The sequence below is a fragment of the Dryobates pubescens genome, chromosome 22 (assembly GCF_014839835.1).
Source record: "Dryobates pubescens isolate bDryPub1 chromosome 22, bDryPub1.pri, whole genome shotgun sequence".
NCBI lineage: Eukaryota > Metazoa > Chordata > Aves > Piciformes > Picidae > Dryobates > Dryobates pubescens.
Genome location: NC_071633.1, coordinates 1,204,122 through 1,338,769, shown reverse-complemented (window position 1 = coordinate 1,338,769; position 134,648 = coordinate 1,204,122). Strand labels below are relative to the sequence as shown.

Below are 134,648 nucleotides of genomic sequence, written 5' to 3'. Positions count from 1 at the left end.
CCTCCCCAGCTGCCTGCAGCTCCCCTGCAGATACTGAACTGCAGCTCTGAGGTCTCCCTGCAGCCTTCTCCTCTCCAGGCTGCACAGCCCCAACCCTCCCAGCCTGGCCCCACAGCAGAGGCTCTGCAGCCTCTGAGCATCTCTGTGGCCTCCTCTGGAGCCTCCACTGAACCCAAGAGCTGCCAGGCCTGGGCTCCCTGCCCTGCCCTGCCCAGGCTGACTCCAAGACCCAGGAGTCTTGCTCAGCCCCTCAGGCCTTCCCAGGAGCCTCACAATGGTAACCTCCAAGCCAGCAGGCTCAGAGCTGGGCCTTTGGCACTGCTGCTGCTGCCTTTGGCACTTCTCCAGTGCCTGCTGGATCCTCCACAGCTGTCTGACATGAGTGGAGGCTCCAGGAGAGCTGGGCAGGGACTCTGGACAAGGGTTGGGAGTGCCAGGCTGAGGGACAATGGCTTTGAGCTGGGAGAGAGGAGACTGAGAGTGGAGAGGAGGAAGAAATGGTTGAGAGTGAGGCTGGGGAGACTCTGGCACAGGCTGCCCAGGGAGGTGCTGGAGGCTCCATCCCTGGAGCCATTCAGGCTCAGCCTGGCTGTGTCCCTGGGCAGCCTGCTCTGGCTGGAGCTGTCCCTGCTGCCCATGGCAGGGGGTGGTCAGGATGCCCTTGGAGGCTCCCTCCCTCCCTCTCTCCCTCCCTCCCTCCCTCCCTGTCAATCCACAGAAGCTGTTTGTGCAGGAGGAGCAGCAGTCTCCAGAGGCCAATCTGCTTCCTGCTGCCCCCGGGGGCTGCAGGCAGTGCTGGCTGCTGTGCCCATACCTGATGCTGCAGCCGGCAGCTGCTGGCTCCGAAGCAGGCCCTGGCCCCGGGGGGCTGGCTGCAGGCTGGCCCTGCTCCGGGGCTCTGGAGGCTGCCTGCAGGCTGAGCTGGCCCAGGAGAGCAAGGTCCTTGCCCAGAGGCTGGGCTGAAGCTTCCAGCTGAGCCCTGGGCTGGCATGGCTGTGTCTGGTGCCAGCCCTCCTGGCTGGCTGGTTTCAGGCACCTTCCCCTGCGGCTCCTCCTGCTCCAAGGGCTTGCTGCTGCTCCAGATGCAGGTGAAGGGCTCTTGGGAGGGGATGGAATGAGCCCAGGGATCAGGCTGGGGAGCACTGCAGCCTCCTGAGCCTGGGCAGAGCCTGCAAGAGGAGGGGGGAGGGCAGTGGTTTAGCAGACCATCTCCCTCCTGAAGCAGCAGCTCAGGCACTGAGAGGGTTTGGTGAACCCTCTGTGGTGCAGCTGGGGGACAGCCATGGCCAGGGCCCCACAGGGGATTTGCTTCCTCTGGCAGTGATGGTTTGGGCTCCTGGGCAGCCTCCCTGCTGGTGTGCCAGGAGCTGCTCACCAGCCAGGCACTGCCCAGCAGGCACAGAGCAGCTCAGCCACCCTCCTGTCCTCAGGCAGGGTCACAGCTGCTTCACAGCTGGGCAGAGCTCCTGCTGACTTGTTCGGAGTACCTGAGCACCCCCTGCAGTCCTCTGCAGCTGAGGGCAGAGGAACACTCCCAGGGCAGAGGATCTGCTTGCAGGCAGAGTCCTGCCAGGCACACAACCACCTGGAAGGAGCCTGCAGGGAGCTGGGGGCTGGGCTCTGCTCCCAAGGACCAAAATGAAAGGAAACAACCTCAGGCTGCCCCAGGGGAGGCTTAGCTTGGCCATGGGGAACGATTTCTTCCCCCAGAGGGTTGCCAAGGCCTGGCCCAGGCTGCCCAGGGCAGGTCCTCATCCCTTCTCTGCAGTGAAATGCTGGCTGTGAAGGCCTGAAGCTGCTCTTCACCTTCCACACCTCATAAGCAGAGGAATGAGCCCTGACCTACCTGGCCATGAAGAGTGCCCAGCTGAACCTCCTTCCTTGCTGAGAAGCCAGTCTTCAGGAGGGGGCTTGGGAGGGAGGCCCTCAGTCTGGCCTGCTGGGGCTGCATCCAGATACTCCAAGTGGGGAATCAGCTTTCTGACTGCAGCTCTGTAGTTATAGCCTGGCTCCTGCAGGGATGGAGAGGAGGAGGAGCAGCTGTGGCTCTCCAGCAGCAGCAGCAGCAGCAGCAGCAGCAGAGCAGGCTGCAGGCTGCAGGCTGCACGACTGCCAGGCACCATGGAGCACCTTCTAGAAGGCAAACCTGGACACCTCCCCCAGCAGGAAGGAATCCAGCCAGCAGGTTCTGGGCTTCCTCCTGACTCACCTCCACTCACTGGCAGCAGGGGCTGGCACCCCTCAGGCTGTGCTGCCATCCAGGGGGACCTGAAGAGGCTGAGAGCTGGGCAGGGGGAACCTCAGGAAGTTCACCAAGGGCAGTGTGGGGTCCTGCTCCTGGGCAGGAACAGCCTCCTGCAGCAGGGCAGGGGAGGGGAACCTGCTGGGGAGCAGCTCTGAGGAGCAGGAGCTGGGGGTGCTGGGGGACAACAGCTCCCCAGGGGCCAGCAGTGTGCTTTGGGAGCAAGAAGGCCAAGGGGGACCTGGGGTGCAGGAGGAAGAGTGTGGCCAGCAGGGCAAGGGAGGTTCTCATCTCCCTCTGCTCTGCCCTGGTCAGAATACACCTCTGGAGTCCTGGGTCCAGGTCTGGGCTCCCCAGTTGCAGAGGGCCAGGGAAGTGCTGGGGAGAGCCCAGGGCAGGCTGCAAAGCTGCTGAGGGGCCTGGAGCAGCTCTGGGAGCAGCAAAGGCTGAGAGCCCTGGGGCTGAGAGCCTGCAGGAGAGCAGCCCCAGAGGGCAGCTGAGCAATGCTCAGCAAGAGCTAAAGGAGCTGTGGGGAGCAAGAGGCTGGGGCCAGGCTCTGCTCAGGGGTGCCCAGGGACAGCACAAGGGACAGCAAGGGGCACAGAGTGGCAGCCAGGAGGTTGGAGCTGAGCAGGAGGAGAAAGTTGTTTGGTGTGAGGGTGCTGGAGCCTGGAGCAGGCTGCCCAGAGAGGTTGTGGAGTCTCCTGGGGTGGAGAGCTTCCAGCCCCCCCTGGGCACTGTGCTGCTGGGGGTGCCCTGCTGGGGGTGCCCTGCTGGGGCAGGGGGATTAATCTGGAGAGAAGGAGGCTGAGGGGAGACCTTCTGGCTCCCTGGGAATTCCTGAGATGAGGTTTGAGCCAGGTGGGGCTTGGTCTCTTCTCCCAGGGGTCATGCAATAGGACAAGAGCAAATGGCCTCAAGCTGCCCCAGGGGAGCTTTAGTTTGGCCATGAGGAACAATTTCTTCCCCAAGAGGGTTTCCAAACCCTGGCCCAGGCTGCCCAGGGCAGTGGTGGTGTCCCTGGAGCTGTGGTGCTGAGGGCCAGGGTTCAGTGGTGCCCTGGCAGTGCTGGGGTAGGGCTTGGGTCTGATGGTCTCAGAGGTCTCTCCCAGCCAAACTGATTCTGTGTTTTTATGACTTGCTGTGGCAGCCTCCAGCAGCCTGGAGGTCTTTCCCCACCCAAACAATTCAATGCCTCTCTGCTGCTCCATCCCTGCCTCCACCAGAGCAGCAGCAGCAGAGGGAACTCCCCAGCCCAGGGCTGTGGTGGTTGTTGTTGTGAAGAGGCAGAGTCTGACCTTCTCTAAGCAAGAAGTAGCTCCTAATATAGAAACTGAGTCAATCAACCACCAGGCTCCTCTGAGAAGGGCCTGGGTGGCTGCCAGCTGCCAGCCAGGTCCTGCTGGGGAGCAGCATCACGTTACAGGAGAGCAGCAGAGGCTGCAGGGGCTCCCATGGGGCTGTAGATAAGAGGGGAAGATGATCTCATCTGCAAATCCAATTGCAGACAGCACACAGCCTGCCTGCAGCAGGGGCAGCAAAGGGAGCTGGCCCTCTGCACATGAAAGGAAAACCAGCAGAGAGCTTCCATGGAGCTGCAGCAAGAGCCAGAGGATGAGAAGGAGATGGAGGAATGACAGGGAGGCTGGGGAGACTCTGCACAGGCTGCCCAGGGAGGCTGGGGAGACTCTGCACAGGCTGCCCAGGGAGGCTGGGGAGACTCTGCACAGGCTGCCCAGGGAGGCTGGGGAGACTCTGCACAGGCTGCCCAGGGAGGCTGGGGAGACTCTGCACAGGCTGCCCAGGGAGGCTGGGGAGACTCTGGCACAGGCTGCCCAGGGAGGCTGGGGAGACTCTGCACAGGCTGCCCAGGGAGGCTGGGGAGACTCTGGCACAGGCTGCCCAGGGAGGCTGGGGAGACTCTGGCACAGGCTGCCCAGGGAGGCTGGGGAGACTCTGCACAGGCTGCCCAGGGAGGCTGGGGAGACTCTGCACAGGCTGCCCAGGGAGGCTGGGGAGACTCTGGCACAGGCTGCCCAGGGAGGCTGGGGAGACTCTGCACAGGCTGCCCAGGGAGGTGCTGGAGGCTCCATCCCTGGAGCCATTCAGGCTCAGCCTGGCTGTGTCCCTGGGCAGCCTGCTCTGGCTGGAGCTGGCCCTGCTGCCCATGGCAGGGGGTGGCACAGGATGCCCCTGGAGGCTCCCTCCCAGCCCAGTGCAGCCTGTGGGGCTGTGAGGAATCAGAGCTGTCCACCTCAGGCCCACCAGAGGCAGCCCCTGTCCTCTCCTCTCTGTTTCAGGTAGCTTTTCTGTGGCCTGAAGACATCACCAGGGCAAGGTCCTGCCTGAGGGGCAGGGTGTACTGGTGGCCTGGCAGTGCTGGTTGGAGTTGGTGATCTCGAAGCTCTTTTCCACCCAAACCCATTCTATGGCTCTAAAATGCCCCCCAGGGGCTGATGCTGTCATTTCAGCAGGGGGAAAGGGAATCAGAGAATCATTTCGGTTGGAAAAGGCCTCTGAGGTCCTCCAGTCCCACACCAGCCCAGCCCCAACCTGGCCACCAAGCCCTGGCCCCAGGGGCCATGGCCACAGGAACCCCTCCAGCCATGGGGACTGCACCACCCCCCTGGGCAGCCTCTGCCAGGCCCTGACCACTCTGCCACCAAAGACATTTTCCCTCCTCTCCAACCCAAGCCTCCCCTGGCACAATCCCAGGCCAGTTCCTCTTGTCCTCTTGTTAGCTACTTGGGACAGAGGACCTGAAACCTCTTTCAGGAGGCTGAGAGGAGACCTCATTGCTCTCTTCTCCACCCTGAAGCACCCCAGGTCCCTCAGCTGCTCCCCACAGGCCACAGGGAAGAGCCTCCCAAAGAACTGCAGCAGAGCCAAGGCAGGGACCAAGCTGAGCCTGCAGCTGGCTTCCTGTTGAGAAACACTCAGGCTGCCTCCGAGCCTGCTGCACCTCCCTGCAGGCTGCAGGGACCCACGGGGCCAGGGCCCAGGGCCTGCTCGGCCCTCAGGAAGCCTCTGTGCACAGCTGGCAAGGGAGCCAGCAGCTGGGTGGCTCCGAGGGCAGGACGGGCCACAGCAGCTGGGGGGATTGCAGCAGCTGGGGGGCTCAGAGGGCAGGATGGGCCACAGCAGCTGGGGGGACCACAGCAGCTGGATGGATCGCAGCAGCTGGGGGGATTGCAGCAGCTGGATGGATCGCAGCAGCTGGGGGGATTGCAGCAGCTGGATGGATCGCAGCAGCTGGGGGGATTGCAGCAGCTGGGGAATCGCAGCAGCTGGGGGATCGCAGCAGCTGGGGGGATCGCAGCAGCTGGGGGATCGCAGCAGCTGGGGGGATCACAGCAGCTGGGGGGATCACAGCAGCTGGGGGATCACAGCAGCTGGGGGGATCGCAGCAGCTGGGGGGATCACAGCAGCTGGGGGGATCGCAGCAGCTGGGGGATCGCAGCAGCTGGGGGGATCACAGCAGATGGGGGGATCGCAGCAGCTGGATGGATCGCAGCAGCTGGGGGGATCGCAGCAGCTGGGTGGATCACAGCAGATGGGGGGATCGCAGCAGCTGGATGGATCGCAGCAGCTGGGGGGATCGCAGCAGCTGGGGGATCGCAGCAGCTGGGGGGATCGCAGCAGCTGGGGGGATCGCAGCAGCTGGATGGATCGCAGCAGCTGGGGGGATCACAGCAGCTGGGGGGATCGCAGCAGCTGGATGGATCGCAGCAGCTGGGGGGATCGCAGCAGCTGGATGGATCGCAGCAGCTGGGGGATCGCAGCAGCTGGGGGGATCACAGCAGCTGGGGAATCGCAGCAGCTGGGGGGATCGCAGCAGCTGGGGGATCGCAGCAGCTGGGGGGATCGCAGCAGCTGGGGGATCGCAGCAGCTGGGGGGATCACAGCAGATGGGGGGATCGCAGCAGCTGGATGGATCGCAGCAGCTGGGGGGATCGCAGCAGCTGGGTGGATCACAGCAGATGGGGGGATCGCAGCAGCTGGATGGATCGCAGCAGCTGGGGGGATCGCAGCAGCTGGGGGATCGCAGCAGCTGGGGGGATCACAGCAGCTGGGGGGATCGCAGCAGCTGGATGGATCGCAGCAGCTGGGGGGATCACAGCAGCTGGGGGGATCGCAGCAGCTGGATGGATCGCAGCAGCTGGGGGGATCGCAGCAGCTGGATGGATCGCAGCAGCTGGGGGATCGCAGCAGCTGGGGGGATCACAGCAGCTGGGGGGATCGCAGCAGCTGGGGGGATCGCAGCAGCTGGATGGATCGCAGCAGCTGGGGGATTGCAGCAGCTGGATGGATCGCAGCAGCTGGGGGGATCGCAGCAGCTGGGGAATCGCAGCAGCTGGGGGATCGCAGCAGCTGGATGGATCGCAGCAGCTGGGGGGATCGCAGCAGCTGGGGGGATCGCAGCAGCTGTGGGGATCACAGCAGCTGGGGGGATCACAGCAGCTGGGGAATCGCAGCGGCTGGGGGATCGCAGCAGCTGGGTGGATCGCAGCAGCTGGGGGATCGCAGCAGCTGGATGGATCGCAGCAGCTGGGGGGATCGCAGCAGCTGGGGGGATCACAGCAGCTGGGGGATCGCAGCAGCTGGGGGGATCGCAGCAGCTGGATGGATCGCAGCAGCTGGGGGGATCACAGCAGCTGGGGGGATCGCAGCAGCTGGGGGGATCACAGCAGCTGGGGGGATCGCAGCAGCTGGGGGGATCGCAGCAGCTGGATGGATCGCAGCAGCTGGGGGATCGCAGCAGCTGGATGGATCGCAGCAGCTGGGGGGATCGCAGCAGCTGGGGGGATCACAGCAGCTGGGGGATCGCAGCAGCTGGGGGGATCGCAGCAGCTGGATGGATCGCAGCAGCTGGGGGGATCACAGCAGCTGGGGGGATCGCAGCAGCTGGGGGGATCACAGCAGCTGGGGGATCGCAGCAGCTGGGGGGATCGCAGCAGCTGGGGGATCGCAGCAGCTGGGGGATCACAGCGGCTGGGGGATCACAGCAGCTGGGGGGATCGCAGCAGCTGGATGGATCACAGCATCGGGGTGGATTGCAGCTGCTGGTGGGATCGCAGCAGCTGGATGGATGGCAGCAGCTGGGGGGATCGCGGCAGCTGTGGGGATCACAGCAGCTGGGTGGATCACAGCAGCTGGGGGGATGCAGCAGCTGGGGGGATCGCAGCAGCTGGATGGATCGCAGCAGCTGGATGAATGGCAGCAGCTGGGGGGATTGCAGCAGCTGGGGGGATCGCAGCAGCTGGGGGGATCACAGCAGCTGGATGGATCACAGCGGCTGGATGGATCGCAGCAGCTGGGGGGATCGCAGCAGCTGGATGGATCGCAGCAGCTGGATGGATCGCAGCAGCTGGGGGATCGCAGCAGCTGGGGGATCGCAGCAGCTGGGGGATCGCAGCAGCTGGGGGGATCGCAGCAGCTGGATGGATCGCAGCAGCTGGGGGGATCACAGCAGCTGGGGGGATCGCAGCAGCTGGATGGATCGCAGCAGCTGGGGGGATCGCAGCAGCTGGGGGATCGCAGCAGCTGGGGGGATCACAGCAGCTGGGGGGATCGCAGCAGCTGGGGGATCGCAGCAGCTGGGGGGATCGCAGCAGCTGGGGGATCACAGCAGCTGGATGGATCGCAGCAGCTGGGGGATCGCAGCAGCTGGGGGGATCGCAGCAGCTGGGGGGATCGCAGCAGCTGGATGGATCACAGCATCGGGGTGGATTGCAGCTGCTGGTGGGATCGCAGCAGCTGGGGGGATCGCAGCAGCTGTGGGGATCACAGCAGCTGGGTGGATCACAGCAGCTGGGGGGATGCAGCAGCTGGGGGGATCGCAGCAGCTGGATGGATCGCAGCAGCTGGGGGGATCGCAGCAGCTGGGGGGATCGCAGCAGCTGGGGGGATCACAGCAGCTGGGGGGATCGCAGCAGCTGGGGGGATCGCAGCAGCTGGGGAATCGCAGCAGCTGGGGGATCGCAGCAGCTGGATGGATCGCAGCAGCTGGGGGATCGCAGCAGCTGGGGGGATCGCAGCAGCTGGGGGGATCGCAGCAGCTGGATGGATCACAGCATCGGGGTGGATTGCAGCTGCTGGTGGGATCGCAGCAGCTGGATGGATGGCAGCAGCTGTGGGGATCACAGCAGCTGGGTGGATCACAGCAGCTGGGGGGATGCAGCAGCTGGGGGGATCGCAGCAGCTGGATGGATCGCAGCAGCTGGGGGGATCGCAGCAGCTGGGGGGATCGCAGCAGCTGGGGGGATCGCAGCAGCTGGATGGATCGCAGCAGCTGGGGGGATCGCAGCAGCTGGATGGATCGCAGCAGCTGGGGGGATCGCAGCAGCTGGGGGGATCGCAGCAGCTGGATGGATCGCAGCAGCTGGGGGGATCGCAGCAGCTGGGTGGGCCACAGCAGCTGGGGGGATCACAGCAGCTGGATGGATCGCAGCAGCTGGGGGGATCGCAGCAGCTGGGGGGATCGCAGCAGCTGGATGGATCGCAGCAGCTGGGGGGATCGCAGCAGCTGGATGGATCGCAGCAGCTGGGGGGATCACAGCAGCTGGATGGATCGCAGCAGCTGGGGGGATCGCAGCAGCTGGGGGGATCGCAGCAGCTGGATGGATCGCAGCAGCTGGATGGATCGCAGCAGCTGGGGGGATCGCATCAGCTGGGGGATCGCAGCAGCTGGGGGATCGCAGCAGCTGGGTGGATGGCAGCAGCTGGGGGGATTGCAGCAGTTGGATGGATCGCAGCAGTTGGGGGGATCGCAGCAGCTGGATGGATCGCAGCAGTTGGGGGGATCGCAGCAGCTGGATGGATCGCAGCAGTTGGGGGGATCGCAGCAGCTGGATGGATCGCAGCAGCTGGGGGGATTGCAGCAGCTGGATGGATCGCAGCAGTTGGGGGGATCGCAGCAGCTGGGGGATCGCAGCAGTTGGGGGGATCGCAGCAGCTGGGGGATCGCAGCGGCTGGGGGATCGCAGCAGCTGGATGGATCGCAGCAGCTGGATGAATGGCAGCAGCTGGGGGGATCGCAGCGGCTGGGGGGATCGCAGCAGCTGGGTGGATTGCAGCAGCTGGGGGGATCGCAGCAGCTGGGGGGATCGCAGCAGCTGGGGGGATCGCAGCAGCTGGATGGATCGCAGCAGCTGGGGGATCGCAGCAGCTGGATGGATGGCAGCAGCTGGGGGGATCACAGCAGCTGGGTGGATCACAGCAGATGGGGGGATCGCAGCAGCTGGGTGGATCACAGCAGCTGGGGGGATCGCAGCAGCTGGGGGGATCGCTGCAGCTGGGGGGAACGCAGCAGCTGGGGGGATCACAGCAGCTGGGGGGATCGCAGCAGCTGGGGGGATCGCAGCAGCTGGGTGGATCGCAGCAGCTGGGGGATCGCAGCAGCTGGATGGATCACAGCAGCTGGGGGGATCGCAGCAGCTGGGGGGATCGCAGCAGCTGGGTGGATCGCAGCAGCTGGGGGATCGCAGCAGCTGGATGGATCGCAGCAGCTGGGGGGATCGCAGCAGCTGGGGGGATCGCAGCAGCTGGGGGGATCACAGCAGCTGGGGGGATCGCAGCAGCTGGGGGGATCGCAGCAGCTGGGGGGATCGCAGCAGCTGGGGGGATCGCAGCAGCAGATCTCCAGTTCCATCCCATCCCCACAGCTAAGAGCAAACTCTTTGCTGCAGTCCCTACTGCTGCTGCTGCTCAGCACTGTGAGGCCACAGCTTGAGGGCTGGGCTCAGCTCTGGGCTCCTCACTCCCAGAAGGACTTTGAGGGCTGGAGCAGGGCAGGGAAGGGCAATGGAGCTGGGGAAGGGTCTGGAGAGCAGGGCTGGGGAGCAGCAGCTGAGGGAGCTGGGGGGGTTCAGCCTGGAGCAGAGGAGGCTGAGGGAGACCTCATTGCTCTCTGCAGCTCCCTCAGAGGAGGCTGCAGGGAGCTGGGCTTGGGCTCTGCTCCCCAGGCTCAGGGGACAGGAGAGGAACTGGCCTGGAATTGTGCCAGGGGAGGCTTGGGTTGGAGAGGAGGGAAAATGTCTTTGGTGGCAGAGTGGTCAGGGCCTGGCAGAGGCTGCCCAGGGGGGTGGTGGAGTCCCCATGGCTGGAGGGATTCTGTGGCCATGGCAGCTTGGGCCAGGGCTTGGTGCCCGTGGTGGGGCTGGGCTGGTGTGGGACTGGAGGATCTCAGAGGCCTTTTCCCATCCCAGCAGTTCTCTGATCCTGACTCTTCCTTAGCACTCCTTGCATTCATTGGTGCTCAGCCTGGAGACAACAGCCATGAGAGGACAAGGTCAAGTGAGGTCAGGGATGGGAGATGCACCCCATGGCACCACTGGGGATGACTCCCCAGGAGGATGCAGAAACCTTTCTCATGTCCATCTTGGAGTGGAAAAGCACTGCCAAAAGTGAGCCCAAAGTGTGCAACCCCAGCCCTCACCTCTGCAGCTTCTGCAGCTGGCCTCAGACAGATGGGGTTGCCCTCCACTGTCAAGCACCTCAGCTTGCCACAGAGTCCCAGGTACTGCATCTGGTTGATGTCCTCAATGTTGTTCCCTTCCAGGTCCAACACCTCAAGGTGGTCCAACCAGGGCAGCTGGCTCAGGTCAGAGATGTTGTTGTAGCCTATGTAGAGCTCCTCAAGAGAAGCAGAGAGAACAAACATGCAAGGAGAGGCTGGCACCAGGCAGCCCTCAGCTCTGCATCTCTGGAATGGGACAGCAGGAGATCAGCAGGGGAGGGAGCAGCCCTCAGCTGTGGCATTGCCACCTCAACCAACCAGGGCTAAATGTGGCAGCCAGGCTGGGGAAGGGTCTGGAGAGCAGGGCTGGGGAGCAGCAGCTGAGGGAGCTGGGGGGGGTTCAGCCTGGAGCAGAGGAGGCTGAGGGAGACCTCATTGCTCTCTGCAGCTTTAGCATCTGCAGGCTCAGAGCTGGGTGCTGCACCTCACTTAGGAAGCAGCACTGCAGTGCCTGTGAGCATGCAGCCCAAGGCATCCACAAAGGCTGAGGAGAGGACAAAGGCTACACCATCAGGGAATCTGCAGCTGACCCCAAGCTGGGGCAGGAGTGGAGCTGTTAGAGGCTGGCAGAGCTCTGCAGAGGGACCTGGACAGGCTGGGCAGAGGGGCAGAGGCCAAGGGCAGGAGATTGAACACAGCCAAGTGCCAGGGGCTGCACATTGGCCACAGCAACCCCAGGCAGTGCTGCAGGCTGGGGGCAGAGTAGCCAGGCAGAGAGGGACCTGGGGGTGCTGGTTGATGGTAGGCTGAACATGAGGCAGCAGTGTGCCCAGGCAGCCAAGAAGGCCAATGGCATCCTGGCCTGCAGAGAGACTGTGGCCAGCAGGAGCAGGGAGGTCATTGTGCCCTGTGCTCAGCACTGCTGAGGCCACACCTTGAGTCCTGTGTCCAGTTCTGGGCTCCTCAGGTTAGGAAGGAGGTTGAGCTGCTGGAAGGTGTCCAGAGAAGGGCAACAAGGCTGGGGAGGGGTCTGGGGGACAGCCCTGTGAGGAGAGGCTGAGGGAGCTGGGGTTGCTTAGCCTGCAGAAGAGGAGGCTCAGGGGAGACCTTCTTGCTCTCTGCAACTCCCTGAAGGGAGGTTGGAGCCAGGTGGGGGTTGGGCTCTTCTCCCAGGCAGCCAGCAGCAGAACAAGAGGACACAGTCTCAAGCTGTGCCAGGGGAGGTTCAGGCTGGAGGTGAGGAGAAAGTTCTTCCCAGCAAGAGAGCTTGGCCCTGGGGATGTGCTGCCCACGGAGGTGGTGGAGTCCCCATCCCTGGAGGGGTTTAGGCAGAGCCTGGATGAGGCCCTTGGTGCCATGGTTGAGTTGATCAGATGGTGCTGGGGGAGAGGTTGGACTGGATGAGCTCAAAGATCTCTTCCAACCTGGTTAATTCTATTCTATTCTATTCTATTCTATTCTATTCTATTCTATTCTGTTCTGTTCTATCCCATTCCATCCCATCCCATTCCATCCCATCCCATCCCATCCCATCCCATCCCATCCCATCCCATCCCATCCCATCCCATTCCATACAGGAGGGTCAACTCTCTGCTGAGGCTGGAGGGGAGACCTCACTCTCCAGCTCCATGGATGCAGGTTGCATCCATGGGGGGTTGGGCTCTTTTCCCCAGTAACAAGTGACAGGAGGAGACAAAATGGCCTCAAGTTGCCCCAGGGGAGGTTCAGGTTGGATATGAGAAGAAACTTCTTCCCTGCAAGGGTTCTCCAAGCCTGGCCCAGGCTGCCCAGGGAGGTGGTTGGATGCCCATCCCCAGGGGTGTTACCCAGAGGCAGAGCTGTGGTGCTGAGGGCCAGGGCTCACAGATTCACAGAGTGCTTGGGGTTGGAAGGGAGCCTCTAAGGTCACCTTGTCCAACCCTCCTGCATCAAGCAGAGACCCCTCCAGGCTGCCCAGGGCCACAGGGGGGCTCAGCCCCAGCCTTGGCAGAGCTGGGCTCACCAGGGGGTGGCTGCACTCAGTGAACTCAAAAGGCTTTTCCCACCGCAGCGGTGCTGCGATTCCACACCCTGAGGAGGGCTTTGGCTTCCCCACTTGGCAGGACACATCTGCACTTACTCTCAGAGAGCTGCAGGAAGAGATCCCATCCAAGTCTGAGAGCCCACAGCGAGCCAGCCACAGGACCTGGAGGTGGGACAAGGTGGTGCCCAGGTCCCTTAGGAAAGAGACAGTTCAAGAGCTGCTGGGAGAAGGAACTCAGGGCAGGCTGCCCTTCCCAGAGCCCAGGCCACCCTTCTCCAAATCTCCCCTTGCTTCCACCAAAGGGCTTTGAAAATGGCCACCTGCACAGATGGAGAAGAAAATTCTCCCCCTCCCTCCCTCCTCCCCTCCCTCCCTCCCTCCTCCCCTCCCTCCCTCCCTCCTCCCCTCCCTCCCAGCTCTCTCTGCTCTTCTGTGCCAATGCCACCCCAGCTGAGGCTGATGAAGATTGCCCCAGAGCTGCCTCCTGCTGGCTCTGTCATAACTCCCAGGGAATTGCTGTGGGCTGGGAGCAGCTTTGCTTCTGCCCCCATCATCTGCTGGCCACACATCTCCCCCAGTGACACCTTGGAGCTGCTGGCACAGCTGCCTCCCTCTGTCCTCTTTGGGAGTCACCTTCCTGCTGACCCTGCAGCTGAAGGGCAGAGCACTCTTGCCCAGGAGCAGCTTTTGAGTCAGCAGAAAGCTGCCATCCCTTCCAGCTGATGTTCCCAGGTCTGGTGAAGTGTCAATGAGCGACCAGAGCCCAAACCTCCTGATCCCAACCCAGAAAAGCAGTGAGTGAGAGCAAGTCACAGGGCAAGGCCCTGCAGCTGGGTCAGGACAGCCCCAGGCACAGATCCAGGCTGGGAGCAGAGTGGGCTGGAAGCAGCCCTGGAGGAAAGGCCTTGGGGGTGCTGGGTGCTGAGCAGCTCCCCAGGAGCCAGCAGTGCCTCCTGCAGCCCTCAGGCAGCTGTGTGCTGGGCTGCAGCCAGAGCAGGGTGGGCAGCAGGGCAGCAGAGGGGATTCTGCCCCTGGGCTCTGCTCTGCTCAGACCTCACCTCCAACCCTGCCTCCAGCTCTGCTGTCCCCAGCAGCAGAAGGACTCAGAGCTGCTGGAGGGAGGCCAGAGGAGGCCACAAAGATGCTGCCAGGGCTGGAGCAGCTCTGCTGGGAGCACAGGCTGAGGGAGCTGGGGCTGTGCAGCCTGCAGAGGAGAAGGCTCCAGGGGCACCTCAGAGCTGCTGCCAGGAGCTGAAGGGATCCTGCAGGAAGGCTGCAGAGAGACTTTGGCTGAGGGGGTCTGGAGCCAGGCCCAGGGGGAATGGTTTGGAGCTGAGGCAGAGCAGGGTTAGAGTGGAGCTGAGGAAGAAGTTGTTGAGAGTGAGGCTGGGGAGACTCTGGCACAGGCTGCCCAGGGAGGCTGTGGCTGCCTCCTGCCTGGGGGTGTTCAGGGCCAGGCTGGATGAGGCCCTGAGCAGCCTGTGCTGGTGGGAGGTGTCCCTGCCCATGGCAGGGCTTGGAGCTGGATGATCCTTCCCACCCAAACTCCTCTCTGAGTGTGAATCTCCCGGCCAGAGCAAAGCCAGGACATCTCTTTCTCTCTAAGGCTGCCCCTCCTCACAGGTGATGAAGCACAGCTCCTGCACTGGGCTCTGTGCAGCCAGGCTCTTGTCCTGCCTGCTGACACAGGACCTTGCTGTGCACTGCAGACACAAAGCTGTGCACACAGCCACAGCAGCTCCTTCCTTGCCTGAGCAACACAGTTCAGAGCACCACAGAAGCACAGGCTGGGAGGGGTTGGAAGGGACCTCTGGAGCTCAATCCAGTTCATTCCCCTGCCAGAGCAGGGCACCCAGGGCAGGGCACCCAGGAATGCAGCCAGGAAACAAGAAGCCTCCAGAGACACAAACCCCACAGGCTCTCTGGGCAGCCTCAAGCACAGAAGCTCCTTCTCCTGTCGAGATGCAGCTTCCTCTGGTCAAGGTTGTGCTCACTGCCTCTTGTCCTGTCTCTGGGCACCACAGAGAAGAGTCAGGAACCCACCCCTTAGGGACTTCTAAGCACTGGCATCCTTGCTGCCAACTTACTTGACCTCATCCCTTGGCTACCAGGGCAACAGGGAGCAGTGGCCACTGTATCACCACAGAACCACAGAAGGGGTTGGGTTGGAGGGGAGCTCCAGAGCTCCTCCAGTCCCAGCCCTGCCCCCAGCAGGGACATCCTCCCCTGGAGCAGGCTGCCCAGAGCCCTCTCCAGCCTCCCCTGGAACAGCTCCAGAAGGCCCTAAAACGATGGAGCTTTGTCTAATTTCTTTCCCAGTGCTCCTTCAGCCCTGCCTGCCCTGAGGGCTCTCTGTTTCCTCACACCCCCAGGCCTGCAGAAGCTCTTCCGGGGACTATTTCCATTGTGCCTCTGTTATGAACTGCTTCCAAGGCTCCCTCAAGGAGCAGAAGCCTCCAGGCTGATACCCAGGGAAATCTGTTATTAGATTTGCAAGCTGCCTGGCTGCAACAGGAAAGAAATCAAACTCCCCAAGCAGAACTGACCCTCAGCCAGGGCCAGCACAGCCAGAACCACACAGCAGGAGCAACCTGAGGGAACTCCATGGCTCCTTTCATGACCCCTGGCAAGCACTGAGGGCTTAGGCAAACTTCAGGCTCCTCTTGGTGCCGAGTTTCCTTCCCTGTTAATCACAGCTGGAGGACAGAGTCCCTCTCAGGTTTGGATCAGAGAGCCATGGAATTGTTTGCTTGGGAAGAGACAGGCAAGAACACCCAGCCCAAGCAGCAAGCTAAGACCACCATGGCCATGAAGCCATGTCCCAGAGTGCCATGGCCACACATTGCCTGAACACCTGGAGGGGCTCCAGAGGAGGCCACCAAGGTGAGCAGAGGCTGCAGAGCCTCCCCTGTGCAGCCTGCAGAAGAGAAGGCTCCAGGGAGACCTCAGAGCAGCCTTGCAGTGCCTGAAGGGCTCCAGGAGAGCTGGGGAGGGACTCTGGCCAAGGGCTGGGAGTGCCAGGCTGAGGGACAATGGCTTTGAGCTGGGAGAGAGGAGATTGAGAGTGGAGAGGAGGAAGAAATGGTTGAGAGTGAGGCTGGGGAGACTCTGGCACAGGCTGCCCAGGGAGGCTGTGGCTGCCTCCTGCCTGGAGGTGTTCAGGACCAGGCTGGATGAGGCCCTGTGCTGGTGGGAGGTCTCCCTGCCCATGGCAGGGGCTCAGGGTGGATGATCTCTGAGGTCCCTTCCAGCCTGAGCTATTCTAAGGCTCTAGGACATGATTCCATCATCTGCTGCTCTTCAGCTGTCCCTCCTGCCCTGCTGCTGCACACAGGCAGCACTGAGAGGAGCCAAAAGGGCTTTTTCTCCTGCCCATCCCTGGAGCAGAGAACTCCACAGCAAGGCAAAGGTCTCCTCACTGGCCCTGGGCTCCTGCTAGCAGCCAGAGGAGCCCCAGCCCCTGGGCCAGCAGGCAGCCATGATGTGTCCCTGCAGACCTTGCCTCATCTCCAGTCAGAGATGCTATCAGACACAGGACACCTGCAGCTGCTTCCCTCAGCAGCTAACAAAGGAATCTTGTGGAGGCTGCATGAATCATGCTGCAAACTCCCTCATTAATTACTGCTCAGATAATTACCCCTGAGAGCACAGCTGCTGCCATGGAGCTCGGAGCAAGCTGCTCCTCACAGCCACCTGCACCTGCACGCCTCAAAGGACTCCTGAAATCCTCTGGCTGAGGAGAAAAGAACTTCAGGGCTTGCAAGGGCTGGGACTGCCTCCCCCAGAGCCAGCTCCCCTCACCAGAGCTGGGAGCCTGCAGAAGAGCAGCCCCAGAGGGCAGCTGAGCAATGCTCAGCAAGAGCTAAAGGAGCTGTGGGGGGCAAGAGGCTGGGGCCAGGCTCTGCTCAGTGGTGCCCAGGGACAGCACAAGGGACAGCAAGGGGCACAGAGTGGCAGCCAGGAGGTTGGAGCTGAGCAGGAGGAGAAAGTTGTTTGGTGTGAGGCTGCTGGAGGCCTGGAGCAGGCTGCCCAGAGAGGTTGTGGAGTCTCCTGGGGTGGAGAGCTTCCAACCCTGCCTGGGCACTGTGCTGCTGGGCAGGGTGCTGGGGGTGCCCTGCTGGGGCAGGGGTTGGAGTGGGTGAGCTCCAGAGGTCCATTCCAACCCTCCCTGGGCATTGTGCTCCTGGGCAAGCTGCTGGGGGTGCCCTGCTGGGGCAGGGGTGGGACTGGGTGATCCCCAGAGGTCCCTTCCAGCCCCCCCTGCTGGGGCTGTGTGTGACTGAACAAAAAATGGAATGAAGAGGAGCCCCAGAAGGCAGGGCATGGAGGGGACCTGTGGGGGTCCTCCGGTGCAAGGCCCTGCCCAGGCAGGGGCACCTAGAGAAGGGCAGGCAGGAACACATCCAGCTGGGTCTGGAATGTCTCCAGAGCAGGAGGCTCCAGCACCTCTCTGAGCAGCCTGCTCCAGCCCTCTGCCACCCTTCACAGTCTCACAGCATAACTAAGGTTGGAAGAGACCCCAAGGATCATTGAGTCCAAGCTGTCACCACAGACCTCATGACCAGACCATGGCTCCAAGTGCCACATCCAATCCCCTCTGGAACACCTCCAGGGATGGGGACTCCACCACCTCCCTGGGCAGCACATTCCCATGGCCAATCTCTCTTGCTGGGAAGAACTTTCTCCTCACCTCCAGCCTGAACCTCCCCTGGCACAGCTTGAGACTGTGTCCTCTTGTTCTGCTGCTGGCTGCCTGGGAGAAGAGCCCAACCCCCACCTGGCTCCAGCCTCCCTGCAGGGAGTTGCAGAGAGCAATGAGGTCTCCCCTGAGCCTCCTCTTCTGCAGGCTAAGCAACCCCAGCTCCCTCAGCCTCTCCTCACAGGGCTGTGCTCCAGACCCCTCCCCAGCCTTGTTGCCCTTCTCTGGACACCTTCAAGTCTCTCAATGTCCTTCTGAAACTGAGGAGCCCAGAACTGGACACAGGACTCAAGGTGTGGCCTGAGCAGTGCTGAGCACAGGGCACAATGACCTCCCTGCTCCTGCTGGCCACACTGTTCCTGATGCAGGCCAGGATGCCCTTGGCCTTCGTGGCCCCCTGGGCACACTGCAGGCTCCTGTTCAGGCAGCTGTCAATCAGCACCCCCAGGTCCCTCTCTGTTTGGCATCTCTCAGCCACTCTGCCCCCAGCCTGTAGCTCTGCCTGGGGTTGCTGTGGCCAAAGTGCAGCCCCTGGCACTGGGACTTGCTGAATGCCATCCTGTTGGCCTCTGCACAGGACCAGGTAAACCACTGAAGCTCCTCCTCATGCTCAGCTGGAAGTTCCTCTGCTCACATTGGTACTGCTTGCCCTGTCCCTGGGCACCCACCCTGGGTGCCACACTGGTGCCACACTGGGCACACCACCCTTTGAGTATTGATCAGCCTTGATCAGATCCCCCTCAGGCTGCTCTGCCCCAGGCTAAACAGCCCCAGGTCCCTGCACCCTGGTGAGGATTTGCCAGAAGAAGCCATTTTGATCTGCTCCTGAGCTGAGAATCAGTGAGCAGGGTGGTGAGAGAGGAAAGGCAGCTACAGAGGCAGTGCACAAAGCACCCCCCAGGCAGCATCCCCCCAGGCAGCACCCCCAGGCAGCACCCCCCAGGCAGCACCCCCTAGGCAGCACCCCCCAGGCAGCACCCCCAGGCAGCACCCCCCAGGCAGCACCCCCCAGGCAGCACCCCCAGGCAGCATCCCCCCAGGCAGCACCCCCCCAGGCAGCACCCCCCAGGCAGCACCCCCCCAGGCAGCCCCCCCCCAGGCAGCACCCCCCCAGGCAGCCCCCCCCCAGGCAGCACCCCCAGGCAGCACCCCCCAGGCAGCATCCCCCAGGCAGCACCCCCCAGGCAGCCCCCCCCCAGGCAGCATCCCCCCAGGCAGCACCCTCCCAGGCAGCACCCCCCCAGGCAGCACCCCCAGGCAGCACCCCCCCAGGCAGCACCCCCCAGGCAGCACCCCCTCAGGCAGCACCCCCCAGGCAGCACCCCCCAGGCAGCACCCCCTCAGGCAGCAACCCCTAGGCAGCACCCCCAGGCAGCACCCCCCAGGCAGCACCCCCCAGGCAGCACCCCCAGGCAGCACCCTCCCAGGCAGCACCCTCCCAGGCAGCACCCCCCAGGCAGCACCCCCCCAGGCAGCACCCCCAGGCAGCACCCCCCCCAGGCAGCACCCCCCCAGGCAGCACCCCCCAGGCAGCACCCCCCCAGGCAGCAACCCCCCAGGCAGCACCTCCCAGGCAGCACCCCCCAGGCAGCACCCCCCCAGGCAGCACCCCCCCAGGCAGCACCCCCTAGGCAGCCCCCCCCCAGGCAGCCCCCCCCCAGGCAGCACCCCCCAGGCAGCACCCCCCCCAGGCAGCACCCCCTAGGCAGCAGCCCCCAGGCAGCACCCCCAGGCAGCACCCCCCAGGCAGCACCCCCCCAGGCAGCACCCCCCAGGCAGCAGCCCCCAGGCAGCACCCCCAGGCAGCACCCCCCCAGGCAGCACCCCCCAGGCAGCACCCCCCCCCGGCAGCACCCCCTAGGCAGCACCCCCCAGGCAGCACCCCCAGGCAGCACCCCCCAGGCAGCACCCCCCAGGCAGCATCCCCCCAGGCAGCACCCCCCAGGCAGCACCCCCTAGGCAGCACTCTCCCAGGCAGCACCCCCTAGGCAGCACCCCCCAGGCAGCATCCCCCCAGGCAGCACCCCCCAGGCAGCACCCCCTAGGCAGCACCCCCCAGGCAGCACCCTCCCAGGCAGCACCCCCCCAGGCAGCACCCCCCAGGCAGCACCCCCCAGGCAGCACCCCCCCAGGCAGCACCCCCCAGGCAGCATCCCCCTAGGCAGCACCCCCCCCAGGCAGCACCCCCCAGGCAGCAGCCCTGGCTGAGAGGGGAATGAGGAATGCAGGAGCTGGGGGGCAGAGCCAGGGCACAGAGACAGAGCAGGAGAGCAGCCTGGGCAGGGCAGGTTGGGCACCGGCAGGAGCTGCTGCCCGGAAAGGCTTCCCAAGCATGCAGCAGGCTGCGGGGAGGGCAGGCGCCGAGAGACGGCCGGCTGGGGGCTCAGCGCCGGGGGCTCAGCTAGGCCAGCTCAGCTCTGGGTGCTCAGCCCTGGGTACTCAGCTAGACCAGCTCAGACAGACCAGATCAGCTAGAACAGCTCAGATAGACCAGCTCAGTTCTGGGTGCTCAGCTCTGGGTGCTCAGCTAGACCAGCTCAGACAGACCAGCTCAACTAGACCAGCTCAGATAGACCAGCTCAGCTCTGGGTGCTCAGCTCTGGGTGCTCAGCTAGACCAGCTCAGACAGACCAGATCAGCTAGAACAGCTCAGATAGACCAGCTCAGTTCTGGGTGCTCAGCTCTGGGTGCTCAGCTAGAACAGCTCAGCTAGACCAGCTCAGTTCTGGGTGCTCAGCTCTGGGTGCTCAGCTAGACCAGCTCAGTTCTGGGTGCTCAGCTCTGTGTGCTCAGCTAGACCAGCTCAGCTCTGAGTGCTCAGCTCTGGGTGCTCAGCTAGACCAGCTCAGTTCTGGGTGCTCAGCTCTGGGTGCTCAGCTAGACCAGCTCAGCTCTGAGTGCTCAGCTCTGGGTGCTCAGCTAGACCAGCTCAGTTCTGGGTGCTCAGCTCTGTGTGCTCAGCTAGACCAGCTCAGCTCTGGGTGCTCAGCTCTGGGTGCTCAGCTAGACCAGCTCAGTTCTGGGTGCTCAGCTCTGGGTGCTCAGCTCTGGGTGCTCAGTTCTGGGTGCTCAGCTAGACCAGCTCAGCTAGAACAGCTCAGCTAGACCAGCTCAGTTCTGGGTGCTCAGCTAGACCAGCTCAGCTCTGGGTGCTCAGCTAGACCAGCTCAGCTAGACCAGCTCAGTTCTGGGTGCTCAGCTCTGGGTGCTCAGCTAGAACAGCTCAGCTAGACCAGCTCAGCTCTGGGTGCTCAGCTAGACCAGCTCAGCTCTGGGTGCTCAGCTAGACCAGCTCAGCTAGACCAGCTCAGTTCTGGGTGCTCAGCTCTGGGTGCTCAGCTAGAACAGCTCAGCTCTGGGTGCTCAGCTCTGGGTGCTCAGCTAGACCAGCTCAGTTCTGGGTGCTCAGCTCTGGGTGCTCAGCTAGAACAGCTCAGCTAGACCAGCTCAGCTCTGTGTGCTCAGCTAGACCAGCTCAGCTCTGGGTGCTCAGCTCTGGGTGCTCAGCTAGACCAGCTCAGATAGACCAGCTCAGCTCTGGTTGCTCAGCTAGGCCAGCTCACCTAGGCCAGCTCAGCTAGACCAGCCTCTGCCCATCTGCCCAGCCTGTCGAGGTCCCTCTGCAGAGCCTCTCTACCCTCCAGCAGATCAACTCCTGCCCCCAGCTTGGAGGCTCACAGTCAATTAAGAGACCTCAGACCCTGAGGGCAGCTGCTACCGGGGTCAGAGCTCAGGCTGTGCTCTCTGCCATCCCTCTAACGTCAGCCATGGATGAGGGAACACTGGGGAAGAGCCAAGAGGTCAATTCCTGGCTCTGGGGCTGGTGCCATGGACAGGGCCTTGGGTTCTACAAGCATGGCTTGGGGTACAAGGCTGTGAGAGTCTAAATTCCTTGTATGACTCAACAAAGATGAAATCACTTGCTGCTTGCCCAGACAATATGTTGTTGGGCAGAGCCACTGGAGAGAAGGTGCAAAGACCAACCCTGGATGCAAATCCCCTTGCGATTGCATCGTGATAGCACTGACTGCAGCTGGCCTACAGCAATGGTCCCAGGACCCAGCCAGCACGCCTTCAGGACAGGATCATTTCCAGCTATCAGATACCCCCAGGAAGGGAGGATGGGTGTGTGGGCAGGTTAGATGGAGAAGGGGAAGGTGGAGGCCCTCCCCCCCTCCATCTAGACCCCTGCCCAAACACACAGAAAGGCACAGAAAGATTTCCTGGGGAACGACACCTGGATATTTACCTGAGGAGGATTTCCTGGCTCCTGAATTCCTGAGGGACAATGCTTGGACACACACCTAAGGGCTAAAAACTAAAGCCCTTTGCTGGCCAAGCTGTCAGCTCGTGGATTTGACAGCAACACTCTGAGCTGGGTTAGGAACTGGCTGGAGGCTGAGCCCAGAGAGTGGTGGTGAATGGTGCCACAGCCAGCTGGCAGCCAGGCACCAGTGGTGTGCCCCAGGGAGCAGTGCTGGGCCCCAGCCTCTTTAACATCTTCATTGATGATCTGGATGAGGGCATTGAGTCAGTCAGCAGCAAGTTTGCAGATGACACCAAGCTTAGGAGCAGATGTTGGTCAGTTAGAGGGTAGAAGGGCTCTGCAGAGGGACCTTCGACATGACTGGCACAGATGGGCAGAGGCCAACAGGATGGCATTCAACAAGTCCAAGTGCCAGGGGCTGCACTTTGGCCACAGCAACCCCAGGCAGAGCTACAGGCTGGGGGCAGAGTGGCTGAGAGCAGCCAGGCAGAGAGGGACCTGGGGGTGCTGATTGACAGCTGCCTGAACATGAGCCAGCAGTGTGCCCAGGCAGCCAAGAAGGCCAAGGGCATCCTGGCCTGCATCAGGAACAGTGTGGCCAGCAGGAGCAGGGAGGTCATTGTGCCCTGTGCTCAGCACTGCTCAGGCCACACCTTGAGTCCTGTGTCCAGCTTCTGGGCTCCTCAGTTTCAGGAAGGACATTGAGAGACTTGAAGGTGTCCAGAGAAGGGCAACAAGGCTGGGGAGGGGTCTGGAGCACAGCCCTGTGAGGAGAGGCTGAGGGAGCTGGGGTTGCTTAGCCTGCAGAAGAGGAGGCTCAGGGGAGACCTCATTGCTCTCTCCAACTCCCTGGAAGGTGGTTGTAGCCAGGAAGGGGTTGGTCTCTTCTCCCAGGCAGCCAGCAGCAGAACAAGAGGACACAGTCTCAAGCTGTGCCAGGGGAGGTTTAGACTCAAGGTGAGGAGAAAGTTCTTCACCGAGCGAGTCGTTTGGCATTGGGATGTGCTGCCCAGGGAGGTGGTGGAGTCCCCATCCCTGGAGGTGTTCAGGAGGGGATTGGATGTGGCACTTGGTGCCATGGTTCAGTCATGAGGTCTGTTGGGACAGGTTGGACTGGATGATCCTTGGGGTCTCTTCCAACCTTAGTTATACTGTGAGACTGTGAAAAGACTTGACCACTACTGGCTTAGGAGAAGAAAAACGCTGAAGAAGGAGCATGTGCTGAGGAGGAAGGAAAAGCCCTGGACAATGCTGCTCCAGAGAAAAGAGGCCATGGAGCCTGGGAGAAGCAGACTGAACCCTCTCTCTGTGTCCTAAGTCCTGCTTGCTGCCACTCATGGGGCTGAAGAAGCTGCCCAGAGGGACCTCATCTCTTCTCCAGCCAAAGCCTCAGCACCATTTCTTTACAAACCCAGCACCTCCTGCAGCACCTTTCCTCCACAGACTCAAACTGTCTTGGGGGGGGGTGAGGGGTGGGGTAATATAATTCCTTTCCTCTCTTCTCTCTCTCCCTCTCTCTTTTCTCCCTCTCCCCTTCTTATTTCCACTTTGTAATCAATAGCCCAGCTGTTGCTATTTTGGCCTCCTTTGTGCCTCTCATTTCACAACACAGGAATATCCAAAAGAACTGAGTCTCTTTCCCTCTCCAGACCGAGACAAAGGCACAGAGCTGCAAACTACTTCTGGGATGCACTGTCCCAGAGGGCAAAAAGGATCCTGGGGCAGGAACTGCAGGGCTCATTGATAGGGCTTTAAACTAGATTTGCAGGGGGAAGGGGTTCATAGTCTCCTGCTGGCCTGTGACAAGCAGAGGGGCAGCTCACCAGAGGCAGAGGGATGGGGAGCTGGTGAGGGCTCTCAGCTTGCTGCCCTGCAAGCCAGGAATGATGCACCAGGGCACTGTGCAAACCAGGGGGAACTGGCACCAGGAGGACAGGGCCAGCCCAGCTGAAGTGCCTCTGTGCCAATGCACACAGCCTGGGCAGCAGGCAGGATGAGCTAAGGGCACTGTGCTGCTGGGATGCCATGACATAGAGGCTGTCACTGACACGTGGTGGGATGATTCCCATGGCTGGGATGTAGGGATAGAGGGGTATAAGCTCTTTGGGAAGGACAGGCAGGGAAGGAGAGGAGGAGCTGTTGCCCTCTGTGTCAATAACCAGCTGGAAGCAGTGGAGCTCCACCTGGGGAGGGATGCTGAGCTGCTTGAGAGTGTGTGGGTTACAACCAAAGGCAAGAGAGGGGAAGGAGATATTACTGTGGGGATCTCCTACAGGCCACCTGAGCAGCAGAACCAAGCAGATGAGGCCCTCCACAGGCAAAGAGAAGCAGCTTCCAAGTCACAAGCCCTGGTCCTCATGGGGGATTTCAACCACCCTGACATCTGCTGGAGGGACAACACAGCCAGGCACCAGCAACCCAGGATCTTCCTGGGCTGCACAGAAGACAACTTCCTCCTCCCAATGGCAGAGGAACCAAGAAGACAAGGTGCTGTGCTGGGCCTTGTTCTCACCAACAGGGAAGGGCTGGTGACCAATGTGAGGCTCAGAGACAGCCTGGGCTGCAGTGACCATGAAGCAGTTGAACTTAATCTCCTCAGGGCAACCAGGAGGACCTTGAGTACTGTGTTCACTCCTTGAGTCCTGTGTCCAGTCCTGGGGCCCTCAGTTTAAGAAGGACATTGAGAGACTTGAAGGTGTCCAGAGAAGGGCAACAAGGCTGGGGAGGGGTCTGGAGCACAGCCCTGTGAGGAGAGGCTGAGGGAGCTGGGGTTGCTTAGCCTGCAGAAGAGGAGGCTCAGGGGAGACCTCATTGCTCTCTACAGCTCCCTGAGGGGAGGTTGGAGCCAGGTGGGGGTTGGTCTCTTCTCCCAGGCACCCAGCACCAGAACAAGAGGACACAGTCTCAAGCAGTGCCAGGGGAGGTTTAGGCTGGAGGTGAGGAGAAAGTTCTTCCCAGAGAGAGTTGTTAGCCATTGGGATGTGCTGCCCAGGGAGGTGGTGGAGTCCCCATCCCTGGAGGTGTTCCAGAGGGGCTTGGCTGTGGCACTTGGAGCCATGGTCTGGTCATGAGGTCTGTGGTGCCAGGTTGGACTTGGTGATCTTTGAGGTCTCTTCCAGCCTTGGTGGTTCTGTGGTGCTGTGATTCTGTATGCTCAGCTCACGACCCCGGGCTCCAGCCGTGCAGACTCTGATCGCTGCAGGCATCTGGCAGCCAAAGTGAACTGGGATGAAGCCCTGGAGGGAGGAGGGACCCAGGACAGCTGGGAAGTATTCAAGGACCACCTCCTGTGTGTCCAGGAGCTATGCACACCAACAAAGAGACAAGCAGGAAAGAATGCTGGGAGGCCTGCCTGGATGAGCAAGGAGCTGCTGGACACACTGTCACTTAAGAGGAAGCCCTACAGGCAGCACAGGGAAGGACAGCTAGAACAGGGGGGGTGTAAGGAGGCTGCCCAGGCAGCAAGAGACCTGGGTAGGAAAGCCAGAGCAGAGTTTGAACTGAATCCAGCCAGGGAGGTTAAAGGGGACACTAAGAACTTCTACAGGTATATGAATGGCAAGAAGCAGCCTAGGGGAGGTGTGGGCCCCCTCAGGAAGGAAACTGGTGACATGGCCACAAGGGAGTTCAGCCCTTTGGTTGTGATGAACAGCAGGTGACAGCCCTGGAGGTTGCCCAAGCAGTGTCCTCCAGAGCACTTGCTCCATGTCAGCCTGCAGAGCATGCACTGGAGAGCAGGGCACACTGGGGGTACCCCAAAGTGCCAAGGAAGCAGCACAGCCTCCCCAGGCTTCACCCTGAGTCCACAAACAGGCATTGTATTCATCAAGAAAACCCAAATGAGTAACTGCAAGGGTTGGAGACCTGGGCTCCAGCTCTCTGCAGACATTGTTGCAAGGCTGGAACTCACCAAATAGCTATGGAAGAGGCTCCAGGGGAGGCCACCAAGGTGAGCAGAGGCTGCAGAGCCTCCCCTGCGGGGCCAGGCTGGGAGAGCTGGGGCTGTGCAGCCTGGAGAAGGGAGAAAGGGAGACCTGAACACCCAGGCAGCATCCTGGCCTGCAGCCACAGCAGTGTGGCCAGAGGCTGAGGTTCTGCCACTGCTCTTCTCTGCTGGGACCACATCTGCAGCCCAGAGCCAGCCCTGTGCTGAGCTGCAGCCAGAGCAGGGAGAGAGCAGCACAGGGAGGGGATTCTGCCCCTCTGCTCTGCTCTGCTCAGCCCCCACCTGCAGCACTGCCTCCAGCTCTGGGGCCCCCAGCACAAGAAGGACCTGGAGCTGCTGGAGAGGCTCCAGAGGAGGCCACCAAGAGGAGCAGAGGCTGCAGAGCCTCCCCTGTGGGGCCAGGCTGGGAGAGCTGAGCCTGGAGAAGAGAAGGCTCCAGGCAGACCTCAGAGCAGCCTTGCAGTGCCTGAAGGGCTCCAGGAGAGCTGGGGAGGGACTCTGGCCAAGGGCTGGGAGTGCCAGGCTGAGGGACAATGGCTCTGAGCTGGGAGAGAGGAGACTGAGAGTGGAGAGGAGGAAGAAATGGTTGAGAGTGAGGCTGGGGAGACTCTGGCACAGGCTGCCCAGGGAGGCTGTGGCTGCCTCCTGCCTGGAGGTGTTCAGGACCAGGCTGGATGAGGCCCTGAGCAGCCTGTGCTGGTGGGAGGGGTCCCTGCCCATGGCAGGGGCTGGAGCTGGCTGAGCTTTGAGGTCCAACCCAACCCTTTCCATGGATCCATGAACACCTCCCCACTCATGCACAACCTGGGAGGACTTCCCCCATGCAGTGTGAAGCTGCATCCTCTCATCACTCCCCCAGAGCAGGGGGGAGCACAGGGGGCAAGGAACAAGTTGGCTTACAACACCTCCTAACCAGACTGAGAACCACTCTGCTCCCCATCAGTCCAACCTCCCTCAGCTCCAGGGACTGAGCTGCTCTCAGCCAAACACTTTCCTGGCCTGAGCCCAGCCCTGCTCTTGCTCTCACCACAATAACTCTTGCAGCATTCCACAGTGCTCAGGCTGTACTTAAACTCTTCCAGCAGCACCACCCTGAAGACAGTCAGCAGACTGCAGGCCACCACTGCTTGTGGGAGCTAGCTGTGAATCCTTCACCTAGGAATGGAGCACTAACTCCACTGGAGCTTGCAACCAGCACCTCAGAGCCCACCAGCATCTGCTGGAGACATCAGCACATGGAAAGCAGCCACTGCTGTGCAGAGGAGTTAGGCCTTAGAGGTCCTTCTGCAAAACCAAGGCACTGGGAGCCATGGAATCATCAACAGGGGAGGTGCAGCTTGGATGTTAGCAACCATTTCCTCCCAGCAAGGGTCCTGAGGCTGCCCAGGGAAGGGGCTGAGGCTCCATCCCTGGAGCCATTCAAGATCAGGCTGGCTGTGTCCCTGAGCAGCTGGACCTGTCCCTGCCCATGGCATTGGGTTGGAGCTGGCTGAGCCTTGAGGTCCTTTCCAACCCATCCATGCTGTCAGTCTCTGAATAAGTCAATCAATCCTTCCACAGCTGGAGAGCTCCACTGGCAATGGGGCAGCCCCTGCTGCCCAAGGCCTTCTGAGGACTCCTCAGGTGAGGACTAGAACCACTCTCTCTCACCACTGGCAAAGGGAGCAGTGAGCTGTGATCCCTGGCATCTGGAACAGAGCAGCTGCCAACCTTAACAGCCAGGCAGGTGAGACCTCACTTGCTGGCAGAGATCAGAGAGTGACTGCCAACCTTTCATCATCTTACAGCAGCCAGCCAGAGCACAGAGGTTGGGTCCTGACCCCATAGGCAAAAGCAGGGACACAGCTCAAAAGTGAGCTGGGCTTGGGCTCTGCTCCCCAGCCTCAGAGCAGGGCTGGGGAGGAGCAGCTGAGGGAGCTGGGGGGGTTCAGCCTGGAGCAGAGGAGGCTGAGGGAGACCTCATTGCTCTCTGCAGCTCCCTCAGAGGAGGCTGCAGGGAGCTGGGCTTGGGCTCTGCTCCCCAGGCTCAGGGGATAGAAAGAGAGGAACTGGCCTGGAATTGTGCCAGGGGAGGCTTGGGTTGGAGAGGAGGGAAAATGTCTTTGGTGGCAGAGAGGTCAGGGCCTGGCAGAGGCTGCCCAGGGAGGTGGTGGAGTCCCCATGGCTGGAGGGGTTCCTGTGGCCATGGCCCCTGGGGCCAGGGTTTGGTGCCCATGGTGGGGCTGGGCTGGGGGTTGGGCTGGATGACCTTAAAGGTCTTTTCCAAGCCAAACAGTTCCATGACTCTCTGATCCTAAAGCACTGGGGCTGATGTTCACTTCCCACTCCTGAGCCATTCCACTGAACTAATCCTCCTGTGTCTCTCAGAGGTGAGCCTTTGCTTAAGCTCAGTACAAAGGAGGAATATTGCTAAGTCCCAGTCCCTAAGGATCCTGACTCAGGTCTCCAAAACACTTTTAAACATTGGTTTAAGTCCCTTGCCCTCAGGAAGCTTTGCCCTGATGATCTCAGAAGCCTTTTCCAACCTGAGGCATTCCTTGAGTCAATCACTTAGGCTAGAAGTGAGGACATGAGGTGTGCAGAGGCCTCACTCCCACCCCCTGGCTCAGCTGACTTCTGGCAGGCAAGAGGGCTTGGGACTTCTCCAAAGGTGAATCCAGAGCTTGCTGTGCAGCCTCTCCTGTCCCCAGGAGCTGCTGTTCAGAGGAGCAAAGGAAGGAAATCCATCCCAGGAGCCAGCAACCTGTGAGCAGCGTCGCAGGTGCTCTGCACCTTGCCCACAGGGCCCTCCAGGTCTTCATCTCTCTCCTCCAGAGGTTCCTGACCCAGCTGGACCAGGCTTGTGCTGGGACTCCTCTGCTGCAGGGAAGGAGCAGGGCAAGCAGTGCAGGCTGCAGCAGAGCAGTGCTAACTCTGTCTGGATGAAGGACATCTGCTTTGCTTTCCCTCAGCCTGTCTGCAGCCTCTGCCTTTCACCTCACATCAAAGATGTGCCCTGGTGGCCAAGAAGGCTGAGGGTCTCCTGGGGTGCATGAAGAGAGTGGCCAGCAGAGCAAGAGAGGTTCTCCTCCCTCTCTACTTTGCCCTGTTGAGATCACATCTGGAGCCCTGGGTCTGGCTCTGGGCTCCCCAGTGCAAGAAGGAGAGGGGCAGGCTGGAGAGGGGACAGCAAAGGGCTGCAGAGCTGCTGAGGCCACTGCAACACCTCCCTGGTGAGCAGAGGCTGAGAGCCCTGGGGCTGCCTGGTCTGGGGAGGAGCAGCCTGAGGGGGATCTCAGCAGTGCTGAGCAACACTTGGAGTCAGGATGTGGGACCAGGCTTTGTGCAGTGGTGCCCAGGGACAGGGCAAGGGGCACAGCCTTGGACAGGAGAACTTCCATCTGAACATGAGGAGGAACTTCTCTGATTGAAGGGTGGCAGAGCCCTGGAGCAGGCTGCCCAGAGAGGTGAGGGAGGACATTCCAAACCCACCTGGATGTGTTCCTGTGGGACCTGCCCTAGGGTGAACCTTCCTGGGCAGGAGGGTTGGTCTGGATGATCTCCAGGGGCCCCTTCCAAGCCTTTACCATTCTGTGGTTCTGTGCCAACAGCCTCCCTGTTACAGTCACTTGGGCAGCCCTGGGCTGAGGCTTCTGCTGGCTGCAGTGTGTGGAGCCAGACAGGAGGAAGTGAACTTCAGCTGGTGAAAGCCTCTGCTGCCCTGAGCCTCTGGGAAGCCCTCTCTGATCTGCAAGCCCTGGCACAGAGAGACCTTGCTGCCATTTTCCAGCAGGTCTTTCCCTTCAGCCCAGCAGCAGAGCAAGCTGACAGCAAATCCCTGGGCCCCAAGCCAAAGCAGCAGCAGTGATTCACTGCCCTGGGATCAGAGCTCTTTTCCTGCAAGCACCACAAAGAGCAGGACCTTGTGTCACCAGCAACCAAGCCCAGCCTGCCCTGGGCAGGCCCTCTGCAGGGCAGGCTCCATGGCTCACCTTCAGCTCTCACTGCAGGAACCTGCAGGCTCTCAGTTCCAGCTCACCAAACAAGGACCTCAGAGAATCCATAAAATCAAGGAATGGTTTGGGCTGGAAAAGGCCTCTGAGCTCCTCCAGGCCAACACCAGCCCAGCCCCACCATGGCCACCAAGCCCTGGCCCCAGGGGCCATGGCCACAGGGCTCTGGAACCCCTCCAGCCATGGGGACTCCACCACCCCCCTGAGCAGCCTCTGCCAGGCCCTGACCACTCTGCCACCAAAGACATTTCTCCTCCTCTCCAACCCAAGCCTCCCCTGGCACAACTCCAGGCCAGTTCCTCTCCTTCTGTGCCCTGAGCCTGGGGAGCAGAGCCCAAGCCCCACCAGAGGACTGAAACTGGCCAAGGTGGTCCCCAGCCACAGGCAGGGTCAGATGGAGGAACCTGGAAGCTCCAGGCCTGGCAGCCTGAGCTCAGTGCCAGGGAAAGTGATGGAGCAGATTAGCCTGGGGGCAATAACTGCACCTGAAGCATGGCCAAGGGTTCAGGCCCAGCCAGCATGGGATTTAGGAAGGGCAGGTCCTGCCTCTCCAGCCTGAGCTCCTTCCATGCCCAGGTGAGTGCCTGGGGGCTGTGGGGCAGGCTGGGGATGTGGTCTGCCTGGACCTCAGCAAGGCCTTGGACACCATCCCCCACAGCAAACTGCTGGCCAAGCTGTCAGCCCCTGGCTGGGACAGCAGCTCTCTGAGCTGGGTGAGGAACTGGCTGGAGGCTGAGCCCAGAGAGTGGTGGTGAATGGTGCCACAGCCAGCTGGCAGCCAGGCACCAGTGGTGTGCCCCAGGGAGCAGTGCTGGGCCCCAGCCTCTTTAACATCTTCAGTGATGATCTGGAGGAGGGCAATGAGACCATCAGCAGTAAATGTGCAGCTGACACCAAGCTGGGAGCAGATGTTGGTCAGTCAGAGGGCAGAAGGGCTCTGCAGAGGGACCTTGCCAGGCTGCACAGATGGGCAGAGGCCAACAGGATGGCATTCAACAAGTCCAAGTGCCAGGGGCTGCACTTTGGCCACAGCAACCCCAGGCAGAGCTACAGGCTGGGGGCAGAGTGGCTGAGAGCTGCCAAACAGAGAGGGACCTGGGGGTGCTGATTGACAGCTGCCTGAACAGGAGCCAGCAGTGTGCCCAGGGGGCCAAGAAGGCCAAGGGCATCCTGGCCTGCAGCAGGAAGAGTGTGGCCAGCAGGAGCAGGGAGGTCATTGGGCCCTGTGCTCAGCACTGCTCAGGCCACACCTTGAGTCCTGTGTCCAGTTCTGGGCCCCTCAGTTTCAGAAGGACATTGAGAGACTTGAAGGTGTCCAGAGAAGGGCAACAAGGCTGGGGAGGGGTCTGGAGCACAGCCCTGTGAGGAGAGGCTGAGGGAGCTGGGGTTGCTTAGCCTGCAGAAGAGGAGGCTCAGGGGAGACCTCATTGCTCTCTACAGCTCCCTGAAGGGAGGTTGGAGCCAGGTGGGGGATGGGCTCTTCTCCCAGGCAGCCAGCAGCAGAACAAGAGGACACAGTCTCAAGCAGTGCCAGGGGAGGTTTAGGCTGGAGGTGAGGAGAAAGTTCTTCCCAGAGAGAGTTGTTAGCCATTGGGATGTGCTGCCCAGGGAGGTGGTGGAGTCCCCATCCCTGGAGGTGTTCCAGAGGGGCTTGGATGTGGCACTTGGAGCCATGGTCTGGTCATGAGGTCTGTTGGGACAGCTTGGACTGGATGATCCTTGGGGTCTCCTCCAACCTTGGTGATTCTGTGATCTGTGATCCCTGGCTCCAGCCTCCAGCGTGGAGGTGTCAGGCTGCAGGTTGGACTCCATGACCTTGGAGACCTCTTCCCACCAGCACAGTTCTATGCTTGTGTGATTCAGAAGCCTACCTCCAGCCACTCCAGCCAAGCCAAAGTGCTTTCCAGCAGCTGAGGAACTGCTGTGACCTGCACACAACAGACCTCTGCACACAGCAAAAGCCCAGGGGCTGAGCCAAGCCCAGGGGCTGAGCCAAGCCCAGAGGCTGAGCCAAGCCCAGGGGCTGAGCCAAGCCCAGAGGCTGAGCCCCTCTGAGCTCCAAGCACCTAGGCACAGCTCAGAGGGCAACTGCTGGCTTCTCTCAGGCTTGCAGGGAGCTTCCATGGACCTCATGGAACTCCCATGGACCTCATGGAGCTGCCATGGACCTCATGGAACTCCCATGGACCTCATGGAGCTGCCATTGATCTTATGGAGCTCCCATGGATCTCATGGAGTTCCCATGGACCTCATGGAGCTGCCATGGACCTCATGGAGCTGCCATTGACCTCATGGAACTCCCATGGACCTCATGGAGCTGCCATGGACCTCATGGAACTCCCATGGACCTCATGGAGCTGCCATTGACCTCATGGAGCTCCCATGGACCTCATGGAGTTCCCATGGACCTCATGGAGCTGCCATGGACCTCATGGAGCTCCCATGGACCTCATGGAGCTGCCATGGACCTCATGGAGCTCCCATGGACCTCATGGAGCTGCCATTGACCTCATGGAGCTCCCATGGACCTCATGGAACTCCCATGGATCTCATGGAGCTGCCATGGACCTCATGGAGCTGCCATTGACCTCATGGAACTCCCATGGACCTCATGGAGCTGCCATTGACCTCATGGAGCTGCCATTGACCTCATGGAACTCCCATGGACCTCATGGAGCTGCCATTGACCATGGACCTCATGGAGCTGCCATTGACCTCATGGAGCTCCCATGCATCTCATGGACTTAACTCCCATGGATCTCCTGGAGCTGCCATGGGTCTCAGCACAGCAGGAGCCCCCCTGGGTCTGATGGGTTGGCACTGAGCTGTGCAGCTCAGCTGCTGTCCTGTGTGCTTGCAGAGCTCTCTTCATGACCCAGTGCATGCTGGTGGCAGGGGGAGCTGGGAGGCAGGGAAGCAGCAGTGAGGAGCTCCTGACTGCAGGGAAGGGCAGGGCTGCAGAATGGATGTTTGTGGCAGTCCTGGCTCATTCCTTACCTCACAGACACCAGCAGGCTGCCATTCAACTTCAGCTCTCTCAGGCTGGGGAGATAGGCACCTGGGGGAGGAAAGGAAATAATGGCTCTGAGGCCAGGGGGGAGAGGAGAGGGAGAGGGAGGGGGAGGGGAAGGGGGAGGGGGAGGGGGAGAGGGGACAGAAAGCAGCCCTGAGGAAGGCCTTGGGGGTGCTGGTGGGGGAGAAGCTGGCCAGGAGCAGGCAGTGTGAGACTGCAGCACAGGAGGCCAAGGGCAGCCTGGGCTGCAGCCAAAGCAGTGTGGCCAGGGCTGGAGAGAGGATCCTGCCCCTCTGCTCTGCTCTGGGGAGACCTCACCTGCAGGGCTGTGCCCAGGGCTGGAGCCCTCAGCACAGGAAGGACCTGGAGCTGCTGGAGAGGCTCCAGAGGAGGCCAGGAGAATGCTCAGGGGCTTGGAGCAGCTCTGCTCTGGGCACAGGCTGAGGCAGCTGGGGCTGTGCAGCCTGCAGAGGAGAAGGCTCCAGGCAGAGCTCAGAGCAGCTGCCAGGACCTGAAGGGGCTCCAAGAAGGCTGCAGAGAGACTGTGCCCAAAGGGCTGCAGGGCCAGGCCCAGGGGCAATGGCTTCAAAGCAGAGCAGAGCAGATGGAGATTGGATGTGAGGAACAAGTTCTGCCCCAGGAGGCTGCTGGAACCCTGCAGCAGGCTGCCCAGGGAGGTGGCTGAGGCTCCATCCCTGGAGCTGTTCCAGGGGAGGCTGGAGAGGGCTCTGGGCAGCCTGCTGCAGGGGAGGATGTCCCTGCTGGGGGCTCTGGAGCTCCCTTCCAGCCCAGAGCTCTCTGTGGTTCTGTGATCCCTTCAGGCACTGGGAGGCTGCTCTGAGGTCTCCCTGCAGCCTTCTCCTCTGCAGGCTGCACAGCCCCAGCTCTCCCAGCCTGGCCCCACAGCAGAGCTGCTCCAACCCTCTGAGCATCCCTGGGGCCTCCTCTGGTCTCTCTTCTATATTGAGGGTCCCATATCTGGCCCCAGCCCTGCAGGTGAGGTCTCCCCAGAGCAGAGCAGAGGGGCAGGATCCTCTCTCCAGCCCTGGCCACACTGCTTTGGCTGCAGCCCAGGCTGCCCTTGGCCTCCTGTGCTGCCAGTGCCCATTGCTGCCTCCTCTCCAGCTTCTCCCCCCCCAGCTTCACCCCCAAGGCCTTCTCTGCAGGGCTGCTCTCAGCCTCCTCCCCCCCAGCCTGGATGGGTGCTGAGGGTTGCCCTGAGCTAGGTGCAGGACCTTGCACTTTGCCTTCCTGAGCCTCCTGAGGCTCTCCTCAGCCACCTCTGGAGCCTGTGCAGGTCCCTCTGGAAGGCTCCATCCTGTCCTTACCAAGCCCAGCCCCCAGGCTGGTGCCAGCTGCAGGCTTGCTCAGGGTGCCTCAACCCCACTCTCTTTGGGACCATTCAGGCTGGGCAAGACCTCCAAGATGATCCAGCCCAAGCCTTACCCCAGCAGTGCCAGAACTCACCCATGTCCCTCAGCACTGCACCCCCAGGGCTTTGGAATCCCTCCAGAGCTGGGGACTCCACCACTGCCCTGGGCAGCCTGGGCCAAGGCTTGAGAACACTTCTGGGGCAGCAACTGCTCCTCAGGTCCAAGCTGGTGCAACTGAAGGCCACTGCCTCTTGCCCTGTCACTTGTGGCAGAGCAGATCAACATCCACCTGGCTCCAGCCTCCTGTCAGGGGGTTGTAGGGAGCCAGGAGGTGTCCCCCCAGCCTCCTTCAGCAGAGCTCTTCCTTGATGGAAGGCATGCAGGGGAGCAGCAGCCTCCAGACTCCTAATCGACTTAGCCTGGCCACCAGCAGGCAGCAATTCAATCAGGGCCAGCACACAGCACTGTGGCTAAGTTGATTTGCAGCTATTAGAATCACTTAGGCAGCAGAGAGCCCCAGGGTGGCTCCAAGGACTCTGTCCTCCCAGCACCTGCTCCTGGCACAGCCTGGAGCCAGGCCTGAAGGCAGCCCCAGACCTGCCAGCAACCACAGCCAAAGGGAGCAGCTCCTGGGCAGGAGAGAGTCCCTCTGCTGCAGGGGCAGCTGAAGCCTGCAAGGGGCTGAAGAGAGAGAAGCCAAGGCTGAGATCCCCAAAGGGGGCTGCAGGAGAGCTGGGGAGGGACCTTGCACAAGGGCTGGGAGTGCCAGGACAAGAGGAAGAGATTGGGAGTGGAGAGGAGGAGGAAATTGCTGGCAGTGAGGCTGGGGAGACTCTGGCACAGGCTGCCCAGGGAGGCTGTGGCTGCCTCCTGCCTGGAGGCGCTCAGGACCAGGCTGGATGAGGCCCTGAGCAGCCTGTGCTGGGGGGAGGTGTCCCTGCCCCTGGCTTTGAGCTCCCTCCCAGCCCAGCCATGCTGTGGTTCCATGAATCACCTTTCTTGGTAGCCACCCACAGCCAGCTCTACTCATGGCCATAACTCCAAGCACCTTGCTCCTTCCTCCTCTCTCAGGCCTTTCCACCCAGCTCCAAGCCCCAGCCATGGGCAGGGAACCTCTCAGCAGCCCAGGCTGCTCAGGGCCTCATCCAGCCTGGGACAATCACTGCCCTGCTCCCCCAGGCCAGGATTCTGGTGGACTCCTTGGCCTGCTTGCCCCTGGCTGCTGGTTTCTGAGTGCCCAGTCTTGCTTCAGGACACAGCAAAGGAAACTTGGAGACAGGGAGCAGAAGCTGCAACATTTCCTTACCCAAGCTGCCCAAGCTGCTGTCTCTGGTATCCACCTGCATCTCCAGGGCTGTCACTGCCTGCAGGTCCTCCACCCCTGTCAGAGCCCTCTGCAAAGACAAGCAGAGAGGGGCTGGGAAACCAGATGGCAGAGGGGCAAAAAAGGGCTGGGGAGGCTTTCCCTCAGAGCTGTGCCACATCCACTGCAGGTGATGACAGCTGCAGATGTGATGCTGCTGAGAGAAATCAGCCCCAGGGCCTCTTCCTGCCTGGGCAGTGTCCCAGCAGGACTCTGTCCCTTCTGCCTTCCATCCCCATCCCTCTGTTCCTGCATCCAGCTCCCACCTGCTGCTCCCAGAGCTCCCCCATGGCTCACCAACCATTCCACCATGCAAGAGCCCTGGCCTGTGCCTCAGTGGAGGGCATGCAGCAGCTTGGAAAGCTTGTGCTGAGCCACTCATGTTCTGTGAAACACTGCCAGTGACAAACAGCTCTGTGCCTGCAGAGATCCCTGCCTGGCACACCCCAGCCTGGGGGCTGGGCTTGGTAAGGACAGGATGGAGCCTTCCAGAGGGACCTGCACAGGCTCCAGAGGTGGCTGAGGAGAGCCTCAGGAGGCTCAGGAAGGCAAAGTGCAAGGTCCTGCACCTAGCTCAGGGCAACCCTCAGCACCCATCCAGGCTGGGGGGGAGGAGGCTGAGAGCAGCCCTGCAGAGAAGGCCTTGGGGGTGAAGCTGGGGGGCAGAAGCTGGAGAGGAGGCAGCAATGGGCACTGGCAGCACAGGAGGCCAAGGGCAGCCTGGGCTGCAGCCAAAGCAGTGTGGCCAGGGCTGGAGAGAGGATCCTGCCCCTCTGCTCTGCTCTGGGGAGACCTCACCTGCAGGGCTGGGGCCAGCTGTGGGGCACCCAGCACAAGAGAGACCTGGAGCTGCTGGAGAGGCTCCAGAGGAGGCCACAGAGATGCTCAGAGGCTGCAGAGCCTCCCCTGTGGGGCCAGGCTGGGAGAGCTGGGGCTGTGCAGCCTGGAGAAGAGAAGGCTCCAGGCAGACCTCAGAGCAGACTTGCAGTGCCTGAAGGGCTCCAGGAGAGCTGGGGAGGGACTCTGGCCAAGGGCTGGGAGTGCCAGGCTGAGGGACAATGGCTTTGAGCTGGGAGAGAGGAGACTGAGAGTGGAGAGGAGGAAGAAATGGTTGAGAGTGAGGCTGGGGAGACTCTGGCACAGGCTGCCCAGGGAGGCTGTGGCTGCCTGGAGGTGCTCAGGGCCAGGCTGGATGGTTGGAGCTGGCTGAGCTCTGAGCTCCCTTCCAAGCCAGCCCCTGCTGTGGCTCTACAAAACATCTCTCATCTGAGCCACTTGTTGGACAAGAGCCATCCCAGCCTTGAAGAGGACTCTCCAAATGGCTCTGAGGGCCATGGAATCTCTTGCTTTCATCTGCTGGGCTCAGCAGAGCCCTTTGGAGCCCAGAAGTGCCCTGGGGGATGTTTCCTTCTGGGTTTCCCAGGGCTGATCAGTGCAGTGCAGCAGTAGCTGGGGATGGCAGCCTGGGTTTGCTGTTTCTTAGCTGAAACCACAGCAGGGCTGGGCTGGAAGGGAGCTCAGAGCTCAGCCAGCTCCAAGCCCCTGCCATGGGGCTGAGGAACAATGGCTTTGGGCTGGGAGAGAGGAGATTGAGAGTGGAGAGGAGGAAGAAATGGTTGAGAGTGAGGCTGGGGAGACTCTGGCACAGGCTGCCCAGGGAGGCTGTGGCTGCCTCCTGCCTGGAGGTGTTCAGGACCAGGCTGGATGAGGCCCTGAGCAGCCTGTGCTGGTGGGAGGGGTCCCTGCCCCTGGCAGGGGCTGGAGCTGGCTGAGCTCTGAGCTCCCTCCCAGCCCAACCCACTCTGATTCTGTGAGAATGCCCAAATGCTGCAGATGCATCTGGGGCTGGTGGCTGAGAGCCATCTGAACATGGGCCAGGACTGTGCTCAGGTGGCCAAGAAGGGCAGCAGCAGCCTGGCCTGGAGCAGCAATGCTGTGGGCAGCAGGGGCAGGGCAGGGATGGTGCCCCTGGGCTGGGCACTGGGGAGGGCACAGCTTGAGGGCTGGGCTCAGCTCTGGGCTCCTCACTCCCAGAAGGACTTTGAGGGCTGGAGCAGGGCCAGAGAAGGGCAATGGAGCTGGGGAAGGGTCTGGAGAGCAGGGCTGGGGAGCAGCAGCTGAGGGAGCTGGGGGGGTTCAGCCTGGAGCAGGGGAGGCTGAGGGAGACCTCATTGCTCTCTGCAGCTCCCTGAGAGGAGGCTGCAGGGAGCTGGGGCTGCTGTGGATGAACTCCAGCTGTGCCTTCACACCTTGTTTCCAGTCAGCATTTTTAAGGTGATCCACTGTAGGAAGGATTCAGCAGATCCCAGCTCACTTGGCCACTTCCAGCTCCCTGCCTCCCCTTCACTCACCCAGACTTTGGCTTCCTTCCTCTCCAGGCTTGGGGTTTTTTTCCCCCCCTCTAATTCATTTAGCTTCCAACTGGGAGGAAAACTTTTTGCCAAGGAAGAAAGGCAGAGGCTGAGTCATTCCAGGCAGGATCCAGGCTGTTGTTCCAGGAGGCTCCAGGACTTCCATGCCCCATGAGGCTGAGTGCATCCCCCATGAAGCACAGCCCAAGCCCCCGGCGCAGCTCCCGTGAGCAGCGCTGCCCAACAGGCAGGGAGCAGAGGAGGAGCTGGAGCAGGATGGAGGAGCAGGGCAGAAGGAAGAGCCCTTGCTGCTGTCTCTCAGGTCACACACACCTCTGGTGAGCTGTGAGCAGCTCAGCAGGTCTGGGACATCTTTTGGCCTTGGGCAAGGAATTTGTTGTGAGAAGTGGGCTGCTCCTCAGAGGAGGCAGGAAAAGACCCCAGGGCAGCCCTGGGGAGGGGGTGGGAGCTAACAGAACACAATCAGACTCTGGTTCAAGACAAGTGGAGCCCTTCCAGCTCAGCTCCTTCACCCTCAGTGAGAAATCTGTGCCACTGGCCTGGCAAAGTGAACAGCTCACTGCTGAGTGAAGGGGGGAGGAAGGGATTTGCTCACCCTGAGATCCAACAGCACCCCACAAGAAGTGATGGTGCCCCAGGGCTGGGCACTGCTGGGGCCACAGCTTGAGGGCTGGGCACAGTTTGGGCTCCTCACTGCAAGGACACTGAGGGCTGGAGCAGGGCCAGAGAAGGGCAACAGAGCTGGGGAAGGGTCTGGAGAGCAGGGCTGGGGAGCAGCAGCTGAGGGAGCTGGGGGGGTTCAGCCTGGAGCAGAGGAGGCTGAGGGAGACCTCATTGCTCTCTGCAGCTCCCTGAGAGGAGGCTGGAGCCAGGTGGGGGTTGGTGTCTTAGTGATAGGATTGGAGGGAATGGCCTCAAGCTGCCTCAGGGGAGGGTTAGGTTGGACATGAGAAGAAACTTCCTCCCTGCAAGGGTTCTCCAAGCCTGGCCCAGGCTGCCCAGGGAGGTGGCTGAGTGCCCACCCCTGGAGGTGCTTCAGAGAGGCAGAGCTGTGGTGCTGAGGGCCAGGGTTTAGCCTCAGCCTGGGCAGAGCTAGAGAGTGGCTGGGCTGGGGGAGCTGAGAGGGCTTTGCCAGCCCACAGCATTCTGTGGTTCCTTGAGCAGCACAGAAGCACAACAGAGCAGGGAGCTGGAGGTAGGAAATGTCCTGTCCCCAAATGGCAGAGCAGCCACAGCTGCTCCTAGAGAGGAAGGTTGAAGAGCACAGCAGAAACCTCACAGGGATGCAACCAGGGGGAGCAAAAGGAACATCTGCTGCTAGCAACCCTCTCATCAAGAGCTTTGGACCTCTAGCTTGGGTGAAAGGTGCTCAAACACAGAAGGGAGAGAGAGAGATGCAGCAAGCAGGAACTGCAGAGAGGGCCCTGGGGGTGTTGGGTGGCAGTCACTGAGCAGGAGCCAGCGGTGCCCAGGGGGCCAAGAAAGCCAATGGCAGCCTGGCTTGGGTCAGAAGCAGGGTGGGCAGCAGGGCCAGGAGGGGATCATCCCCCTGTGCTCAGCACTGGGGAGGCCACAGCTGCAGGGCTGTGCTCAGCTCTGGGCCCTCCCTGCAGGAAGGCCACTGAGGGGCTGGAGCCTGTGCAGAGCAGGGCAGCCAGGCTGGAGAAGGGCCTGGAGCCCCTGGGCTAGAGGAGGGCTGAGGGAGCTGGGGGGGTTGAGGCTGGAGCAGAGGAGGCTGAGGGAGACCTCCTTGCTCTCTGCAGCTCCCTGCAGGGAGGTTGGGGTGAGGAGGGGGCAGCCTCTGCTCCTTGGTGCCAAGGGCCAGGAGCAGAGGAGATGGTTGCAAGCTGCCCCAGGGGAGGCTCAGGCTGGAGATGAGGAAATCTTTCTGCCCTGGAAGGGATCTGAGACCTTGGCAGAGGCTGCCCAGGGCAGTGCTGGAGTCCCCATCCCTGGGGTGTGCCAGCAGCTGTGGGCCTGGTGCTCAGGGCCAGGGTTCAGGATTGACCCTAAACTGGGCTGGAGCTTGGGCTGGATGCTCTCAGAGGCCTCCTCCAGCTGGCTGTTTTCTGTGGCTGTCATCAGGACACAGAGCCACAGGAACTGTGCAGAGGCAATTCTGCTAAGCTGTGGCCACACAAACCCTCTACTGAGTGAGCACAGGATTGACAGAATTCCCAGGATGCAGCATGGGGAGGCTTGGGACATGCTCTGGGGCTCCCCCAGCCCAAGCCCTGCTCCAGCAGGGCACCCCCAGCAGCTTGCCCAGCAGCACAGTGCCCAGGGGGGGTGGGGGCTCGGGCAGCAGTGGTTTCTGTTTGGTCAGCCTCAAGGGCAGAGCCTGAATGGATTGGAGATGTCTCCCAGGCAGGCCATGGACACTGAGAAGCTGCCCTGGGCAATGCCAGGCAGCTTTCCTCTGAGCAGGAAGCCTCCCAGCTGTGCCAGCACAGCTGGCAGGTGCCAGGGGCAGGGACTCCTTCCACCCAGGAAGATGTGCAGCAGGGGCTGTGTCCCCTCCCAGGAGTGCTGGCAGGGGCAATGCTGAGCCATGCCCATGTACACAGCCCTCATGGAGCTGCAGGGGCAGCCTAGGACTGCTGCACCCCCAGACCTGCTGGGGCTGGCTCCAGCCCCTGCCCCTCTCACTGGCAGAGATGTCAAAGAGCACTGGTCCAGGACTCACCCCTGGGGACCCACACATCACTGCTCTCTGTCTGGGCACTGAGCACTGCACCCCAGCTCTCTGAGTGCTCTCCAGTGGGGTCCCTCAGGGTGGGTCCTGGGACCAGTGCTGCTCAATCTGTGCCCTGGCTGAGGGCACAGAGGGCACTGCCAGCCAGTTTGCTGATGGCACCAAAGTGGGAGCAGTGGTGACAGCCCTCAGGCTGTGCTGCCCTTCAGCCAGACCTGGACAGGTGGGGAGAAGCTGACTGAAACCCAACAGTGTGGCAGCAGGGAGAGAACAGCCCCAGGGACCAGGAGAGGTTGGGCATTGACCTGCTGGAGAGCAGCACAGAGGAGAGGGACCTGGGGGTCCTGGTGGGCAGAAGGCTGCTCCTGAGCCAGCAATGTGCCCTGGTGGCCAAGAAGGCCAAGGGCAGCCTGGGCTGCATCAGAAGGGCTGTGGGGAGTGGATCCAGAGAGGTTCTGCTGCCCCTCTGCTCTGCCCTGCTGAGGCCACATCTGCAGTGCTGTGTCCAGCTCTGGGCCCCTCAGTTCCAGAAGGACCTCAGGGAACTGCTTGAGAGAGTCCAGCCCAGAGGCACAGAGCTGCTGCAGGCAGTGGAACCTCTCCTGTGAGGCCAGGCTGAGGCAGCTGGGGCTGGGAGCTGGGAGCAGAGCAGCCTGAGGGCTGCCCTCAGTGCTGGGGATCAAGATGTGCAGGGCTGGAGCCAGGCTCTGCTCAGGGCTGGCCAAGCACAGCACAAGGGGCACTGGGGGCAAGCTGGAGCAGAGGAGCTGCCAGGGGAACAGAGGGGAAACCTTTGTCCCTGGGAGGGTGCCAGAGCCTGGAGCAGGCTGCCCAGAGAGGTTGTGGAGTCTCCTGGTGTGGAGCCTTTCCAACCCCCCTGGGGGCCCTGCCCTGGGTGCCCTGCCCTGGGTGCCCTATCCTGGGGGCCCTGCCCTGGCAGGGCTTGGATGGATGATCCCCAGAGGGCCCTTCCAGCCCCTGCCACTCTGTGGTTCTGAGTGCAGCCACTTCAAACCCTTGCAGGACATTCCAAGTGGCTTCTCAGCAGGCCAGAGGATCTCCCTAGTGCAGAGCTCTGCTTTGGAAGTTCCATTGCCAGGCTCCAGGACAAGGTCCCTGGGGAAAGCTTTCCCCAGTGCCCAGGCTCAGGCTGCTCCAGGTGGCATCAGTGAGATCTGCTCCAGTTCTCCTCAAGCTGCTGGCACTTCACACAGCTCCATGAAAGCTAGGAGAGGCTGAAACATGCTGAGAGGAGGCCAAGCAGTTGCTCCATCTCCATGTGCTGCCATCTCCCCCGGGCAGCACTGCCCCTGCCAGACCTGCAGCAGCAGCCGGGAGCTGCAGCCTGCAGAAGCCACTCAGCCTCCTGCACTCCCCCCAGGGCTGGAGGGGTACTCACCAGCTTCCTGGGGGAAAGGTATTCCTCCACAAGCAGCTCTCCAGCATCCCTCAGCAGGGGCCTGGGAGTCAGGGGGCCTGGGGAGCTGTGCTCAGTCCCCCGGAGGGCAGCCCAGGCCGGCGGAGAAACGCTGCCAGGAGTCCCCTGCGGCTCCATCCCAATGGCCCTGAACAAAAGGACAGCAAGAGGCCTGATTCACCCTGCACTGAGCACCTCTCTCCAGCAACAGCTCTTCACTTCCATTACAAGTCAGCAAGAGCCTGAGGAGCTGCAGGGTGATGAAGCAGATAGAGCCCAAGGCAAAGCCTCACAGCCTGCTGAGGGGAGGCTGCAGGCAGCTGGGCTTGGGCTCTGCTCCCCAGTCTCAGGGGACAGAAGGAGAGGAACTGGCCTGGAATTGTGCCAGGGGAGGGTCAGGTTGGAGAGGAGGAAACATTTCTTTGGTGCCAGAGTGACTGGCAGAGGCTGCCCAGGGAGGTGGTGGAGTCCCCATGGCTGGAGGGGTTCCAGAACCCTGTGGCCATGGTGGTGAAGCAAGCCCAGAGGAGGCCACAAAGATGCTGCCAGGGCTGGAGCAGCTCTGCTGGGAGCACAGGCTGAGGGAGCTGGGGCTGTGCAGCCTGCAGAGGAGAAGGCTCCAGGGGCACCTCAGAGCTGCTGCCAGGAGCTGAAGGGATCCTGCAGGAAGGCTGCAGAGAGACTTTGGCTGAGGGGGGCTGGAGCCAGGCCCAGGGGGAATGGTTTGGAGCTGAGGCAGAGCAGGGGCAGAGTGGAGCTGAGGAAGAAGTTGTTCAGTGTGAGGCTGGGGAGACTCTGGCACAGGCTGCCCAGGAAGGCTGTGGCTGCCTCCTGCCTGGAGGTGTTCAGGGCCAGGCTGGATGAGGCCCTGAGCAGCCTGTGCTGGGGGGAGGTGTCCCTGCCCATGGCAGGGCTTGGAGCTGGCTGAGCTCTGAGCTCCCTTCCAACCCATTCATGCTGCAGATTCATTCCCTGAGCTGAGAGCTGTCCCTGCCCATGGCAGAGAGGTTGGAGCAGATGATCTCTGAGGCCCCTTCCAGCCTGAGCCATTCTGTGGCTGACTCAATGCCCTTAGAAGGCTTTCCCAGTCCCAACAACTCTCTGCTTCTCTGTGTGGTGCTTCAAGTGGGGAGTGAAAGGCAGAGCCTGCAGCTGCAGCACTCCATCCTCCAGCTCCCAGGAGCCTGAGCACTGAGCTCTGCAGCAGGAGGGGCAGCCTGTGCAGGGCTGCCAGCAGTGCAAGAGCTATAAGGCTGTGCCTGTAGAGGCTGTGCCTGTAGAGGCTGTGCCTGCAGAGGCTGTGCCTGGCTGGTGTGAGCAGCAGGATGATTTGCTCAGCTCTTTAGCAGCACTTGGCAGCCAGGAAGCATCCCAGCTGGAAACATCACTGCAACAACAACAGCCTAGAGGAGGGGAAATTCTTCTTGCTCTGCTGAAGGGACACCTGCAGCTCTGCTCTGCTCTCTGCTGTGGAGCAGCACTGAGCCTTCCTGCTGCAGAAGTAATTAAATCATCAAGCTAATCAGCCCTGGCTGACAAGGCTTCAGTGGTGGCCAAGGCTTGGGAGTTGCCACCCTGCTTCCCTCTGCTGCTGCCAACCAGGTAAACACAGGCAGAGTGCTGGGGGGGGCTGAGTGCTGCTGTGTGAGACAGCTCCACACCACCCAGGCTGCTTGCCAGGGCAGCTCAGGGTCACAGCTTCACCCTTGGCAGTGGCTGGGAAGGGAGCCTCCAAGGGCATCCTCCAAGGACTCTCCAAATGGCTCTGAGGGCCATGGAATCTCTTGCTTTCATCTGCTGGGGTCAGCAGAGCCCTTTGGAGCCCAGAAGTGCCCTGGGGGATGTTTCCTTCTGGGTTTCCCAGGGCTGATCAGTGCAGTGCAGCAGTAGCTGGGGATGGCAGCCTGGGTTTGCTGTTTCTTAGCTGAAACCACAGCAGGGCTGGGCTGGAAGGGAGCTCAGAGCTCAGCCAGCTCCAAGCCCCTGCCATGGGCAGCAGGGACAGCTCCAGCCAGAGCAGGCTGCCCAGGGACACAGCCAGGCTGAGCCTGAATGGCTCCAGGGATGGAGCCTCCAGCACCTCCCTGGGCAGCCTGTGCCAGAGTCTCCCCAGCCTCCCTGGGCAGCCTGGGCTGGGAGTGCCAGGCTGAGGGACAATGGCTTTGGGCTGGGAGAGAGGAGACTGAGAGTGGAGAGGAGGAAGAAATTGTTGTGGGTGAGGCTGGGGAGACTCTGGCACAGGCTGCCCAGGGAGGCTGTGGCTGCCTCCTGCCTGGAGGTGTTCAGGGCCAGGCTGGATGAGGCCCTGAGCAGCCTGTGCTGGTGGGAGGGGTCCCTGCCCCTGGCAGGGGCTGGAGCTGGCTGAGCTCTGAGCTCCCTTCCAGCCCAGCCCCTGCTGTGGTTCCATCACATCCCAACAGCTCAGACAGAATTCCTCTCTCTCCTTGACCAGCACCTGCTGCTCACTCAGTGCTTCCAGAGCTGCCCTGGCCAGGGAGCTGAGCCATCCCAGGCAGGCTTCTGCAAGCTGTGCACCCTCATCTTCACCTGAAGAGCCCAGCCCATGTCCAAGCAGGCCCTGGAGTCCCAGGCTCTTCTCTCTGCTGTGCTGCAGGAAGCCTGCACAGAGCCACTGTCCTCAGCTGCAGCAGTGCCAGAGCTGACTTCAGCTCCCCCTGGCACAGAGCCACAGCCCAGGATCCTGTGGTTAGCAAAGCTGTGACAGAAGGTTGGGCTTCCAGCCCCCCAGGGGCCTGTGAGTGCCCTGTGAAGTGCAGCTCTGTGCCAGTGCACTGTGGATAACCTCTGCTGGAAAATCACTGCTGGGGCAGCTGGAACTTGCTGGGATGTCAGCAGGAAACTGCTGCCACAACCACCCAGCCCTAATGGCAAAAGCAGCCCCTGCTGGGGCTCTGCACCCTGCAGCAGCCTGGGCAGCAGCCTGGGCAGCAGCCTGGGCAGCCTCTCAGATGGGACACACCAAGCAGCAGAGCACAGCCCCTGGGAACCTTTCTGGTCTCCACAAGATCTTGCTTCAGCATTCAGAATCACTCACTCAGGGCTTTGGCTTAGAAGGAGCCTTAAAGATCATCCAGTTCCAACCCCCCCTGCCAGGGGCAGGGACACCTCCCATGTCCATGGGCATGGAGCAGAGGTGGATCTGCCCCTCTGCCCTGGTGAGATACTGCCTGCAGTGCTGGGGCAGCTCTGGAGCCCTCAGCACAGGCAGGGAGCTGCTGGAGCAGGGCCAGAGGAGGCCACAGCAGTGCTGGCAGGGCTGGAAGCCCTCTGCTGGGAGGCTCCAGGCTGAGAGAGTTCGAAAGATAATGGGGAGACCTTAGAGCAGCCTTCCAGGGCTTGAAGGGCTCCAGGAGAGCTGGGGAGGGACTTTTGAGAAGGGTTTGGAGTGCCAGGCTGAGGAACAATGGCTTTGAGCTGGCAGAGAGGAGATTGAGAGTGGAGAGGAGGAAGAAATGGTTGAGAGTGAGGCTGGGGAGACTCTGGCACAGGCTGCCCAGGGAGGTGCTGGAGGCTCCATCCCTGGAGCCATTCAGGCTCAGCCTGGCTGTGTCCCTGGGCAGCCTGCTCTGGCTGGAGCTGTCCCTGCCCCTGGCAGGGGCTTGGAGCTGGCTGAGCTCTGAGCTCCCTTCCAGCCCAGCCCTGCTGTGGTTTCAGCTAAGAAACAGCAAACCCAGGCTGCCATCCCCAGCTACTGCTGCACTGCACTGATCAGCCCTGGGAAACCCAGAAGGAAACATCCCCCAGGGCACTTCTGGGCTCCAAAGGGCTCTGCTGAGCCCAGCTGATGAAAGCAAGAGATTCCATGGCCCTCAGAGCCATTTGGAGAGTCCTCTTCAAGGCTGGGATGGCTCTTGTCCAACAAGTGGCTCAGATGAGAGATGTTTTGTAGAACCACAGCAGGGGCTGGGTTGGAAGGGAGCTCAGAGCTCAGCCAGCTCCAACCATCCAGCCTGGCCCTGAGCACCTCCAGGCAGCCACAGCCTCCCTGGGCAGCCTGTGCCAGAGTCTCCCCAGCCTCACTCTCAACCATTTCTTCCTCCTCTCCACTCTCAGTCTCCTCTCTCCCAGCTCAAAGCCATTGTTCCTCAGCCTGGCACTCCCAGCCCTTGGCCAGAGTCCCTCCCCAGCTCTCCTGGAGCCCTTCAGGCACTGCAAGGCTGCTCTGAGGTCTGCCTGGAGCCTTCTCTTCTCCAGGCTGCACAGCCCCAGCTCTCCCAGCCTGGCCCCACAGGGGAGGCTCTGCAGCCTCTGCTCCTCTCAGTGGCCTCCTCTGGAGCCTCTCCAGCAGCTCCAGGTCCTTCTTGTGCTGGGGGCCCCAGAGCTGGAGGCAGTGCTGCAGGTGGGGGCTGAGCAGAGCAGAGCAGAGGGGCAGAATCCCCTCCCTGTGCTGCTCTCTCCCTGCTCTGGCTGCAGCTCAGCACAGGGCTGGCTCTGGGCTGCCAGGGACCAGTGCTGGCTCCTGGGCACTTTGGCACCAGCTGACTCCCCACTGCTCTCCCATGTTGCTCACTTGGAGCTGGGGTGGATTCTCCATCAAAACCAAACCAACCCTTACCCAAGCAGCTCTCTGAGTGGGAGAGCCAAGGGGAATTGGAACTCCACTCCTGGCAGCTCAATTAAAGCTCAGGATGGAAAAGCTGTCAGCTGGAGAGGCTGAGTCCTACCCCACAGGCAGTGCTGCAATCACTTTCACAGCAGACACAGCTCCTTGGAGCAGCTCAGAGCCCACAGCCTTCTCCTTTCCACACAGAAGCATTAACCTTTCTTGCTCCTGCAGTGGCAAATCTGCTCTGCTCCCTGCCACAGCTGCTCCTGGTGGCCCTGCTGAGACCAAAGAGCTTTGGCTTCCAGCTGGCTGAGTCTGCAGAAGGCAGGAGCCCTCTCCAGCAGATTCAGACAGTGCTGCTCTGGGAGCAGCTCAGGAAATGTCTGCTTTCCAACCACACCTCTTCATAACTCAGAGACTTGGAGAATCCCTGAGATGACAACAGCCCTCCCAGAGCATCCAGTCCAACCTTCGACCCAGCCCCACCATGGCCATCAATCCAGCTGCCATGGCACCTGCAGAGCCCAGCATCATCTGCTCAGCCTTACAGCTGGGCTCACAGCATGGTCTGGCTTGGGAAAGGGCTCTGAGCTCACCCAGTCCCACACCAACCCAGCCCCACCATGGCCACCAAGCCCTGGCCCCAGCTGGCCACAGGAACCCCTCCAGCCATGGGGACTCCACCACCCCCCTGGGCAGCCTCTGCCAGGCCCTGACCACTCTGCCACCAAAGACATTTTTCCTCCTCTCCAACCCAAGCCTCCCCTGGCACAATTTCAGGCCAGTTCCTCTCCTTCTGTGCCCTGAGCCTGGGGAGCAGAGCCCAAGCCCCAGCTCCCTGCAGCCTTCTCTCAGGGAGCTGCAGAGAGCAATGAGGTCTCCCTCAGCCTCCTCTGCTCCAGGCTGAACCCCCCCAGCTCCCTCAGCTGCTGCTCCCCAGCCCTGCTCTCCAGACCCTTCCCCAGCTCCATTGCCCTTCTCTGGACCCCCTCCAGCCCCCCACTGTCTTTCTCACACTGTGCATCCCCACAAGGGACAAAACTGCCAGCCCAAAGCATGGTCCCTCACAGGCAGTTGGTGTTTTGCAGCACTTGGCTTTATCCTGCTTCACACTAGGGGAATAAATGTGGTTTGTGTAACCATGACCCCTAAGGACACTGCAGCCCAGAGCTAACCTCACATCTGGTCTTGCACTGAATCTGCCTCCTGCTTTTACCCAGGGTCACCTAGTTGGGCAAGAACATGATGATGGGACCCAGGCTACAGGCAGAGCCTTTGCTCTCTTCCAGTGATGGCAGCAGGTGATTGAAAAGAGTCCCACACTGCCAGCATGGGGAGGGCTGGAAGGGACCTCTGGGGCTCACCCAGTCCAACCCCTGCCCCAGCAGGGCACCCCCAGCACCCTGCCCAGCAGCACAGTGCCCAGGGGGGGCTGGAAGCTCTCCACCCCAGCAGACTCCACCACCTCTCTGGGCAGCCTGCTCCAGGCCTCCAGCAGCCTCACACCAAACCACTTTCTCCTCCTGCTCAGCTCCAACCTCCTGGCTGCCACTCTGTGCCCCTTGCTGTCCCTTGTGCTGTCCCTGGGCACCACTGAGCAGAGCCTGGCCCCAGCCTCTTGCCCCCCACAGCTCCTTTAGCTCTTGCTGAGCATTGCTCAGCTGCCCTCTAGGGCTGCTCTGCTTCAGGCTCTCAGCCCCAGGGCTCTCAGCCTTTGCTGCTCCCAGAGCTGCTCCAGGCCCCTCAGCAGCTCTGCAGCCTGCCCTGGGCTCTCTCCAGCAGTTCCCTGGCCCTCTGCAACTGGGGAGCCCAGACCTGGACACAGGACTCCAGAGGTGTACTCTGACCACAGCAGAGTAGAGGGGGATGAGAACCTCCCTTGCCCTGCTGGCCACACTCTTCCTCCTGCACCCCAGGTCCCCCTTGGCCTTCTTGCCCCCAAAGCACACTGCTGGCCCCTGGGGAGCTGTTGTCCCCCAGCACCCCCAGCTCCTGCTCCTCAGAGCTGCTCCCCAGCAGGTTCCCCTCCCCTGCCCTGCTGCAGGAGGCTGTTCCTGCCCAGGAGCAGGACTCTACACTGCCCTTGGTGAACTTCCTGAGGTCCCCTGCCCAGCTCTCAGCCTGTCCAGCTCTGGCTGGAGGGCAGCACAGCCTGGGGGCTGTCTGTTATCCTCCCACTGCTGTGCCATCAGCAAGCTGGCAGGGGGACCTCTGTGACCCTTCACCCATGGCACTGATGAAGATGGCCTCATGCCTGGGGAACACCCTGAGCTACAGACCTCCAACTGGGAACTGTGCTGCTGGCCACAACCCTCTGAGCTCTGCTGTTCAGAACTAAGGAATGGAACTGCCCATAGTGGAAGCATCAGTCTCTTGAGTGCTCAGACCTACAGGAGCAGAGGACTGGGGTGCAGGAGGAAGAGTGTGGCCAGCAGGGCAAGGGAGGTTCTCCTGCACCTCTGCTCTGCCCTGGAGAGGTCACTTCTGGAGCACTGGGTCCAGGTCTGGGCTCCCCAGTTGCAGAGGGCCAGGGAACTGCTGGAGAGAGCCCAGGGGAGGCTGCAGAGCTGCTGAGGGGCCTGGAGCAGCTCTGGGAGCAGCAAAGGCTGAGAGCCCTGGGGCTGAGAGCCTGCAGAAGAGCAGCCCCAGAGGGCAGCTGAGCAATGCTCAGCAAGAGCTAAAGGAGCTGTGGAGGGCAAGAGGCTGGGGCCAGACTTGGTGTAAAAGCCAAAAGAAAGAACACAAAGGCCAGAAACCTACCCCTGACACACCAACCCCTGCCATGGGCAGCAGCTCTGAGCCATGGTGCCCTTGAATGCTGCACCTTTACCCCAACTGCTTCCAGGCAAGCTCAAAGCAGGGCAATGACATGAAATGCAACGAGAGAGGAATTAAAGCAGCTGAGATGAAGCTCCTCAGGTATCTGTGCACTGGAAATGATTCTTCCCCTGTCACTGCTGCTCTGTCTTCTCTTTCCAGCCCCTCTCCTGCCCAGATGTTCATTCACTAGGCACAGTCACTCCTTTATCTTGAGTGATGCAGATGCTCAGTGCAGCTTCTGCTGGGATTGCTCCCCACCCTGCCAGCACAACAGCAGCAACACAATCCTCAAGAGAGAAAGAAACACCAAGCCAAGCCCAGAGCCTCTGAGTATGCCACAGCTGGTAACCAGAGTCCCTCCCCCACTGTGGCAGCAGCAGTCAGTGCTCAGTTGTGTTCAAAGAATCAAGTCCAAGTGCCAGGGGCTGCACTTTGGCCACAGCAGCCCCAGGCAGTGCTACAGGCTGGGGGCAGGGTGGCTGAGAGCAGCCAGGCAGAGAGGGACCTGGGGGTGCTGGTTGATGGTAGGCTGAACATGAGCCTGCAGTGTGCCCAGGGGGCCAAGAAGGCCAAGGGCATCCTGGCCTGCAGCAGGAACAGTGTGGCCAGCAGGAGCAGGGAGGTCATTGTGCCCTGTGCTCAGCACTGCTGAGGCCACACCTGGAGTCCTGTGTCCAGTTCTGGGCTCCTCAGGTTAGGAAGGAGGTTGAGCTGCTGGAAGGTGTCCAGAGAAGGGCAACAAGGCTGGGGAGGGGTCTGGAGCACAGCCCTGGGAGGAGAGGCTGAGGGAGCTGGGGTTGCTTAGCCTGCAGAAGAGGAGGCTCAGGGGAGACCTTCTTGCTCTCTGCAACTCCCTGAAGGGAGGTTGGAGCCAGGTGGGGGTTGGGCTCTTCTCCCAGGCAAGCAGCACCAGAACAAGAGGACACAGTCTCAAGCTGTGCCAGGGGAGGTTTAGGCTGGAGGGGAGGAAGAAACTCTTCCCAGCAAGAGAGATTGGCCATGGGAATGTGCTGCCCAGGGAGGTGGTGGAGTCCCCATCCCTGGAGGTGTTCAAAAAAGCTTGGATGTGGCACTTGGAGCCATGGTTGAGTTGATCAGCTGGTGCTGGGTGACAGCTTGGACCTGATGACCTCTAAGGTCTTTTCCAAACTTATTGATTCTGTGATTCTATGTTTCTGTGCCAGAGTCTCCCCAGCCTCACTGCCAAGAACTTCTTCTTCAGCTCCACTCTAACCCTGCTCTGCCTCAGCTCCAAACCATTCCCCCTGGGCCTGGCTCCAGACTCCCTCAGCAGAAGTCTCTCTGCAGCCTTCCTGCAGGATCCCTTCAGCTCCTGGCAGCAGCTCTGAGGTGCCCCTGGAGCCTTCTCCTCTGCAGGCTGCACAGCCCCAGCTCCCTCAGCCTGTGCTCCCAGCAGAGCTGCTCCAGCCCTGGCAGCATCTTTGTGGCCTGCTCTGGACTTGCTCCAGCAGCTCTGAGTCCTCCTGCTGCTGGGGACAGCAGAGCTGGAGGCAGGCCTGGAGGTGAGGTCTGAGCAGAGCCCAGGGGCAGAATCCCCTCAGCTGCCCTCTGCCCACCCTGCCCTGGCTGCAGCCCAGCACCCAGCTGCCTGAGGGCTGCAGGAGGCACTGCTGGCTCCTGGGGAACTGCTCAGCAACCACCACCCCCAGGTCTCTTTCTTTAGAGCTACTCTCTGCCCACTCTGCACCCAGCCTGGATCTGTGCCTGGAATTTGCACAACCCCATTTGTGCCTGGGATTGCCTTGCAAAAGCTGTCAGAATGGAACAGAAGAGGTGAGCAGCAACCCTGACAGCAGCAAACAAGGGCTGGAGAAGGCAGCTGCAGAGCCAGGGCTGCTCAGGCCAAAGGCAGAGCTTCAGCTGCCCAATTAACAAACTACTGCTGGCTAAAGCCACTGGGCAAGTGTTGCCAGGCTGGTCGTGAGTCCTTCCCCAAGCCATGCTCCACACCAGGAGCTTCAGACCAGCCCCAGGCGGTGCCGGGGGGAGCCATGTGCTCTACAAAGAGAGCCTGCACATGGAGGGGCAGGGCTGGGCTGGCTCTCCAGCACCCCCGCTGCTTCCCAAGGGGAGGAGCAAGGGCAGGAGGGAGAGAGACTGATGGGCTGGGAGCGAAACTGAACCAGCTGGGGTGGGAATGAGAACAACCCAAAGAAACAGAGGCAGGAGCCAGCCTGGAAGCCAAGCCCTGATGGCAATGGTGGCACCACTGGTGCTGGGGGCAGGCGCTGGGCAAGCCCCAGACTGCAGTCAGCAGCAGGTGGGAGCTGCATGCAGGAAGGGGGTTCTGGAGCTGGATTCAGGAGCACAGGGATGGGGATGGAAGGCAGAAGGGACAGAGTCCTGCTGGGACACTGCCCAGGGAAGAAGAGGCTTGGCCCTGGGGATCCCTCAGCTTGCTCCTGAAGATGCCCTCCATGGGCTGCAGTCCCTTGGGGGGCACTTGAGGCTCACCTGTCCTGGCTGCTCCTCCCCACAGCTCCACCTCTGCCTGCCTGCCCCCCAAGGTGTGGCACCAGCTGTGGCAGTGCCCTTGGGGTGCCCAGGAGCAAGTCTCGGGCAGAGGCTTTGCACAGCCCAGCCCTTGGCAGGGTCTGTCCCCAGCAGCTTCAGCCTGCTTGGCGCAGCCCCTGGCTGCAGCAGGTGCCCCGGTGAGCAGAGCCTGAGCCGGGCAGGGCCAGCGCCGGGCAGGGCTGGCTGTGGGCTGGCTCCCAGCAGGACTCATCAGCATTTCTCTCCGCCGCAGTGTAAAATGCCAGCCCCCCCCCCCCAAACCTACCGGCTCCCTCGCCAGCCCTGCCGCGGAGGGGTCCCGCAGCGGCTCCCGGCTGCCGCCGGCTCCAGCCTGCCGCCAGGGCCCTCCCGCCAGGCCGGCAGCGAGGCCTTTGCCGGGGGTCCTTCCCCCCGCGGGGGGCGCCCGGCGGGGGGCGCTGTGCCCCGGAGCCCTCCCCGCGGCCCCGGAGCCGCGCGAGACGGAGCGTCGCCTTGGCAACCGCGGCCGCGCCTTGCGCACGGCACCGAGCGGCGGCCCCGCCCCCTGCCCGCGGGCCCCGCCCCCTGCCCGCAGGCCCCGCCCCAGCCGGTCAGGCCCAGCCCAGCCCCGCGCGCCCCCGGCCCGGCCCGGCTGAGCCGGGGCTGGGGAGCGGCAGGGGCGGGAGGGGAGCGGCAGGGGCGGGAGGGGAGCGGCGGGGCGCACCCGGCCCCAGCCCCGCACCCGGCCCCGGCCCCGCACCCGGCCCCGGCCCCGGCCCCGGCCCCGCACCCGGCCCCGGCCCCGGCCCCGCACCCGGCCCCAGCCCCGCACCCAGCACCAGCTCCGCACCCGGCCCCAGCTCCGCACCCGGCCCCAGCCCCGCACCCGGCCCCAGCCCCGCACCCGGCCCCAGCCCCGCACCCGGCCCCGGCCCCGGCCCCAGCCCCGCACCCGGCCCCAGCCCCGCACCCGGCCCCGGCCCCGCACCCGGCCCCGGCCCCGCACCCAGCACCAGCTCCGCACCCAGCCCCGCACCCGGCCCCAGCCCTGCCCCCAGCAGGGACATCCTCCCCTGCAGCAGGCTGCCCAGAGCCCTCTCCAGCCTCCCCTGGAACAGCTCCAGGGATGGAGCCTCAGCCACCTCCCTGGGCAGCCTGCTGCAGGGTTCCAGCAGCCTCCTGGGGCAGAACTTGTTCCTCACATCCAATCTCCATCTGCTCTGCTCTGCTCTGAAGCCATTGCCCCTGGGCCTGGCCCTGCAGCCCTTTGGGCACAGTCTCTCTGCAGCCTTCTTGGAGACCCCTTCAGGTCCTGGCAGCTGCTCTGAGCTCTGCCTGGAGCCTTCTCCTCTGCAGGCTGCACAGCCCCAGCTGCCTCAGCCTGTGCCCAGAGCAGAGCTGCTCCAAGCCCCTGAGCATTCTCCTGGCCTCCTCTGGAACCTCTCCATCAGCTCCAGGTCCTTTCTGTGCTGAGGGCTCCAGCCCTGGCCCCAGCCCTGCAGGTGAGGTCTCCCCAGGGCAGAGCAGAGGGGCAGGATCCTCTCTCCAGCCCTGGCCACACTGCTTTGGCTGCAGCCCAGGCTGCCCTTGGCCTCCTGTGCTGCATCTCTCCCTGCCTGCTCCTGGCCAGCTTCTCCCCCACCAGCACCCCAAGGCCTTCCTCAGGGCTGCTTTCTGTCCCCTCCTGCCCCAGCCTGTGCCGGCAGTGAGGATTGCTCCAGCCCAGGGGCAGGACCTGCACTTGCTGTGGCTGAACCTCACGAGGTTCACCTTGGACCCCTCTCCAGCCTGCCCAGGTCCCTCTGGATGCCACCCCACACCCCTGGCTTATGGGCAGCACCACTCAGCTGGTGCCAGACTCTCGTCAGTGGTGCCCAGCAGTAGGTCAGGGAACAGTAGGCACAAACTGAACCCCAGGAGGTTCTGCCTGGCAAGGAGGAAAAACTCTGCCAGCTCTGACCACGGAGGGAGGGTTTCCACCAGGCTGAAAGCCATGGTCTGCCTAAGCTGTGCCCCCACTGCAGTGTGTGCTCTGCTGCTACACCGCTGTGAGGGGCTGGAGCAGGGCCAGGGAAGGGTCTGCAGAGCAGGGCTGGGGAGGGGACCAGGGCTGAGGGAGCTGGGGGGGGGTTCAGGCTGGAGCAGAGGAGGCTGAGGGAGACCTCATTGCTCTCTGCAGCTCCCTGAGAGGAGGCTGCAGGGAGCTGGGGCTTGGTCCAGTGACAAGTGACAGGATGAGAGGAGATGGCCTCAGGTTGCATCAGATGTAGTTTAGGTTGGACCTGAGAAAACAAATCTTCCCTGAAAGGCTTCTTCAAGCCTGGCCCAGGCTGCCCAGGGCACTGCCCCTCCCTGGAGGGGCTTCAAAGCTGTGTAGATGTGGTGCTGAGGTTTGGTGCTGCCCTGGCAGTGCTGGGGTTAAGGACTGGATGATCCTGAGGGACTCTTCCAAGCAAAAGGGTTCTGTGACTGTGCTTCGGGAGTTGTGGGCATCTGCAGAGCCCAGGTTAACCCTTCCCATCCCGACCCAGAGGGGTTTGCTCCCCTCAGCACGACTCACTCAGCAGAGCAAGGCACAGAGGCACAACGCTGCCAGCTGCCACGGCTCCACTCGGGCAGTGACTCCTCAGATGAGGCTCCCTCCATCACCCACACTCACCTGGCCACGCATGACAGCTGCCTGCTTGCACACAGACAAGCACCGCAGCTTGGAGGCTCATCACAGTCTGTCCAGGCACAGCACTGCTCTCCCTCACCCTCAGGAGGAATCCACACAGCCACACTTGAGGTACTCTGAACCCTAGGAGGAGGTAAGCAGTGGTCCCACAGGAAAATCCTGCTCTTTTCCAGGGGCTACCTGGCAGGATGGGGCCCAGGGCTTCTCCTGGGGGAGGGAGGGCAAGAGGTCTGGAGGGAAGAGGCTGGGGGTGTGAAGACTCCCTGCTCAGCACAGAATCAGAGAATGGTTTGGCTGGGAAGGGAGCTCAGAGCTCAGCCAGCTCCAAGCCCCCTGCCCCCCCACCAGCACAGGCTTCAGGACCCCCTGAGAGCTCAGCCTGGGCTGCTCTGCAGCCCCCTGCCTGAGGGCATGGCAGGAGGGTCAGCTCCTGAGCATGGCTGGACTCCTGGCACAGGCTGGGACCTCAAAGCTCAGCCAGCTCCAGCCCCCTGCCATGGGAAGGGTCCCCTCCCCCCAGCACAGGCTGCTCAGGGCCTCATCCAGCCTGGCACTGAGCACCTCCAGGCAGGAGGCAGCCACAGCCTCCCTGGGCAGCCTGTGCCAGAGTCTCCCCAGCCTCACTCTCAACCATTTCTTCCTCCTCTCCACTCTCAGTCTCCTCTCTCCCAGCTCAAAGCCATTGTTCCTCAGCCTGTCCCTCCCAGCCCTTGTCCAGAGGGCTCCTTGCATGTCTTCACCCCCTCAGCCCTCCAGCTGCTGCTGTAGCTGTGTGAGGAGGCTGGGGAGCAGCAGCTTGTCTGGGCTGCAGCAGCATTGCCCCTGCAGCAGGCTGACCTTTGCTGCAGGCCCTGCAAGGCGCCCTGCCAGCCCTGGTGCAGGCAGCCTGCCTGCTCCCCCCCTGCAGCTCCCCCCCTGCAGCTCCTCTCCTGCAGCCTCTGCAGGGCCATTGTGGGCAGAGCAGCTCAGCAGGGCCTGGCTGTGCAGGCTGGGATGGCCATGCTGGCCAGCCCTCAGCTTCACAGGAAGGAAGGTCCTGGGGCCGTGGCAGGAAGGCAGCGCTGGAGCAAGCAGCTGCCCAGCAAGCTGGCTGCCAGCACCGCTGCCTGTGGGCCAGCTGAGGGGCTCAGGCCACCCTGACTCAGTGTCCCCCACACCTCCTCCTGGGACACTCTTCCTAGCTCTTAGAATACACAGAATACATAGAATAAACCAGGTTGGAAGAGACCTTCAAGATCATCAAGTCCAACCCATCAACCAGTCCAACACCACCTAATCAACTAACCCATGGCACCCAGCACCCCATCAAGGCTCCTCCTGAACACCTCCAGGGATGGGGACTCCACCACCTCCCTGGGCAGCACATTCCCAAGGCCAATCTCTCTCTCTGTGTAGAACTTCTTCATAACCTCCAGCTTAAACCTCCCCTGGCACAGCCTGAGACTGTGTCCTCTTGTTCTGCTGCTGGCTGCCTGGCAGAAGAGCCCAACCCCATCCTGGCTCCAACCTCCCTTCAGGGAGTTGCAGAGAGCAATGAGGTCTCCCCTGAGCCTCCTCTTCTGCAGGCTAAGCAACCCCAGCTCCCTCAGCCTCTCCTCACAGGGCTGTGCTCCAGACCCCTCCCCAGCCTTGTTGCCCTTCTCTGGACACCTTCAAGTCTCTCAATGTCCTTCCTAACCTGAGGGGCCCAGAGCTGGACACAGGACTCAAGGTGTGGCCTGAGCAGTGCTGAGCACAGGGCACAATGACCTCCCTGCTCCTGCTGGCCACACTGTTCCTGATGCAGGCCAGGATGCCCTTGGCCTTCGTGGCCCCCTGGGCACACTGCTGGCTCATGTTCAGGCAGCTGTCACCCAGCACCCCCAGTTCCCCCTCTGCCTGGCTGCTCTCAGCCACTCTGCCCCCAGCCTGTAGCTCTGCCTGGGGTTGCTGTGGCCAATGTGCAGCCCCTGGCACTTGGATGTGTTCAATCTCCTGCCCTTGGCCTCTGCCCATCTGCCCATCTGCCCAGGTCCCTCTGCAGAGCCTCTCTACCCTCCAGCAGATCAACTCCTGCCCCCAGCTTGGTGTCAGCTGCACATTCACTGCTGATGGACTCAATGCCCTCCTCCAGATCATCAATGAAGATGTTAAAGAGGCTAGGGCCCAGCACTGCTCCCTGGGGCACACCACTGGTGCCTGGCTGCCAGCTGGCTGTGGCACCATTCACCACCTCTTGAGGAAGTGCATCCTGTGTGCAGAGGGCTGAATGGTTGGTTGGCTCTGCTGCTGCAGAGAGAATCACAGCTTGGGCTGGGCTGCAAGGGACCTCCAGGCCAGGCAGAGAGGGACCTAGGGATTCTGGTTGACAGTAGGCTGAACAGGAGCCAGCAGTGTGCCCAGGGAGCCAAGAAGGCCAAGGGCATCCTGGCCTGCATCAGGAACAGTGTGGCCAGCAGGAGCAGGGAGGTCATTGTGCCCTGTGCTCAGCACTGCTTAGGCCACAGCTTGAGTCCTGTGTCCAGTTCTGGGCAACAGAGCTGGGGAGGGGTCTGGAGCACAGCCCTGTGAGGAGAGGCTGAGGGAGCTGGGGTTGCTTAGCCTGCAGAAGAGGAGGCTCAGGGGAGACCTCATTGCTCTCTACAACTACCTGAAAGGTGGTTGTAGACAGGAAGGGGTTGGTCTCTTCTCCCAGGCAGCCAGCACCAGAACAAGAGGACACAGTCTCAAGCTGTGCCAGGGGAGGTTTAGACTCGAGGTGAGGAGAAAGTTCTTCACCGAGCGAGTCGTTCGGCATTGGGATGTGCTGCCCAGGGAGGTGGTGGAGTCCCCAGCCCTGGAGGTGTTCCAGAGGGGATTGGATGTGGCACTTGGTGCCATGGTCTGGTCATGAGGTCTGTGGAGACAGCTTGGACTGGATGATCCTTGGGGTCTCTTCCAACCTTAGTTATACTGTGAGACTCTGAGACTGTGAGACTGTGAGAGGAGGAGAAATGTCTTTGGTGGCAGAGTGGTCAGGGCCTGGCAGAGGCTGCCCAGGGGGGTGGTGGAGCCCCCATGGCTGGAGGGGTTCCTGTGGCCATGGGCCCTGGGGCCAGGGCTTGGTGCCCATGGTGGGGCTGGGCTGGTGTTGGACTGGAGGAGCTCAGAGGCCTTTTCCAAGCCCAACAACTCCACTCTGCTGTGCCCCTGTAGGGCTGGCAGGCTGGCAGGGTGGGTGCAGGAGCTCTGTGCCTGCCCTGCTCTGGGCTGCTGTGGCAGTGCTGGCAGCACTCCCAGCTCTGAGCAAAGGGCACTGAGGGATCTGTAATGAGCCTGGGGCTGCTGGGACCTCTCTCCAGGAATCACAGCCTGCCTTGGAGGAGAGGACAGGTAGGGCTCAGTGTGGCCAAGAAATGCTGGCAGTGTTCTCAGCCTGGTATTGACAGCAGAGCCTGCACATCCTCGGAGCAGCTGGGGCTGCCCCTGCCCTGCCCAGGGCAGGATCTGCACACAGTGCCCGAGCCAGCAGGCAGGGCTCTGGGGCAGCCATGGCATGAAACCTTCTCTGAAAGCCAGGCCCAGCTGCAAACACTTCCAGCTGGGGACTTACCTTAGAAAGGAGAGCTTCATCTCTCCTCCTGCCTCCATCCATCCAGGAGCAATATCCACTCATGCCAGTTATTAATTAAGATTAATTCCTGGCTAATTGCTCTTGCCTCTTGCATAGTGCCTGGAAAGTTGCCTGACAGGAAAGCCCTTGGGGGTGCTGGATGCCAGCAGCTGGAGATGAGCCAGCAGTGCCCAGGGGGCAAGAAGGGCAGCAGCAGCCTGGCCTGGAGCAGCAATGCTGTGGGCAGCAGGAGCAGGGCAGGGATGGTGCCCCTGGGCTGGGCACAGCTTGAGGGCTGGGCTCAGCTCTGGGCTCCTCACTCCCAGAAGGACTTTGAGGGCTGGAGCAGGGCCAGGGAAGGGCAATGGAGCTGGGGAAGGGTCTGGAGAGCAGGGCTGGGGAGCAGCAGCTGAGGGAGCTGGGGGGGTTCAGCCTGGAGCAGAGGAGGCTGAGGGAGACCTCATTGCTCTCTGCAGCTCCCTGAGAGGAGGCTGCAGGGAGCTGGGCTTGGGCTCTGCTCCCCAGGCTCAGGGCACAGAAGGAGAGGAACTGGCCTGGAATTGTGCCAGGGGAGGCTTGGGTTGGAGAGGAGGGAAAATGTCTTTGGTGGCAGAGTGGTCAGGGCCTGGCAGAGGCTGCCCAGGGGGGTGGTGGAGTCCCCATGGCTGGAGGGGTTCCTGTGGCCATGGCCCCTGGGGCCATGGTGGGGCTGGGTGAGCCTGGAGGCCTTCTCCAGCCCAAACAATTCTGTGCCTCTGTGGTTTCAAAGTTCCATTGGAGTCCCCCAGGAGCTGAGGAGCAGGCAGAGCCTCCTGGGCAGAGCAGTCAGTGCTCTGCTGCTGCAGCTCACCCCAGCAGGGCCCTTCAGCTGCCTGCCTGGCACTGCCTCCTCCAGGCTGCTCCAAAGCCTCTCTGAGCACTGCACACCTCCTCCTTCACAGGTTCCAGTTGCTCACTGCTGACTTTTACCTGCTTTTTCTTTTGCCACATTATATTTCAGCCTAAGCTAACTCTCCCCCACCGCTGCTTGCCTCCCTGATGCCTTTCCAGGGCTCACTGCCATCTCCTCTCAGCATTTTGCCAAGTCATGCAAGCCAGGCTCAAAGTCTCCTCTCGTTCAAGGCAGGCTCCAGGACCTTCTTAGCATCCTGGTTTTTCCTCTCCAGGTTTTCTTTCTTGGGAAAGGGAGACCTGAACACCCAGGCAGCATCCTGGCCTGCAGCCACAGCAGTGTGGCCAGAGGCTGAGGTTCTGCCACTGCTCTTCTCTGCTGGGACCACATCTGCAGCCCAGAGCCAGCCCTGTGCTGAGCTGCAGCCAGAGCAGGGAGAGAGCAGCACAGGGAGGGGATTCTGCCCCTCTGCTCTGCTCTGCTCAGCCCCCACCTGCAGCACTGCCTCCAGCCCTGGGGCCTCCAGCCCTGGGGCCCCCAGCACAAGGACCTGGAGCTGCTGGAGAGGCTCCAGAGGAGGCCACCAAGATGAGCAGAGGCTGCAGAGCCTCCCCTGTGGGGCCAGGCTGGGAGAGCTGGGGCTGTGCAGCCTGGAGAAGAGAAGGCTCCAAGGAGACCTCAGAGCAGCTTTGCAGTACCTGAAGGGCTCCAGGAGAGCTGGGGAGGGACTCTGGCCAAGGGCTGGGAGTGCCAGGCTGAGGGACAATGGCTTTGAGCTGGGAGAGAGGAGACTGAGAGTGGAGAGGAGGAAGAAATTGTTTAGGGTGAGGCTGGGGAGACTCTGGCACAGGCTGCCCAGGGAGGCTGTGGCTGCCTCCTGCCTGGAGGTGTTCAGGACCAGGCTGGATGAGGCCCTGAGCAGCCTGTGCTGGTGGGAGGGGTCCCTGACCATGGCAGGGGCTTTGGGCTGGAGCTGGCTGAGCTTTGGGCTCCCTCCCAGCCCAACCACACTGTGAAGCTATGAACCCATGAATCTCTACTCCCCATCAGCCAGCCCTCTGCTGCTTGCCTTTCCCCAGGCTCCAGGGGCTGCCCTGCCTGCCAGGGGGCTCCAGATGTCACAGGGAGTGCATTGGCTTTGGAATAGGATAGGATAGGATAGGATAGGATAGGATAGGATAGGATAGGATAGGATAGGATAGGATAGGATAGGATAGGATAGGATAGGATAGGATAGGATAGGATAGGATAGGATAGAACAGAATAGAATGGAATGGAATAAACCAGGTTGGAAGAGACCTTCAAGATCAAGCCCAACCCATCAACCAATCCAACACCATCTGATCAACTCAACCATGGCACCAAGCACCCCATCAAGTCTCCTCCTGAACTGCCCCAGTGATGGGGACTCCACCACCTCCCTGGGCAGCACATTCCCATGGCCAGGCTCTCTCTCTGTGTAGAATTTCTTCCTAACCTCCAGCCTAAACCTCCCCTGGCACAGCCTGAGATTGTGTCCTCTTGTTCTGGTGCTGGGTGCCTGGGAGAAGAGCCCAACCCCCACCTGGCTCCAACCTCCCTTCAGGGAGCTGTAGAGAGCAATGAGGTCTCCCCTGAGCCTCCTCTTCTGCAGGCTAAGCAACCCCAGCTCCCTCAGCCTCTCCTCACAGGGCTGTGCTCCAGACCCCTCCCCAGCCTTGTTGCCCTTCTCTGGACACCTTCCAGCAGCTCAACCTCCTTCCTAACCTGAGGAGCCCAGAACTGGACACAGGACTCAAGGTGTGGCCTAAGCAGTGCTGAGCACAGGGCAGAATGACCTCCCTGCTCCTGCTGGCCACACTGTTCCTGATGCAGGCCAGGATGCCCTTGGCCCTCCTGGCCCCCTGGACACACTGCAGGCTCATGTTCAGTGCTGTTGCAGGAGGGGTGCACAGACAGCAGTTAGCAGTGCTGCTGAGAGCAGCTCTGTGTCAGCAGGCTTTGGGGCACTCCTTCCTGCCAGGATCTGCACATTGGCCACAGCAGCCCCAGGCAGTGCTACAGGCTGGGGGCAGAGTGGCTGAGAGCAGCCAGGCAGAGAGGGACCTGGGGGTGCTGGTTGATGGTAGGCTGAACATGAGCCTGCAGTGTGCCCAGGCAGCCAAGAGGGCCAAGGGCATCCTGGCCTGCATCAGGAACAGTGTGGCCAGCAGGAGCAGGGAAGTCCTTGTGCCCTGTGCTCAGCGCTGCTTAGGCCACACCTTGAGTCCTGTGTCCAGTTCTGGGCTCCTCAGTTTCAGAAGGACATTGAGAGACTTGAAGGTGTCCAGAGAAGGGCAACAAGGCTGGGGAGGGGTCTGGAGCACAGCCCTGTGAGGAGAGGCTGAGGGAGCTGGGGTTGCTTAGCCTGCAGAAGAGGAGGCTCAGGGGAGACCTCATTGCTCTCTACAAGTCCCTGAAGGGAGGTTGTAGCCAGGTGGGGGTTGGGCTCTCCTCCTAGGCAGCCAGCACCAGAACAAGAGGCCACAGTCTCAAGCTGTGCCAGGGGAGGTTTAGGCTGGAGGTGAGGAAGAAGTTCTACAGAGACAGAGTGATTGCCCATTGGAATGTGCTGCCCAGGGAGGTGGTGGAGTCCCCATCCCTGGAGGTGTTCAGGAGGAGACTTGATGGGGTGCTTGGTGCCATGGGTTAGTTGATTAGGTGGTGTTGGGTGATAGGTTGGACTTGATGATCTTGAAGGTCTCTTCCAACCTGGTTTATTCTGTTCTGTTCTGTTCTGTTCAGCTGCTGTCACCCAGCACCCCCAGGTCCCTCTCTGTTTGGCAGCTCTCAGCCACTCTGCCCCCAGCCTGTAGCTCTGCCTGGGGTTGCTGTGGCCAAAGTGCAGCCCCTGGCACTTGGACTTGTTGAATGCCATCCTGTTGGCCTCTGCCCATCTGCCCAGCCTGTCCAGGTCCCTCTGCAGAGCCTCTCTACCTTCCAGCAGATCAACTCCTGCCCCCAGCTTGGTGTCAGCTGCACATTTACTGCTGATGGACTCAATGCCCTCCTCCAGATCACCAATGAAGATGTTAAAGAGGCTGGGGCCCAGCACTGCTCCCTGGGGCACACCACTGGTGCCTGGCTGCCAGCTGCCTGTGGCACCATTCACCACCACTCTCTGGGCTCAGCCTCCAGCCAGTTCCTCACCCAACCCTAACTTAGAGCCAGCTGTGGTCTACCTCTGTTCTGAAGTGCCAGCTGCTGCTGGGGCAGGCTCCTGGGGGTGCTCCAGCTGCAGCTGCAGCAGAGGAAATGGCCTCAGGTTGCCCAGAAGAGGTTCAGCTTGGACATGAGAAGAAAATTCCTCCCTGCAAGGGTTCTCCAAGCCTGGCCCTGGCTGCCCAGGGAGGTGCTTGAGGCTCCATCCCTGGAGGTGTTTCAGAGAGGCAGAGCTGTGGTGCTGAGGGCCAGGGCTCAGCCCCAGCCTTGGCAGAGCCAGGGAATGGTTGGGCTGGGTGAGCTGAGAGGGCTTTGCCATCAGCAAGGCTCCTCTGGGGCCATGAGGAACCTGCTGCTGTCATGTGCTGGCAGTCACTGTGTGCAGAAGGTGATGCAAGAGGAGTTCCAGCCCCAGCAGGTGCTCAGGACCTCATCCCCAGGGTGAGGCATGGCTGGGAGGGAGTGAGGCTGAGCTCAAGGGCTGCAGCTCCACAGGGGTCTGTCAGCTGCTTTGTTCTGCTGCCACTGCACCTGGCATGGAAAGCAGCAGCAATGAGAAGGTGCAGTCAGGAAACCTCTTCTCTGAGTCACTGTGTTCCTCCTCCTCCTCACAGGCTGCTGTGAATCCCTAAGCTGTGAGGAGAGGGAAGCTCTTGAGCCAGGCACAGGGCTTTGTGCCCAGCTGGATCCCCTGCAGCTGAACCAGACCCAGGAGCACTTTGGCTGACATTGAGAAGCTCCCCTTGGGGCCAGGCTGGGAGAGCTGGGGCTGTGCAGCATGGAGAAGGCTCCAGGCAGACCTCAGAGCAGCCTTGCAGTGCCTGAAGGGCTCCAGGAGAGCTGGGGAGGGACTCTGGCCAAGGGCTGGGAGTGCCAGGCTGAGGGACAATGGCTTGGAGCTGGGAGAGAGGAGACTGAGAGTGGAGAGGAGGAAGAAATGGTTGAGAGTGAGGCTGGGGAGACTCTGGCACAGGCTGCCCAGGGAGGCTGTGGCTGCCTCCTGCCTGGAGGTGTTCAGGACCAGGCCGGATGAGGCCCTGAGCAGCCTGTGCTGGTGGGAGGTGTCCCTGCCCCTGGCAGGGGCTGGAGCTGGCTGAGCTCTGAGCTCCCTCCCAGCCCAGCCCTGCTGTGAGCCCCCAGAGTCCCTCTGGAAGCCAATGCCAGTCCTGTGAGCAAGGAACCCAAGCTGCTGGCATCCCCAAGGCCCTGCAGAGGCCCTGGGTGGCATCAGGGTGGCCATGTGCTCTGAGGCACTGAGCTGAGGGAGCACAACCTCCTCCTTGGCTTGGCAGAGCTTCAGGGGATGGTTTTGGCTGCCAGAAGGCAATGAAAGCAGCCCCCTTGTAGGGGGCCCTGCCAAAGGAGGCATCCAGAGCCCCCCCTTGCCCTGTGCTGTAGCCACTGCAGCACAGGAGCTGGGCAGGCAGCACTTGCCCCTGGTGAAGCCATGCTGGCTCTCTCAGATCACCTCCCTGCTCTCCAGGGGCCTCAGCAGAGCTTCTGGGAGGGTCTGGCCCTTGATCTTCCCAGACTCAGGGCTGAGGCTGGCAGGTTGGTGGCTGCTGGGGTCCTTTCTAACCATGGCTGTGGAGGTTCTCCTTCTTCCTGCCTCCAGGGCCCCCCCTGACTGCCAGCACCGTGCAAGCATCACAGAGGGATCCTCAGCTGGCTCCTGAAGATGCCCTCCATGGGCTGCAACCCCTTGGGGAGCTCTTGAGGGTCCCCTGTCCTGCCTGCTCCTCCCCACTGCTGCCTTCCTGCCCCCAAGGTGTGGCACAAGCTGTGGCAGTGCCCTTGGACTCCTCAATCCAAGCAGGACATTGAGGCTCCTGAGGGTGTCCAGGGAAGGGCAAGGAGGCTGGGGAGGGGTCTGGGGCACAGCCCTGTGAGGAGAGGCTGAGGGAGCTGGGGTTGCTTAGCCTGCAGAAGAGGAGGCTCAGGGGAGACCTCATTGCTCTCTGCAGCTCTCTGCAGGGAGGCTGGAGCCAGGTGGGGGTTGGGCTCTTCTCCCAGGCCAGCAGCACCAGAACAAGAGGACACAGTCTCAAGCTGTGCCAGGGGAGGTTCAGGCTGGAGGTGAGGAGAAAGTTCTTCCCAGCAAGAGAGATTGGCCCTGGGGATGTGCTGCCCAGGGAGGTGGTGGAGTCCCCATCCCTGGAGGGGTTCCAGAGGGGCTTGGATGTGGCACTTGGAGCCATGGTTGAGCTGGCAGGAGGTGCTGGGTGACCTCTGAGGCCTTTCCCAGCCTTGTTGATTCTATTCTATGATTCTGTGGTGTGAGCAAGTCTCAGGCAGAGGCCTCCTTCAGCCCAGCCCCTGGCAGGGTCTGTCCCCAGCAGCCTCTGCCTGCTGGAGCAGCCCCTGGCTGTGCCAAGCTGCCCTGGGCTGCAGCCAGTGAGCAGGGCCTGAGCTGGGCAGGGCCTGAGCTGGGCAGCTCTGGGCAGGGGTGGCTCAGGATAGGAGCCTTGCAGCAGGGTTTCTGAGCCCCCCTCGTTTAACCCAGGTGGCAGGCAGGGATCTCAGCTGCTGAGCAGCACCCTGGGAGCTCCCTGCCCTGCTGGCAGGCTCCCTGCTGGGGGCCAGGGGCAGCCCCGGGGCCGTGGGACTCACTGGGCAGGAGCAGGGTGCAGGAGGGGCTGGGAGAGCCCAGGGAGGGCTGCAGTGGGGCAGTGCCAGGGCTCTGCCTGCCGGCAGGGGGACAGGACAGAGGGTGAACAGCAGCAGGAGTGAGGCTGTGCAGGGCTCCCAGCCTGGGGCAGGGCAGGAGAGAGCCTGCAGCAGGGAATGCCTGCAGCTGGGCACAGCAGCACCTGAGCAGCCTGGGTGGGAGCCTGCTCTGCAGGGGCTGCACCCCATGGGCTCCACAGGCCCCTTCCAACCCCTTCCCTCCTCTGCACCTCTGCTTCCCCTCCAGCCAGCAGGTTTCTCAGGCTGCTTGGGCAGCAGCCAGGGCCTGGACATCATCTTCCCTGCTGCAGCACAGGGGCTGCTGCAGCCTGGCAGCACCTCTGCAGCTGCAGCTGGCCAGGGGACTCAGGGCAGAGCTGCAGAGCTCAGCTTGGCCCTTGGACAGCTGACAGCAGCCCCCAGCACAGCCTCTGCAGCCCACAGCCAGGAGGGATGCATGCCAGCCAGAGGGGAGAGCTGCTGCCACCTGCCCCTGTGCCACCTGCCCCTGCCCCTGTGCCGCCTGCCCCTGCCCCTGTGCCACCTGCCCCTGCCCCCTGTGCCACCTGCCCCTGCCCCTGTGGCATCTGCCCTTGTGGCACCTGCCCCTGTGGCTCCCTCTTAAGCTCCTGCCCCTGTGCCACCTGCCCCTGCCCCTGTGCCACCTGCCCCTGCCCCTGCCCCCTGTGGCTCCCTCTCAAGCTCCTGCCCCCTATGGCTCCCTCTCAAGCCCCTGCCCCCTGTGGCTCCCTCTCAAGCCCCTGTCCCCTATGGCTCCCTCTCAAGCCCCTGCCCCCTGTGGCTCCCTCTCAAGCCCCTGCCCCCTGTGGCTCCCTCTCAAGCTCCTCAGCTCTCAGCCCTAGTGCAGCAAAAGCCTCTGGGAGAGCCCTGAGCAGCCCTGGGCTGGGGCTGGGGCTGGGCTGGGCAGCTGAGGGGTGGTCAGCAGCAGGTGCCAGGCTGAGTGGCACAGGGGCACCATGGCTGTGAGCTGCAGGAGGCTTCAGCTCCAATCACAGAGCCCTGGAAGGGCTGAGGGTTGGCTCTGTTGGTTGGGTTGGGTTTTGCAGGACGTTAGGGGTTGGAAGGGACCTCTGGAGAGCTCCCACTCCACCTGCCCTGCCAGGGCATGGAACCCAGCCCAGGGCACACACAACACTCCCAGGTGGGGCTGCAGAGGCTCCACAGCAGGCTGCACAACCTCCCTGGCAGCCTGCTCCGGGGCCCTGGGACCCTTCCAGCAAAGAAATTCTTCCTCAGGTTGGAAGGGAGCTCAGGGAACCAGAATGAGAGATCAGCTGCCCCGGCCCCTGCCAGGGCAGGGTTAATCTCTCATGGCTCCCTGGCTGCCAGGGCAGTGAGGTCATTCCTGAGCCTGCAGGCAGCAGGCTGGCAGCAGGCTGGCAGCAGCAGCTGCAGGGGGAGGTGCCTCAGGCACAGGCAGCCAGGCACAGGTTGCCACCTGCCTGCTCTGCCCACCTGCCACATGGCTCAGCACCGGGAGCTGAGTGTGGCCCTTGTGTGGCTCCTGTCTTCCACCAAGGGACACCTGGGGTCAAGCTCCACAGCTGGCACAGGACCCAGCCTGGGGGTGGGGTGGAAGGGACCCCTGGAGCTCACCCAGCCCAGTCCCTGCCCCAGCAGGGCACCCCCAGCAGCTTGCCCAGCAGCACAGTGCCCAGGGGGGGTTGGAAGCTCTCCACCCCAGCAGACTCCACAACCTCTCTGGGCAGCCTGCTCCAGGCCTCCAGCAGCCTCACACCAAAAAACTTTCTCCTCCTGCTCAGCTCCAACCTCCTGGCTGCCACTCTGTGCCCCTTGCTGTCCCTTGTGCTGTCCCTGGGCACTACTGAGCAGAGCCTGGCCCCAGCCTCTTGCCCCCCACAGCTCCTTTAGCTCTTGCTGAGCATTGCTCAGCTGCCCTCTGGGGCTGCTCTGCTGCAGGCTCTCAGCCCCAGGGCTCTCAGCCTTTGCTGCTCCCAGAGCTGCTCCAGGCCCCTCAGCAGCTCTGCAGCCTGCCCTGGGCTCTCTCCAGCAGCTCCCTGGCCCTCTGCAACTGGGGAGCCCAGACCTGGACCCAGTGCTGCAGCTGTGGTCTCAGCAGGGCAGAGCAGAGGGGGAATGAGAACCTCCCCTGCCCTGCTGGCCACACTCTTCCTCCTGCACCCCAGAGACCCTTGAGGCCTTCAGCACTCCCAGCTGCCTCTTCCCTGCTGAGCTGCTGCCCAGCTGGGCAGGCTGGGGCTGTGCTGGGCAAGCTGGCACTGGGCAGGCTGTGCTGGCCAGGCTGGGGCTGGGCAGGGCTGGGGCTGGGCAGGGTGGCACTGGGCAGGGTGGGGCTGGGCAGGGTGGCACTGGGCAGGGTGGCACTGGGCAGGGCTGGGGCTGGGCAGGGTGGCACTGGGCAGGGCTGGGGCTGGGCAGGATGGGGCTGGGCAGGCTGGGGCTGTGCTGTGCAAGCTGGCACTGGGCAGGCTGTGCTGGGCAGACTGGGGCTGGGCAGGGCTGGGGCTGGGCAGGCTGGGGCTGTGCTGGGCAAGCTGGCACTGGGCAGGCTGTGCTGGGCAGGGCTGGGGCTGGGCAGGGTGGCACTGGGCAGGCTGGGGCTGGGCAGGATGGGGCTGGGCAGGCTGGGGCTGTGCTGTGCAAGCTGGCACTGGGCAGGCTGTGCTGGGCAGACTGGGGCTGGGCAGGGCTGGGGCTGGGCAGGCTGGGGCTGTGCTGGGCAAGCTGGCACTGGGCAGGCTGTGCTGGGCAGGGCTGGGGCTGGGCAGGGTGGCACTGGGCAGGCTGGGGCTGGGCAGGCTGTGCTGGGCAGGGCTGGGGCTGGGCAGGGTGGCACTGGGCAGGCTGGGGCTGGGCAGGGCTGGGGCTGGGCAGGCTGGGGCTGGGCAGGGTGGGGCTGGGCAGGGTGTGATGGGCAGGGTGGGGCTGGGCAGGCTGGGGCTGGGCAGGCTGGCACTGGGCAGGCTGGGGCTGGGCAGGCTGGGGCTGGGCAGGGCTGGGGCTGGGCAGGCTGGGGCTGGGCAGGCTGGCACTGGGCAGGCTGTGCTGGGCAGGGCTGGGGCTGGACAGGGCTGGGGCTGGGCAGGCTGGGGCTGGGCAGACTGGGGCTGGGCAGGGTGGCACTGGGCAGGGCTGGGGCTGGGCAGGCTGGGGCTGGGCAGGCTGGCACTGGGCAGGCTGGCATTGGGCAGGGCTGGCATTGGGCAGGGCTGGGGCTGGGCAGGCTGGGGCTCGGCAGGCTGTGATGGGCAGGGCTGGGGCTGGGCAGGCTGGCACTGGGCAGGCTGTGCTGGGCAGGGCTGGGGCTGGCAGGCTGGCAGTGGGCAGGGCTGGCAGTGGGCAGGGCTGGGGCTGGCAGGCTGGCAGTGGGCAGGGCTGGCAGTGGGCAGGGCTGGGGCTGGCAGGCTGGCAGTGGGCAGGGCTGGCAGTGGGCAGGCTGGCACTGGGCAGGCTGGGGCTGGGCAGGCTGGCACTGGGCAGGCTGGCACTGGCAGCCCTGTGTGAGCCCAGGCAGGCTGCTCTCCCTCAGCCTCCTGCAGAACTGGTTCCAGGGCAGGCAGAGCTTTTCCCCCAGTAAAACTGGGAGGGTTCCCTCGTGTCTGAGAGCTGCAGCTGAGAGCTGCTGAGCGGCACAGAGCCTGGTGCAGGGCACAGGAGGGCCGGGGCAGCCTGGCAGCCCCTCAGCAGGCAGCGATGCCCCCAGAAGCTGCTCTGCTCTCCTCTCACTCCCCAGCAGGCTGGGGGAGGCTGGGCCGCAGGTGAATCCCAGCCACCAGAGTGCTCTGGAGCGACTGCAGGAGGCTGAGGGCTGGTTTGCAGCTCTGGAGGCACAGGCTCAGGCTGCAGAAGCTCCTGGGCTGAGCCGCAGGGGTGCAGAGCCCGCTCAGCGCTGCGCGCAGCGCCGTCCGCAGGGAGCTGTCCGCAGGGAGCTGTCCGCAGCGCAGGAGCCTGCCCCAGCTCGGCGCCACGCTGCGGCTCAGCCCTCGGGACGGCAGCAGGGACGTGCTGGGACACGATCCCCGGGGCGTGCTGAGCGCCACAGGCCGGCTGCCGGCACCAGCAGGGTGCTGGCTGGGGAGGCGGCAGCCTCCTGCCCAGGCCTCACTGCAGCACGCCAGAGCCACGGAACCGGGGCAGAGCAGCTCGGAGACCCTCCCCCCCCCTCCCCTCTGCCCCACAGAAGCCGGGGGGAGGGGGCTGCATGATCCCAAATCCACTTTGTGCTGGTGGAAGCCTCCCAGATCCCAGCAGCAGTAAGCTCTGGGGATTCAAAGGCTGCCTGCAGGGCAGCTCCGGCTAGCAGCCCCTAGGCTCATCCCTGGGTGCTGCTAATGAGGGCTGGGGAATGGCTGCCTGCTAATGCAGCAGCTCTGCACCAGCCTTAGCTTGCTCCTGGTGCCCCAGGCCACAGCTGAGATTCCATCAGTCCCTGGCATGCACAGAACATTCCTGGTCAGTGCCTCTGTGCTCTGCCCTCAGCAGCTCCCCAACAGAAGTCCACTGCCTGGAAGTGGAAAAGGCAAAACCAAGAGGCTGAGGCCAGAGAAGGAAGATGCAACACAAATGGCTCAGGTTGGAAGGGAGCTCAGAGCTCAGCCAGCTCCAGGCCCCTGCCATGGGCAGGGACACCTCCCACCAGCACAGGCTGCTCAGGGCCTCATCCAGCCTGGTCCTGAACACCTCCAGGCAGGAGGCAGCCACAGCCTCCCTGGGCAGCCTGTGCCAGAGCCTCCCCAGCCTCACTCTCAACCATTTCTTCCTCCTCTCCACTCTCAGTCTCCTCTCTGCCAGCTCAAAGCCATTGTCCCTCAGCCTGGCACTCCCAGCCCTTGGCCAGAGTCCCTCCCCAGCTCTCCTGGAGCCCTTCAGGCACTGCAAGGCTGCTCTGAGGTCTGCCTGGAGCCTTCTCTTCTCCAGGCTGCACAGCCCCAGCTCTCCCAGCCTGGCCCCACAGGGGAGGCTCTGCAGCCTCTGCTCACCTTGGTGGCCTCCTCTGGAGCCTCTCCAGCAGCTCCAGGTCCCCCTTGTGCTGGGGCCTCCATGCTGAGTTGGGAATCTCAGCCTAGGAATCTTGGAGGAGTTCTGACTTCAGCCTTGTTTAGCACTGGCCACCAAAAGCCATCAGACAGCATCTGGCTCAGGGCTGCTCAGGGCCTCATCCAGCCTGGTCCTGAACACCTCCAGGCAGGAGGCAGCCACAGCCTCCCTGGGCAGCCTGTGCCAGGGGCTCCCCAGCCTCACTGTAAGAAGTGGGCACCCTGCAAGCTGCCAAGAGTCCAGGCTGGAAATGAACATCCTGGGAGGACTGAGTCTGTGAGGGTTTGTAAAGCAGCTCCAACCCCCCCAGCTCCCAGCGACCTGAGCTGCTGCTGAGCGAGGACAAAACCCTCCCTCGGAGCGCAGTGGGCTGAGGATGGGGCTCCAAGGCACTGCCTGACCTGCAATTAGAGCTGGCAGCTCACAGGGCTCCTGCAGGGATGCCAGCAGAGCCAGTGCCAGGCAATCAGCACAGCTCCTGCACCAGCAGGCAGACCACACACCCTGTGTGCTGGCAGGAGAGGGCAGGCAGACATGGGGCACAGGGTCACAGACCTGGGCAGGCTGCTCCGGGCCTCCAGCACCCTCACACCAAACAACTCTCTCCTCCTGCTCAGCTCCTGGCTGCCACTCTGTGCCCCTGGCCCCTTGTGCTGTCCCTGGGCACCCCTGAGCAGAGCCTGGCCCCAGCCTCTTGCCCCCCACAGCTCCTTTAGCTCTTGCTGAGCATTGCTCAGCTGCCCTCTGGGGCTGCTCTGCTGCAGGCTCTCAGCCCCAGGGCTCTCAGCCTCTGCTGCTCCCAGCGCTGGGATGTTCACTGCTGCAGTGTCTCTGGGAGGAGGTTGACTCAGGGGGAAGGCCAGGCCTGGGGTCTCCCACTGGGTGTGTTTGGCTTGGGGGTCACAGACACAGGCAGTGCCTCCTGTACCGGCAAGCGTGAGCACAAACCTTCCACTGCCAAGGGCCAGCTCACTGCCTGGGGCTAACTCACAGCCTGGGTCCAGCTCACAGCCTGGGGCTAACTCACTGCCTGGGTCCAGCTCACAGCCTGGGGCTAACTCACAGCCTGGGTCCAGCTCACAGCCTGGGGCTAACTCACTGCCTGGGTCCAGCTCACTGCCTGGGTCCAGCTCACTGCCTGGGGCTAACTCACAGCCTGGGTCCAGCTCACTGCCTGGGGCTAACTCACAGCCTGGGTCCAGCTCACTGCCTGGGTCCAGCTCACAGCCTGGGTCCAGCTCACTGCCTGGGTCCAGCTCACTGCCTGGGTCCAGCTCACTGCCTGGGTCCAGCACACTGCCTGGGGCTAACTCACAGCCTGGGTCCAGCTCACTGCCTGGGTCCAGCTCACAGCCTGGGTCCAGCTCACTGCCTGGGTCCAGCTCACTGCCTGGGCCCAGCTCACTGCCTGGGTCCAGCTCACAGCCTGGGTCCAGCTCACTGCCTGGGTCCAGCTCACTGCCTGGGTCCAGCTCACTGCCTGGGTCCAGCGCACTGCCTGGGTCCAGCGCACTGCCTGGGTCCAGCTCACAGCCTGGGTCCAGCTCACTGCCTGGGTCCAGCTCACAGCCTGGGTCCAGCTCACTGCCTGGGTCCAGCTCACTGCCTGGGTCCAGCTCACTGCCTGGGGCTAACTCACAGCCTGGGTCCAGCGCACTGCCTGGGTCCAGCTCACTGCCTGGGTCCAGCTCACAGCCTGGGTCCAGCTCACTGCCTGGGTCCAGCTCACTGCCTGGGGCTAACTCACAGCCTGGGTCCAGCGCACTGCCTGGGTCCAACTCACTGCCTGGGTCCAGCTCACAGCCTGGGTCCAGCTCACTGCCTGGGTCCAGCTCACAGCCTGGGTCCAGCTCACTGCCTGGGTCCAGCTCACTGCCAGGGTCCAGCTCACTGCCTGGGGCTAACTCACAGCCTGGGTCCAGCGCACTGCCTGGGTCCAGCTCACTGCCTGGGTCCAGCTCACAGCCTGGGTCCAGCTCACTGCCTGGGTCCAGCTCACTGCCTGGGGCTAACTCACAGCCTGGGTCCAGCTCACTGCCTGGGTCTAACTTACTGCCTGGGTCCAGCTCACTGCCTGGGTCCAGCTCACTGCCTGGGTCCAGCTCACTGCCTGGGGCTAACTCACTGCCTGGGTCCAGCTCACTGCCTGGGTCCAGCGCACTGCCTGGGTCCAGCTCACAGCCTGGGTCCAGCTCACTGCTTGGGGCTAACTCACAGCCTGGGTCCAGCTCACAGCCTGGGTCCAGCTCACTGCCTGGGTCCAGCTCACTGCCTGGGTCCAGCTCACAGCCTGGGTCCAGCGCACTGCCTGGGTCCAGCTCACTGCCTGGGTCCAGCGCACTGCCTGGGTCCAGCGCACTGCCTGGGTCCAGCTCACAGCCTGGGTCCAGCTCACTGCCTGGGGCTAACTCACAGCCTGGGTCCAGCTCACTGCCTGGGTCTAACTTACTGCCTGGGTCCAGCTCACAGCCTGGGTCCAGCTCACTGCCTGGGTCCAGCTCACAGCCTGGGTCCAGCTCACTGCCTGGGTCCAGCTCACTGCCTGGATCCAGCTCACAGCCTGGGTCCAGCTCACAGCCTGGGTCCAGCTCACAGCCTGGGTCCAGCTCACGGCCTGGGTCCAGCTCACTGCCTGGGTCCAGCTCACTGCCTGGGTCCAGCTCACAGCCTGGGTCCAGTGCACTGCCTGGGTCCAGCTCACAGCCTGGGTCCAGCTCACAGCCTGGGTCCAGCGCACTGCCTGGGTCCAGCGCACTGCCTGGGTCCAGCTCACAGCCTGGGTCCAGCTCACTGCCTGGGGCCAACTCACAGCCTGGGTCCAGCTCACTGCCTGGGTCTAACTTACTGCCTGGGTCCAGCTCACAGCCTGGGTCCAGCGCACTGCCTGGGTCCAGCTCACTGCCTGGATCCAGCTCACAGCCTGGGTCCAGCGCACTGCCTGGGTCCAGCGCACTGCCTGGGTCCAGCTCACTGCCTGGGTCCAGCGCACTGCCTGGGTCCAGCGCACTGCCTGGGTCCAGCTCACAGCCTGGGTCCAGCTCACTGCCTGGGTCCAGCGCACTGCCTGGGTCCAGCTCACAGCCTGGGTCCAGCGCACTGCCTGGGTCCAGCTCACAGCCTGGGTCCAGCTCACTGCCTGGGTCCAGCGCACTGCCTGGGTCTAACTTACTGCCTGGGTCCAGCTCACTGCCTGGGTCCAGCTCACTGCCTGGGGCTAACTCACAGCCTGGGTCCAGCTCACTGCCTGGGTCCAGCTCACTGCCTGGGTCCAGCTCACTGCCTGGGTCCAGCTCACTGCCTGGGTCCAGCGCACTGCCTGGGGCTAACTCACAGCCTGGGTCCAGCTCACTGCCTGGATCCAGCTCACTGCCTGGGTCCAGCGCACTGCCTGGGTCCAGCTCACAGCCTGGGTCCAGCTCACAGCCTGGGTCCAGCGCACTGCCTGGGTCCAGCTCACTGCCTGGGTCCAGCGCACTGCCTGGGTCCAGCGCACTGCCTGGGTCCAGCTCACTGCCTGGGTCCAGCTCACTGCCTGGGTCCAGCTCACTGCCTGGGTCCAGCTCACAGCCTGGGTCCAGCTCACTGCCTGGGTCCAGCTCACTGCCTGGGTCCAGCGCACTGCCTGGGTCCAGCGCACTGCCTGGGTCCAGCTCACAGCCTGGGTCCAGCTCACTGCCTGGGTCTAACTTACTGCCTGGGTCCAGCTCACAGCCTGGGTCCAGCTCACTGCCTGGGTCCAGCTCACTGCCTGGGTCCAGCTCACAGCCTGGGTCCAGCGCACTGCCTGGGTCCAGCTCACTGCCTGGGTCCAGCTCACTGCCTGGGTCCAGCGCACTGCCTGGGTCCAGCTCACTGCCTGGGTCCAGCTCACTGCCTGGAGCTAACTCACAGCCTGGGTCCAGCTCACTGCCTGGGTCTATCTTACTGCCTGGGTCCAGCTCACAGCCTGGGTCCAGCTCACTGCCTGGGTCCAGCTCACAGCCTGGGTCCAGCTCACAGCCTGGGTCCAGCGCACTGTCTGGGTCCAGCTCACTGCCTGGATCCAGCTCACAGCCTGGGTCCAGCTCACTGCCTGGGTCCAGCTCACAGCCTGGGTCCAGCTCACTGTCTGGGTCCAGCTCACTGCCTGGATCCAGCTCACAGCCTGGGTCCAGTGCACTGTCTGGGTCCAGCTCACTGCCTGGATCCAGCTCACAGCCTGGGTCCAGCTCACTGCCTGGGTCTAACTTACTGCCTGGGTCCAGCTCACAGCCTGGGTCCAGCTCACAGCCTGGGTCCAGCTCACAGCCTGGGTCCAGCGCACTGCCTGGGTCCAGCGCACTGCCTGGGTCCAGCTCACTGCCTGGGTCCAGCGCACTGCCTGGGTCCAGCTCACTGCCTGGGTCCAGCTCACTGCCTGGGTCCAGCGCACTGCCTGGGCCCAGCTCACAGCCTGGGTCCAGCTCACAGCCTGGGTCCAGCTCACTGCCTGGGTCCAGCTCACTGCCTGGGTCCAGCGCACTGCCTGGGTCCAGCTCACAGCCTGGGTCCAGCTCACTGCCTGGGTCCAGCGCACTGCCTGGGTCTAACTTACTGCCTGGGTCTAACTTACTGCCTGGGTCCAGCTCACTGCCTGGGTCCAGCTCACAGCCTGGGTCCAGCTCACTGCCTGGGGCTAACTCACAGCCTGGGTCCAGCGCACTGCCTGGGGCTAACTCACAGCCTGGGGCTAACTCACAGCCTGGGTCCAGCTCACTGCCTGGGTCCAGCTCACAGCCTCGGTCCAGCGCACTGCCTGGGTCCAGCGCACTGCCTGGGTCCAGCGCACTGCCTGGGGCTAACTCACAGCCTGGGTCCAGCTCACTGCCTGGGTCCAGCTCACAGCCTGGGTCCAGCTCACTGCCTGGGTCCAGCTCACTGCCTGGGTCCAGCGCACTGCCTGGGTCCAGCTCACAGCCTGGGTCCAGCTCACTGCCTGGGTCCAGCTCACAGCCTGGGTCCAGCTCACTGCCTGGGTCCAGCGCACTGCCTGGGGCTAACTCACAGCCTGGGTCCAGCTCACTGCCTGGGTCCAGCTCACAGCCTGGGTCCAGCTCACAGCCTGGGTCCAGCGCACTGCCTGGGTCCAGCGCACTGCCTGGGGCTAACTCACAGCCTGGGTCCAGCTCACTGCCTGGGTCCAGCTCACTGCCTGGGTCCAGCGCACTACCTGGGTCCAGCTCACAGCCTGGGTCCAGCGCACTGCCTGGGTCCAGCGCACTGCCTGGGGCTAACTCACAGCCTGGGTCCAGCTCACTGCCTGGGTCCAGCTCACAGCCTGGGTCCAGCTCACTGCCTGGGTCCAGCTCACTGCCTGGATCCAGCTCACAGCCTGGGTCCAGCGCACTGCCTGGGTCCAGCGCACTGCCTGGGTCCAGCTCACAGCCTGGGTCCATCTCACTGCCTGGGTCCAGCTCACTGCCTGGGTCCAGCTCACTGCCTGGGTCCAGCTCACTGCCTGGGCCCAGCTCACTGCCTGGGTCCAGCTCACTGCCTGGGTCCAGCTCACTGCCTGGGCCCTCTGCAGCAGTGTGATGGTTTGGGGACAGCACAGAGGAAGGTTTTGTTGAATGCTTGAGGGTTGAGCAATTCATTCAGGAGCTGTGGATTCATCACTGCAGATCTCTCCCGGTCAGACCCTTCCGAACAGCCCCTTGGCAGCCAGGACTCAGTGGCCTTCTGTTTGGTCCCAGGTGGCTTTCTGCTCCCCAGCCTCAGGGATGTCTGAGAGGCCCCTGGGAGGATGGCAATGCAGAACCTCCCAGCTCTGTGTGTCTTGTGGCCAAGGCTCTCCTGGCCTGATCTGCAGGCAGGATTAACTCACAGACTTTGCCCAGTCTCTGGGAACTGTTTCAGCACAGCTGCTTTGAGATCCCTTTCCTTCCTCTCATGGCATCTGGAGCAGGGCCAGAGACGGGAGCTGAGCTGGGGAAGGCTCTGCAGAGCAGGGCTGGGGAGCAGCAGCTGAGGGAGCTGGGGGGGTTCAGCCTGGAGCAGAGGAGGCTGAGGGAGACCTCATTGCTCTCTGCAGCTCCCTGAGAGGAGGCTGCAGGGAGCTGGGCTTGGGCTCTGCTCCCCAGGCTCAGGGGACAGAAGGAAAGGAACTGGCCTGGAATTGTGCCAGGGGAGGCTTGGGTTGGAGAGGAGGAAAAATGTCTTTGGTGGCAGAGTGGTCAGGGCCTGGCAGAGGCTGCCCAGGGGGGTGGTGGAGTCCCCATGCCTGGAGGGGTTCCTGTGGCCAGCTGGGGCCAGGGCTTGGTGGCCATGGTGGGGCTGGGCTGGTGTTGGCCTGGAGGATCTCAGAGGCCTTTTCCAGCCCAATCAGTTCCATGGTTCTGTGCTTCCATGACAGCCTCTAGAAGCTTGTGCCCCCCTCTGTCCCAGTGAACTCCACAAGGCTGCCAGACCTCCAGAGACTGATTCCACTCAGAACTTGTAAAAGAGTAGGGAAACCCAAGCCAGAAAGGGGGAGGTGGAGGAGGATGGAGACTGCCTGAGAATGGAATCCAGGTTCAGAGCAGAGCTGGTTCCCTCCCTGACATCTGCAGGGTTGCCTCAGTTGGGCCTTGTGGTTCTGAGCACCCAGCCTTGTTTTGAAGGCTTCCTGCTTCTGCCCTTCAGCTTTGATTCAAGCACCAGACAGGCCCAGGAGGCTCCTGGGCTGCACCCACCCTAAGATGAATGGAATGGAATGGAATGGAATGGAATGGAATGGAATGGAATGGAATGGAATGGAATGGAATGGAATGGAATGGAATGGAATGGAACGGAATGGAATAGAATAGAATAGAATAGAATAGAATAGAATAGAATAGAGCAGGTTGGAAGAGACCCTCAAGATCATCAAGTCCAACCTATCATCCAACACCACCTAATCAGCTAACCCATGGCACCAAGCACCCTATCAAGTCTCCTCCTAAGCACCTCCAGGGATGGGGACTCCACCACCTCCCTGGGCAGCACATTCCCAGGGCCAATCTCTCTGGCTGGGAAGAATTTCTTCCTCACCTCCAGCCTAAACCTCCCCTGGCACAGCTTGAGACTGTGTCCTCTTGTTCTGGTGCTGGGTGCCTGGGAGAAGAGCCCAACCCCCACCTGGCTCCAGCCTCCCTGCAGGGAGTTGCAGAGAGCAAGAAGGTCTCCCCTGAGCCTCCTCCTCTCCAGGCTAAGCAGCCCCAGCAAGTGAAGCGCTGCTGAGAGCTGCTGTGCGGCGGTGCTGCGCGGCCGGCGGTGAGCAAGGAGCAGGTCTGAGCTCCCTGCCTTGCTATAGCAACAAAGCAGCTCCTGATGCTCATCTCTGTCCTCTTTCCTGAGCTGGTTGCCATGGCAAGTGACTTGTGCCAGGCTGGAAGATGCTAAAAGGAAGCAATGTGCGTTGCCTGGGAGGCTGAGGATGCTGCAGGGGCTCCGTCGCTGCCAGCCTCGAGCCGCGGGGCCCGCGGCGAGGAGAGCGTCCCCGGGGAAGCGTTTCCCGAGGCTGCTGCAGCTGCAGGAGCAACAGAGGAAGAAATGAGGCACACTGTGGTGCTGAGGGGAAGCAAACCTCAGGGGGGGCTCTGCTTTGTGTTCTCAGAGGCAGCATGAAGGAGAACATTGCTCCAGCAAGGCCAAGCCAGCAGCCTCTGGCAGTGTGTAAGGACAGCAGGGGATGAGGGAAGGCCAGCAGGGAACGAGGGAAGGGCAGCAGGGGCTGAGGGAAAGCCAGCAGGGAACAAGGGAAGGCCAGCAGGGAACAAGGGAAGGCCAGCAGGGAACGAGGGAAGGGCAGCAGGGGACAAGGGAAGGGCAGCAGGGGACAAGGGAAGGGCAGCAGGGAATGAGGGAAGGGCAGCAGGGAACGAGGGAAGGGCAGCAGGGGACGAGGGAAGGGCAGCAGGGGATGAGGGAAGGGCAGCAGGGAACGAGGGAAGGCCAGCAGGGAACGAGGGAAGGCCAGCAGGGGATGAGGGAAGGGCAGCAGGGGACGAGGGAAGGGCAGCAGGGGACAAGGGAAGGGCAGCAGGGAACGAGGGAAGGGCAGCAGGGAACGAGGGAAGGCCAGCAGGGGATGAGGGAAGGGCAGCAGGGGACGAGGGAAGGGCAGCAGGGAACGAGGGAAGGGCAGCAGGGGACGAGGGAAGGCCAGCAGGGGACAAGGGAAGGGCAGCAGGGAACGAGGGAAGGGCAGCAGGGGACAAGGGAAGGGCAGCAGGGGACGAGGGAAGGGCAGCAGGGAACGAGGGAAGGGCAGCAGGGGACAAGGGAAGGGCAGCAGGGGACGAGGGAAGGGCAGCAGGGGACGAGGGAAGAGCAGCAGGGAACGAGGGAAGGGCAGCAGGGGACGAGGGAAGGGCAGCAGGGAACGAGGGAAGGGCAGCAGGGGACGAGGGAAGGGCAGCAAGGGACGAGGGAAGGGCAGGAGGGTCCATCTGTGAGACACTGGGAAAGCCTTTGACAGAGGCCCCAGCAGCAGCCCCCTCCCCAAGCTGGAGAGGTGTGGGTTTGATGGGTGGGCTGTGCAGTGGATAAGGAATTGGTGGGATGAACACATCCAAAGGGCAGTGGTCAATGGCTCCAGATGGAGACAGGTGACAAGTGCTGTCCCTCAGGGATCTGCACTGGGACCACTGCTGTTCAATACCTTCATCAGTGCCACAGAGAGAGACTGAGGCACCCTGAGCAAGCCTGCAGCTGGCACCAGCCTGGGGGCTGGGCTTGGTAAGGACAGGATGGAGCCTTCCAGAGGGACCTGCACAGGCTCCAGAGGTGGCTGAGGAGAGCCTCAGGAGGCTCAGGAAGGCAAAGTGCAAGGTCCTGCACCTAGCTCAGGGCAACCCTCAGCACCCATCCAGGCTGGGGGGGAGGAGGCTGAGAGCAGCCCTGCAGAGAAGGCCTTGGGGGTGAAGCTGGGGGGGAGAAGCTGGAGAGGAGGCAGCAATGGGCACTGGCAGCACAGGAGGCCAAGGGCAGCCTGGGCTGCAGCCAAAGCAGTGTGGCCAGGGCTGGAGAGAGGATCCTGCCCCTCTGCTCTGCTCTGGGGAGACCTCACCTGCAGGGCTGGGGCCAGCTGTGGGGCACCCAGCACAAGAGAGACCTGGAGCTGCTGGAGAGGCTCCAGAGGAGGCCACAGAGATGCTCAGAGGCTGCAGAGCCTCTGCTGTGGGGCCAGGCTGGGAGAGTTGGGGCTGTGCAGCCTGGAGAGGAGAAGGCTGCAGGGAGAGCTCAGAGCTGCAGTTCAGTATCTGCAGGGGAGCTGCAGGCAGATGGGGAGGGTGTTGTAGTTTGAGCTGGGTGCCCCCCTGGTGCATTCACTTCCTGTGTCCAGAAGTCCAGCCCAGAGGGATGGACACAGGAAATTGTGTATTTCCTACCATAATTCTTTGCACCACTATAAGATCCAGTGCGGAGTCTGGCACTTCCTCTTTCCTTCCCTCTCCGAGACTTGGTAACTGGGGGAGAGATCTCCCGGCCATGGGCCTGATTAGGCCCAAGGCCACAGGGGGATGGGCAGTCTCAGGCCTGGCCAGCTGAGACTAGCCCAGCAGAGGGAGGGGGAAGAAGGAGCCCTGGGGGTTTTGCATGCACCCTCAGGTGGGGATGGGATCTTTCTTTGTCACTGCGCTTTGGGTTTTCTGTAACATTCACTGCTTTCTATTTAAACTTTCATCACCTTTGCAATCCGTTTGCCTGAGTCGTTATTTCTGCCTGTGGTGGGGAGGGGACCTGCCCCAACCCATTACAGAGGGACTGCTCAGGAGGGGCTGTGGGGATAGGCCAAGGGGCAAGGGTTTGGCACTGGAGCAGGGCAGAGTCAGGTTGGACACCAGGAGGGAGTTGTGCCCAGGGAGGCTGGGGAGACTCTGGCACAGGCTGCCCAGGGAGGTGCTGGAGGCTCCATCCCTGGAGCCATTCAGGCTCAGCCTGGCTGTGTCCCTGGGCAGCCTGCTCTGGCTGGAGCTGTCCCTGCTGCCCATGGCAGGGGGTGGCACAGGATGCCCTTGGAGGCTCCCTCCCAGCCTGATGCCATCTGTGAAGCTGTGCCTCATAAAGATTGATGTTTCCATACTGTGGGTAGAGCCTGCATCTACAGCTGCTGAGCAGCTCAGCTCCCAACTAAACTCCTGGTGCAGGTTTGTCTGCCCCACAGAGAGCAGTGGCTGGGACTCTCCCCTTGCAGAGGTTGGAAAGGGAATGGCAATACCAAGGACTCATTTTTGGGGTCACAGCACCTACAGAAAACCAGTGATGAACCTTCCCAGGCTGAACTTCAGCAGGCTGTGACAGCTGATGACTGCATAAGTGTGGCCACGACTTAGAGCCTCCCACCTGCCAGCTACAGACAGCTTGGTGAAGCCAGCCAGGGAAGACTGAAGGCATTGGGCTGATGGAAGAGCTCTTCAGCCTCAGGCTGTGCTTTGGCAGCATGGGAGGCTCTGCTCTTCCTCTTTGTTGCTGCATGGCATGCTAGTGGGCCCAGAACCCCAGCTGCCTGCCTCTCCTGGGAAGCAGAGCTGGCAGTGGGCAGCAGCACTGCAGCACCTCCAGAGCTTCTAGAAGGCTCTGCCTGCCTTGAGATTTGCTGGAGGACACAGGAGCTGCTGTCTGGTGGGTAGCTGGTGGAGTTTGATGCCACTCCAGCTGGAGGCACAATGGGATCATAGCATCACAGAGGGGCTCAGGTTGGAGGGCAGCTCAGAAATCATCTGCTCCAAGCCCTGCCATGGGCAGGGACACCTCCCACCAGCACAGGCTGCTCAGGGCCTCATCCAGCCTGGCCTTCAACACCCCCAGGCAGGAGACAGCCACAGCCTCCCTGGGCAGCCTGTGCCAGAGTCTCCCCAGCCTCACACTGAACAACTTCTTCCTCAGCTCCACTCTAACCCTGCTCTGCCTCAGCTCCAAACCATTCCCCCTGGGCCTGGCTCCAGACCCCCTCAGCCAAAGTCTCTCTGCAGCCTTCCTGCAGGATCCCTTCAGGTCCTGGCAGCAGCTCTGAGGTGCCCCTGGAGCCTTCTCCTCTGCAGGCTGCACAGCCCCAGCTCCCTCAGCCTGTGCTCCCAGCAGAGCTGCTGCAGCCCTGGCAGCATCTCTGTGGCCTCCTCTGGGCTCCCTGCAGCAGCTCTGAGTCCTTCTGCTGCTGGGGACAGCAGAGCTGGAGGCAGGGTTGGAGGTGAGGTCTGAGCAGAGCCCAGGGGCAGAATCCCCTCTGCTGCCCTGCTGCCCACCCTGCCCTGGCTGCAGCCCAGCACCCAGCTGCCTGAGGGCTGCAGGAGGCACTGCTGGCTCCTGGGGAGCTGCTCAGCACCCAGCACCCCCAAGGCCTTTCCTTCAGGGCTGCTCCTAAACCAGCCTGGATTTGGATGAGTTAGCAGAGCAACCTTCTTGTGGTGGCATTTGCAGTGCAAAAAGAGGATCCTGTCCTCCAGAGGCCTCAGGCAGGCCTTTGTCCTGGGATTAAACTCAAGTTTAGAAAGGAAGAATCTCTTCATGCAGAATGACCTCACAGGCAGGCTAGAACCTCCTCCCTGGAGGTGTTCAGGACCAGGCTGGATGAGGCCCTGAGCAGCCTGTGCTGGTGGGAGGTGTCCCTGCTCATGGCAGGGGCTGGAGCTGGCTGGGCTTTGAGGTCCCCTCCAACCCATGCTGTGATTCTGTGACTCTGAGCCTCATGGTTTTGATAGAATTATAGAATTGGTTGAGTTGGAAAAGGCCTCTGAGATCCTTGAGTCCAGCCCTTTCCTTAGGACACAAAGTCAGATTCACTTTGGAAAAGGCCTAAGAAGAGCAGAGGGGAAAATAAGAGCTGGGAACCCCTCTGCAGAAGCAGAGTGTTGGAGCTAGATGATCTTTGAAGGCTCCTTCTAGCCCAAAGCAGCCTGTGATTGTGTGGCTGAGTCAGCACCAGGTGATGCCACCTCTGTCTGCACACAACAAGTAGTCCTCAGCTATCTGATGTGATCTGGCACTGAAGAATCAGCAAGAAAGAGGCAGTTCTGCTCCTATCTTCTGCTGTTTCCTGCTTCTTGTAGGTCACTAGGAAGCCCCCAAAGCATGCAGCCTATGAGGGAGCTGGGGTTGCTTAGCCTGCAGAAGAGGAGGCTCAGGGGAGACCTCATTGCTCTCTGCAACTCCCTGAAGGGAGGTTGGAGCCAGGTGGGGGTTGGGCTCTTCTCCCAGGCAGCCAGCACCAGAACAAGAGGACACAGTCTCAAGCTGTGCCTGGGGAGGTTCAGGCTGGAGGTTAGGAAGAAATTCTTCATAGAGAGATTGGCCCTGGAATGTGCTGCCCAGGGAGGTGGTGGAGTCCTCACCCCTGGAGGTGTTTAGGAAGAGCCTGGCTGAGGCCCTTGGGGCCATGGTCTGGTCGAGCAGTTAGGGTTGGGTGCTAGGTTGGACTCGATGATCTTGGAGGTCTCTTCCAACCTGGCTGATTCTGTGACTCTGATGCTCGGCCACCGCTGTGCCTGTTCCACCTCCTCTTTGGTTCTCCTCCTCGCTAAGTCCTTCTGGACCACCTAGGTGCTGGAACCCCACCAGCTCCCCTTCTCAGGCAGATTCCTGCCCGCTGCAGCGCCCTGCCCGCTCGGCAGCAGCGGCTGGAACAAGCCGGGGCAGACGCCGTGCGTGTGGCTGCCTGCGGAGCAGCCCAGCGCCCCGCAGCCCGCGGCCGCTCCCGCCGCCGGCCGCCCGCGCCGGGCATCCGCGCCCCTGCCAGCCGCGGGCCTCGCCGCTCCGCGCAGCCCGCAGCGCCGGGAGGGCTCGGTAGCAGCAAGCCAAGAGTTTGAAGGTAGGTTAAGGCTTCATCGGCGGCGGCGGCGTGCCGGTTGGGGCCGCCGGGCTGCGCGCCGGGCTCGCCCAAAGCGCTCCGGCAGGTTTGGCTGCGCCGCTGCAGCACGGCGCAGGGACCTGAAGGAACCTGCGCGGCTCTCTCCCAGCCTGGCCTCAGAACTCGCTTCACCCAGCCACGCTGCCAGCTCTCAGGAGCTGCCTTTGTGAGGTGTGTCACGGCCAGCATCTGCAACAATGGTTTCTAGGTCCAGTTGCGGATCGCTGGATCCTCTGCTCCTGGGAAGGAGGAACTGTGGCAGCCTTGCTCAGAGCAGAGCCAGCAGCGCTCTGCCATGGGCCCAGAGTGGCTGTGGTGCCATGTGCTGCACCAAAGCTCGGCCACTTCTCTTAGAGGAGCGGCTGAGGGAGCTGGGGGGGTTCAGCCTGGAGCAGAGGAGGCTGAGGGAGACCTCATTGCTCTCTGCAGCTCCCTGAGAGGAGGCTGCAGGGAGCTGGGCTTGGGCTCTGCTCCCAAGGAACTAGAGATAGGACAAGAGGAACTGGCCTGGAATTGTGCCAGGGGAGGCTTAGGTTGGAGAGGAGGAAAAATTTGCTGCCAGAGTGGTCAGGTCTTGGCAGAGGCTGCCCAGGGAGTTGGTGGAGTGCCCATGACTTGGAGGTGTTCCTGGGGCCAGGGTTTGGTGGCCGTGGTGGGGCTGGGCTGGTGTTGGACTGGGTGAGCTTGGAGGTCCCTAGAGGTGTTCCAGGAGCTGTAGATGTGGTGCTTCAAGCTGTCATGTAGTGGTCATGGTAGCTGGGTTACAGTCGGACTCAGTGGGGGTCTGAAGGGTCTTTTCCAACCTGAATGATTCTCCTCCTGTGTGCTCCTGGCCGAGCCGGTGCCCAATGCTACCCCCTGCCCAGACTGGCAGGGGAACAACGCTGCCTTAGGAGGAGCTGTGACAGCATGGGCAAAGCGCTGCACTGACAAACCTCAACTCATGGCATGGAGCTTGAGCCCACCAAGGTTTCCTAGCTCCTGTGGGACCCCAAAAGGACCAGAGGGAGCCTCTCACCACGCTCAGACCGCTGCCTGCGATGGAAGGCTTTCAGTTCACGCAGCAGCCCTGCTGCCCAGCCCTGCCAGACCCCAGCTGTCCCATGCAGAGCCCATTCAGGTGTCCTGTCCGCTGGGCCCTGTCTCAATAGCTCCTGACTGGGGTGGTGCTTTGCCTAGGCCTTTCCCGGGCCCTGATAAGAGCACCCTACGAGCTGGGTTCAGCCTGCAGGCTATCAGCTACAGCCAGAGACTAACCACCACGTCTCAGTTTGCCTTTCCTCCCTCAGACGCGCGGTGTGCCGGCCAGAGAGGGCAGGCTGTGCGGGCAGCCGAGGGGAGGCTCAGCCCGGGGCAGTGCCCTGCCTGTGCGGGCAGGCTGTGCGGGCAGCCGAGGGGAGGCTCGGCCCGGGGCAGTGCCCTGCCTGTGCGGGCAGGCTGTGCGGGCAGCCGAGGGGAGGCTCGGCCCGGGGCAGTGCCCTGCCTGTGCAGGCAGGCTGTGCGGGCAGCCGAGGGGAGGCTCGGCCCGGGGCAGTGCCCTGCCTGTGCGGGCAGCCTGTGCGGGCAGCCGAGGGTCGGCTCGGCCCGGGGCAGTGCCCTGCCTGTGCGGGCAGGCTGTGTGGGCAGCCGAGGGGAGGCTCGGCCCAGGGCAGTGCCCGGTCTGTGCGGGCAGGCTGTGTGGGCAGCCGAGGGGAGGCTCGGCCCGGGGCAGTGCCCGGTCTGTGCGGGCAGGCTGTGTGGGCAGCCGAGGGGAGGCTCGGCCCAGGGCAGTGCCCTGCCTGTGCGGGCAGGCTGTGTGGGCAGCCGAGGGGAGGCTCGGCCCGGGGCAGTGCCCTGCCTGTGCGGGCAGCCTGTGCGGGCAGCCAACGGGAGGCTCGGCCCGGGGCAGTGCCCTGCCTGTGCGGGCAGGCTGTGCGGGCAGCCAAGGGTCGGCTCGGCCCGGCCCGGGGCAGTGCCCGGTCTGTGCGGGCAGCCGAGGCTCGGCTCGGCCCAGGGCAGTGCCCTGCCTGTGCGGGCAGGCTGTGCGGGCAGCCGAGGCTCGGCTCGGCCCAGGGCAGTGCCCGGTCTGTGCGGGCAGCCTCGGCCCGGGGCAGTGCCTGGTCTGTGCGGGCAGCCGAGGGGAGGCTTGGCCCGGGGCAGTGCCCGGTCTGTGCGGGCAGCCGAAGGGAGGCTCGGCCCGGGGCAGTGCCCGGTCTGTGCGGGCAGTCTCGGGCCGGGGCAGTGCCCGGTCTGTGCGGGCAGCCGAGGGGAGGCTCGGCCCGGGGCAGTGCCCGGTCTGTGCGGGCAGTCTCGGGCCGGGGCAGTGCCCGGCGTGCGGCCTGCAGGTGGAGGGCACGGCCGCGGCTCTCCTCGCCGCGGTACCGGCAGGGCTGGGCGCTTTCGACGGCAGCAGCTCTGCTCCCGCAGCGGGCACAGGGCCGGGGCGTGCTGGGCAGGGGGAATGAGCTGCTCCCCCATCCCGAACCCCGCGTAGGAGCCATCTCTGCCGCTGCCGAGGGGAGAGCAGCCCCGCAGCCGCAGGGGAGGGCGGCCCGGAGGCAGCGGGCGGGAGGCGGCGGGCGCCTGCAGCGCGGCTCCCGCCAGGCCTTCCCCTCGGCCCGGTGCTGCCCAGCAGGGGCCGTCTCGGGCCTGGCAGCAGAGCCATGGCCCTGGGGACGGAGAGCAAAAACCCCGCAGCCCCCGGGGGAAGGGGCGCAGGGGAGAGCGGGGCGACGGCAGCAGCACCGCGGTGACCCTCCCGGGCGAGGCGGCGGCCGGCGCCCTGCCCCCTCTCCCAGCTCCCAGCTCCCAGCTCCCCGCCGCCCCAGGGACCGCCCCCGGGGCCGCCCCGCGGCCAGGCCGCGGTGGGCGGGCGGCGGCCGCTGATTGACAGGCGGCGCGGCCCACCGGGAGGGCGGTGGCGGCGGGGGCCGCCTATCAGGGGCGGCCGCCGCGCGCGGCGGGGCGGGGCGCTGGGCGGGGCCGCGGCCGCCGGCGGGGCGCGCTCCCGCTCCGCCGCGCTCCCCCCGCACGCACATTGTCCGGGCGGCGGCAGCGGCGGCAGCGGCGCAGCGCCCCGGCGCCCGGTGCCAATGCGGGGCGGGCGCGGCACGCCGGGGGCGCCTCCACCACCGCGGTGGAAACTTCGCCTCGCCGCTGGGCCGACGAGCGGCTGAACCCCCGGCGGGGCCGGGCCGGGCCGGGCCGGGCGGGGAGGAGCGGCGCGGAGCGGCGGCGGCGACCGGGGAGGGTGGAGGAGCGGTGTGTCCGCCTCGGCGGCGCGGGGGGTGCCTCGTCTCGTTTGATTCGTCTCCGTTGGAACAAACCCCACGGAATAATCTTATCCCGCTTTAAACTTCCGCGCCTCGCATCCCGCCTGCCGGGGTGGGCGAGCCGGTGAGTGACCGCCGGGCCGGGGCCGGGGCCGGGGCCGGGGGGGTGGGACGGGCCGGGACGCGCCGTCGCGGGGGCTGCACCCAGCGCCTGGGCGGGGCCGGGCCGGCCGTGCCGCCGCCGCCACCTGTTAGCGGGGCGGCTGCGCCCCGAGCCCCGGCAAGTTTGTGCCCCCGGTGCCGGGGGTGCCTCTGCCGTGCCCCGGGGGAGGGAGGGAGCCCTGGGGCGGCGGCGGCGGCGGCGGCGGCGGCGGCGGGGCCGGGAGGTGCTGGGGGCGGTGTCGCGGAACCCACCTGCCCGCGCCATGACTCTGCTGCCTGGGCGCTGCCCGACGGGCCCGGTGGCGCCGGCACGGGGGCACCGCTGCCCCCGCGCCTCTGCACCCCCGTGCGGCCCTCCTTCCCCCTTCCTGCCCCACCTGGGGCCCTTCCTCCTCCCTCGTGCACCCCCGTGGGCCACCATGGAGTCTCTTTTCCCCTGCCCTCCTCTGCATCCTGATCCTTCCTCGTTCAGCCCCTTCCTGCTCCTCCAGCCCTTCCCAAGCTGCAGCTCCTCTCCTTCTCTCCCTGCTCCCCATCAGTGCCTTAACTGCAGTTCTCGACCCCCTCTCGACCCCCTCTCGACCCCCTCTCGACCCCCTCTCCCTTCCCTCCCTTACACCTCCAGTTTTATAGCCCCTGTGATGCCCCCATGGGAAAGCCCTGGCACCCCCCCCCCCCCCAGAGCCCCTGTGATGCCCCCAAGGGAGAGCCCTGGCACCCTTCCCCAGAGCCCCTGTGATGCCTCCAGGGGAGAGCCTTGGCACCCCCCCCGAGCCCCTGTGATGCCTCCAGGGGAGAGCCTTGGCACCCCCCCAGAGCCCCTGTGATGCCCCCAGGGGAGAGCCCTGGCACCCACCCCCAGAGCCCCTGTGATGCCCCCAGGGGAGAGCCCTGGCACCCACCCCCAGAGCCCCTGTGATGCCCCCATGGGAGAGCCCTGGCACCCACCCCCAGAGCCCCTGTGATGCCCCCAGGGGAGAGCCCTGGCACCCACCCCCAGAGCCCCTGTGATGCCCCCAGGGGAGAGCCCTGGCACCCACCCCCAGAGCCCCTGTGATGCCCCCAGGGGAGAGCCCTGGCACCCACCCCCAGAGCCCCTGTGATGCCCCCATGGGAGAGCCCTGGAGCTCAGCTCAGGGGCTGGCTGTTTGGGTGGGCTGCTGGCAGGGGGGGCTGCTCAGGGGGGGCTGCTGGCAGGGGGGCTGCTGGTGCAGCAGCAGTGCCTTGACCAAAGCCCAGGTCCCCCAGGCTCGGCTCAAGGCCTTGCCTAGTTCAGTGGCCTAGGTCAGGTCTGTGGCCCTGGTGGCCTGGAGCTGCCTGCCCCCCACCCCCCGGGGAGGGCCTGGAGCTGCCCCCCGGGAGGGCCTGGAGCTGCAGCAGGGCTCCAGGCTCCTGCTGAGGCTGTGTGGTGATGGAGCTGAGGTTCTGCAGCCCTTTGTGGCCTTCCCTGGGCTCCCTGCACCAGGCCTGGCTGCGGTGTCTGAGGCTGGGGCTCCCCTCGCTTGCCCTGCTGGCTGCAGCCCAGCACAGGCTCTGCCCTCTGGGCTGCAGGAGGGCTGCTGGCTCCTGGGGAGCTTCCCATCAGCCAAACCTCGAGGGGGAAGCAACCCCTGTGCTCGTCCTGTGCTCACAGGCAGCACGCCTCAGCCATGGCTCTGGCCCAGAGAGCTGTTTCCATCCTTCCTTGCATGAGAGGAGAGGCTGAGGGAGCTGAGGCTGCTCAGCCTGGAGGAGAGGAGGCTCAGGGGAGACCTCATTGCTTTCTACAACTCCCTGCAGGGAGGCTGGAGCCAGGTGGGGGTTGGGCTCTGCTCCCAGGCACCCAGCACCAGAACAAGAGGACACAGTCTCAAGCTGTGCCAGGGGAGGTTTAGGCTGGAGGTGAGGAGAAAGTTCTTCCCAGCAAGAGAGATTGGCCCTGGGAATGTGCTGCCCAGGGAGGTGGTGGAGTCCCCATCCCTGGAGGTGTTCAGGAGGAGACTTTACAGGGTGCTTGGTGCCATGGGTTAGTTGATTAGATGGTGCTGGGTGATAGGTTGGACTCAATGATCTCAAAGTTCTCTTCCAACCTGGTCTGGTCTATTCTATTCTATCTTGCAACTATTTCCCTCTCTGTGTTGAGGGCCAGGCTGGATGAGGCCCTGAGCAGCCTGTGCTGGTGGGAGGGGTCCCTGCCCTGGCAGGGGCTGGCACTGGCTGGGCTCTGAGCTCCCTTCCAGCCCAAGGCATGCTGTGGGGCTGAGCCCAGCCTGGCACTGCTGGCCCTGCAGGCTGGAGCTGGCTGTGAGGCTCTGTTGGGGCTCAGCTGAAGGGCTGTGTTGGGGTTCAGCTGTGGGGCTGAGCCCAACCTGGCACTGCTGGCCCTGCAGGCTGGAGCTGGCTGTGAGGCTCTGTTGGGGCTCAGCTGAAGGGCTGTGTTGGGGTTCAGCTGTGGGGCTGAGCCCAGCCTGGCACTGCTGGCCCTGCAGGCTGGAGCTGGCTGTGAGGCTCTGTTGGGGCTCAGCTGAAGGGCTGTGTTGGGGTTCAGCTGTGGGGCTGAGCCCAGCCTGGCACTGCTGGCCCTGCAGGCTGGAGCTGGCTGTGAGGCTCTGTTGGGGCTCAGCTGAAGGGCTGTGTTGGGGTTCAGCTGTGGGGCTGAGCCCAGCCTGGCACTGCTGGCCCTGCAGGCTGGAGCTGGCTGTGAGGCTCTGTTGGGGCTCAGCTGGAGGCCTGGGGGCTGTGTGCTGGCTGTTGGTCAGCCTGTCCTTGCAGAGCTCCAGCTGGGGGCCTGAGGCCTTTGCCCAGCAGCTTGTCTGTGCCTCTGAGTCCATCCATTGCCCTCTCTGTGGGCCTGGGCTGGCAGCTGCCAGCAGGTCTCTGGCTGGCTGGGTGAGCCTCTCCTTTCACAGGCTCACAGTGTCACTAAAGCTGGAAGAGACCCCAAGGATCATCCAGTCCAAGCTGTCACCACAGACCTCATGACCAGACCATGGCTCCAAGTGCCACATCCAATCCCCTCTGGAACACCTCCAGGGATGGGGACTCCACCACCTCCCTGGGCAGCACATCCCAATGCCGAACGACTCGCTCGGTGAAGAACTTTCTCCTCACCTCGAGTCTAAACCTCCCCTGGCACAGCTTGAGACTGTGTCCTCTTGTTCTGCTGCTGGGTGCCTGGGAGAAGAGACCAACCCCTTCCTGTCTACAACCACCCTTCAGGGAGTTGTAGAGGGCAATGAGGTCTCCCCTGAGCCTCCTCTTCTGCAGGCTAAGCAACCCCAGCTCCCTCAGCCTCTCCTCACAGGGCTGTGCTCCAGACCCCTCCCCAGCCTTGTTGCCCTTCTCTGGACACCTTCAAGTCTCTCAATGTCCTTCTGAAACTGAGGGGCCCAGAACTGGACACAGGGCTCAAGGTGTGGCCTGAGCAGTGCTGAGCACAGGGCACAATGACCTCCCTGCTCCTGCTGGCCACACTGTTCCTGCTGCAGGCCAGGATGCCCTTGGCCTTCTTGGCCTCCTGGGCACACTGCTGGCTCCTGTTCAGGCAGCTGTCAATCAGCACCCCCAGGTCCCTCTCTGCCTGGCAGCTCTCAGCCACTCTGCCCCCAGCCTGTAGCTCTGCCTGGGGTTGCTGTGGCCAAAGTGCAGCCCCTGGCACTGGGACTTGTTGAATGCCATCCTGTTGGCCTCTGCCCATCTGTGCAGCCTGGCAAGGTCCCTCTGCAGAGCCCTTCTGCCCTCTAACTGACCAACATCTGCTCCCAGCTTGGTGTCAGCTGCACATTTGCTGATGACTGACTCCATCCCCTCCTCCAGATCATCAATGAAGATGTTAAAGAGGCTGGGGCCCAGCACTGCTCCCTGGGGCACACCACTGCTGCCTGGCTGCCAGCTGGCTGTGGCACCATTCACCACCACTCTCTGGGCTCAGCCTCCAGCCAGTTCCTCACCCAGCTCAGAGAGCTGCTGTCCCAGCCAGGGGCTGACAGCTTGGCCAGGAGCTTGCTGTGGGGGATGGTGTCCAAGGCCTTGCTGCAGTCCAGGCAGACCACATCCACAGCCTGCCCCACAGCCCCCAGGCAGTCACCTGGGCATGGAAGGAGCTCAGGCTGGAGAGGCAGGCCCTGCCCTTCCTAACTCCATGCTGGCTGGGCCTGAGCCCTTGGCCATCCTTCAGGTGCAGAGCTGTGAGGGCAGCAGGGCTGTGTGGTGATCCCTTCCATCTGCACAGCCAGCTGATCTTGTCATCAGCCATAAGTGCCTCTCTTTGGGATGTTGCTGTGGGATTCAAGCAGGGCTTAGGACTCCAGGGACACTTTCCTGGCCCCAAGGACTCATCCTTGGTGTGGCTCTCTTCTGAGGGCAGCCCCAGAATGGAGGCTGGAAGGGACCCCCTGCAGATCATGGAGCACTGCCCTGTGAGGAGGGGCTGAGGGGCCTGGGGCTCTTGGGGCTGGGAAAGAGAAGGCTGAGAGGGGATTTAATAGATGTCTGTATCTGAGGGCTGGGGGGCAGGAGGGAGAGGCCAGGGCCAGGCTCTGCTCAGCTGCACCCTGGGACAGGACCAGGGGCAGTGGATGGAAGCTGCAGCACAGGAGGCTCCACCTCAGCACCAGGGGCAACTTCTTTACTAAGGCTCCCAGAGCCCTGGGCTGCCCAGGGAGGTTGTGGAGCCTCCTCTGGAGCCTTCCCAGCCCTGTCTGGATGTGCTCTGTGTCACCTGAGCTGGAGACTCTGCTCCTGCTCTGGCAGGGGCTGGACTGGATGAGCTCTTTGGGTCCCTTCTGACCCCTGACATCCTGGGGGGAGCTACTAGCTTCTCCTTCCCTGCCTCCCCCCTGCCCCCTGGCCAGCAGGGAGAAGAGCCAGAAGCAGAGAAGTTAATCCCAGCACAATGCAGCCAAGGTCAAGCAGAAGCCACTTAGCATCTCCCAGAGCAAGGAAGCAAGAAGAGGAGAGAGATTGCTTTGGTACAGCCACTTCCAGTTCCTTATCTCCTCCAGTGGGGTTGCTCAGAGGGATCTCTGTTCCCCTTCTCACACCCAGCAGGGATTTGTTTCCTTTCTACTACTTTACTGCTCAAGATCTGTGACCAGGTTTAAAGCCATAGCCTAAAACACCCAGGGCAGGGCAGCCAGGGCAGGGCAGGATACCCAGAGCAAGGCAGGATACCCAGGGCAGGATACCCAGGGCAAGGCAGGGCAGGATACCCAGGGCAAGGCAGGGCAGGATACCCAGGGCAAGGCAGGGCAGGATACCCAGGGCAAGGCAGGGCAGGATACCCAGGGCAGCCAGGGCAGGATACCCAGGGCAAGGCAGGGCAAGGTACCCAGGGCAAGGCAGGGCAGGATACCCAGGGCAAGGCAGGGCAGGATACCCAGGGCAGGGCAGGGCAAGGTACCCAGGGCAGGGCAGGGCAGGATACCCAGGGCAGGGCAGGGCAGGATACCCAGGGCAGGGCAGGGCAGGATACCCAGGGCAGCCAGGGCAGGATACCCAGGGCAAGGCAGGGCAAGGTACCCAGGGCAGGGCAGGATACCCAGGGCAAGGCAGGGCAGGATACCCAGGGCAGGGCAGGGCAAGGTACCCAGGGCAGGGCAGGGCAGGATACCCAGGGCAGCCAGGGCAGGATACCCAGGGCAAGGCAGGGCAAGGTACCCAGGGCAGGGCAGGATACCCAGGGCAAGGCAGGGCAAGGTACCCAGGGCAGGGCAGGGCAGGATACCCAGGGCAAGGCACCCAGGGCAGCCAGGGCAAGGTACCCAGGGCAGGGCAGCCAGGGCAGGATACCCAGGGCAGCCAGGGCAAGGTACCCAGGGCAGGATACCCAGGGCAGCCAGGGCAAGGTACCCAGGGCAGGATACCCAGAGCAAGGCAGCCAGGGCAAGGTACCCAGGGCAGGATAGCCAGGGCAGGGCAGCCAGAACACAGCCAGGTGGGGCTGGAAGCTCTCCAGAGCAGGAGCCTCCACAGCCTCCCTGGGCAGCCTGCTGCAGGCCTCCAGCAGCCTCACCCCCCAGAGGTTTGCCCTGGTGCTGAGGGCAGTGAGCAGTGGCAGCAGCCAGGAGGCTGCAGCAGGGGGGGGAGCGCTGCTGGGTGCCTCTGGCACTGCTGGGCACGGTGGCCTCATCCCTGCTGCCTCCTGGGGCTCCCTGGCACACCTCCCAGCATGTGCCTGGAGGTGTCTGACCCGGGGGCTCTGACAGCCCCAGGTCTGCAGGCTCTCAAGGGGATTCCCTTGCTACTGTGCTGGGCCAGGCAGGGGGGGAAACAGGCCCAAAATTTGCTCTTTTGCCTTCCCCCCCCCCCCCGGTTTTCCTAGGGAGGGTTGGAAAAGGTCCTCAGGAAGCTGCTCCCTGTGAGGGTGGAGGTGCTGAGGCAGCTTTGTCCACCTGGCCCTCAGTCACCCAACTCTCCCTCCCTTGAAGAGCAGCACAGCTCAGCTCACAAATGTAAACCTCTGCTTCACACACTGCAGCCCACTGCACACTGCTGAGCTGCTCCTCCACCAGCACCCCCAAGGCCTTTTCTTCAGGGCTGGGGAGCAGGGAGCACTGCTTGCAGCCCAGAGAGCCAAGCAGAGCCTGGGCTGCAGCAGCAGAAGTGTGGCCAGCAGGGCCAGGGAGGGGATTCTGCCCCTCTGCTCCACTCTGCTGAGACCACAGCTGCAGCTCTGGGGCCAGCTCTGGAGCCTCTGTGCCAGGAAGGCTCTGGAGGGGCTGGAAGGTGTCCAGAGCAGGGCCAGGAGGAGGAGCAGAGGGCTGGAGCTGCTCTGCTCTGGAGACAGCCTGAGAGAGTTGGGGTTGTGCAGGCTGGAGAGGAGAAGGCTCCCAGGAGACCTTCTGGTGGCCTTCCAGGAGCTGCAGGGGGCTGCAAGCAAGCTGGGAAGGGACTTTGGAGGGGGTCAGGGAGGGATAGGGGTCTGGGACACCTCTGAGGGGGGCAGGAATCAGGCCTGGGACAGAAAGGCAGCAATGGGCACTGGCAGCCCAGAAGGCCAAGGGCAGCTGAGCTGCCAGTGCCCATTGCCAGAGGTGGAGGGAGAGGATCCTGCCCCTCTGCTCTGGGGTGTGAGGGAGGGACAGGACTGGGGGGGATGGAGCAGAGGTAGAAGTGGGGAGATTGAGATTGGCTGTGAGGAAGAAGTTGTTGCCCATGAGAGAGCCTGGCACAGGCTGCCCAGGGAGGTGGTGGAAGCCTCCTGCCTGGAGGTGTTTGCAGCCAGGCTGGAGGTGGCTGTGAGCAACCTGCTGTGGTGTGAGGTGTCCCTGCCCAGGGCAGGGGCTTGGAGCTGGCTGAGCCTTGGGGTCCCTGCCAGCTCTGGGAGCCTTGGGGTCCCTACCAACCCTGGGGTTCTGTGCTAATCTGTTTCTGCCCTGATGGTTGGATCAGCTCTGGAGCTGCCTGGAGCCCACAGATGATTAATCAATTCAGTGATTGGGGCCAGTGAAGGCTGAGCTGAAAGCCATGGATCTGGTTGCCAGCTGCCAGCCTGCAGCTCTGCCATGGCACCTTCCTCTTCCTCCTCCTCTTAGCTTTGCTCTCCAGTTTTCATTCCACTTCCCCCCCCCATGGCTTCTCTTCTCCTGACCTCTTTCCTTTCCTCTTCCCTTTCCCCTCCATTATTCTTTGTCTCTTTCCTGCTGGGGTTTTCCTTTCAGCCTTCCTTCTGCTTCCTTCCTCAGCCTCTCTTTCCATGCTTGAGTCCCCCGTGGGGCAGCTTCCCTCCCCTTCTCCTCCTTGCTGGTGGAGGTTGTTTGCTGGCCAGGCAGCTCAGCTAAGCCTGGAGTGTGTTTCAAGCCAGCAGGATGGTGAGAGCAAGCCCAGGCTGGCTGAGAGGGGTCTGCTGGGGGGGGATGCTGCCCTGCCTCTCCCTGCCTCTTTGGGCTCTCACAGGAAGGCTCTTCCTGCCCTCCTGCAGGGTCTGCACAGCTCTTCCTTTCTGCCTCTCCTCCTCTTATGCCTTTCCTGAAGTGAATCTCTTTCTGTGGCCCAGGGACAGGTTGGGCTCAGTGGTCCTGGAGACCTTCCCCAACTGAACCAATTCCATGGGAACAATGAGGATCAAATTCACAGAACCACAGCAGGGGCTGGGCTGGAAGGGAGCTCAGAGCTCAGCCAGCTCCAAGCCCCTGCCATGGGCAGGGACCCCTCCCACCAGCACAGGCTGCTCAGGGCCTCATCCAGCCTGGCCCTGAACACCTCCAGGCAGGAGGCAGCCACAGCCTCCCTGGGCAGCCTGTGCCAGAGTCTCCCCAGCCTCACTCTCAACCATTTCTTCCTCCTCTCCACTCTCAGTCTCCTCTCTCCCAGCTCAAAGCCATTGTCCCTCAGCCTGGCACTCCCAGCCCTTGGCCAGAGTCCCTCCCCAGCTCTCCTGGAGCCCTTCAGGCACTGCAAGGCTGCTCTGAGGTCTCCCTGGAGCCTTCTCTTCTGCAGGCTGCACAGCCCCAGCTCTCCCAGCCTGGCCCCACAGGGGAGGCTCTGCAGCCTCTGCTCATCTTGGTGGCCTCCTCTGGAGCCTCTCCAGCAGCTCCAGGTCCTTGTGCTGGGGCTCAGAGCTGGAGGCAGTGCTGCAGGAGCAGAGCAGAGGGCAGAATGCCCTCCCTGTGCTGCTGCTCTGGGGGAGCTGTGCCCTGCCCTGGCAGTGCTGAGCTGTGTGCTGGCTGCAGGGCTGCTGCTGCAGGCAGGGAGCTCAGCTCTGTGTGTCAGAGCTGCCTGAGTGCAGCTGCCTGCCCCTTGTGCCTGTGGCAGGAGGCTGTGCTGGGCTGGACTCAGTGCTTCCTCCACTGCCCTGTGGAAGGCTGTGGGCAGCACTCAGGACCCTGCCCCGGGGTGGGTGGCATGGTGGTGCCAGGCTGAGCTGACTGGGGGACAGGGGACCAAGAGGACTCTCCTGTGGCAGGTAATGATTTACTGTGGGCTGAGAGAGCAGCTGCTGGTGCTTGGTTTGTAGTGACAGGTGTCCATAGGAAATGGCTCCAGGATGATCCTCTTCTGGGTCTTGCCACCCAGCCCTTGGTGCCTGTGCAACACAGGGGCTGGACTGTGAGCTCTGACAGCAGAGCTTCATCAGGGACTCTCACTGCTGGAGCAGGGGGTTAGGAAAGGCAGAACAGGCCCAGAGAGCTTCTCCTGCCCTTCTGCTCTGCCCTGCTGAAGCCACAGATGGAGTCCTGGGTCCAGTGCTGGGCTCCCCAGTTGCAGAGGGCCAGGGAAGTGCTGGAGAGAGCCCAGGGCAGGCTGCAGAGCTGCTGAGGGGCCTGGAGCAGCTCTGGGAGCAGCAAAGGCTGAGAGCCCTGGGGCTGAGAGCCTGCAGAAGAGCAGCCCCAGAGGGCAGCTGAGCAATGCTCAGCAAGAGCTAAAGGAGCTGTGGGGGGCAAGAGGCTGGGGCCAGGCTCTGCTCAGTGGTGCCCAGGGACAGCACAAGGGACAGCAAGGGGCACAGAGTGGCAGCCAGGAGGTTGGAGCTGAGCAGGAGGAGAAAGTTGTTTGGTGTGAGGCTGCTGGAGGCCTGGAGCAGGCTGCCCAGAGAGGTTGTGGAGGCTCCTGGGGTGGAGAGCTTCCAACCCCCCCTGGGCACTGTGCTGCTGGGGGTGCCCTGCTGGGGGTGCCCTGCTGGGGCAGGGGCTGGGCTGGGTGAGCTCCAGGGGTCCCTTCCTGCCCCCAGCATGCTGGGCTGCTGCTCTGGCTGACACAGAGCAGCCTGAATGCTGCAGTGAGAAGAGGCTCTCAGTGCTCAGTATCTTAATGCATGACCTGCCCATGGTGCCCCTGTGATGGCAACCTGGGCTCTTGGAGCAGGCTGAGGGAGCTGGGGGTGTTCAGCCTGGAGAGGAGAAGGCTCCAGGCAGAGCTCAGAGCAGCTGCCAGGACCTGAAGGGGCTGCAAGAAGGCTGCAGAGAGACTGTGCCCAAAGGGCTGCAGGGCCAGGCCCAGGGGCAATGGCTTCAGAGCAGAGCAGAGCAGATGGAGATTGGATGTGAGGAACAAGTTCTGCCCCAGGAGGCTGCTGGAACCCTGCAGCAGGCTGCCCAGGGAGGTGGCTGAGGCTCCATCCCTGGAGCTGTTCCAGGGGAGGCTGGAGGGGCAGGGCTGCTGCCTCCTCTCCCTGTGCTCTGCTGGTGAGTGCCAGGCAGCCAGCAGCTCCTGCTGGAGGCTGGGCTGCCCGGCCCGGGGGGCAGCCTGGCAGCACAGCAGGAGCCTGGGGGCCAGGCTGGCAGAGGCTTCTCCTGGGCACAGCTGAAGCCCTCTCAGATCAGGCTGCTCATCTGCAAGGGAGATGTGGAGCTGGGGGAGCTGAGTTGGGCTGTGTGTGGGAGCAGAGCCTTGACAAGCACAGAGACAGACACTGCTGCCATGGCTCTGGGAAGAGGCTGCTGCTGCCTCAGCATCCCTGGGAGCCCAGCAGCTGAGAGGGGGAACCTGGGGCCTGTGAAGTGAAGAGGAGGTCATCCCCTTGCTGGGAGAGGGAGAGGCTGAGGCCTAAAAAGTAGGGGAGCAGGAGTGAAATAACAACCTGCCAGTACCTGCAGGGGGTCTGCAGGAAGGCTGCAGAGAGACTGTGCCCAGAGGCCTGCAGGGGCAATGGCTTCTGCCCCAGGAGGCTGCTGGAACCCTGCAGCAGGCTGCCCAGGGAGGTGGCTGAGGCTCCATCCCTGGAGCTGTTCCAGGGGAGGCTGGAGAGGGCTCTGGGCAGCCTGCTGCAGGGGAGGATGTCCCTGCTGGGGGCAGGGCTGGGGGAAGATGCCCTCTGGAGCTCCCTTCCAGCCATGCTGGGAGTCTCTGAAAGGAGCAGTGCTGCTCTGCTCTCCCTGCAGGGGGGAAGGCTGGGTGGCAGATTGGCTTGGCCAGGAGCACTCTGAGCTGGGTGAGGAACTGGCTGGAGGCTGAGCCCAGAGAGTGGTGGTGAATGGTGCCACAGCCAGCTGGCAGCCAGGCACCAGTGGTGTGCCCCAGGGAGCAGTGCTGGGCCCTGTGCTCTTTAACATATTCACTGATGATCTGGATGAGGGCAGTGAGTCCATCAGCAGTAAATGTGCAGCTGACACCAAGCTGGGGGCAGGAGTTGATCTGCTGGAGGGTAGAGAGGCTCTGCAGAGGGACCTCGACAGGCTGGGCAGATGGGCAGAGGCCAAGGGCAGGAGATTGAACACATCAAGTGCCAGGGGCTGCACATTGGCCACAGCAACCCCAGGCAGAGCTACAGGCTGGGGGCAGAGTGGCTGAGAGCAGCCAGGCAGAGAGGGACCTGGGGGTGCTGGTTGATGGTAGACTGAACATGAGCCTGCAGTGTGCCCAGGCAGTCAAGAAGGCCAAGGGCATCCTGGCCTGCATCAGGAACAGTGTGGCCAGCAGGAGCAGGGAGGTCATTGTGCCCTGTGCTCAGCACTGCTCAGGCCACACCTTGAGTCCTGTGTCCAGTTCTGGGCTCCTCAGCTTCAGAAGGACATTGAGAGACTTGAAGGTGTCCAGAGAAGGGCAACAAGGCTGGGGAGGGGTCTGGAGCACAGCCCTGTGAGGAGAGGCTGAGGGAGCTGGGGTTGCTTAGCCTGCAGAAGAGGAGGCTCAGGGGAGACCTTCTTGCTCTCTGCAGCTCCCTGAAGGGAGGTTGGAGCCAGGTGGGGGTTGGGCTCTGCTCCCAGGCAAGCAGCACCAGAACAAGAGGACACAGTCTCAGGCTGTGCCAGGGGAGGTTTAGGCTGTAGGTGAGGAAGAAGTTCTACACAGAGAGAGAGATTGGCCCTGGGAATGTGCTGTGCAGGGAGGTGGTGGAGTCCCCATCCCTGGAGGTGTTCAGGAGGAGCCTTGACAGGGTGCTTGGTGCCATGGGTTAGTTGATTAGATGGTGTTGGATGATAGGTTGGACTCGATGATCTTGAAGGCCTCTTCCAACCTGGTCTGCTCTGCTCTGTTCTGCTCTGTTCTGCTCTGCTCTGCTCTGCTCTGCTCTGCTCTGCTCTGCTCTGCTCTGCTCTGCTCTGCTCTGCTCTGCTCTGCTCTGCTCTGCTCTGCTCTGCTCTGCTCATTGCTGCCTATTTCTGCCTTTCTGTCCCAGGCCTGATTCCTGCCCCCCTCAGAGGTGTCCCAGACCCCTATCCCTCCCTGACCCCCTCCAAAGTCCCTCCCCAGCTTGCTTGCAGCCCCCTGCAGCTCCTGGAAGGCCACCAGAAGGTCTCCTGGGAGCCTTCTCCTCTCCAGCCTGCACAACCCCAACTCTCTCAGGCTGTGCTCACAGCAGAGCAGCTCCAGCCCTCTGCTCCTCCTCCTGGCCCTGCTCTGGACACCTTGCAGCCCCTCCAGAGCCTTCCTGGCACAGAGGCTCCAGAGCTGGCCCCAGAGCTGCAGCTGTGGTCTCAGCAGAGTGGAGCAGAGGGGCAGAATCCCCTCCCTGGCCCTGTGGCCACAATCTCCTCTCTCCCAGCTCAAAGCCATTGTCCCTCAGCCTGGCACTCCCAGCCCTTGGCCAGAGTCCCTCCCCAGCTCTCCTGGAGCCCTTCAGGCACTGCAAGGCTGCTCTGAGGTCTCCTTGGAGCCTTCTCTTCTCCCTTCTTCGTATCACAGGGGCACAGCACAGGCTGCTGGCAGCAGGAGCTGCCTCCTGCCTGTATGTGCACAGCCCCTGCCCCCTGCCTGTGGCTGTGAGCTTTCCTCCCAGCCCTCTGCTGCTCTCCCTGCCAGGGGCCAGTCCCAGCCTGCTTTTTCTGCAGGGCTTGTCCCACTTTTCTCACAGGCAGCCTTGGGCAGTGCTCTGGGGCCAGGGGCAGGGCCAGGAGGAGGAGCAGAGGGCTGGAGCTGCTCTGAGCACAGCCTGAGAGAGTTGGGGTTGTGCAGGCTGGAGAGGAGAAGGCTCCCAGGAGACCTTCTGGTGGCCTTCCAGGAGCTGCAGGGGGCTGCAAGCAAGCTGGGGAGGGACTTTGGAGGAGGTCAGGGAGGGATAGGGGTCTGGGAATCAGGCCTGGGACAGGGAGTCAGCAATGGGCACTGGCAGCCCAGAAGGCCAAGGGCAGCTGAGCTGCCAGTGCCCATTGCCAGAGGGGGAGGGAGAGGATCCTGCCCCTCTGCTCTGGGGTGTGAGGGAGGGCCAGGACTGGGGGGGATGGAGCAGAAGTAGAAGTGGGGAGACTGAGATTGGCTGTGAGGAAGAAGTTGTTGGCCAGGAGGGTGGTGAGAGCCTGGCCCAGGCTGCCCAGGGAGGTGGTGGAAGCCTCCTGCCTGGAGGTGTTTGCAGCCAGGCTGGAGGAGGCTGTGAGCAACCTGCTGTGGTGTGAGGTGTCCCTGCCCATGGCAGGGGGTTGGAGCTGGCTGAGCCTTGGGTTCCCTCCCAGCCCTAGCAGCTCTGTGAGCCTCTGCTCTCAGTGCCTGTGTCCTGGGGGGGATCATTTCCCTACCCTGTGAGGACCTCCTGAGCCCTGCTCCAGCCCTCAGGGTAGTTGATATACATGGAATACACCAGGTTGGAAGAGGCCTTCAAGATCATCAAGTCCAACCCCTCAACCAATCCATCACCACCTAAACAACTAACCCATGGCACCCAGCACCCCATTAAATCTCCTCCTGAACACCTCCAGGGATGGGGACTCCACCACCTCCCTGGGCAGCACATTCCCAGGGCCAATCTCTCTCTGTGTAGAACTTCTTCCTCACCTCCAGCCTAAACCTCCCCTGGCACAGCTTGAGACTGTGTCCTCTTGTTCTGGTGCTGCTTGCCTGGGAGAAGAGCCCAACCCCCACCTGGCTCCAACCTCCCTTCAGGGAGCTGTAGAGAGCAATGAGGTCTCCCCTGAGCCTCCTCTTCTGCAGGCTAAGCAACCCCAGCTCCCTCAGCCTCTCCTCACAGGGCTGTGCTCCAGACCCCTCCCCAGCCTTGTTGCCCTTCTCTGGACACCTTCAAGTCAGCTCAACCTCCTTCCTGAACCTGAGGAGCCCAGAACTGGACACAGGACTCCAGGTGTGGCCTCAGCAGTGCTGAGCACAGGGCAGAATGACCTCCCTGCTCCTGCTGGCCACACTGCTCCTGATGCAGGCCAGGATGCCCTTGGCCTTCTTGGCCCCCTGGGCACACTGCTGGCTCCTGTTCAGCCTACTGTCACCCAGCACCCCCAGGTCCCTCTCTGCCTGGCTGCTCTCAGCCACTCTGCCCCCAGCCTGTAGCTCTGCCTGGGGTTGCTGTGGCCAATGTGCAGCCCCTGGCACTTGGCTGTGTTCAATCTCCTGCCTTTGGCCTCTGCCCATCTGCCCAGCCTGGCAAGGTCCCTCTGCAGAGCCTCTCTACCCTCCAGCAGATCCACTCCTGACAGGATGCCCTGACAGGAGCTGCCTGCTTTGCAGCAGCTGCTCACACTGCATCCCCTCTGACCCTGCTGCTTCACCTCCACCTCTCTGTTGCCTTCCTTGCCTCTGCCCAGCCCCTGCAGGGAGGGAAGAAGCCCCCTGCAGCCCTGTGCCATTTGGCATGACTCAAACAGTGCTCAGCAAAGGCACCAGGGGCAGGGGCTGTGGGGGAGCAGGAGGGGAGAGGAGCCTCAGAGCACAGAGGGGGAACAGAGGCCTCATAGCTGTTACCTTTGCTAAGGAGACTGACAGAGCAAAGAGAGCCTCAAGGAGTGAGAAGGGAAGGAGCACAGAGTGTGGTGTCCTGGTGCACATCCCTCTGTGTGCCCCCAGCCCTGCCCAGAGCCAGCCCTGTGCTGAGCTGCAGCCAGAGCAGGGAGAGAGCAGCACAGGGAGGGGATTCTGCCCCTCTGCTCTGCTCTGCTCAGCCCCCACCTGCAGCACTGCCTCCAGCTCTGGGGCCCCCAGCACAAGAAGGACCTGGAGCTGCTGGAGAGGCTCCAGAGGAGGCCACCAAGATGAGCAGAGGGCTGCAGAACCTCCCCTGTGGGGCCAGGCTGGGAGAGCTGGGGCTGTGCAGCCTGGAGAAGAGAAGGCTCCAGGCAGACCTCAGAGCAGCCTTGCAGTGCCTGAAGGGCTCCAGGAGAGCTGGGGAGGGACTCTGGCCAAGGGCTGGGAGTGCCAGGCTGAGGGACAATGGCTTTGAGCTGGGAGAGAGGAGACTGAGAGTGGAGAGGAGGAAGAAATGGTTGAGAGTGAGGCTGGGGAGACTCTGGCACAGGCTGCCCAGGGAGGCTGTGGCTGCCTCCTGCCTGGGGGTGCTCAGGACCAGGCTGGATGAGGCCTTGAGCAAGCTGTGCTGGGGGGAGGGGTCCCTGCCCATGGCAGGGGCCAAGAAGGCCAAGGGCATCCTGGCCTGCATCAGGAACAGTGTGGCCAGCAGGAGCAGGGAGGTCATTGTGCCCTGTGCTCAGCACTGCTCAGGCCACACCTTGAGTCCTGTGTCCAGTTCTGGGCCCCTCAGTTTCAGAAGGACATTGAGAGACTTGAAGGTGTCCAGAGAAGGGCAACAAGGCTGGGGAGGGGTCTGGGGCACAGCCCTGTGAGGAGAGGCTGAGGGAGCTGGGGTTGCTTAGCCTGCAGAAGAGGAGGCTCAGGGGAGACCTCATTGCTCTCTGCAACTCCCTGAAGGGAGGTTGGAGCCAGGTGGGGGTTGGGCTCTTCTCCCAGGCAGCCAGCTCCAGAACAAGAGGACACAGTCTCAAGCTGTGCCAGGGGAGGTTTAGGCTGGAGGTGAGGAGAAAATTCTTCCCAGAGAGAGTTGTTAGCCATTGGGATGTGCTGCCCAGGGAGGTGGTGGAGTCCCTGTCCCTGGAGGTGTTCCAGAGGGGATTGGATGTGGCACTTGGTGCCATGGTCTGGTCATGAGGTCTGTGGAGACAGCTTGGACTGGATGATCCTTGGGGTCTCTTCCAGCCTTGGTGATGCTGTGAGACTGAGAACAGGCCTGGGGTGCTGGGAGCTGCTGGCAGAGGCTGAGAGCAGGAGCTGCTCCCTGCAGTGGGTGCTGAGCAGGGGATGCAGCTCCTGAAGCCTTCTGCTCAGCTCCACAGCCTGCAGCCACATCTGCATCCGGCACTGGGGGCTGCAGGCTGGGCCCAGGGGCTGCAGGGGCAGGGCTTGGATGATTTGCTCTATTGTAACCCAAGGCCAAAGCTGCAGGACTCAGCCTGGGCTGCCCTGCAGCAGCTCCTCCACTCTGCTGCCCAGGGGCAGGGCTGGGGCTGGCCTGGGGCTGGGCAGGGCTGGGGCAGGGGCAGAGCTGGGGTAGGGCTGGGGCTGGGCAGAGGCAGGGCAGGGGCTGGGGCTGGGGCAGAGCTGGGGTAGGGCTGGAGCTAGGCAGGGCAGGGGCTGGGGCTGGGCAGGGGCAGGGCTGGGGCAGGGCTGGGGCAGGGGCAGAGCTGGGGTAGGGCTGGGGCTGGGCAGGGGCAGGGCTGGGGCAGGGCTGGGGCAGGGGCAGAGCTGGGGTAGGGCTGGGGCTGGGCAGAGGCAGGGCTGGGGCAGGGGCAGAGCTGGGGTGGGGCTGGGCAGAGGCAGGGCTGGGGGAGGGGCAGAGCTGGGGTAGGGCTGGGGCTGGGCAGAGGCAGGGCTGGGGCAGGGGCAGAGCTGGGGTAGGGCTGGAGCTAGGCAGGGCAGGGGCTGGGGCTGGGGCAGGGGCAGGGCTGGGGCAGGGGCAGAGCTGGGGTAGGGCTGGGGCTGGGCAGGGGCAGGGCAGGGGCTGGGGCAGAGCTGGGGTAGGGCTGGGGCTGGGCAGAGGCAGGGCTGGGGGAGGGGCAGAGCTGGGGTAGGGCTGGGGCTGGGCAGGGGCAGGGCTGGGCTGGGGCTGGGCAGAGGCATGGCTGGGGCTGAGCAGGGGCTGGGCTGGGGCTGGGCAGGGGCTGAGCAGGGGCAGGGCTGGGGCTGAGCTGGGCAGGGGCTGGGCAGGGGCTGGGCTGGGGCTGGGCTGGGGCTGAGCAGGGGAACTGGAGCAGGGCAGAGTTAGGTTGGACACCAGGAGGGAGTTGTGCCCAGGGAGGCTGGGGAGACTCTGGCACAGGCTGCCCAGGGAGGTGCTGGAGGCTCCATCCCTGGAGCCATTCAGGCTCAGCCTGGCTGTGTCCCTGGGCAGCCTGCTCTGGCTGGAGCTGTCCCTGCTGCCCATGGCAGGGGGTGGCACAGGATGCCCTTGTGACTGCTGCCCTCTGTGACTGTGTGCCCTGGGCTCCATTTCATCCCTGGAGCTCCTGCAGTATCATTTTTCCCCCAGCCTGACCTTTTCAAAGGCCTCTGCTCCATGAAATGAAGACCCCAAACCCTCCCAGCAGCCCCCCTGCCCCTGCTTGCCCTGGGCAGGGCAGGAGGTCCCCGTGGGGGAGGTTCTGCAGGCAGCAGGCAGCTCAGCAGCCCAAACCATTTCCATTGCAAACTGTTCCTGGGGAGCAAGGCCTTGGATGTGCTTCCTGAGGGCAGCTTCTGAGCCTGCCCCCTGGCTCCATCCCTGGTGCTTGGATGCATGCCCTAGGAAAAGCCCAGGCTGCCCTCTCTGGCTGCCCCCAGACCCCTGCCCCATTAGTGAGCTCATTAGGGCTTGATTAGCATGCAGGGCACAGCTCAAAGCACTCCTGGGGGAGGGAGCCAACCTCCCCCCTAGCTGTCCCTGCCCCAGGAGGCTGGGCAGGGGGCAGGGGGGCTGGGGGGCAGTGCCAGCCCTGCCAGCTTGAACAAAGCCCCAGCAGGAGCCCAGAGGCTTTCCCAGCCACAGCCTCTGCTGGAAGCTCTCTGCCTCACGTGGAGAGGGGAAGGCCAAGAGCCTGCTTTGGGCTCCTGGCTTCAGGACCTCCTGAGAGCTCAGCCTGGGCTGCTCTGCAGCCTCCTGCCTGAGAGCATGGCAGGAGGGTCAGCTCCTGACCATGGCTGGACTCCTGGCACAGGCTGAGACCCCAAAGCTCAGCCAGCTCCAGCCCCCTGCCATGGGCAGGGTCCCTTCCCCCCAGCACAGGCTGCTCAGGGCCTCATCCAGCCTGGCCCTGAACACCTCCAGGCAGGAGGCAGCCACAGCCTCCCTGGGCAGCCTGTGCCAGAGTCTCCCCAGCCTCACTCTCAACCATTTCTTCCTCCTCTCCACTCTCAATCTCCTCTCTCCCAGCTCAGAGCCATTGTTCCTCATCCTGGCACTCCCAGCCCTTGGCCAGAGTCCCTGCCCAGCTCTCCTGGAGCCCTTCAGGCACTGCAAGGCTGCTCTGAGGTCTGCCTGCAGCCTTCCCTTCTCCAGGCTGCACAGCCCCAGCTCTCCCAGCCTGGCCCCACAGGGGAGGCTCTGCAGCCTCTGCTCATCTTGGTGGCCTCCTCTGGAGCCTCTCCAGCAGCTCCAGGTCCTTGTGCTGGGGGCCCCAGAGCTGGAGGCAGTGCTGCAGGTGGGGGCTGAGCAGAGCAGAGCAGAGGGGCAGAATCCCCTCCCTGTGCTGCTCTCTCCCTGCTCTGGCTGCAGCTCAGCACTCAGCTGGCTCTGGGCTGCCAGGGCCCAGTGCTGGCTCCTGGGCAGTTTGTCACCCCCTGGCACCCCCAAGGCCTTCTCCTGCAGGCTGCTCTCAGCCACTCCTCCCCCAGCCTGGATCTGTGCTGGGATTGCCCTGCCCCAGCTGCAGGACCTTGCACTTGGCCTGGTTGAGCTTCATGAGGTTACAGAGTCATGGAGTTGTTTGGGCTGGAAAAGGCCTCTGAGCTCCTCCAGTCCCACACCAGCCCAGCCCCACCATGGCCACCAAGCCCTGGCTCCAGCTGGCCACAGGAACCCCTCCAGCCATGGGGACTTCACCACCCCCCTGGGCAGCCTCTGCCAGGCCCTGACCACTCTGCCACCAAAGACATTTTTCCTCCTCTCCAACCCAAGCCTCCCCTGGCACAATTCCAGGCCAGTTCCTCTCCTTCTGTGCCCTGAGCCTGGGGAGCAGAGCCCAAGCCCAGCTCCCTGCAGCCTCCTCTCAGGAGCTGCAGAGTGCAGATGTTGGGGCAGGGGCAGCAGCTGCTGGGGCACTGCCAGCTGCCCCCCCCCCCCCCCCCCCCCCCCCCTGGTTTGGGTACTTTACAGCACTGGAAGCCCTGAGGTGGCTTGGGACACTCCTGGGCCCAGCACCATTCCTGGGCCCAGCACCACTCCTGGGCAGCCCTGGGCCCAGAGCCTGCTCCCGCCCGTCCCCTTATCTCGCCCGTCCCCTTATCTCGCCCGTCCCCGCTGCCGGCCGTCCCCTATCCCGGCTGTCCCCGCTCCGGCCCGGCCCTTATCCCACCCGTCCCCGCTCTGGCCCGTCCCCTTATCCCGGCCCGTCCCCGCTCCGGCCCGTCCCCGCTCCCGGCCGTCCCCTTATCCCGGCCCGTCCCCTTATCCCGGCCGTCCCCGCTCCCGCCCGTCCCCTTATCCCGGCCTGTCCCCTTATCCCGGCCCGTCCCTTATCCCGGCCCATCCCCTTATCCCGGCCGTCCCCGCTCCCGGCCGTCCCCTTATCCCGGCCCGTCCCCTTATCCCGGCCTGTCCCCTTATCCCGGCCCGTCCCTTATCCCGGCCCATCCCCTTATCCCGGCCGTCCCCGCTCCCGGCCGTCCCCTTATCCCGGCCCGTCCCCTTATCCCGGCCGTCCCCGCTCCCGGCCGTCCCCTTATCCCGGCCCGTCCCCTTATCCCGGCCCGTCCCTTATCCCGGCCCGTCCCCGCTCCGGCCCGTCCCCTTATCCCGGCCCGTCCCCTTATCCCGGCCCGTCCCCTTATCCCGGCCCGTCCCCGCTCCCGCCCGTCCCCTTATCCCGGCCCGTCCCTTATCCCGGCCCGTCCCCTTATCCCGGCCCGTCCCCGCTCCCGGCCCGTCCCCTTATCCCGGCCCGTCCCCGCTCCCGGCCGTCCCCTTATCCCGGCCCGTCCCCTTATCCCGGCCGTCCCCGCTCCCGGCCGTCCCTTATCCCGGCCCGTCCCCTTATCCCGGCCTGTCCCCTTATCCCGGCCCGTCCCTTATCCCGGCCCATCCCCTTATCCCGCCCGTCCCCGCTCCCGGCCGTCCCCTTATCCCGGCCCGTCCCCTTATCCCGGCCGTCCCCGCTCCCGGCCGTCCCCTTATCCCGGCCCGTCCCCTTATCCCGGCCCGTCCCTTATCCCGGCCCGTCCCCGCTCCGGCCCGTCCCCTTATCCCGGCCCGTCCCCTTATCCCAGCCCGTCCCCTTATCCCGGCCCGTCCCTTATCCCGGCCCGTCCCCCTTATCCCGGCCCGTCCCCTTATCCCGGCCCGTCCCCGCTCCCGCCCGTCCCCTTATCCCGGCCCGTCCCCTTATCCCGGCCCGTCCCTTATCCCGGCCCGTCCCCTTATCCCGGCCCGTCCCCGCTCCCGGCCCGTCCCCTTATCCCGGCCCGTCCCCTTATCCCGGCCCGTCCCCTTATCCCGCCCGTCCCCTTATCCCGGCCCGTCCCCTTATCCCGGCCCGTCCCTTATCCCGGCCCGTCCCCTTATCCCGGCCCGTCCCCGCTCCCGGCCCGTCCCCTTATCCCGGCCCGTCCCCTTATCCCGGCCCGTCCCCCTTATCCCGGCCGTCCCCTTATCCCGGCCCGTCCCCTTATCCCGGCCCGTCCCCTTATCCCGGCCCGTCCCCTTATCCCGCCCGTCCCCCCTTATCCCGCCCGTCCCCCCTTATCCCGCCCGTCCCCTTATCCCGCCCGTCCCTTATCCCGCCCGTCCCCCTTATCCCGGCCCGTCCCCCCTTATCCCGCCCGTCCCCCCTTATCCCGCCCGTCCCCCTTATCCCGGCCCGTCCCCCTTATCCCGGCCCGTCCCCCCTTATCCCGCCCGTCCCCCCTTATCCCGCCCGTCCCCCCTTATCCCGCCCGTCCCCCCTCTCCCGCCCGTCCCCCCTTATCCCGCCCGTCCCCCCTCTCCCGCCCGTCCCCCAATCCCGGCCCGTCCCCCTTATCCCGCCCGTCCCCCTTATCCCGGCCCGTCCCCCTTATCCCGGCCCGTCCCTTATCCCGGCCCGTCCCTTATCCCGGCCCGTCCCCCTTATCCCGGCCCGTCCCCTTATCCCGGCCCGTCCCCTTATCCCGGCCCATCCCCTTATCCCGGCCCGTCCCCTTATCCCGGCCCGTCCCCTTATCCCGGCCCGTCCCCTTATCCCGCCCGTCCCCCCTTATCCCGCCCGTCCCCTTATCCCGCCCGTCCCTTATCCCGCCCGTCCCCCTTATCCCGGCCCGTCCCCCCTTATCCCGCCCGTCCCCCCTTATCCCGCCCGTCCCCCCTCTCCCGCCCGTCCCCCCTTATCCCGCCCGTCCCCCCTCTCCCGCCCGTCCCCCAATCCCGGCCCGTCCCCCTTATCCCGCCCGTCCCCCTTATCCCGGCCCGTCCCCTTATCCCGGCCCGTCCCTTATCCCGGCCCGTCCCTTATCCCGGCCGTCCCCTTATCCCGGCCGTCCCCTTATCCCGGCCCGTCCCCTTATCCCGGCCCGTCCCCTTATCCCGCCCGTCCCCTTATCCCGCCCGTCCCCCTTATCCCGGCCCGTCCCCTTATCCCGGCCGTCCCCTTATCCCGGCCCGTCCCCTTATCCCGGCCGTCCCCTTATCCCGGCCCGTCCCCTTATCCCGCCCGTCCCCCTTATCCCGGCCCGTCCCTTATCCCGGCCCGTCCCTTATCCCGGCCCGTCCCCCTTATCCCGGCCCGTCCCCCTTATCCCGGCCCGTCCCTTATCCCGGCCCGTCCCTTATCCCGGCCCGTCCCCCTTATCCCGGCCCGTCCCCTTATCCCGGCCCGTCCCCTTATCCCGGCCCGTCCCCTTATCCCGCCCGTCCCCCCTTATCCCGCCCGTCCCTTATCCCGCCCGTCCCCTTATCCCGCCCGTCCCTTATCCCGCCCGTCCCCCTTATCCCGGCCCGTCCCCCCTTATCCCGCCCGTCCCCCCTTATCCCGCCCGTCCCCCCTCTCCCGCCCGTCCCCCCTTATCCCGCCCGTCCCCCCTCTCCCGCCCGTCCCCCAATCCCGGCCCGTCCCCCTTATCCCGCCCGTCCCCCTTATCCCGGCCCGTCCCCCTTATCCCGGCCCGTCCCTTATCCCGGCCCGTCCCTTATCCCGGCCGTCCCCTTATCCCGGCCGTCCCCTTATCCCGGCCCGTCCCCTTATCCCGGCCCATCCCCTTATCCCGCCCGTCCCCTTATCCCGCCCGTCCCCCTTATCCCGGCCCGTCCCCTTATCCCGGCCGTCCCCTTATCCCGGCCCGTCCCCTTATCCCGGCCGTCCCCTTATCCCGGCCCATCCCCTTATCTCGCCCGTCCCCTTATCCCGCCCGTCCCCTTATCCCGGCCCGTCCCCTTATCCCGCCCGTCCCCTTATCCCGCCCGTCCCTTATCCCGCCCGTCCCCTTATCCCGCCCGTCCCCTTATCCCGTCCCGTCCCCTTATCCCGCCCGTCCCCCCTTATCCCGCCCGTCCCCTTATCCCGGCCCGTCCCCTTATCCCGCCCGTCCCCTTATCCCGCCCGTCCCCCCTTATCCCGCCCGTCCCCTTATCCCGGCCCGTCCCCTTATCCCGCCCGTCCCCTTATCCCGCCCGTCCCCTTATCCCGGCCCGTCCCCTTATCCCGCCCGTCCCCTTATCCCGCCCGTCCCCTTATCCCGGCCCGTCCCCTTATCCCGCCCGTCCCCCCTTATCCCGCCCGTCCCCCTCTCCCGCCCGTCCCCCAATCCCGCCCGTCCCCCTCTCCCGCCCGTCCCCCTCTCCCGCCCGTCCCCCTTATCCCGCCCGTCCCCCCTCTCCCGCCCGTCCCCCCTATCCCGCCCGTCCCCGCTCCAGGCCATCCCTGCAGAGCTCCACTCACACTGCTGCTGCCTCCTTCTCTGCTCCAAGCTTTACCTCCCTGGCACCTTCCGCCCCGTGGGGGAATCAGGAGAGCTTGGTGGAGAGTGGAGCTGCTCGGAGCTGCCTCTGTGCCTGCTGCCAGCCACACTTCAGCACTGAGGTTGGGCTTCCCTGGGGGCTCTGCTCTGCTTTGAGCCATCCTGCTGGGGGGCCTTGACCTCCAGGGCATGCTGAGCAGCTGCCTCTTCTCTTCAGCTCTGCCTTGGCCTCTCCACCTTCTTCATAGCCTGCCCCCTGCCCTGCCCTGCTGGGAGCACCCCTGGAGGCTGGTGTGCAGTGTTGGTCTCCCCAGCTCCAGGCAGGGATCTGCTGGGGAGAGCCCAGGGGGCGCTGATGGAGGGACTGCAGCAGCTCCTGGGAGGGAAGCCTGAGAGCCCTGGGAGTGTGGAGCCTGGAGAGGCACAGAGGCACAGAGCTGGCAGGGCTGGGAGGTAGCTCAAGTCCCAGCCCCCTGCCCTGGGCAGGGACACCTCACACCACAGCAGGTTGCTCACAGCCACCTCCAGCCTGGCTGCAAACACCTCCAGGCAGGAGGCTGTTGTTGAGGGTGCTGGAGCCCTGGAGCAGCCTGAGAGGGACTCTGAGCAGTGTCTGTAAATACCTGAAAGTGGATGCCAGGAGGAGGAGCAGAGGGCTGGAGCTGCTCTGCTCTGAGCACAGCCTGAGAGAGTTGGGGTTGTGCAGGCTGGAGAGGAGAAGGCTCCCAGGAGACCTTCTGGTGGCCTTCCAGGAGCTGCAGGGGGCTGCAAGCAAGCTGGGGAGGGACTTTGGAGGGGGTCAGGGAGAGATAGGACTGGGGGGGATGGAGCAGAAGTAGAAATGGGGAGATTGAGATTGGCTGTGAGGAAGAAGTTGTTGCCCAGGAGGGTGGTGAGAGCCTGGCACAGGCTGCCCAGGGAGGTGGTGGAAGCCTCCTGCCTGGAGGTGTTTGCAGCCAGGCTGGAGGTGGCTGTGAGCAGCCTGCTGTGGTGTGAGGTGTCCCTGGCCATGGCAGGGGGTTGGGGCTGGCTGAGCCTTGGGGTCCCTGCCAGCCCTGGCAGCTCTGTGAGTCAGTGAGGCTGGGCCAGGCTCTGCTCAGGGCTGTTCTGCCCTCTCCTGGCCCCAGCTCTCCAGGCTGCCCAAGCCCCCAGCTGCAGCAGTAGGCAGGCAGCAGTAGCAGCAGCAGGCAGGCAGGCAGCAGCAGCAGCTTTGGTGGGGGTGGTGCCTCCCTGTTTGTGCTTCCCTCTGCCCCGGGCTCAAAGGGGAGGCCTCTGTGCCCGGCTGGCTCTGGCATGGGGGTGTGAGCTGGGGGCTGTGCCAGGGCTGAGCCCTGTGCCAGGGCCTGCCCAAGCCTGTTGGAGCCCTTCTGCAGAGCCAGGGCTTGCAGCTGGCTGCTGGGGAGAGGCAATCCCTGTCCTGCAGAGCTGCCTGGGCCTGCCCCCTGCCCGCAGCTCTCCTTCCTGCCAGCTTGCTCCCTGTGCCTTCAGCCGCCAGCTGCTGGCGTTCCTCAGCCCCCTGCAGCACTCCTGCTTGCTCTCCTGGGACAGCCTCTGCCCTCAGCTCCTGGGGGGCTTGCAGAGCCTTTCTCTTCCCCCTGGTGGGAGGCTGCAGGGGGGCTGTTGGGCTCTTCTCCCTAGTAATGAGTGATAGGAGGAGAGCAAAGGGCCTCCAGCTGCCCCAGGGGAGGAAACTTCTCCCCTGAAAGGTTCTCCAAGCCTGGCCCAGGCTGCCCAGGGAGGTGGCTGAGTGCCCACCCCTGGAGGAGTTGAATGTTGTCTCAGATGTGGTGCTGAGGGCCAGGGCTCAGCCCCAGCCTGGGCAGGGCTAGAGCCTGGCTGGGCTGGAGGAGCTGAAAGGGCTTTGCCAGCCAAAGTACTCTGTGAAATGAAGGAGCCTGGAAGGGCCCCAGGGTGAGCCAGGCCAGCTCCTCTCCTGGCCCCTGAGCCTGGGGAGCAGAGCCCAACCCCCACCTGGCTCCAGCCTCCTCTCAGGGAGCTGCAGAGAGCAATGAGGTCTCCCTCAGCCTCCTCTCCTCCAGGCTGAACCCCCCCAGCTCCCTCAGCTGCTGCTCCCCAGCCCTGCTCTCCCTGGCCCTGCTCCTGCAGCTCAGACAGCTGGCTCCTGGCCCCTGAGCTGCCCAGCAGGGCAGAAGGTGGAGATTGCCTCCTGCCCTCCCCTGCACCTTCATCTCTCCCTGCAAGTAAGGTGCTGCTGGCCCCAGGGCTGGGTGCCTGCCCCCTGGGCTTGCTGAGCAAGGCTGGGAGCTGTTTGTTGTCTGCTGGAGCTGCATGGCTCCAGCTGCTGGGCTGGGAGCAGCTGCTGCTGCCAGGCAGAGGCTCCTGGGGAGGCTCTCCTGGAGGGCTGGGAGCCAGGAGGCCTTGTGACAGGAGAGAGCCAGCAGGAAGGAGCTGCAGCAGCTCTGGCTCCACAGCCTGCCTGCTGCCTTGGCAGCTGCCTCACAGCATGGCAGGGCTGGAAGGGACCTCCAGAGAGCATTCAGCAGCCCCCTGCCCCAGCAGGGCACCCAGGAGCACAGCCAGGGGGGGTTGGAAGCTCTCCACCCCAGGAGCCTCCACAGCCTCTCTGGGCAGCCTGCTCCAGGCTCCAGCAGCCTCACACCAAAGAATCTTCTGTTCAGATGGAACCTCCTGGGCTCCACTTTGTGTCCACTGCCTCCTGCCCTGTCCCTGGGCCCCACTGAGCAGAGCCTGGCCCCTTCCTGCCCCCCACCCCTCAGGTATTTACAGACATTGCTCAGCTCCCTCTCAGCCTTCTCCTCTGCAGGCTCTCAGCCCCAGGGCTCTCAGCCTTCCCTCCTCACACAGCTGCTCCAGGCCCTGCAGCATCCTCACAGCCTGCCCTGGACTCTCTCCAGCAGTTCCCTGTCCCTCCTGAGCTGGGGAGCCCAGAGCTGGGCACAGTGCTCCATCTGGGGCCTCAGCAGGGCAGAGCAGAGGGGCAGCAGAACCAGCCTTGCCCTGCTGGCCACACTTAATGCTCCCCAGGGCCCCACTGGCCTCCAGGGCTCTTTGCTGGCCCATGCACACCTTGCTGTCCACCAAGGTCCTTCTCTGTGGTGCTGCTTTCCACCTCAGCAGGAGGAGAAAGTTGTTTGGTGTGAGGCTGCTGGAGCCTGGAGCAGGCTGCCCAGAGAGGCTGTGGAGGCTCCTGGTGTGGAGAGCTTCCAACTCCCCCTGGCTGTGCTGCTGGGTGCCCTGCCCTGCTGCCCTGCTGGGGCAGGGGCTTGCTGCCTTCCCTCCTCTCCCCCTCTGTGGCTGCAGGCAGGCAGTGGTGGTCCCTGGCTGCCCCCAGCACCAGTGGGGCTGGACCTTGGAGTGGGGCAGGGCTGCAGGCTGGCTGGGGCAGAGTTGTGGCCTCCTTCCCAGCAGGAGAGAAGCAGAGTGGGGCTGGAGAGGCCTCTGCTGGCCATGCTGTGGCAGCTGCCAGGGCAGGGGTGCAGGGGGCTCTGGTGGGGCTGAGCCACAGGGCTGCTGTGGGCTGCACTGAATGGCCACCAGCCAGGGCAAGCTGAGCTGCCCTGGGGGGGTCCCCAGAGCCCCCAGCTGGGGGTGAGGCTCTGCCCCTGGGGTGGGTGCAGGGCACTGAGGGTTGGGTTCTGTGTAAAGCTGCAGGGTTGGCAGTCCCTGAGTCCCAAGCTGCCCTTCCTCAGCCCAGCTGGGACAGAGTTCAGGGAGCAGGGCTGGGGAGGGTGGGATTTGCCCCTGCTGAAGTGCCATGGCAAGGCCCCAGCAGTGTGGGTTGCCCCTCCTGACCTTCACTCCCTGGCAGCATCCTCTGTGTGGCTTCTCCTGCTCTCTGCTGGGGCCTGCCAGCCTCAGGGGCACCTTGGGCAGCCCTCTTGCCCTGGAGGTGGCCCCAGGGGTGCATGCTGGCCTCTTCTCCCAGGCACCTAATGACAGGGCAAGAGGGGATGGCCTCCAGGTTCACAGAGTCACAGGGCTGGAAGGGACCCCAGGGCTCAGCCAGCTCCAAGCCCCTGCCATGGGCAGGGACCCCTCCCACCAGAGCAGGCTGCTCACAGCCACAGGTTGGGCATCAGGAGAAGCTTCTTGCCTGAAAGGGTTCCCAAAGGCCTGGCACAGGCTGCCCAGGGGGCTGGTGGAGGCAGACATCCAGGCTCAGCCTGGCTGTGTCCCTGGGCAGCCTGCTCTGGCTGGAGCCATGGCAGGGGGTGGCACAGGATGCCCCTGCAGGCTCCCCCCCAGCCTGCTGCCCTCTGTGGAGCTGTGGTGCTGAGGGACCCCTCCTAACAGCCAGCTCCCTCTCTCCTTGCAGGTGGTGCTGCTCCTGCAGGAGCTGAGCTGGGGTCAGCTGGAAGATGACTGAGTACAAGCTGGTGGTGGTGGGAGCTGGTGGTGTTGGGAAGAGTGCTCTGACAATCCAGCTCATCCAGAACCACTTTGTTGATGAGTATGACCCCACAATAGAGGTAAGCAGGGGGGGCCAGGGGCTGCCTCTGGCATCACAGAGCCCTCAGGGCTGGGAGGGCTTCCCTGGGGGCCCTGCTCTGCTTTGAGCCATCCTGCTGGGGGGCTTTGACCTCCAGGGCATGCTGAGCAGCTGCCTCTTCTCTTCAGCTCTGCCTTGGCCTCTCCACCTTCTTCATAGCCTGCCCCCTGCCCTGCCCTGCTGGGAGCACCCCTGGAGGCTGGTGTGCAGTGCAGGGGGGGCTGATGAAGGGACTGGAGCAGCTCCTGGGAGGGAGGCCTGAGAGCCCTGGGGGTGTGGAGCCTGGAGAGGCACAGAGGCACAGAGCTGGCAGGGCAGGGAGGAAGTTCAGGGCTCAGCCAGCTCCAACCCCCTGCCATGGGCAGGGACACCTCACACCACAGCAGGTTGTTCACAGCCACCTCCAGCCTGGCTGCAAACACCTCCAGGCAGGAGGCTTCCACCACCTCCCTGGGCAGCCTGTGCCAGGCTCTCACCTCCCTCCTGTTCTTCCTCACAGCCAATCTTAATCTCCTCAGAGAGGCAGCCAAGGCCTGGGGGCAAGGCAGGAGCAGCCCTGCAGCCAGGGAGGAGAGGAAGCCCTCAGCAGCAGCTGCTGGGACATGAGTTGGCCAAGGGCACCCAGGAGGGGCAGGGCAGAGTGCAGCTGAAGGGCTCCTGAGTCCTGGTGCTGCAGCTCCTGGGTGCTGTTGCCTCCTCCCCCAGCTCCTCTCCCCCCTGTGCTCTCCACCAGCAGCAGCTGCTGCAGAAGCCTCTCCCAGGTGGGGTTTGACAGAAGAGCTGCTGGTGGGAGCAGCCTCCCTGGGCAGGCAGGGGCAGGGGCAGGGGCATGGGATGGGCATGGGCAGAGGCAGCTCTGCCCCACTGCTCTCTTGGGCTTGGCCATCCAATTGGTCTCTGTCTCCAGCTGCCTGCCCCAGGCCTGTGCCCCCCAGGGAATGCTCTCCAGGCAGGCAGGCAGCAGGGAATGCCAACCCTGCCTGGCATTTCCCTGCACACCCTCCTCACCCTGCCTGCCTGCCCCAGGAGATGCCAGCTCTCCTCTTCAGCTCCCCTCAGCCCCACTCTGCTCCTCTCCTCCTCCTCTTCTCTTCCTGAAGGAGCCAGGAGCTCCTCTCCAGCCCTCTCACCCCTGCTGCTTTCCCACCTTCAAGTCCCAGCAGCCTCTGATGCCTCTGCAGTCCCCTGGGTCCTGCCCCACATCCTCCCTGGAGCCACAGAGTGGGAGAGGCTGGCAGAGACCTCTGGGGCTCCCCCAGCCCAGCCCCCTGCCAGGGCAGGGCATCCAGAGCAGGGCACCCAGGGCAGGGCACCCAGGTGCACAGCCAGGGGGGGTTGGAAGCTCTCCAGCCCAGGAGACTCCACAACCTCTCTGGGCAGCCTGCTCCAGGCCTCCAGCAGCCTCACACCAAACAACTTTCTCCTCCTGCTCAGATCCAACCTGCTGGCTGCCACTTTGCTCCCTGTCCTGTCAGCCCTGACCCTCAGTGAGCTGCTCACTCATTCCAGGCTGACTCCTTTCCATGGTGCTTCATTTGCTGGGGGTTGGGAGGCAGAGGGAGGTACCTGCCAGCCCTCTGACTGTGACCCACAAGCCACCCTCCTGTGACTGAGCTGCCCTGGCTCATGCCCAGGAGCTGACTCTGTGCAAGCAGCTTGCAGACAGGTTGCTCATTCCTCATCCAGGCTGGCCTTGAATAGGGAGGGGAGCTCCACAGCCTCCCTGGGCAGCCTCTGCCAGTGTCTCCCCAGCCTGACTGGCCAGGAGCTGTGCTGCACCTGGGGGTGGCTGTTGGAGAGGGATGAAGCTCTTCTTCCATGCCCTAGCAGCATCCCTGGGGGGAGCAGGCATGGTGGGGAGGAGCACTGCCTTGAGGAGCCTGCCTTGGCAAGGAAACCTTCTGAGGGCTGCCCTGGGGGACTGAGGAAGAAGTTCTACCCCAGGAGGCTGCTGGAACCCTGCAGCAGGCTGCCCAGGGAGGTGGCTGAGGCTCCATCCCTGGAGCTGTTCCAGGGGAGGCTGGAGAGGGCTCTGGGCAGCCTGCTCCAGGGGAGGATGTCCCTGCTGGGGGCAGGGCTGGGGCTGGCTGAGCTCTGGAGCTCCCTTCCAGCCCAGAGCTCTCTGTGATTGTGATTTCCAGGCCTTCCCACATCTGTGATGAGTTTGATTACCTCTGCTGCAGGCAAGACCCCAATGGCAGAGGACCTGCCTGGATAGTCCCTGCCACTGCTGGGGGTGGTGGGCAGCACCCTGCTGACAGTTTGCTCCCAGGCTGGAAGAGGTTAACCATCAAGAGAGACTTTGCCAGGCTGGGCAGGGGCCAAGGGCAGGAGATTGAACACAGCCAAGTGCCAGGGGCTGCACATTGGCCACAGCAACCCCAGGCAGTGCTACAGGCTGGGGGCAGAGTGGCTGAGAGCAGCCAGGCAGAGAGGGACCTGGGGGTACTGGTTGACAGTAGGCTGAACAGGAGCCTGCAGTGTGCCCAGGGGCCAAGAAGGCCAAGGGCATCCTGGCCTGCATCAGGAACAGTGTGGCCAGCAGGAGCAGGGAGGTCATTGCGCCCTGTGCTCAGCACTGCTGAGGCCACACCTTGAGTCCTGTGTCCAGTTCTGGGCCCCTCAGGTTAGGAAAGAGGTTGAGCTGCTGGAAGGTGTCCAGAGAAGGGCAACAAGGCTGGGGAGGGGTCTGGAGCACAGCCCTGGGAGGAGAGGCTGAGGGAGCTGGGGTTGCTTAGCCTGCAGAAGAGGAGGCTCAGGGGAGACCTCATTGCTCTCTACAGCTCCCTGAAGGGAGGTTGGAGCCAGGTGGGGGTTGGGCTCTGCTCCCAGGCAGCCAGCACCAGAACAAGAGGACACAGTCTCAAGCTGTGCCAGGGGAGGTTTAGGCTGGAGGTGAAGAGAAAGTTCTTCCCAGCAAGAGAGATTGGCCCTGGGGATGTGCTGCCCAGGGAGGTGGTGGAGTCCCCATCCCTGGAGGTGTTTAGGGAGAGCCTGGCTGAGGCCCTTGGAGCCATGGTTGAGTTGATCAGATGGTGCTGGGTCAGAGGTTGGACTCACAGTTCTCTTCCAACCTGGTTTATTCTGTCCCATCCCATCCCAGCTTGCAGCCCTGCTGGTGGCTCACTGCCTCTGGTGCCTACCCTGAGATGCCTTGGAGGGGTGCAGGATTTCAGGGGGTGTTGAGCAGCTGCCAGCTCCACCAGCTGCAGGGGATGCCAGGAGGCCCTGGCTGGCTGGAGGGGCATCTCCTGGGTGTCCCAGGGCAGCAGCAGAAGGGATCAGCCTGGGACTAAATGAAGCTCAGGAGAAGAGTTGCTGAGGGTTCTGGGATGCGGCAGAGACAAAGTGTGGGGCTTGGACTCAGCACTGGGGAGGGCACAGCTTGAGGGCTGGGCTCAGCTCTGGGCTCCTCACTCCCAGAAGGTCACTGAGGGCTGGAGCAGGGCCAGGGAAGGAAAATGGAGCTGGGGAAGGGTCTGGAGAGCAGGGCTGGGGAGCAGCAGCTGAGGGAGCTGGGGGGGTTCAGCCTGGAGCAGAGGAGGCTGAGGGAGACCTCATTGCTCTCTGCAGCTCCCTGAGAGGAGGCTGCAGGGAGCTGGGCTTGGGCTCTGCTCCCCAGGCTCAGGGGACAGAAGGAGAGGAACTGGCCTGGAATTGTGGCAGGGGAGGCTTGGGTTGGAGAGGAGGAAAAATGTCTTTGGTGGCAGAGTGGTCAGGGCCTGGCAGAGGCTGCCCAGGGGGTGGTGCAGTCCCCATGGCTGGAGGGGTTCCTGTGGCCATGGCCCCTGGGGCCAGGGCTTGGTGTCCATGGTGGGGCTGGGTTGAAGGTTGGACCCAATCTCCAGTGCCTCTTCCAACCAACACAGCTCTCTGGTTCTGTGCTCCTAAGCAAGCCTGGGGCTGGCTTTGCTGGGGCAGGGGGAGCCTGCTCAGCTGTTCCTTTGTCCCTCTTGGCTTTTCCATTGCTCTTTTGGCCTTCCCTCCCTTTTCTGAGGCAGTTTGGTCCTCTCTTTACTGGAGCTAAAGCCAGGGAAAGGGGGAAAATGGTTAGGGTTAGGGCTAGGGCTTAGGGATAAGGTTAGGGTTAGGTTTAGGCTTAGGGCTATGGGTAGGGATTAGTGTTGGGGTCAGGGTTAGGGTTTGGGGTTAGGGTTAGGGGTTTGGGGTTAGGGGTTAGGGATTAGGGGTTAGGGTTAGGGGTTAGGGTTTGGGATTAGGGGTTAGGGTTTGGGATTAGGGTTAGGGGTTAGGGTTAGGCGTTAGGGTTAGGATTAGGGTTAGGTTTGGGGTTAGGGGTTAGGGTTAGGGGTTAGGGTTAGGCGTTAGGGTTAGGATTAGGGTTAGGTTTGGGGTTAGGGGTTAGGGTTTGGGATTAGGGTTAGGGTTTGGGGTTAGGGGTTAGGGTTGGGGTTAGGGGCTAGGGTTGAGGTTAGGGGTTAGGGTTTGGGATTAGGGTTGGGGTTAGGGTTAGGGGTTAGGGTTAGGGTTTGGGGTTAGGGTTAGGGGTTAGGGTTTGGGGTTAGGGTTAGGATTAGGCAGCTTCACACTCAGGCAGTGGCTTTGAGCTGGGAGAGAGGAGACTGAGAGTGGAGAGGAGGAAGAAATTGTTGGCATTGAGGCTGGGGAGACTCTGGCACAGGCTGCCCAGGGAGGCTGTGGCTGCCTCCTGCCTGGAGGTGCTCAGGACCAGGCTGGATGAGGCCCTGAGCAGCCTGTGCTGATGGGAGGTGTCCCTGCCCATGGCAGGGGCTGGGGCTGGCTGAGGTCTGAGCTCCCTCCCAGCCCCTGCTGGGCTCTGTGATCTGCCCAGGTGCCAGGGCCTGGCTCTGCCCCTCAGCAGCAGCCAGGCTGTGCCAGCTCACCCTGCTGAGGAGCCTCAGGAGCTTTGGTTTGGGAATGAGAGGACCTCCAAGGGAATGAAAGCTGCTGGTGGTGTCCTGGGGTGGCTGAAGCAGGTGGAGTGAGGAGCTCATGGTGGGAATCCTTTGGCTCATCCTCCAGCTCTTGGCACTCAGCTTGTGATAGGCTTCCCAAGCCTCTGGTTGTGTCCTGCCCATGGGAGGGGCTTGGAACTGGATGATCCTTGGGGTCCTGGCCAGCCTGCACCATTCTGTGGATGCAGAACAGCCCCATGGGGCAGGACAGGCTGGGAACTGAGCTGCTGCAGAGCAGGGAAGGGGAAAAGGACCTGGGGGTCCTGGGGGATGGGAGGCTGACCATGAGCCAGCAATGTGCCCTGGTGGCCAAGAAGGCCAAGGGCAGCCTGGGGTGGTGTTGAGCAGGTCGAGAGAGGTTCTCCTCCCCCTCTGCTCTGCCCTGCTGAGGCCACAGCAGGAATCTTGTGTCCAGTTCTGGGCCCCTCAGCTCCAGGAGGACCTCAGGGAGCTGCTGGGAAGAGTCCAGCACAGAGCCACAGAGCTGCTGCAGGCAGTGGAAGAGCTTCCTCATGAGGAGAGGCTGAGGGGGCTGAGGGCTCTGGAGCCTGGAGAGGAGCAGCCTGAGGGTGACCTCACTGCTGGTGCTAAAGCTGTGCAGGGTGATGCCCAGGGGCTGGAGCCAGGCTCTGCTGGGGGATGCCCAAGGACAGCACAAGGGGCAGGGGTGGAAGCTGAGGCAGAGGAAGCTCCATGGAAACAGGAGGAACAATTTTGTCTCTGTGAGGTCACAGAACCCTGGAGCAGGCTGCCCAGGGGGCTGTGGAGTCTCCCTCTCTGGAGGCATTCCAACCCCCCCTGGCTGTGTTCTGGGTGCCCTGCCCTGGGTGCCCCTGCTCTGGCAGGGGGTTGGGCAGGATGAGCTTTGGAGGTCCCTGCCAGCCCCTCACATTGTGTCAAGATCTCAGTGAGTTGGGAGGATGGACTCAGTGACCACTGCAGCCACTGCAGGCCCTGCAGCCCCTGCAGCCCCTGGCACTGCTGTGTGTGAGGCTCTCAGTGCCCCGGGGCAGGCTCTGGGTGCCCACAGCCCCTGGCACTGCTGTGTGTGAGGCTCAGTGCCCCGGGGCAGGCTCTGGGTGCCCGCAGCCCCTGGCACTGCTGTGTGTGAGGCTCTCAGTGCCCCGGGGCAGGCTCTGGGTGCCCACAGCCCCTGGCACTGCTGTGTGTGAGGCTCAGTGCCCCGGGGCAGGCTCTGGGTGCCCGCAGCCCCTGGCACTGCTGTGTGTGAGGCTCAGTGCCCCGGGGCAGGCTCTGGGTGCCCGCAGCCCCTGGCACTGCTGTGTGTGAGGCTCAGTGCCCCGGGGCAGGCTCTGGGTGCCCGCAGCCCCTGGCACTGCTGTGTGTGAGGCTCAGTGCCCCGGGGCAGGCTCTGGGTGCCCGCAGCCCCTGGCACTGCTGTGTGTGAGGCTCTCAGTGCCCCGGGGCAGGCTCTGGGTGCCCGCAGCCCCTGGCACTGCTGTGTGTGAGGCTCTCAGTGCCCCGGGGCAGGCTCTGGGTGCCCGCAGCCCCTGGCACTGCTGTGTGTGAGGCTCAGTGCCCCGGGGCAGGCTCTGGGTGCCCGCAGCCCCTGGCACTGCTGTGTGTGAGGCTCAGTGCCCCGGGGCAGGCTCTGGGTGCCCGCAGCCCCTGGCACTGCTGTGTGTGAGGCTCAGTGCCCCGGGGCAGGCTCTGGGTGCCCGCAGCCCCTGGCACTGCTGTGTGTGAGGCTCAGTGCCCCGGGGCAGGCTCTGGGTGCCCGCAGCCCCTGGCACTGCTGTGTGTGAGGCTCAGTGCCCCGGGGCAGGCTCTGGGTGCCCGCAGCCCCTGTCCCCGCGCTGTGGCCGCGCCCCGGGCCGGCTGCCAGGGCTGAGGCTGCCCCCTTGGCGCAGGACTCGTACCGGAAGCAGGTGGTGATCGACGGGGAGACCTGCCTGCTGGACATCCTGGACACGGCGGGGCAGGAGGAGTACAGCGCCATGCGCGACCAGTACATGCGCACCGGCGAGGGCTTCCTCTGCGTCTTCGCCATCAACAACACCAAGTCCTTCGAGGACATCCACCAGTACAGGTGAGCTGGGGCAGCCCCTGCCCCCCAGCCGGGCTGCTGGGCACCCCCTGCCTCGCCCTGCCCTGCGGCCCAGGCCCTCTGCACAGATGGCTGAGGGAGAGAGCAGCACAGCCAGGGGATTCTGCTCTCTGCCCTGCCCTGCCCTGCCCTGCCCTGCTCTGCCCTGCCCTGCCCTGCCCTTCTCTGCCCTGCTCTGCCCTGCTCTGCCCCACCCTGCCCTGCTGTGCTCCTGCAGCACTGCCTCCAGCTCTGGGGCCCCCAGCACAAGGAGGACCTGGAGCTGCTGGAGAGGCTCCAGAGGAGGCCACCAAGAGGAGCAGAGGCTGCAGAGCCTCCCCTGTGGGGCCAGGCTGGGAGAGCTGGGGCTGTGCAGCCTGGAGAAGAGAAGGCTCCAGGCAGACCTCAGAGCAGCCTTGCAGTGCCTGAAGGGCTCCAGGAGAGCTGGGGAGGGACTCTGGCCAAGGGCTGGGAGTGCCAGGCTGAGGGACAATGGCTTTGAGCTGGGACAGAGGAGATTGAGAGTGGAGAGGAGGAAGAAATGGTTGAGAGTGAGGCTGGGGAGACTCTGGCACAGGCTGCCCAGGGAGGCTGTGGCTGCCTCCTGCCTGGGGGTGTTCAGGACCAGGCTGGATGAGGCCCTGAGCAGCCTGTGCTGGTGGGAGGGGTCCCTGCCCATGGCAGGGGCTTGGAGCTGGCTGAGCTCTGAGCTCCCTCCCAACCCTGTGACTCTGTGACTGTGGCCATTCCCCAGGGCTGGGCTGCAGCAGACAGTGGCTGTCAGACTCATCCAAACCCATCCAAAGGGCTGGCTCCTGACCCCAGGGACTCACTAATGCAGTGCCTGAGTGTTGATGGTGGCTAAAGAGAGGCCTGAGCCTCTCTGCCCCACTCCTTCCCCTCCCTAATGGATGCAGTTGCTTCATTAGTGCAATCGATCTCTGCAGGGGCAGCAGAGCCTGGGAGGGCTCTTCCCTGCCTGCTGTGCTCTGCTGGCTGCACACACGGGGGAGGCAGCCCTGGCCTCCTGCAGCCTGGCTGCAAGCAGGGCACAGACAGCAGGAGGAGAGCACTGGAGGCTGCCCAGAGAGATTGTGGAGTCTCCATCTCTGGAGAGCTTCCAGCCCCGCCTGGCTGTGCTCCTGGGTGCCCTGCTCTGGCAGGGGCTTGGATGGATGAGCTCCAGAGCTCCCTTCCAGCCCACAGCACTCTGTGATTCTGTGAGCAGCAGAGCCCAGTGAGCTGACAAGCCCAGGGCAAGTTGGACAGCAGCACTGGAAGGACATCAGCAGAGCAGTCCTGCCATGGGCCTGCTTTGGCTGCATCCTGCTTCCCCTGCTGCTGCCATGGGCCCTGCAGAGCTGGAGGGCCAAGGGGGTGGCAGAAATGCAGCAGGAGTCTTCCCTGGTTGTCTCAGAGCTGTTCAGGGAGGGATCTCTCTGCTTGATGGCTGGTTTGGAGGCTTGGCTGTGGTGAGAGGCTCCTGCCAATGGTCACAGAATCCAGCCCCTGCCAGGGCAGGGCACACACAGCACAGCCAGGTGGGGCTGGAAGCTCTCCAGAGCAGGAGACTCCACAGGCTCCCTGGGCAGCCTGCTGCAGGCCTCCTGCAGCCTCACACCAAGGAAGTTTCTCCTGATGCTGAGGTGGAACTGCTGTGACTGGGTTCACTTCCCTTGCCCCTTGTGCTGCCAGTGCAAGGAGCCTGCTCCATCCTGCTGGCAGCTGCCCTGCAGGTGCTTGTGCTCCCTGATGAGCTCTCCTCTCGGCCTGCAGGGGGTGGCTCTGCCTGTCCCAGCTCTCTGCACTGCCCAGCACAGCACCATGGAGCCCAGCTCCTCACATGACCCCAGGTCCCACATGATCCTGTAGCTCCAGGCTGCTGAGCTGTCTCAGTCTTGGGCTGCTCAGTGTGTTCAGTGCCACAGTGCTGTGGCTGGGCTGACAGCCATGGAGTGGCTCAGAGGTCATCTACTGCAACCCCCTGCCATGGGCAGGGACACCTCCCACCAGCACAGGCTGCTCAGGGCCTCATCCAGCCTGGCCCTGAGCACCTCCAGGAAGGAGGCAGCCATAACCTGTGCCAGAGTGTCCCCAGACTCACACTGCAGAACTTCTTCCTCAGCTCCACTCTAACCCTGCTCTGCCTCAGCTCCAAACCATTCCCCCTGGGCCTGGCTCCAGACCCCCTCAGCAGAAGTCTCTCTGCAGCCTTCCTGCAGGATCCCTTCAGGTCCTGGCAGCAGCTCTGAGGTGCTCCTGGAGCCTTCTCCTCTGCAGGCTGCACAGCCCCAGCTCCCTCAGCCTGTGCTCCCAGCAGAGCTGCTGCAGCCCTGGCAGCATCTCTGTGGCCTCCTCTGGGCTCCCTGCAGCAGCTCTGAGTCCTTCTGCTGCTGGGGACAGCAGCTAAGCCACTGGGGCTTGGTTTAGCTGTGGACAAAGGCTGAGGCTCTCCTGGGGAGCTGAGCAGCTCTCTCAGCCCTGTGCTGAGCCTGCTGCCTGTGGCTGCTCCCTGGCAGGCTGCTGGATCCATTCCAAGCCCTGGCTGGAACCTTGCTGTAAATCACTGCCTGTCATCCCCCTGCCCCTCTGCTCTTTGTGTCTGCACTTTGAGAGGCTGTTCCCCTGGGCCAGGCTGCCTCTCCCTGCCTGGTAACCATTAGCAGGTATCTCCTTCCAGCTAAGTGGAGCTGGGCCTCTCCATTTAGTGCTTGCACTGCCTGCCCAGGGTGTTCCATCCAGCATCTAATGGCTTTATGGCCCCCTGGCCATGCAGTCAGCCCTCACTGCCATCTCCTGCTGCTGGTGCCTGCTCCACAGCCAGCTGCTGCTGGGAGGGGATTTGGATGCAGGAATGGGCAAGAGGCAAAGCAGCACAGAATTGTTTGGGTTGGAAAATGCCTCCAGGCTCATCCAGACCAACACCAGCCCAGCCCCACCATGGGCACCAAGCCCTGGCCCCAGGAGCCATGGCCACAGGAACCCCTCCAGCCATGGGGACTGCACCACCCCCCTGGGCAGCCTCTGCCAGGCCCTGACCACTCTGCCACCAAAGACATTTTTCCTCCTCTCCAACCCAAGCCTCCCCTGGCACAATTCCAGGCCAGTTCCTCTCCTTCTATCCCCTGAGCCTGGGGAGCAGAGCCCAAGCCCAGCTCCCTGCAGCCTCCTCTCAGGGAGCTGCAGAGAGCAATGAGGTCTCCCTCAGCCTCCTCTGCTCCAGGCTGAACCCCCCCAGCTCCCTCAGCTGCTGCTCCCCAGCCCTGCTCTCCAGACCCTTCCCCAGCTCTGTTGCCCTTCCCTGGCCCTGCCCCAGCCCTCGGTGTCCTTCTTAAAAAGAGACTGAGTTAAGATCACAGCCACATGAGATCAAACAGGGCCATGGCCACATAAAGCCTCAGGGTCATTGCCAGGTTGGACTGGGTGGTCCTGAGGGCCCTCCCAAGCTGCTGTTGTGTGACTCTGACTCATTTCAGGTGGTGGGTGCTGAACAGTTGCACTTGAAGGGCAGAAGGCTGCTGGTTGGTTCTTCACTCCTGTGCTGCAGAGGCAGGGAGTCCCAGATGCTGTGGCTGGCAAAGCCCTTTCAGCTCACCCAGTCCAACCATGCTCTAACTCTGCCAGGGCTGGGGCTGAACCCTGGCCCCCAGCACCACAGCTCCTGGTCTGACCACTCCAGGGGTGGTCATTTGTGTTCTCCTAAGAGCCCTCCACAAGGCACTTGGCAGGAAGGAATTGTGGCTGCTGAAAGTCTGCTGGGGAGGGTGCTGGAGCTGCCCCCTGATGCCTTTTCTCCCTTCACTTTGGCATCAGAGGTTAGAGTGGAGCTGAGGAAGAAGTTCTTCAGTGTGAGGCTGGGGAGCCTCTGGCACAGGCTGCCCAGGGAGGCTGTGGCTGCTTCCTGCCTGGAGGTGTTCAGGACCAGGCTGGATGAGGCCCTGAGCAGCCTGTGCTGGTGGGAGGGGTCCCTGCCCATGGCAGGGGCTTGGAGCTGGCTGAGCTTTGAGCTCCCTTCCAGCCCAAGCCATTGCCTGACTGTGGTCTGCCCTGGTGCCAGGGCCTGGCTCTGTCCCTCAGCAGCAGCAGCTGTCCCTGCCCCTGGCAGGGGCTTGGAGCAGAGGATCCCTGAGCTGCCTTCCAACCTGTGCCGCTCTGTGATCCTCTGTTGAGTCCATGACCTCTTCCTGTTTCAGGGAGCAGATCAAGAGGGTGAAGGACTCAGATGATGTCCCCATGGTGCTGGTGGGGAACAAGTGCGACCTGCCGGCGCGGACGGTGGAGACGCGGCAGGCGCAGGACCTGGCCCGCAGCTACGGCATCCCCTACATAGAGACCTCTGCCAAGACCAGACAGGTAGGGGCTGCTCTCACACCACAGCTGCTCTGCCTCCTCTCTGCTCCAGCTCTGCCCTGCAGGGCCAGGGCCAGCGGCACAGCAGCCTCCACGGCCGTGGTGCAGGGGCCGGGCCGAGCTGCTTGCTGAGCGCTTCAGCAGAGCCTTCCCTGCCCTGGCCAGGCTCTCCGGCCTGGAGAGGGCTCTGAGCCCTGCTCTGGCAGCAGGCAGGGGCAGAGGCCTTCCCAGAACTCTCTCCAAGGCTCTGGACTGAGCCACCTGCTCACTGCAGGTCAGCTAAGCTCAGGGGCCTGGGCTGTCCTCACCCAGGGGCTCTCCTGGCAGCCCCCCAGGCAGTGCTGGAAGGAGCACAGCAGAGGCCTCCCAGAGCACGGAGGTGGAAGTGGAGCAGCTGCCACCTTTGGTGCTCTAGTGGAGGCTTTTCTCTTGTGTGGTAGACATCCTCCAGGCTGCTGAGAGCTGCTTGAAGCCCAAGGAGGGAAGAGCTCCTTGGCCTTCTGGCCCCTCATTCAGTCTCATTCCCTGCTTGGAGCTCCCTGTTAGCCTCCCTGTGGTGGGTTAAAATTGCCCCCAGCCCCCTGGACATCAGGTTGCCAGAGCAGCTCAGCTGGAAGCAGATGAAGCTGTGCCCACAGGCAAAGCTAACTGCAATGGGCTGCAGAGAGTGTGTGCAGAACACACAGGAGTCACAACACTGACAGGGATTGACAGCCAGTGACCAGCACAAGGACCCCCTGGCCAAAGAGCAGGGGCAGCTACCAGCTTCTCCCTCCTTGCCTCCCCCTAATCCCCTGGACAAGAGCAAGGAGCAGCGAAGCTGTGAGGCTTAGCCAAAACAATGCAGCCAGGGGCAAGCAGAAGCAAGGCAGTGTCTGCCAGAGTGAAGAAGGGAGAGGAGAAGGGGGAAGAGAAGAGGGAAGGGAGAGGAGAGGAGAGGAGAGGAGAGGAGAGGAGAGGAGAGGAGAGGAGAGGAGAGGAGAGGAGAGGAGAGGAGAGGAGAGGAGAGGAGAGGAGAGGAGAGGAGAGGAGAGGAGAGGAGAGGAGAGGAGAGGAGAGAGAAGGGGAGAGGAGAGGAGAGAGAAGGGGAGAGAAGGGAGGGGAGAGAGAAGAGAGGAGAGACGAGGAGAGAAGAGGAGAGAAGGGAGAGGAGAGAAGGGAGAGGTTCGGAGAGGAGAGGAGAGGAGAGGAGGAGGTGGAGGAGGTTGTGTTGTTCCAAGCAGTTTTGGTGGCTTCTCTCTCCCAGGGGTTGTTCAGAGTGATCTTTGTTTCCCTTTTCACACCCAGCACTCAGTTCTTTGCATTGTGCTGCTCCTCTGTCCCAAGATCTGTGAGCTGTTTGTAAAGGCACTGCCTGCAGCTCCCCACTGCCTGCACTGCCTGCAGCTCCCCACTGCCTGCAGCTTCCCACTGCCTTCCTACATTGCCTGCCTGCATTGCCTGCCTGCACTGCCTGCCTGCAGCTCCCCACTGCCTGCACTGCCTGCAGCTCCCCACTGCCTGCAGCTCCCCACTGCCTTCCTACATTGCCTGCCTGCATTGCCTGCCTGCACTGCCTGCCTGCACTGCCTGCCTGCACAGCCTGCAGGGAGGCGGCGGGGCGGGCAGGGGCAGCCCCTGAGGCAGCGCTGTCCCGCAGGGGGTGGAGGATGCCTTCTACACCCTGGTGCGGGAGATCCGGCAGCACAAGCTGCGCAAGCTCAACCCCCCCGACGAGAGCGGCCCCGGCTGCACCAACTGCAAGTGTGTGGTGTCCTGAGGGTGAGTGCTGCACTGCCACTGCCAGCACTGCCTCCAGGGCAGGGCACTGGGAGCAGGGCAGGGGGAGGGCACTGGGAGCAGGGGAGGGGGAGGTGGGGAGCCAGGGGGAGGGCATTGGGAGCAGGAGGTGGGGAGGGGGAGGTGGGGAGCAGGGGGAGGGCATTGGGAGCAGGAGGTGGGGAACAGGGGAAGGGCATTTGGAGCAGGAGGGAGGGAAGAGGAGGGGAAATAGGGAACATGAGGTGGTGTGTAGGGGACACACTGGTGGTGGGGGTGGGGAGCAGGGGGCAGGGTGGCAGAGGGGGTGGGGAGCAGGGCTGCACATCCCAAGCCAGAGGAAGCCTTCCTGAACATCTGGAGGCCCTGGACATCTGGAGGCCCTGGACATCTGGAGTTCCTCCTTCAGCAGGGCTCAGCTGCTGGGCACAGCTCCAGGGTGGCCCCAGGAGCCCTGGGTGGCTTCTGGGAGGCTTTGCTGGGGGAGGCAAATGCAGGCAGTGGCTCTGAGGGGCAGTGAGGGGAGAAGAGATCTGCTGGTGGAAAACAGCTGCCCCCCTCCAGCCTCAAAGGCAGCCTCCTGGCACCGCCTCCAGGCAGGCTGCAGTGCTCTTGAGGGCTGCTGCAGCTGTGGGAGGGGAGGAAGGGCACAGCTGGGTGCTGGGGAGCCTGCCCCAGCAGCCCCTGAGGGCAATGCTCCTGCAGCCTTCCCTCCTCCCTCCCAGTCATGGTTTGACAGAATGGATCAGGTTGGAAGGGACCTCAAAGCTCAGCCAGGGGCAGGGACCCCTCCCACCAGCACAGGCTGCTCAGGGCCTCATCCAGCCTGGCCCTGAGCACCCCCAGGCAGGAGGCAGTGGCAGCCTCCCTGGGCAGCCTGTGCCAGGCTCTCCCCAGCCTCCCTGCCAAGGATTTCTTCCCTAATCTGCAGTCTCAAAAGTCCCCTGGGTGCTGCCCCCCAGCCTCTGCCCTTCAGCCACAGAAGGAGCTGCTTCCTCAGCCAGCTGTTGCCAGGCCTTGGGCTGAAGGCCACCCGGGGCTCAGGCAGGGACCCCTCCAGGAGCTGTCCCCCACAGCTCCCCACAGCATGGCCCAGGGTGAAGGAAGATTGTCATGAGATGAATCCAGCAAGGGAAGAGAAGGGAGAAAAGCAGGCAGGGAACATCCACACCAGGGCAGCACAAAGGGCACTGGGCACAGAGTGGCAGCCAGGAGGTTGGAGCTGAGCAGGAGGAGAAAGTGGTTTGGTGTGAGGCTGCTGGGGCCTGGAGCAGGCTGCCCAGAGAGGTTGTGGAGTCTGCTGGGGTGGAGAGCTTCCAACCCCCCCTGGGCATTGTGCTGCTGGGCAGGGTGCTGGGGGTGCCCTGCTGGGGCAGGGGCTGGGCTGGGTGAGCTCCAGGGGTCCCTCCCACCCCCCCAGGCTGGGTGTGGGGCTCTGATCAGTGTCCTTTCTGCTTGCAGCTGGCTGGGCCCTGGCCTGGAGAGGTTCCTGCGGTGCCGAGCGGAGGAGAGCCGAGGCTGAAGCTGAGGCTGAAGCGGAGGAAGCAGCCAACGAATGCAGGGGAGGAGGAGTGTAGGGGGTGGGGGAGAGGAAGAGGAGGAGGAAGAGGACAGGGAGGGGAGCATGAGCCCCTCCAAGGACTATCTCACCCTTCACCCAGGCCTGCAGCAAGTGACTCTGTCGTTTGGTTTGGTTCTTTGTTCCTTTCCCCACCCCCTGCTCCCTGGGGCTCCTCCACCCCACAGCTGTACAAAGCCACAAGGTTGACTCACAGTAAATTATTATTTGATGGTCTCACCAGAAGGTCTCCATGGCTCTGTGTCCCCCCAGAGCCTCCTGCTGCTCTGCTGCTGCTGCTCTGCTGCTGCTGCTCTGGGGGACAGCAGGGCAGGAAGGGCACCAAGGGCTGCTCCTCACAGCCTGAGGTCGTGCTGCAGGTGTTGAGGAAAGAGCTGCCCCTGCCTGCATCAGGGCCCCAGCCCCTGAGCCCACCTGCAATGCTCTGCTGGCCCCAAGGGTTGGGGGGATGGAAGAGCACAACCAGACCCAAGCCTGGCCTTGGCCCTGCCTTGGCTCCTTTGCCCTCAGCAAAGCCTGAGATGTTTTATGGCCTCAGATGCACTGCCTGCAAGGGAGGAATCACCAGGGAGGAGAGCTGGGGGCAGGAGAGCTGGGGGGCAGGAGAGCTGGGGGCTGGGGGCTGGAGAGCCTGGGGCTGGAGAGCTGGGGGCTGGGGCAGGAGAGCTGGGGGCAGGAGAGCTGAGAGCTGGGGGCAGGAGAGCTGAGGGCTGAGGTCACTTCAGCTTGTGCCACTTCTTTGCCACCTTGATGCTCATCCCTGGCAGCTCATTATGGCACAGCACCTCCCCAGTGTTGATGTGCTCCAGAGGCAGCATTAGGCCTTCCTGCTGCCCTCCAGCACCTGGCTGCTGCTGATCCCTGCCCAGGCAGGGCTGCCCAGCTGGCAGCAGAGGCTGATGGGCTGCAGGCCCTGCCCTGCCCTTGGCATGCTTTGCTGGGCAGTGGGAGGCAGAGGGGCCCTGCTGCAGCTACCTGCTGCTGCTCATCAACCCAGGTGAGGGCTTCAGGCTTCACTCCTTGGGTGGGAGGGTTCTGCAGCAGGGCTGATCCCTTGGGAAGCTCAGCTCAGCTCAGCCCTGCCCAGCCCAGCACAGCCAAGCACAGCCCAGCTCAGCGCTGCTCTGCCCTGCACAGACCAGCTCAGCCCTTCCCAGCCCAGCTTGCTGCTACTCAGCTGTGCCCAGCACAGCTCAGGCCTTCCCAGCTCTCTGCAGCCCAGCTCAGCCCTGCCCAGAACAGCTGAGTGCAGCCCAGCCCAGCTCAGCTCAGCTCAGCTCAGCTCAGCCCTGCCCAGAACAGCTGACCCCAGACCAGCTCAGCCCTGCCCAGCCCGGCTCAGCTCAGCTTATACCTGCCCAACCCTGCCCAGTTCTACCCAGCCCTGCCCAGCCCGGCTCAGCTCAGCTCAGCCCTGCCCAGAACAGCTGACCCCAGACCAGCTCAGCCCTGCCCAGCCCGGCTCAGCTCAGCTCAGACCTGCCCAACCCTGCCCAGTTCTACCCAGCCCTGCCCAGTCCTGCCCAACCCAGCTCAGCCCAGCTCACTCCTTTCCAGCCCTGCACAGCCTAGCTAAGCCCTACCCAGCTCTGCCTAGCCGTGCCCAGCCCAGATCAGCCCTGCTCAGCCCAGTTCACCCCTGCTCAGGTCTGTTCAGCCCAGCTCAGCCCATCCCTGCCCAGCCCAGCCCAGCTCAGGCCTGCTTAGCCCTGCTCAGCCCTGCCCAGTTCTACCCAGCCCTGCTCAGCCCTGCCCAGCTGAGCTCAGCCCTGCCAAGACCTGCTCAGCCCAGTTCACCCCTGCTCAGGTCTGTTTAGACCAGCTCAGCCAATCTCAGACCTACCCAGCCCAGCTCAGGCCTGCTCAGCCCTGCCCAACCCTGTCCAGAACACCTCAGCCCTGCCCAGCTAAGCTCAGCCCTGCCCAGACCTGCCCAGCCCAGCTCAGCCCTGCCCACCTCAGCCCTGCCCAGCCAAGCCCAGCCCAGCTCACCGCTTTCCAGCCCTGCACAGCCTAGCTAAGCCCTACCCAGCTCTGCCTAGCCGTGCCCAGCCCTGGCAGCCCAGCCCAGCTCAGTGCCGCTCAGACCAGCTCACCCCTGCTCAGCCCTGCGCCGCCCAGCTCAGCCCATCCCAGACCTGCCCAGCCCTGCCCAGGCCTGCTCAGACCTGACCAGCCCAGCTCAGCTCAGCTGTGCCCTGCCCAACACTGCCCAGCCCAGCTCAGCCCAACCCTGCCCAGCTAAGCCCTACCCAGCCCAGCCCAGATTACCCCTACTCATCTCTGTACAGCCCAGCTCAGCCCTGCTGAGCCCTGCCCAACCAGCCAAGCTCAACCCTGCCCAGCCCTGCCCAGCCCTGCCCTGCCCAGCTCACCCCTACTCAGCTCTGCCCAGTACATCTCAGGCCTACCCAGCTCTCTGCAGCCCAGCTCAGCCCTGCCCAGAACAGCCGAGCCCAGGCCAGTCCAGCTCAGCTCAGCCCAGCTCAGCTCAGCTCAGCTGAGCCCAGGCCAGTCCAGCTCAGCTCAGCCCTGCCCAGTTCTACCCAGCCCTGCCCAGCTCAGCCCTGGCCAGACCTGCCCAGCCCAGCTCAACCCTGCCCACCCCTGCCCAGCCCAGCTCAGCCCTACTCAGCCCAGCTCAGCCCTGCCCTGCCTAGCCCAGCTCAGCCCTACCGAGGGCAGCTCAGCCCTACCCAGGCCTGCTCAGACCTGACCAGCCCAGCTCAGCTCAGCCCTGCCCAACACTGCCCATCCCATCCCAGCCCTGCCCAGCTCAGCTCAGCTCAGCTCAGACCTGCCCAGCCCAGCCCAGAACAGCCGAGCCCAGCCCAGCCCAGCTCAGCTCAGCTCAGCCCTGCCCAGCCCAGCCCAGCTCAGCTCAGCTCAGCTCAGCCTGCCCATCCCAGCCCTGCCCAGCTCAGCTCAGGTCTGCCTGCCGTGCCCTGCCCACACCAGCTGAGCTCAGCCCAGCTCAGCCCTGCCCAGCCCAGCCCAGCCCTGCCCAGCTCAGCTCAGCCCAGCCCAGCCCAGCTCAGCTCAGCCCTGCCCAGCCCAGCCCAGCCCAGCCCAGCTCAGCTCAGCCCAGCCCTGCCCACACCAGCCGAGCTCAGCCTAGCTCAGCCCTGCCCAGCCCTACCCAGCCCAGCTCACTGCTGTTCAGTTCTGCCCAGCACAGCACAGGCCTACCCAGCTCTCTGCAGCCCATCTCAGCCCTGCCCAGAACAGCCCAGCCCAGCCCTGCCCAGTACAGCACTGCTCAGCACTGCCCAGCCCTGCCCACCTCAGCCCTGTCCATCACAGCTCAGCCCAGCTGAACCCAGCTCAGCCCTGCCCAGCCCTGCCCTGTCCTGCCCAGCCCTGCCCAGCTGAACCCTGCTCAGCCCTGCCCAGCCCAGCTCACCCCTACTCAGCTCTGCCCAGCAAAGCTCAGGCCTACCCAGCTCTCTGCAGCCCAGCTCAGCCCTGCCAGAATAGCCGAGCCGAGCCCGGCCCAGCTCAGCTCAGCTCAGCTCAGCCCTGCCCAGAACAGCCGAGCCCAGCCCTGCCTAGCCCAGCCCAGCCCTGCGCAGCTCAGCTCAGCCCTGCCCAGTTCTACCCAGCCCTGCCCAGCCCAGATTACACCTACTCATCTCTGTACAGCCCAGCTCAGCCCTGTTCAGCACTGTCCAGCCCAGCTCAGCCCTGCCCAGCCCAGCTCAGGCAAACCCAGCACTCTCCAGCCCAGCTCAGCCCTGCCCAGCCCAGGCCAGCCCATCCCAGCCCAGCTCAGCTCAGCCCTACCCATCCCAGCTCAGCCCTGCCCATCCCAGCTCAGCCCTGCCCAGGCCAGCTCAGCCCTGCCCATCCCAGCTCAGCCCTGCCCATCCCAGCTCAGCCCTACTCAGCCCAGCTCAGCCCTACTCAGCCCAGCTCAGCCCTGCCATCCCAGCTCAGCCCAGCTCAGCCCTGCCCATCCCAGCTCAGCCCTGCCCAGGCCAGCTCAGCCCTGCACAGCCCGTCTCAGCCCTATCCAGGCCTGCTCAGACCTGACCAGCCCAGCTCAGCTCAGTTCAGCTCAGCTGAGCCCTCCCCAACACTGCGCCTCCCAGCCCTGCCCAGCCCAGCTCTTCCCAGCCCAGCCCATCTATGCCCAGCCCTGCTCAGCCCTGCCTAGCTCTGCCTAACCCAGCCCAGGCCTACTTAGCCCAGCTAAGCCCTGCCCAGCCCAGCCCTGCCCAGCTCAGCTCAGCCCTGCCCAACAGTGTCCATCCCAGCTCAGTGCAGCTGAACCCTGCTCAGCTCTGCCCAGCCCTGCACAGCCTAACTCTGCCCTGCCCAGCCATGCCCAGCCCAGCCCAGCCCAGCCCAGGCCAGCTCAGATCTGTCCAGCCCTTTCCAGCTCTGTCCAGCCCAGCTCAGCCTTGCCCTGCCTTCCCCTGCCTTGCCCTGCCCAGCCCAGCCCAGCCCAGCTCAGCCCTGCCCAGCTCTGCCCAAACCAGGTCAGCCCTGCCCTGCTCTGCCCAGCTCTGCTCAGGCTTCCCCAGCTCAGCCCAGTTCAGCCCTGCCCAGCCCAGCTCAGCCCAACACAGCTCTGCCCAGCCCAGCTCTGCCCAGCCCAGCTCAGCCTTTCCCAGCGCAGAGCAGCTCTGCCCAGCCCAGCTCAGCCGTGCCCAGCCTAGCCCATCCCTGCCCAGCTCTGCCCAGCCCAACCCAGCCCAGCTGAGCTTTGCCCAGCCCTGCCAAACTCTGCCCTGCCCAGCTCAGCTCTGCTCAGCCCAGATCAGCCCAACACAGCTCTGCCCAGCCCAGCTCTGCCCAGCCCAGCTCAGCCCTGCCCAGCGCTGCCCAGCCATACCCAGCACTGATCAGCCCTAGCCAGCTCTGCTCAGCCCTGCCCAGCTCAGCTCTGCTCAGCCCAGCTCAGCCCTGCCCTGCCCAGCTCAGCCCAACCCAGCTCAGCTCTACTCAGCCCGGGTCAGCCCTGCCCAACTCAGTCCTGCCCAGCTCAGCTCTGCTCAGCCCAGCTCAGCGCTGCCCTGCACTGCCCAGCCCAGCCCAGCCCAGCCCAGCCCAGCCCAGATCTGCTCAGCTCAGCTCAGCCCAGCTGAGACCAGCTCAGCTCAGCCCTGCCCAGCCCTAATCAGCCCTGCCCAGCTCACCCCTGCCCAGCTCAGCTCTGCTCAGCCCAACTCAGCCCTGCCAAGCTATGCCTAGCCCAGCTCAGCCCTGCACAGCCCTGCACAGCTCTGCTCAGCCCAACTCAGCCCAGCCCAGCTCAGCTCTACTCAGCCCGGGTCAGCCCTGCCCTGCTCTGCCCAGAACAGCCCAGCACAGCCCAGCCCAGCACAGCCCAGCCCAGCTCTACTCAGCCCGGGTCAGCCCTGCCCAGCTCAGCCCTTCCCTGCCCGAATCAGCCCTGCCCAGCTCAGCCCTGCCCAGCTCAGCTCTGCCCTGCTCTGCCCAGCCCTGCCCAGCCCTGCCCTGCTCTGCCCAGCCCTGCCCAGCTTTGCCCAGCCCTGCCCAGCCCAGCCCAGCCCAGCTCTACTCAGCCCGGGTCAGCCCTGCCCAGCTCAGCTCTGGTCACGCAGCCCTGCCCAGCTCAGATCTGCTCACGCAGCCCTGCCCAGCCCTGCCCAGCCCTGCTCAGCCCAACTCAGCCCTGCCCTGCTCAGCCCAGCCCTGCCCAGCCCAGCTCTACTTAGCCCAGGTCAGCCCTGCCCAGCCCTGATCAGCCCTGCCCAGCCCAGCTCAGCCCTGCCCAGCCCAGCTCAGCCCTGCCCTGCTCTGCCCTGCCCTGCCCTGCCCTGCTCTGCCCAGCCCTGCCCAGCCCAGCTGAGCCCTACCCAGCCCAGATCAGCTCTTCCCAGCCATGCTCAGCCCTGCCCAGCCAAGCTCAGCCCTGCCCAGCCCAGCTCAGCTCAGCTCAGCCCTGCTCAGCCCGGGTCAGCACTGCCCTGCCCAGCTCTGCCCTGCCCAGCCCAGCTCAGCCCTGCCCGGCCCAGCCCTGCCCTGCCCAGCCCAGCCCTGCCCAGCCCAGCCCAGCCCAGCCCAGCCCAGCCCAGCTCAGATCTGTCCAGCCCTTTCCAGCTCTGTCCAGCCCAGCTCAGCCTAGCCCTGCCTTGCCCTGCCTTGCCCTGCCCAGCCCAGCCCTGCCCAGCCCAGCCCAGCCCAGCCCAGCCCAGCTCAGATCTGTCCAGCCCTTTCCAGCTCTGTCCAGCCCAGCTCAGCCTAGCCCTGCCTTGCCCTGCCTTGCCCAGCACTGCCCAGCCCAGCCCAGCCCAGCCCAGTTCAGCCCAGCCCAGCCCAGCACAGCCCTGCCCAGCCCAGCTCAGCCCTGCCCAGCCCAGCCCAGCCCAGCCCAGCCCAGCCCAGCCCAGCTCAGCCCTGCCCAGCCCAACTCAGCCCTGCCCAGCCCAGCTCAGCCCTGCCCAGCGCTGCCCAGCCCAGCCCAGCACTGATCAGCCCTGCCCAGCTCAGCCCTGCCCAGCTCTGCTCAGCCCAGCTCAGCCCTGCCCTGCTCTGCTCAGCCCAGATCAGCCCTACACAGCTCTGCCCAGCCCAGCTCAGCCTACCCAGCCCAGTTCAGCCCTACCCAGCTCTACCCAGCCCAGTTCAGCCCTGCTCAGCCCAACTCAGCCCTGCCCAGCCCAACTCAGCCCTGCCCAGCCCAGCTCAGCCCTACCCAGCTCTGCCCAGCCCAGCTCAGCTCTGCTCAGCCCAGCTCAGCCCTGCCCAGCTCTGCCCAGCCCAGCTCAGCCCTGCCCTGCTTTCCCCAGCCCTGCCCAGCCCAGCCCTACCCAGCTCTGCTCAG

The 134,648-nt window shown here is 63.6% G+C and overlaps 2 protein-coding genes across 2 annotated transcripts; both read left to right on the top strand.

Moving 5' to 3' along the window:
- The first annotated feature begins 85,832 nt into the window (after positions 1 to 85,832).
- LOC104305653 (GTPase HRas) lies at positions 85,833 to 127,782 on the top strand. The gene is made up of 6 exons (XM_054171656.1): positions 85,833 to 85,965; positions 113,011 to 113,164; positions 119,993 to 120,171; positions 124,362 to 124,521; positions 126,158 to 126,279; positions 127,738 to 127,782. The coding sequence occupies exons 2-5, from the start codon at positions 113,054 to 113,056 to the stop codon at positions 126,275 to 126,277; spliced, it is 570 nt and encodes a 189-aa protein (XP_054027631.1). The 5' UTR covers positions 85,833 to 85,965; positions 113,011 to 113,053; the 3' UTR covers positions 126,278 to 126,279; positions 127,738 to 127,782.
- LOC128898367 (basic proline-rich protein-like) lies at positions 86,267 to 108,834 on the top strand. Its single transcript, XM_054171997.1, has 3 exons — positions 86,267 to 86,302; positions 105,004 to 108,564; positions 108,724 to 108,834. The coding sequence occupies exons 1-3, from the start codon at positions 86,267 to 86,269 to the stop codon at positions 108,832 to 108,834; spliced, it is 3,708 nt and encodes a 1,235-aa protein (XP_054027972.1).
- Positions 127,783 to 134,648: the final 6,866 nt, after the last annotated feature.

What these genes read in the sequence shown, in the direction of transcription:
- LOC104305653 (XM_054171656.1), top strand. Translation starts at nt 113,054, where the DNA reads ATGACTGAGTACAAGCTGGTGGTGGTGGGAGCTGGTGGTGTTGGGAAG. An exon ending in AGTATGACCCCACAATAGAG is followed by an intron (nt 113,165 to 119,992) that starts GTAAGCAGGGGG and finishes CCCTTGGCGCAG; the next exon opens with GACTCGTACCGGAAGCAGGT. An exon ending in GAGGACATCCACCAGTACAG is followed by an intron (nt 120,172 to 124,361) that starts GTGAGCTGGGGC and finishes TTCCTGTTTCAG; the next exon opens with GGAGCAGATCAAGAGGGTGA.
- LOC128898367 (XM_054171997.1), top strand. Translation starts at nt 86,267, where the DNA reads ATGACTCTGCTGCCTGGGCGCTGCCCGACGGGCCCG. An exon ending in GGCGCTGCCCGACGGGCCCG is followed by an intron (nt 86,303 to 105,003) that starts GTGGCGCCGGCA and finishes TCCTGGGCCCAG; the next exon opens with CACCACTCCTGGGCAGCCCT. An exon ending in CCCGCCCGTCCCCCAATCCC is followed by an intron (nt 108,565 to 108,723) that starts GCCCGTCCCCCT and finishes CTCTGCTCCAAG; the next exon opens with CTTTACCTCCCTGGCACCTT.